Here is a 144,179-nt window from a genome sequence, read left to right on the forward strand (position 1 = left end):
CTCATTAGGCAGAGAAAAGGGATCTCCAGAACAAACCGGCTAAGGAGACAAACCCTTTCAGTGACTCTAAGACTGGCTAAGATATCCTGCCAGCTGTTGAGGATGATGCCCCGCATCCAATGAGCTTCCCCTAGTGCACATGTGCACACACACACACACACACACACACACACACACACACACACACGGGAATGTACATACATGTGCACTCCCCACACATACAAATATATGAAAATAGCTCTCACAGGCAGGCCATTTCTGCATTCAAATGCTCTATCACTGGGTTATACTTCTGGACTAAACCACACTGAGTTTGCCACTAACAGCACAGAACCCTCCAAATGCCTCAGTGTTGTGGAAGGAGAAAGCACCAGACACAAACAGCTAGGAACACTGATCTTCGAATCAAACCTTTGAAACCAGGTTCAACCATTAAGTGAAAATGTGAACTTGGTCTGGATCCTTCGTCCACCTGAAGTTTCATGAAGGAAACTTTCTGAAAAAGCTGAAAACTGAGCTGAAAATAAATGAACTAATGCTTCAATAAAAAGTAGCTGCTTGGTGTCCTTGTTAGGATGACTCCACCTAGTTTTGTGCTTCGAGTACAACAAACATCTTAGTGTTGCCTACGCTAGGCTTTCAGTTGAAAGAAATGAAGAAAGGGAAGGAACTCAAAGAGAAATAATTGAACAAATTATCAGACAACTGAAAAGCAACAAAGCCTGACCTGACAAGATATATAGATTCAACCATTTGTCTCTTTTAAAAGGTCAAGCTCTTTGTCCACCACTCAGCCAAAACTAAAATGAAAATCCCAACTGCAGCTTGTTCATATCAAGGAAACTTATTGCTTTCAACTCAATTTATCATTCCATGGTTCAAATCAACATCATGACGGCATGTTTCAAATTAATTAAAAGACATTCCTTTCCATCCAAGGTGTAATCAAGGTAATTTACTTACAAACATAATCAAGAAGTTGTGTAAAGGAAGATTAACCATATGAAGAATTTTTCATGAGTGAAGTTAATTGATTTTCCTATCTTTTTTTCTCAGGTTTAAATGAGCATTCTTAAAAACTGAATTTTCTAAAATATTTCAACTCAGCAGCATTTCAGAATATGTCCTTAAAGGTGATCATGCTTTGCACTGTAAGAGTAACCAGGCTCGGAGGCTCTGGGGCTCTGGGATGCTTAAGGAGGGAATTCTTACTGAGCATGCCAGTAACTGTATTCCAACTTCCCAAAACTCTTGGCCAGAACTCCTGAAGATTGGAAATCATGGGGTTGGTGAGGGGAGGTGGAGGAGTGACACAGTCATTGATGGTGACACAGTCTTTCTTTCTATAAGACTTAGAGCTATGTACTTCAACAGTCCAGGGGTAGACAAGATATTCGTTCTGTACATGGGACAGCAGAGGGAAGAAAAGCAGCTGCCCGCATTTGTCCACCTCCAGCTCTGCCTCACAGAAAAGAAAATGCTTGCTTGCAATAGTTACCTTCTTAAAGAGGATTGATGCCCTCTACTGAGAGGCAGAGAATCTCATGTAGACAACAAACTGTCATAAACAGAGATACTAAAAAGGTTTCCCTGGCCCCAAATCTCTACTCTAGCACTCCCATGATCCCCTTAAGTTTCTTTCCAAATCACTGCAGGAAAACCTATTCTTACATGGGAACACTGAAAGCAACTTAGGGTTACATGAGCAGTGGCCACCCACCTTTGCCCAATAATTACATGGTTGAAAACTCTCTAGTACATCTGCAATTTCCATACTATAAAATATCTTACCAGTCAAACAACCATTGGGGGAAATTGGCTTGTGTTAACTGCTCCGAGACTACCAATAGAGTCTAGCTTTGGATTGGAGGGCAAAGTCCATATTCAACTGGCCAGAGTGTACCATAGTGTTCCATGGCCGAGAGAGAGAGAGAGAGAGGCACATGGAGGAGAAAGAGAAGGAGGATCCGAGGGGTAGCTCAGCCCTTTCAATCTGGAAAGTAGAGAAAGAAGGGTGATCATCTATATGTTGCTCCCTGGATCTCTCAGGTTTATCCCCTAATATTTACTTTCAAGTTTTACTTTTTAATAAAATGACAAAAGAAATTGCAATATCAGGCCCTCAATAACAACTGATGCTTATTGATACTCTTTTCTTTTTCATCAAGTGATGTATATTGTTTCTGGGTACATCATTTTATTTGGAAACTCAAGAGATTTGATTTGATAGAAGCCAAGCACTTTGGAGAAGAGAAGTGATGAAGTGGCAGGGGAAGCCAATCAATCCCATCAGGTTCCTAAGAGTTTGAGGATTTACTTACTCCCCAGCTGGTGGCACTGTTTGGGAATAATGGAAATGTTAGGATGTGGGTCTACCTGTCAGAAGGCAGAAATTTCTGTCCACCTCCAAAGGAAGCTCTTTGCTTCCTACTCCACTGTGGAAACAGCTACCATCTCACACTCTTAGTGCTACTAATGGACCAGGCCAGTGGCCATGCCTTCCCCTCTGTGATGGGCCCACCACTGGAGCTGTGTTCAGACCAATGCCTTTCCGGCTGTGATGGGCTCACCTCTGAAGCTGTGCTCAGACCAGTGGCCATGCCTTCCCCACTGTGATGGACTCACCTCTGAAGCTGTAATCAGACCAGTGTTTGTGCCTTCCTGGCTTTAGTGGGCTCACCTCTGAAGCTGTACTCTGAAACTGAGCTTCCCTCATTTGTTCTTTCTGTCAGGTATTTTAGTGACAGTGATGAGAAAAATTACCAGAACATCCATAATCTAACCGTAAGGACAGAAAGTCAGAAAATGGCAGTACCCCCAACTTTCCTGTTCATAAAATACTCTCCTAACTCTGGAAAACATGACAGAATTGGGCTATTTGAGCTTCTTACTAGCTCCCAGGTACTGTGGCATTGTTTCTTAGGCTGACTCTGAGGACAGACACGCCCTCTTCCCTGTCAGGTTCCAATATTGGCTCTACAGTAACCAGATTGTATTTCTTGATCTTTAAAACAGAGATAATACTAACCTTTATGTGGTCCCTTGAGAACAGGGCCAGACATGAGTAAGACTTACTATTACCTTTATTTGCAATCACAAGAAAATTAAAATATAAGTTTAGACATAGGATTGTAGTTCAGGAGTAGGTAGATGTTCAGCATCACAGTAAAGGAGGAAAAAGTCATCAACCAAAAATAGTACAGGTGCCTCAGTTTCTCCTGAAACAGTGACTCAGAACCCACACATCACTGTAGATGATTCTGCATACAGCAGCTTAAGAAAGTACAATAGTCGGAATTCATTTGACCATTCCAGCTAAAACACATCCAAATGATTCCAGGAACAGAAAAAGGAGCTTGAGGAGTTGAAACCAGGGAGTCTCAATCCAAGTCAGTTTTGTCCCCTAAGAATGCACACCAATTTCTGGAGAATTCCTGTTGTCACAATAGGAAATGGGTACTACAAGCACCTGGTGATAGAAATCAAAGAGGATTATCATTGTCTCCTATTGCACAGGAAAGCTTCCTGACGAAGAATCCTCAGCTTCCAAACATCCTTACAGCTGATATTGAGAAACCCTGATTAAAAAAAAAAAGAGAGAGAGCGCTTCTCATGTCTGTGTGCACACAACTCAACTGAGATGGCTTGTCAAAGTCTGTACTGTGGCTCTGCTGACCAAGGGTAAGACCCAAGAGTTGGATTCTGTAACCTACATCATTGAAGAGCTGACTAGAAGAATCTCATGCCCTACCTGAGAACTGCTGGGTCAGAACCTGTATCCTATTAACACCCCACTGTTGCTGCTCTTGGAAAGCCAACTAGGCTTTAACTAATCCACACAGAGAAAGCTAGATTTCTCAATGGAACCAGACAAAAGTAAGACTGACTGGTATTGTCTAAGCTGTGTTGTTCTCATTTACAGATGCTGGGAACCTAGAGGAGTTCACCAGATGCAGTCTCTGGGTTGGATTGTTCATATATCCAAAGTGTGTCTTAATAGTCTTTAGTCAAACCCAGTAAAATCCCAGTGTATCCTGAGAAATGGAAGAAAGGACGGAAATGGAGAAGATGTGGAGAACAGAGGACTGAGGAGAGGAGAGGAGCAAGGGGAAGAGAGAAGAGGGAATGGAGCGGAGGGGAATTGGAGAAATGGCTTAAGTTGCTTTAGTCATAAAGATCTTCACCTCAGGACTTCTCAGAAACGTGAATGTTTTCATGTGTATTTTGAAATTCCAAAGGGAGGTATTTTCAATATTTGGCTGTGGACGCTTGTAGTATATCTCATGGCCTTAACAGTCTAAGGCACAAGTTCTCATTTTACTTCATAGGGGTCGCATATCAGATATCATGCATATCAGATATTTACATAACAATTCATAACAGTAGTCAAATTAGAAACCAGAAGAGGCACTCGTAAAGAAAACAGCAAGTAACATTTTTATCATTTAGCACATATCATGACATTTACTGTCCATATTCTCAATCTCACAGCAGTCCAACAAGGTAGGAGTCAGCCCAATTCACATCTCAGAAAACTGAGGCAGCAAGGGAGAATCTGGCAGCAAATTCAGTCAGGGACTTAGGAATCTGACCTAAGTCCCTGACTGAAGCCTTCTGAGGCTTGTAGATAAGAAACGGAGACCCTGCAACCAGATCCAAATCCTGGCCATCTATGTCTGCTCTCCCAGCAATAGGCTCTCTTTGCAGTAAGTGTCTATCTCAATTGCCAACTTACATCTCTGTCTTCTGTTTTACACATCCTTTGCTGCAGCTCACTTTCATGACATGAATCTCCTTTTCCATGAATGAACTCACAGGACAGATACCTACTGCCTTGTTATAGGAGGCACAGAGGGCTTTGTGCTCTCAGACAAGTATTAAGGGAACCTGAAATGTTAAACACACAGAGTTGTTCCTTCAAAGAAAAGGATAACACTTGTTATCCACCCACAAGGCTGGAGCACACTAATGACCTTTGTTTTATTTGTGTGGCCAGAGATTATTCTGGCAATGGATCATTCCCCAGATCTATGCAATAAGCTTGTTTTTCTCAGTCAATCTACAGGACCTATTTTTATGGACTTTACAAAGAATTTCAATATAGTCTTTAGCTTACTTTGTTCCTCAAGATTTATGTATGTTCAGCTGTGTGTGCAAGACTGGGTTAGTTATCACCAGAACAGTTTTCACCAAATTCTTCTGTGCTTAAATACGCCTAAAACAAACCAGGTTCAGACTCCCAAAGTTTGAACCAACACCAGCTACTAAGTCATGTTGAGCCGACTGCCTTCTTCCCTCCCATAGTGCATCTCTGTGCAGCCTCTTAAGGACAAAGAGACCCCCTTTGCTTGTAGGCGAGGCTTCTCAATCATTGTCTGAATGGATGGGTCACCACTTTCAATGCCCTGTGTAGAATGAAGCCCGTTGTGGCCGTTTGAATGAAAACGGCTCCCATAGACTCACAGGGAATGGCACTATTTGGAGTTGTGGTCCTGGAGTTATGACCTTGGAGTAGGTGTGGTCTTGTAGGAGGAAATGTGTCACTTGGAGTGGTCTTTGAGACTTCAGAAGCTCAAGACGGGCCCAGCGTCAGTCTTTCTTGCTCCTGCCTGCTGATCCAGAAGTAGAACTCTTGGTTCCTTCTCTAGAACCATGTCTTTGCTTGCTACCATGCTTCCTGTCATGATGACAACAAATTAAACCTCTGAACTGTAAGCCAGCCCCAGTTAAATGTCATGATAGGTAACATCCACTGAAACAGTTTACCTGAGCTAATGGGAGCTCACCAACTCCAGCCAGACAGGGAAGGAAACAGTATAGGTCTAAACTAGTCCCTCTGAATGTGGATGACAGTTGGCTGGGGCAGACTGTGGGGCCACTATGCAGTGGCACCAGGATTTATCCCTACTGCTTGTACTGGCTTTTTTGGAACCTGTTGTTTTTGGATGGATACCTTGTTCAGCCTAGACATAGTAGGGAGAGCCTTGGACCTTCCCAAAAGTAATGTGCCTTTCCCTCTCTGAGGAGTGGATGAGGGGTAGGATGGGAGCTTAAGTGAAGGGAAGGGGAGGAGGGGAGGAAATGGAAACTGGAATTGGGATATAAAATGAAAAAAAAAAAGATTGTTTGGGTTTTTTTAAAGATTAATTAATTAAAAAATAAAAGAATTACCATGGTCATGGTGTCTCCTCACAGTAATAGAAACCCCAACTAAGATACCCTTTCAAGTTTAGAGCATTGGTGAGCCATCAACTCTCACCGGAGGGGAGAGTGGTCCTCTATTTAGTAACTATCTAACTCTATACCTCTGTTTACCAAAATGACAGGTGACTCTTATAGTCAACTTAAACAGGTTTTCTCCCATCTCACTGATACCCACTGTTATAGAGGTCAGGTGCCTAAAGCAGTCCACTATTAAATATTTGTTTTAAGTCATACATGGTGCTAAGTATTTACATCTCTAATGCTGTAACTTTCGCAACACTGTGAAGCAATAATCCACTCTGTTGTGAGTAATAAAACTTGTAGGGACTATATTATATATCCAATCACAATCATTAATATGCACCAAAATTCAACTACACTTCCTTGACCTACAAATTCACCCTTTCATATAGCCTCAGTAATCCACAACTAAACAAATTCCAACAAATTCTTATTGAACACGGCTCAAGGAGGAGATGGAGATTGGTAATGTGTGTCTCTTGGTTTCCTCATGAAAGGCACCACATGACGCTTTATTGGTCAATATTGCACACTAATGGCAGATATTCACACTGAGGCAAGTTGCTGCAGCATGCCAGTGTGTCTCATGCTCAAATCTTCAACTAAACAAGATTTTGGGTTATGTCAAATCACGTTCCTAAAAAGAGTTCCAGTTTCAAAGAGAAGTGTGTTTGTGAAGACAGTTATCATTTTAGCACACTGACAAATGAAGTGTTAGAAGAAAACCACACAAAGCTTGTTCCAGTACTGAGGGAACTTAAGAGTTGAGTGAACATCCATGCAACAGGACACCCCACTCTCTAGGACATCCACAGTGGGACAAAATCCTGGACCCCTACCCCAACTCCCTTGGCTTTTTTAGCCAGCCAGCAGGGAGTTTTCTATGGAGATTCCCACAAAACTCATTCAGCAGCTGCCACTCCAAACTACTAGCCACACACCGTTCCCAAACCTGCCTATCTTCCTGCAACCTTGGTGGAACTTTGAAACACAGTTTGCTCCAATACTGAGGGGACGTAAGAGCCACACCCCACCTAAGAGCTGAGAGCTTGCTATAATACTGGGGGGACCAAAAAGCTTGCTAAAACACTAAGGGGACCAAGACAGAGCACCAAGAGAGCAACTTGGGGAGGAAAGGGTTTGTATCAGTTTCCTTGAGAGTAGTCAGGGAAGGAAGCTAGAGGCAGGAACTGAAGCAGAGACTGCGGAGGAAGGCTGCTTGCTACTGGCTTGCTAGTCATGACTTGCCCTGACTGCTTTGTTATACTGTCCAGTTCAACCTGTCCATGGTAGCACCACCCATAGTTAGCTGGGCCTTCCCACATCAGTCATCAAACAAGAAAATAGCCCACAGGCTAATATTATGGAAGCATTTTATCAATTAAGGTTCCTTCTTTCCAGATCACCCTTAGTTTCTACCAAGTTGACATAAAAACTAGCCAGCATGCAATCCATCTCAGAATGACATTGAATAAAAAGAAAATGATAAGGAAAATAAAATGCCATTTGCATGTCACCGCAATTTTAAAATGTTACAGAGATTTTCAAATGCTTGCTCGCCATTTTTGAACTTCTCTTATGATCTTCAGTAATGACTCTTTCATTATAAACATATCACAGAACCAATCACACAGGACTGCAGATTCCATTGTCTGCAATGTGCAAATCAATAGTCCATCCGATTCCAGACATTTACTGGGCAACCACTATGTCTACACCAGGTATTGAGGCCCTAATATTATTCAGAGAGAACTGGCTTAAAGATTTTCTTCACCTCAGGTTTAAGCGTGGAGATTAGGAGCACAAAACCTTCTCACATCTACCTTCCCTCATACCAAATCTCTATTTCTTCATTGCCTGTCTCCCCAGAATAAGCCTGAACCATCTTCACTATAGCACTCCATCTTCACTATAGCATACCTCGTTAACCTCACACCAGGACTGCTGCAATGCCTGCCTCTCAGTATCTCTAGCCTCCTCCCCAGACTCCATCTCTACCCTATCAAGCAGGGCTAATCTCTTAAAACAGAAAATTTATCAACTGTTTAAACAAATGACTGCCCACACTGCTGAGAATACAACACCTTGCATGACCAATCTCATTTCAAACTATTTATCCTTCCTATAGCCATATAGGAACCTTTCTCGAGTTCCTTTTGGCCATCAAGGCTCTTCCAATTTTAGGGTATCTAACAGCTATTAGCTCAGCCAGGAGAATTGTGGGTCTTAAAGTAACTGTAACATCCTTAATGGGACTCTTCCTTTCCACTTAAAACCTTTATTTCACTTCACCGAGATTTCTGTCATCACTTGGCTTACTGCCCGTGAGCAGAAACCTGCCATGCCATTAGCATTTGACAAACATTTACTCTCTGTAAGGAAAACTCTGTAAGGAAATCCAGGAGTCTGTATTTGGTTGCTTCTTAATGATATGAAAAAGTAACTAATTTTCTCAAAAGAAAAGAGTCCAAATAAAAAATGTTGGGGTTTTCTTTGCTGACTTACTTGAGATTTAATTATGGGAGAATCTTGATAAAAAGAAGGGAAAATATTATTGTGCACAATGGTGTTAATGAGTGAGCTCTTATTGTTTGCCCCTATCTCCTTCCTACGGTTTTATTAATGAGCCAACTATCTCGTACGCAATAATGTATTACAATGAGTTCCATTTGGTTGCAGGTCAAGATAAAATAGCACAGTGTAATTTAAACAAAATGATGTTTGCTTGGTGAATGGCAGACTCATTTAACACTGGCTTCTCTCTTATGCACTTTATCTATGCACTCACCAGACTCCCTCCCTCCCCTATCCTGGGAGGAGGCAGACAAGCTCAGCAATCTAATTTGGCCTCTGAGCAAAACAGGAAACAAGGTGGCCTCTCAAATGGCCATGTATCACAAAGGCCAGCCACCTTGCCTGGCACACTTTGAACAGTAGTGGGAATTGGACAGCCACCTATGAATTTCTGAAAAGCCAGGCAGGTATTCACCACCTGGTTACTTCTCAGAAGCAGCTCTGTGGCCCAGGGCACAAGACTAATCCCAGAGAGGTAGCAAGCCCCTTCAACAGACAGCCTTCAAAGGGTGGGTAGTGCCTTACGCCCACCTGTGTTAACCGTCAGCTCCCCACAAGGGCGTACAGTGGTGGGAATGCCCCTGTTATCTATGGCTTTCATCTCTGTGGTAGGGAGGTGCTGCTTTGGTGGGCTGCAAAGGTGGGTTTCTGGGGTGGCTTTGCTTGTGGTGACAACATTTCCTCATCACACGAGGAGCATGTGCCATCTGCAGAGCAGAAAGGCACCTGACCTGAGAACAGGACAAGGCCGAGAATGTGTACAGGCATCGTCAGTGAAGCATGTGTTCAAACCCATTCAGCTTGCTCCAAAAGAATACTGAATTCAAGTTCTAGAAAATACAAGGAATGCCTATTTATTTACCTGTTCTCTCAGCTATAAAAAAGTATATACTTTGAGTCAATGAACCAAACTAATATATTCCAAGTCACCACTAGATCCGCAAGGTATTTCACTGAACAGTGGGATCTGGGCCAAAACATAACTATCTGTGATGTGTAATCATTTGCTCATTTATTTTTCTCCCCAAATCTCATTTTAAGGCATTTTTGGAAATGTGATAAATATTCAGTCATATTCTTTCTTAATACTTTCTATTTTCATTAATTAGTGCGGTGATTTTGCTACCTATTTGGAACAGATGAGCACATGAGCTGAATTTTTGAACCCCTTTCTGTATCTCTCCTTCCTTTGTGAAGCCACTGAGCAGTTTGTTTGCTATGCAGTATATTAGAGCTTAATTACAGAAGCATGTAAAGCGATCACTTCGGGCGCCATCTGTGTGAAACTCTTTGTCATTCTTGCAAATTGAGGACAACTAAACAAGATGTAGTAGACTCATTTAGACTGACATAAACACAAGCCATTATATCTGTGGAAACACTTTCAAAAATTAAATGCTATGACCAGCAGTCCATGCTGTCCCTGACATCCAAGGGCCCTCACATGCCCTCCTTGATTATGAACCCAGAGCATCTTAAGTCCAACACTCGAGCCCCACGCTCAACTTGCATGTGCTCTTTGTTTGGCCCTCAGTTAAAGCCCTCCTGAGTTCTGTGCACCTGCACAAGAGCCACCAGGTGTTCAGCTGTTTAAATGCAAAACAACAACCAACACGTATTTCTATGTGGGACACACTTGGTAGACTGAGGGAAGCAGAAGCCGACTCCACAGACAAAACCCCCAGCCAGAGCAGGAGAAATGAAATAAAGTTGACTGAAAACAAATGCTGTATGTTTTCCCCTGAGAAAGGTCAACAAATCCAATTTCAGAAAAACAAAAAGGCAACACAGTTTACTGATATTTGAAAACAAGTTGGATTCACTACAAAAATCTAAGTATCTACACACCACAAATATGTAAAGTTTGTATATGTGCATGCATGGAAATGCTGCAGGATCAGAAACCATTAGCCAGTGCATCAAAACAGGAGACAACAACATCAAAATATGTAAGGAAAGGCACAGAACATTCTCAAAGAACTAAAGCCTCTTCAGGAACCAGTTGCTGGTCACTTCCAGACATTCTCTTAAGGGACTTGGAAAATCATGTTTGCAAAGACATTTGATACTGTGATTTTTACAAAGTAAGTCCTAATTTGTGTATGATTCAAATCCTTTGCAGGGCTTCCCATTCTCGGAAAAAAGATGGGGAAGATGAGAATAATTAGTGGATTTTTTTGCTGTCTGGTTGTTAAACACCCGAATTACTTCAAGCGCCATTACCAGCACTTTCACATAAGCCATCCTTTGAAAACACTTTTCAATCTCAACGAAAATTGATGCTAATTTCTTTCAAGAATGTAGCCAGTATTAGCACAATTTGGAGAGCCATTGGATTTACTTTTTAAATCTTAACAGGGATGTCAATATTATAAGAGCACACAGTGGAGACAATCTGCCCCATCCAAAGTGAACCAACCAGAAACTCTTCAGGGTGACTACACACTTTGGCAGACATCGAAAGTACTATAATTATGTATCATGTACTATAACTTTTATTACTGGCTTGCCATTATTTTGGTACCAAATTGCCATCCTATATTCCTTCATGCAAAATTTACTTACATTAGAATTATAGTGCTGGGCCTTTTATTCTTCCCTCTTTTGTGCTGGAGAGAATTACTTTTTCTGATTGTTATCTCAATAAATCAACATGTTGGTGAAGCTTGTGAACACATTTTTCATTAGTTTCTTTGTCATAAATTCAATGGATTAATAAATCATGACATTATTTGTTTCTACCATAAACTATAACAAAGGAAGCAGACCCTAGGTCCATATTGGTTGAATGAATAGTTGTGTGTTTCATCTCTGTGGCATTCCTGGTTGCTACAGGCTAAGGAAGTTGATGACCAGAAACAGCGCTCAAGAGACAATCTTCACTCAAGATGGAAATGAATGCGATTTGGTTGACCCTGCTGTGGGGTGTGGGACAAAGTGTATATAACAAGCACTATGAGCACCAAATGCAAATGGCAAGTGTTGCAAAACCATATGAACAGTTCATGGATGATAAAGTAATACCTGGCTGAGAGAATCAGAAAGACTGCATGAACTATGTGACCCCTGGGATGCATCTTAAAGGATGGATAGAAACTCACTGGGCAGAAATGAGTGGCAGCCATCCAGACAGAAACAACTATAAGAACAAATACCTGCAGGCAGAAGGAAATGCGCAGGAGGCAAGGGTGGTCAGTTTGCTTGTGTCCTGGGCACATGAGAAAACATCCTGAAGAGCTACATGGAGACAGCCTTAGGCTGTCGAGTCAATGAGTAGCAGATGGCAATTTTGAATTAAGATTGGAACATGAAGTTTAACAGGAAACTAATGTAGGCAACAAATTGGAATTGTGAAAATAAAGGCAAAGAATTAGAAAATAAGCATGCAATGGGAAATGAGTGGAGGTGAAGAGGTGAACAATAGCAGAGGAAATGCCTAGGAGAGGTTAGAAACAAAACGTAATAGAGGTGCTGGGAAGATGGCTCAGCAGGTCAGAGTCACGCTCTGTAAGTGTGAGACCTAAGTTCAAATCCCCAGCACCCATATGAAAAATGTCAGGCATGGCTGAATACTCCCAGAAGCTGAGAACTGGAAGGGAAGGAGGCAAGTGGATCCTGATAACTCCATAGCCAGCCTACCTAGTAGAGGTTAGCTTCCGGTTCAATGAGAGACCCTGTCCTCAAGGTGGTAATGTAGAGAGCTATAAGGAAAGATGCTCTGGCCTCCAATCATGGGCTTGTATGCTGTATAGTACACACATTAACACACAGACACAGGCATGCACACACATTCTATAGAGGCAAAATGAACAGATTTGGCGAGCCAATGTGGCGCGTAAACAGAAGAAATATCAGAAAAAGAAAGGAACTGTGTTGGTCTAGAGTAGTAAACACATGGGGAGAGACTCAGAACCAGGCCTGTTCAGACAGTCACCAGCCTAGAACCTCTCTCTCTGTGTCTGTCTCTCTGTCTCTCTGTCTCTCTCTCTCTCTCTTTACTGCTGCATACTGTAAAACTCACCTATCCTTGACATGTCACCCTGGAAGCTTTTTCCAACAGGGCAGGACTGTTCAAGGCTCTCCCCTAATCCCACTCCATTTCCTGCTGCACATTTTTAGCATAGTAAACACAAGCCCCAACCTTCAAGAGTCATGTGCTCAACATTATAAAGGGCAGATCCTAAACTGACCTTCACGCTTCTAGTAGTCCAGTCCTAGTGCAGCACTAACAGAGAAAGATGTTTTCTTTGCACTGTCCTTTTTCAAAAAGTGAATTGAAAAATGATGTAAAATTCAAAATCCTAAAGTAGCAGACAAATTGTAATTTAAAATGTAGAATAGAAGGCAGGGTGGTGGTGGGGTTCACCTTTAATCCCAGAACTCAGGAGGCAGAGGCAGGTAGATTTCTCAGTTTAAGGCCAGCCTGGTCTCCAGAGTAAGTTCTAGGACAACCTGGACTATACAGAGAGAACCTGTGTTAAAAAACCAAAAATTAAAAAGAAAAATGTAGAATATAAACTTGAGACAATTTCCTGAAAAACAGAGCAAACAGAAATACAACGAATAGGTGAGTATAGAGAATCATCATTCCAGGAAGTCAATGTCCCAGGGCAGGTCCCTGCAATGTGAAGGACAGAGTCCCCCAAACTGAAAGATACACACTCCCAGACCCCAAAATCTGCTGAGAGTCCAATATGGAGCATGGAAAGAGGCCAATGGTGAAATAGTTTTCACCATTGTTTTCAAAATCCTGGAGATTTCCAGACAGAAGAAAACAAAGAATTTCACCACCCAGCACGGCACACCCTTCCATCTCAGCTCGCCCTAATGTAGTGGTGATCCTCAACTAGATGCCAGAGCATCTCTCATTGTACATACACATATATGCACATAACAATTAGACAAAAAGAGAACAAGAGTTTGACAGAGAGCAAGCTGGGGTACATGAGAGGGTCTGGAGAAAGGAACAGGAAGGGTTAAATGAAGTGATATTACAATATAAAAAAATACTTATTTTTAAAAATAAAGATCTCTCATGGTTTACACTGCAGTTCAAGTATGAGGAAAATAAAGTACCAGGATGTCTCAATGAGTAAGGGCATTTGCCTCAGAACCTTAAGACAAATTTATGTCCTACCCTTGAAACCCGCATGGTGAAAGGAGATAACCAATTCCTGCAAGTTGTCCTCTGATCTTTACATGCATGTGCATGCACACACACACACACCATACACCTATTCTATTATAATAGCAATAATAATTAATAATAAATTAGACTTTAACCCTGACTCTTAAGTGTGACAACTCTCATGAGCAGTAATATTTGTGAACTAATACACAAAGCATCCTGCTTTGGACAGCTAAAACAGAATCGTCTTCTTCCGACCTCCATCTTTAAGCCTTTTCTTTCCACTTCTAGTTTCCTTCAGGGAGCAGTTTACACTCTTGGGGGGCAGAACACTGGTGATATCTATTCTGTATCTTATGAATGCTCCCTAAGTGGGATTATTTTTACTTTTATCTATGTTATATGCATGTGCCTGCTTGTCCGGATACGGTGCCCACAGAAGTCAGAAGAAGGCACTGGGTACCCTGGAACTGGAGTCGCAGTCAGTTGTAAGCAGCCACATAGGTGCAAGGAATCAAAGGCAGAACCTCCACAAGGCAGCCAGCGCTCTTGCCCCTTGAGTCATCTCTCCAACTTCAAAGGGAGAACTTTAATACGAGAAGTCAGAAGATGGATTCAAAAGAGAAACTGAAAAATAAGTGAAGTTCTGCAAAAGGTCACGGTGAAGGAAAGAAGGGCACGCTGGACACGAGACAACTGTATCCAACCGTGTGTTTCTCTAAGAGGTCACGGTGAAGGAAAGAAGGGGCATGCTGGACACGAGACAACTGTATCCAACCGTGTGTTTCTCCAAGAGGTCACGGTGAAGGAAAGAAGGGGCATGCTGGACATGAGACAACTGTATCCAACCATGTGTTTCTCCAAGAGGTCACGGTGAAGGAAAGAAGGGGCATGCTGGACACGAGACAACTGTATCCAACCGTGTGTTTCTCCAAGAGGTCACGGTGAAGGAAAGAAGGGGCATGCTGGACACGAGACAACTGTATCCAACCGTGTGTTTCTCCAAGAGGTCACGGTGAAGGAAAGAAGGGGCATGCTGGACATGAGACAACTGTATCCAATGGTGTGTTTCTCCAAGAGGTCACGGTGAAGGAAAGAAGGGGCATGCTGGACATGAGACAACTGTATCCACCAGGTGGTCCCTGATTTGCACTGACCATTCTCGGAAGAAGCACACTACCTGTGCCTTGACTGTAAAAGGTGATTGGTAAATATTTAGCCAGAATTTGTGACATAGACTCCAAACTTTTATGCTAATAAGCTATACTTTTAGGCTATACAATAGAAACCTATAAAATAGATACTAATTGCATACTCTTGATCTTTTTAATGCAAAGATGGATAAACTATGAAAAGTCAAACTGAGTTCACACTTCTAATAGTGCAGTCTGAGTTCACACCCAATGTGCAGCTTACTTCCTAACAGGAGACAGATAACAAGAGAGACACGACAGGTGACAGAGTGACAAAGATTAGATGAGAAGAAGGGGTACACTTTAAGTAGGGCTGGCAGGGAATCGGTCTTCAAAAGCACCTGAGGCCACATGATGACCAGAGGACCAGGCAGAAGGGAGAATGACACAAAGAGGCTGAGAAAGAAGTACAACTGAGTGTTTGGAAGAGTCACAAACCATCTAGGATGCAGTAAAAATGAGGAAAATAGTACAAGATTGGAGAGGCAGCTGTGAGCCTTCTAATTGGAAAGGCTGGTTCAGCCGCAGCAAGGGGTAGGCTCTCTCACCTACAATGCAGAAATACCTTTTCTAGAATATTCTCAGACTATTTTATAGCACCACCGAGATGGCTCAACGGTGAGAAACTTGCCGTCAAGCCTGACAACCTGAGTTGGTGTCCAGGCCCCACGTAGGAGAGAGAAGTGACCCCTGTGAGTTGTCCACTGATCTCTAGTAACCTGCCCCTCCCCATACAACACAAAGTAAACAGATGGATGCATATATCCTTCCATATCATTTCCCATGGCACTGTACTCACCATCAACTTCTAAGAAATGAAATAATTTTTTTCTTTAACTGCATTTTTCACATTTTCATTCAATCGTATAGTCTGCACATAGGAAAATGTTCCATTTCAATGTGAACACTCCACCGTATCTCATTTGTGGAGGATAAGTATCCCTGACAAGGGAATTCAAGAACTTCCATATCAGGGAGGAACAATTTTCCATCCTATGCTTTGCCAACCATGCTGGACACTGAAACTACAAAGTAGAATTATATCACTGTGTGTCATCGCACTTCAAAGCCAGACTGACCTGCTGCCTCTTGGTTCATTTCAATAGTTTGTGCTGCAACTATTCCATTCTTTGAGGATACTTAAGAATGTTTTGCCTTCTTCCTTCTCAGCTTGATGTCTCCCTCCTCGTGCTCTCCTTGGCTCTACCCTTCACTCACCATAGTTCTGTTACTACTGCCTCCTCCAGGTAGGGTAAAGACAGCTTCATTGGTTAATGCTCACAAGCCCATACAAAACGCCCTTGCTATCAGGACAAGAGATTGCTATAAGGCAATTATGGAGAAGCAGTTGCTGGGTAGGGAGAGATAAATGCTACAGCAGAGACAAAACAATTCAGTTCAAAGGACTGGGGGAACTCATTTTTGATGTCCCCTTAGCCATGCTGCACAACTGCGCCCAAATAGAGTAGAGATCAAAACATGACATAGACTGACGTATCTGAAGGTTACACCACAGATACATCCACCTGCCACCTGCCCTGCCTAGGTAAACCATGAAATATGCTACTGAAATGTGTTGTAAACACTGTGTTTAAAGACTGTGTTTCTTCTATTACAAAACTGAGTCCATAAAGGGGGATTATCTTTAAGATGGTAATATAGCACACAGCCTTCAATATAGACCTGACCTGTATTTCTAACCTTCCAGTTAATCACCCTATTCATCATTTTTAAAATTAACATAAAATAACAGGTTTAATATATATTTTTATTGACTTTTACTGAGCTCTACATTTTTCTCTACTCCCCTCCTACTTCTCCCCTCCCCTCTACCAAGGTTCCCATGCTCCCAATTTACTCAGGAGATCTTGTCTTTTTCTACTTTTTCTGTAGATTAGATCTATGTATGTCTTTCTTAGGGTGCTCATTGTAGTCTAGGTTCTCTGGGATTGTGATTCGTAGGCTGGTTTTCTTTCATTTATGTTTAAAAACCACTTATGAGTGAGTACATATGATAATTGTCTTTCTTGGTCTCGGTTACCTCACTCAAAATGATGTTTTTTTTTAGATACATCCGTTTGCTTACAAATTTCAAGATGCCATTACTTTTTTCTGTGGTGTAGTACTCCATGTGTAAATGTACCACACTTTTATTATCAGTCTTCAGTTGAGAGGCATTTAGGTTGTTTCCACATTCTGGCTATGACAAATAATGCTGCTATGAAGATATTTGAGCACATGTCCTCGTGGCATGGTTGAGCATCCTTTGGATATATACCCAAATGAGGTATTGCTGGGTATTGAGGAAGGTTGTTTCCTAATTTTTTGAGAAATCACCATACTAATATCCAGAGGGGCTGTACCAGCTTGTACTCCCACCAGCAATGCAGGAGTGTTCCCTTTACCCCACATCCTCTCCAGCATAAGTTGTCATCAGTGTTTTGATATTGACCATTGTTACAGGTATAAGATAGAACTCAGAGTTGTTTTGATTTGCATTTCTCTGATGAGTAAGGATGTTGAGCTTTTCCTTAAGTGTATTTCAACCATTTTAGATTCCTCTGTTGAGAGCTCTCTGTTTAGGTATGTACTCCATTTTTTATTGGATTATTTGGTTTTTTTTGATGACCAATTTATTGAGCACTTTGCATATTATGGAGATCAGACCTCTGTCTGATGTGGGGTTATAGGTTCCCTTTTGATGTCTTCATACATAGTTGTATCCTGCTCCCCATATTCTGCTCCCCATATCCCTATTGCCCATCCCCATTTGTTACCCTTCCATTCCAAGTATCCCCATTCCACTTTCATGTCACATGTCTATTGTCCTCTCCACACTCCTCCCTTAGAACCTCTTTTATCTAATTTAATGAGCCCCTTTCTAGTTTCCTGATATCAGCTCACACTCACTCCCATGTGAATATATTGAAAATTATGTAAAAATATGTAAATAGGTCAAAATTAAAAGCTAAAATCCACACAAGAGGAAACATGATCTTTGTCTGAATTTGGGTTACTCAACACAGTATTTTCCAGTTGAGTCCATTTTCCTGCAATATTATTACATTCATTTCCCTTTGTTGATTAATAAAATTCCGTTGTATTTATGTGCAATATTTTCATTAACTGTTGACAGCTAGGTTGATTCCATATCTTTTCTATAGTAAGCACCTCATAGGCTGGAGTCCCAGACTATAAAAAGAGCAAAAGGAGAAAGTCAACTGAGTAGCAACTTTCGTCTTTCTCTGCTCCCAGCAATGACTGCCATTCATCACTATGTCTTTTGCATACTTTTAAACTTTACAGCCTCCCACTTTGGTATGGAAAGTCCTGTATATGTGTTGCATTTATTGGTTAATGTATATATAAGCTACTCTTAGCCAATGGCTTAACAGAATATAATCAGCCTGGAAAAGATATATAGAAAGAGTAGGCAAAGTCAGGGAGAAGCCAGGTAAGCACCAAAACTTTGCAGGTAAGCCACAGCCATGTGGTGATACACAGATTAATAGAAATGGGTTGATTTAAGATATAAGAGTTAGCCAGAAATATGCTTAAGCTATTGGCCAAACAGTAATGCAAATAATATAGTTTCTGTGTGATTGTAGCTGTCTAAGTGGCTGGGAATGAACAAGCAGAGTCCAACAACACCACTTCACTGAGTTAAAACTTCTTACTGACTTAAGACCAATAGACATAGTTGTACAAGTATCTCTATGGTAGGATATCTTTTGAATATTTTGCCCAAGAATAGTGTATCTAGGTCATAGACAGTTCTATTTTTAGTTGTTTGAAAAGCCTCCACACTGATTTCTAAGATGATTACACTAGGTTAGACCCATCAACAGTAAATAAAGATTTCTTTCCTCACCAGCCTTTGTTGTATTCAGTTTCTATATGGAAGCCTTTCTGCCTAGAATGGGATAGAATCTCAAGGTAGTTTTAATTTGCATTCAATCCTGTGATGTCTAAGAATAAGGAAAAACACTAAAAGAATGTAATGACCATTCATATTTCTGCTTTTAGAAACTGGTTAGCACACATAGACATCACTAAGAAAGAAAATTACAGACAAATCTCACTCATGAACATTGATGCAAAAATACTTTATAAAATACTGGCAAACTGAATCCAAGAACACATCAGAAAAATCATCCACCATGATCAAGTTGGCTTCAACCCAGAGATGCAGGGATGTTTCAACATACAAAAATCTGTCAATGTAATCCACCATATAAACAAACTAAAAATTAAAAAAAAACATATCATCTCATTAGATGATGAAAAAGCCTTTGACAAAATTTAACAGCTCTTCATGATAAAGGTCTCAGAGAAAGCAGGGACACAAAAAACATTCCTAAACATAATAAAGGCAATATACAGCAAGCCCACAGCCAACATCAAACTAAATGGAGAGAAACTCAATGTGATCCCACTGAAATCAGGAGTAAGACAAGGTTGTCCATTTTCTCCATATATATTCAATACAGTTCTCGAGGTTCTAGCTAGATCAATAAAAAAAAGGGATATCAAGAAGATAGAAATAGAAAAAGAAGTGAAACTCTCACTATTTGTTAATGATATAATAATTTACATAAGCAAACCTAAAAATTCTACCAAGGAACCTCTACAACTCATAAATACTTTCAGTAATATAGCAAGATATAAGATTAAGTAAAAAAAAATCAGTAGCCCTCCTGTACACAGATTATAAATGGACTGAGAAAGAAATCAGAGAAACATTACCCTTCACAATAGCCACAAATAGCATAAAATATCCAGAGTAACTTTAACCAAACCAGTGGAAGACCTCTATGACAAGAACTTTAAATCTTTGAAGAAAGAAACGAAAAAAGACACCAGAAAATGGAAAGATCTCCCATGTTCTTGGGTAGGTAGAATTAACATAGTAAAAATGGCAATCTTACCAAAAGCAATCTACAGATTCAATGCAATGTCCATCAAAATCCCAGCAAAATTCTTCACAGACCTTGAAATAACAATACTCAACTTCACATGGACAAATAAAAATCCCAGGATAGCCAAAACAATCCTGTACAATAAAGGAACTTCTAGAGGCATTACCATCCCTGACTTCAAACTCCACTACAGAGCTACAGTACTAAAAACAGCCTAGTATTGGCATAAAAACAGACAGGAAGACAAATGGACCCAAACTGAAGCCCAGATATCAATCCATACACCTACAAACACATGATTTTTGATGAAGAAGTGAAAAATATAAAATGGAAAAAAGAAAGCGTATTCAACAAATGGTGCTGGCTAACTGGATATCAACATGTAGAAGAAAGAAAATAGGTCCATATCTATCACCATGCACAAAACTTCAGTGCAAATGGATCAAACACCTCAATATAAAGCCAACCACACTGAATTTCATAGAAGAGAAAGTGGGAAGTACACTTGAACATTGGCACAGGCGACCACTTCCTAAATATAACCCCAGTAGCACAAACACTGAGAGAAACAATTAATAAATGGGACCTCCTAAAACTGAAAAGATTCTGTAAAGCAAAGAACATGGTCAACAAAACAAAATGACAGCCTACAGAATGGGAAAAGATCTTCACCAACCTCACATCAGACAGAGGGATTATCTCCAAAATATACAAAGAACTTAAGAAATTGGTCATCAAAAAAACAATCTAATAAAGAAATGGGGTGCAGACCTAAACAGAGAACTCTCAACAGAGGAATCTAAAATGGCAGAAAGACACTTAAGGAAATGTTCAACATCCTTAGTCATCAGAGAAATGCAAATCAAAACAACTCTGAGATTCCCCTCTTACACGAAGGGGTCAACATCTAGAATATATAAAGAACAGTAAAAATTAAACACGTGAAATACTGGGTGTTCCATAAAAAGCCAGTTTGCCACACATCCCTGTCTTTGCCATGTGTGATATAAATCACATTCCATGTGCTGTTCAAACTCACTGAAAAGCTGGTCCTGGTAGTGGGGCTTTTCTCTCCCTTCCTATGTCAAACCCAAGCATGCTTGCCCAAGTTACCTTGTGTAGGGATGGGCTGTCCCTGAACTCTATGACAAAATTCTCCATGACAGCAAGGGTGGCTTACTCCACAATGTCAACCAGGAAGCAGAGAAGGGGATGTCAAAGCTCAGCTGGCTTTTCCCTTTATATTCAGTAGGGACTCCAGCCATTGGGACAGTGCTGCTCACATTCAGGATTTGCACTCCATGTTTCTTACTCCAATCAAGCTGGCAACTGAAATTAACCACCATAGGAAGCTAGGGAATTGTCGCCACCAAGGAGATAACATGAGTTTGGTCATGAATCAGTGGGAGGTTTAGAGTCAGTCAAGCAGGACATTAGAGTTGGAATAGCATGCTTTCTCTTTATAGTTCAGAGAATGACCTATAGTCATATCTTCAGTTTTGAATGAGTGAGGTTATTAAGTACACAGCACTCCAAACAAGAGAGAAAACAGCTAATGGTATAGAAATGACAAACCACATCAAACCAGGCTCTCAGGACTTCCAGCAGAAGTTGACTATGGGGACTCCTTAGAAGCACTCATCTAGAGTTCCCAACAGAGACAGTCCTGGGCAGAGCAATGTCACCTCTGGTGGGGCTTCCAAGACAACAAAAGGCAACCACCAAATTGGGCATTCAACCTCCAGCCGAGACCAAAGAAGGTGAGGCAGTTGGAGTTTCCAAATAAGCTTTCTCTCCATGGCTCAGCAACTCATAGTGAATCCCCAGTTTCTCTTTCCCACTGCAGGCATATTATATTTCAGGATAAGCAATAATAACCTCTGTTGGAAAGGATTTACCTTTTACCTGTTTTCAAAGACATGGTATTTTTACTCTTGGACTGTTTTGCCTTCTTCCAGGATTGTGATTGTTTTGGGAGTCTGGGCAATCAAGAAACAAACAAGCAGCTTCCTACTACAAATTTGTGCCCAATGTGGTTGACTAAATCTATGTAAAACCTGAGAATGCTTTAAAAGTAATTCTAGACACACACACAAATATCCAGAGTTAAGAACAACTTAATGCCATGGCTCCTTTAAAAGAGGTCTCACTGATTCAGTGGTAGCAGAAAAAAACAAACAAACAAACAAAAAACGTGGTTTTGAAACAACAGCTTTCTGGGCAGTGCTGCCAGCATGAACTCTGACTCCTTCTGGAAGTCCAGCTATAGAACAATTAAATGGGATTTGTGGGAAGCATGTTGCAAGTTCCTGGTAGCATCATGGGCCAACTGGTTATCAGAATTGAGGTGGTGAGGACGGCTCCCACCTGGCAGTCTCAAAGGCAGTGAACAGACTTCCGCCATGTTGGACTGGGCAAAGCAAGAAGGCAGGGCCATATTTGCTCTAGCAAAGCCGTAGCTTAGGTTTTTAAGAAGCATTTAGCATTTTAAGAAGCAGTCCTGGTCAGAAAAAAATTATAAATACACAATAAAGACAAATTTGGATGGAAACGACCTCAAAATGGGTCACAGGGTTGGGAAAATGTACATAGGCTTGAGAGAGGGAAGAACAAGAATATAGATAGTTAAAGAAAAAGAAGTAAATGGTTTTTTTTAAAAAAAAAAGGTAAAGTCTTTAAAGAGACAGAGTACAGATAGTCATAGATAAAAAAAAATTAAAAAAATTAAGAAAGAATAAGCTACATAAAGATGGAATATACACAGAGAGTCTGGATTATATATGTTTTCTTTAAATTTTTTGGCTGCAGAGACATTTGATATGGGGGCTGCTAAGCCAAGCCAACATATATACTTTAAAGGTATCTTGATTCCAAAATATGGGTCTAAGGATTTGTTGCTTTGGAAAAGAGGTTCTTCTTTTGTTTCCACAGAACATGAGAACCCATGGATTTCTTCCAGACTAAAACAGCTTAATGGACCAAGACCCCCTGAAAGGTTACCATGAACACCCCCCAAAAGTACGCTAACCAATAAAAAGCAGGAAGCAGTTTTGAGAGAACTATTCTTAAATTCCCTAAATGATTGTTTATAAATATTTACATTTAAAGAAGGATATGATATAAATATGAATTTACATTGGTATGAATCCTGGTTTATTGGTACAAATCTAAGGTCAATTAATCTTGAACTTGACTAAGATATTGTGTTTGTCCAGCTCATTAAAAAATGTAATAGAGGAACCGGGAGGACAAAGGGGTGGCCGGTAGCTCCTTTGTTCCCATAGCCTGCCCACAGAGAGCGGAGTGGGCCCTTTGTTCCCGAGCTAACCAGGCAGCGCGGAGTTTCGATCTGGGCACCGAGTGAAACATCATTGTGGTGAGTGAGTGCTGCGGCAGCTGGGAACATACCTCAGCCCGCCCACACTTCCAGGCCATCCTACAGGGGCTATACTGCCCAAACCGCCTCTCTATTTCTATCCCATTCAGCTTACATCCAGATCCCCACACCCCCTGTCTCCCTCCCTCTCTCCCTCCTTTGGGGCATAGCGCCTCCCTGCCCAGCCTGCTAGGACGCTGGGACCGAACCGGGAGGACAAAGGGGTGGCCAGTAGCTCCTTTGTTCCCATAGCCTGCCCGCAGCGAGCGGGGTGGGCCCTTTGTTCGCGAGCTAACCAAGCAGTGCGGAGTTTCGATCTGGGCACCGAGTGAAACATCATTGTGGAGAAACATCTCTGGGGAGTGACATCACTGGGAAGGTACATCAGTGGGCAAGAAGACCTGATCCTGTAAAAGAAGATTCAAAGGGGAGTATTGGGAGGAAGAGATGGGCAGACGCCAATGCAGGAATTCTCCCAACAATCTGAAAAACAACACGAAACCACCAGAAGCCAGTGACCCCACAACAGGAGGACATGAACACCTTAATCAAGAAGAAGTAGAAAAAACTGACTTCATGAAAGTGATTGACACCCTTAAACAGCATATAAAAAACGCCCTTATGGAAATGGATGAGAAGTATAATAGAAAGTTCGAGGAATTGAGTAAATCAGTGAATGATACCCTAGGAAACCAAGGAAAAACAATCAAGCAGATAAAGGAAACAGTTCATGACTTGAAAACTGAAATGGAGGCAAAGAAGAAAACACAAACAGAGGGCCGGCTGGACATGGAAAATCTAGGTAAACGAATAGAGACTACAGAATCAAGTATAACCAGCAGAATACAAGAGATAGAGGAAAGAATCTCAGATTCTGAGGATAACATAGAGAAAATAAACACTCTGATCAAAGAAAACAGCAAGTCCAACAAACTCTCATCACAAAACATTCAGGAAATATGGGACACAATAAAAAGACCAAACCTAAGAATAATTGGAGTAGAAGGAGAAGAAGTGAAGCTCAACGGTACAGAAAATATACTTAATAAAATTATAGAAGAAAACTTTCCCAACCTGAAGACAGATGTACCTATGAAAGTTCAAGAAGCATACAGAACACCAAATAGGCTGGATCAAAAGAAAACATCCCCTCGCCATATAATAATCAAAACACAAAATATACAGAATAAAGAAAGAATATTAAGAGCCGCAAAGGAAAAAGGCCAAGTTACTTATAAAGGTAAACCTATCAGACTTACACCTGACTTCTCTATGGAAACCATGAAAGCCAGAAGGTCCTGGATAGATGTTCTCCAAAAACTAAGAGACCACGGATGCAAGCCCAGACTACTATATCCAGCCAAACTTTCATTCACTATAAATGGAGAAAACAAAATTTTCCAGGATAAAAACAAATTTAAACAATACGTAGCCACAAATCCAGCCTTACAGAAAATAATAGAAGGAAAATCACTAACCAAGGAGTCCAACAATGACCACAATAACTCAGATATCTAGAGACTCTTCACCAGCGCAAATCAATGAAGGAAAACACACAAACCCTACTACTAAAAAAGTGACCGGAGTTAACAACCACTGGACATTAATATCACTTAATATCAATGGGCTCAACTCACCTATAAAAAGGCACAGGCTAAGAGATTGGATAAGAAAACAGGATCCAACATTCTGCTGTCTACAAGAAACACACCTCAACCACAAAGACAGGCACCTACTCAGAGTAAAGGGCTGGGAAAAGGCTTATCAAGCAAATGGACCTAAGAAACAAGCAGGTGTGGCCATACTAATTTCTAACAAAGTTGACTTCAAACTTAAATCAATCAGAAGAGATGGAGAGGGACATTTTATACTCATAACAGGAACAATTCCTCAGGATGAAGTCTCAATCCTGAATATCTATGCCCCTAATATAAAAGCACCCACATACGTAAAAGAAACATTACTAAAACTCAAGGCAGACATCAAACCGCACACACTAATAGTAGGAGACTTCAACACTCCTCTCTCACCAATGGACAGGTCAATCAGACAGAAACCTAACAGAGAAATAAGAGAATTAATGGAGGTAATGAAGCAAATGGACTTAACACACATCTATAGATTATTCCACCCAAAGAGGAAAGAATATACCTTCTTCTCTGCACCTCATGGAACCTTCTCGAAAATTGACCATATACTTGGTAACAAAGCTAACTTACACAGTTATAAAAAAATATTAGTAACCACCTGTGTCTTATCAGATCACCATGGATTAAAGTTAGAATTCAATAACAATGCTACCCCCAGAAAGCCTACAAACTCATGGAAACTGAACAGTCAACTACTGAACCATACCTGGATTAAGGAAGAAATAAAGAAAGAAATTAAAGTCTTCCTTGAATTCAATGAAAATAAAGAAACAACATACTCGAACTTATGGGACACTATGAAAGCTGTCCTGAGAGGAAAGTTCATAGCACTAAGTGCCCACCTAAAGAAAACAGAGAAAGCACATACTGGAGACTTAACAGCCCACTTGAAAGCTCTAGAAAAAAAAGAAGCAGACTCACCTAGGAGGAGTAGAAGACTGGAAATAATCAAACTGAGGGCTGAAATCAACAAAATAGAAACACAGAAAACAATCCAAAGAATCAATGAAACAAAAAGCTGGTTCCTGGAGAAAATCAACAAGATTGATAAACCCCTATCCAAACTAATCAAACGACAGAGAGAGAACACGCAAATTAATAAGATCAGAAATGAAAAGGGGGACATAACCACAGACACAGAGGAAATTCAGAGAGTCATTAGATCTTACTACAAAAGCCTGTATGCCACAAAACTGGAAAATGTAAAAGAAATGGACGCTTTTTTAGATAAATACCATTTACCAAAACTAAACCAGGACCAGGTGAACAATCTAAACAGACCTGTAAGTCGCGAAGAATTAGAAGCTGTTATCAAAAACCTCCCTACCAAAAAAAGCCCAGGACCAGATGGTTTCAATGCAGAATTCTACCAGAACTTCCAAGAAGACCTAATACCTATACTCCTTAATGTATTCCACAATATAGAAACAGAAGGGTCATTACCAAATTCCTTTTATGAAGCCACAATTACTCTGATACCAAAACCACTCAAAGACTCAACCAGGAAAGAGAACTACAGGCCAATCTCACTCATGAATATCGACGCAAAAATCCTCAACAAAATACTGGCAAATCGAATCCAAGATCACATCCGAAAAATTATCCATTATGATCAAGTAGGCTTCATTCCTCAGATGCAGGGCTGGTTCAACATACGAAAATCTATCAATGTAATCCAGCATATAAATAAACTGAAAGAAAAAAACCATATGATCATTTCATTAGATGCTGAAAAAGCATTTGACAAAATTCAACATCCATTTATGTTAAAAGTCTTGGAGAGATTAGGGATACAAGGGCCATACCTAAATATAATAAAAGCTATATACAGCAAGCCGACAGCTAACATCAAATTAAACGGAGAGAAACTCAAAGCCATCCCACTTAACTCAGGAACACAGCAAGGCTGTCCACTCTCGCCATACCTCTTCAATATAGTGCTTGAAGTTCTAGCAATAGCAATAAGACAACATAATGGGATCAAGGGGATTCAAATTGGAAAGGAAGAAGTTAAACTTTCGTTATTTGCAGATGATATGATAGTGTACATAAGTGACCCCCAAAACTCCACCAAAGAACTTCTACAGCTGATAAACAGCTTTAGTAATGTGGCAGGATACAAGATCAACTCCAAAAAATCAGTCGCCCTCTTATACACAAAGGATATGGAAGCAGAGAGGGAAATCAGAGAAGCTTCACCATTCACGATAGCCACAAACAGCATAAAATATCTTGGGGTAAATCTAACCAAGGAAGTGAAAGATCTATTTGACAAGAACTTTAAGGCATTGAAGAAAGAAATTGAAGAGGATACCAAACAATGGATGGACCTCCCTTGCTCTTGGATTGGGAGGATCAACATAGTAAAAATGGCAATTCTACCTAAGGCAATTTATAGATTCAATGCAATCCCCATCAAGATCCCATCAAAATTCTTCACAGATCTGGAGAAGACAATAATCAACTTTATATGGAAAAAACAAAAAACCCAGGATAGCCAAAACAATCCTATACAATAAAGGATCTTCTGGAGGCATTACCATCCCTGACTTCAAACTCTATTACAGAGCTACAGTAATGAAAACAGTGTGGTACTGGCATAAAAACAGAGAAGTCGACCAATGGAATCGTATAGAAGACCCGGATTTTATCCCACAAACCTATGAACACCTCATTTTCGATAAAGGAGCTAAAAGTATACAATGGAAGAAAGAAAGCATCTTCAACAAATGGTGCTGGCACAACTGGATGTCAACATGTAGAAGAATGAAAATAGACCCATATCTCTCACCGTGCACAAAACTCAAGTCCAAATGGATTAAAGACCTCAATATCAGCCCGAACACACTGAACCTGATAGAAGAGAAAGTGGGAAATACCCTACAACAGATGGGCACAGGAGATCGCTTCCTATGTATAACCCCAGAAGCACAGACATTAAGGGCAACATTGAATAAATGGGACCTACTTAAACTGAGAAGCTTCTGTAAAGCAAAGGACATGGTCACTAAGACACAAAGGCAACCTACTGACTGGGAGATTTTCACCAACCCCACAACAGACAAAGGTCTGATCTCCAAAATATATAGAGAACTCAAGAAACTAGACTTTAAAATGCTAATTAACCCAATTAAAAAATGGGGCACTGAACTGAACAGAGAATTCTCAACAGAAGAAGTTCAAATGGCCAAAAGACACTTAAGGTCGTGTTCAACTTCCTTAGCAATCAGGGAAATGCAAATCAAAACAACTTTGAGATATCATCTTACACCTGTCAGAATGGCTAAAGTCAAAAACACCAAGGATAACCTTTGCTGGAGAGGCTGTGGAGGAACGGGTACCCTCATCCATTGCTGGTGGGAATGCCATCTTGTGCAACCACTGTGGAAGTCAGTGTTTCGGTTTCTCAGGAAATTCGGGATCAACTTACCCCTGGACCCAGCAATACCACTCTTGGGAATATACCCAAGAGATGCTTTATCAAATGACAAAAGCATTTGTTCAACTATGTTCATAGCAGTATTATTTGTAATAGCCAGAACCTGGAAACAACCTAGATGCCCTTCAATGGAAGAATGGATGAAGAAAGTATGGAATATATACACGCTAGAGTACTACGCTGTGGTAAAAAAACAATGACTTCTCGAATTTTGTATGCAAATGGATGGAAATAGAAAACACTATCCTGAGTGAGGTGTCCCAGACCCAAAAAGATGAATATGGGATGTACTCACTCATAATTGGTTTCTAGCCATAAATAAGGACCACGGAGTCTACAAGAGGTGAACCTAAAGAAGCTAAGTAAGAAGGTGAACCCAAGGAAAAACATATAGTTGTCCTCTTGGCTAAGGGAAGTAGACCAAATTTCCGGGGAGAAAATGGGATCTTGGGGATGGGGTGGGATGGGGGTAAAGGGAGATGGGGAGAGAAAAGGTAGAAGGGAAGGAGGGGGGACCTGGGAAACAGGAGAATTGGGATAAAGGAAAGGTGGATAGGGGAGCACGGAACCACAATTCTTAGTTAAGGGAGCCAGTTTAGGGTGGGCAAGAGACTTGACCCTAGAGGGGCTCCCTAGTGCCCAAGATGAGGTTCCCAGTTAGTTCCTTGGGCAGCTGAGGATTGGGAACGTGAAATGTCCCTATCCTAGAGCAATACTAACGAATATCTTGCATATCATCATAGAATCTTCATCTGGTGATGGATAGAGATAGAGACAGAGACCCACACAGGAGCACTGGACTGAGCTCCCAAGGTCCCAAGGAGGAGCAGAAGGAGGGAGAACATGAGCAAAGAATTCGGGACCATGAGGCGTGCATCCACCCACTGAGACAGTGGAGCTGATCTACGGGGAGCTCACCAAGGCCAGCTGGACTGTGACCGAAAAAGCATGGGATAAAACCGGACTCTCTGAACATGGCGAACAATGAGGGCTGATGAGACACCAAGGACAATGGCAGGGGGTTTTGATCCTACTTAATGTGCTGGCTTTGTGGGAGCCTAGCCAGTTTGGATGTTCACCTTCCTAGATATGGACGGAGTGGGGAGGACCTAGGACTTACCACAGGGCAGGGAACCCGGACTGCTCTGTGGACTGGAGAGGGACGGGGGGGGGGGGGGGGGGGGGGGGGGGGGGGGGGGGGGAGGAGTGGGGGGAGGGGGAGAAGGGTGGGAGGAGGGGAAGGGAAATGGGAGGCTGGGAGGAGGTGGAAACTTGTTTTTTGTTTATGTTTTTTTTCTTCTTTTCGCAATAAAAAAAATTTAAAAAAATGTAATAGATAAGTAAGAAATATAGGTTAATAGATCATCATCTATAATAGCCAAAGTTGTAGTCATATTAGTTAGGTTTTATAGATATATGGAGATATATTTCAATTAGATAGGTATTCTTCAAATATTTCAGGAACCTTAAGAAAGGGGAAATGATGTGGGAGGTCCTTCTGTCTATGTGTTGCTTTTATTGGTTAATGAACTAAGAAACTGCTTGGCCTAATAGGGCAGACTAGAGGTAGGCAGGAAAAACTAAGCTGAATGCTGGGAGGAAGAAGGTGGAGTGAGGAGAAGGCATGGAGTGGCCACCAGAGACAGACATGTCGGAATCTTGCCAGTAGACCACGAGCCTTATGGTAAAATATAAATTAATGGAGATGGGTTAAATTAATATGTAAGAATTAGTCAATAAGAAGCTAGAGCTAACGGGCCAAGCAGTGATTTAAATAATACAGTTTCTGTGTGGTTATCTCAGGGCTGAGCAGTTGGGGAAAAAAACTATAAAAACTTTCCCTTCTATAAAAAGGGAAATGCCAGCTGAGCTCTGACATCCCCTTCTCTGCTTCCTGGTTGGCATCATGGAGGAAGCTACCTCTGATTTCATGCCTTCCACACCATCACAGAATGCATTTCTCTGAACTATGAAACAAAATAAGCCTTAAATTATTGTTGGGTATTGACAAAAGCAAAATTAATTAATTGATTATTAATTAATTGATTGATATGCTCCCCAGGCAAAAAATACATTCAACTTGCTCTGGGCCAGTACCCCTTGGTACAACTTGATTATGACACAGGTCACTATATGCTGTGGTACCACTGAATAAAAACATGACTATGATGTGCATAATTTTATGCTTTTCTGGTAGCTTCATTTAAAAAGTAAAAAGAATATGATAAATTTTAATAATATATTTCATTTAGCCAGGTAATCTAAGTCACTCAAACACATAATGCAAACGTGATTAAATATTTTCCCATTAACTCATCAAGTGCCAATGTATATCTTCCATGCAGCATATTTTAAATGAAGACACAATATTGTCATCAAAAATAATATTAGTACATACATAATTATTAATCCAACATTTTGATTTCCAAAATGTACAGTTGAAAAAGCAGATTCACATTCCAACGTTGTTCCAAATCTACTTGAAAGCTGTCTGATAAGTGAGGTAAATATGTTCTTGAAATAAAAATCAAATAATGAAACTCAGCTCCTTGGTCACAGCGGCTACATCTCTTTTCCACACACCAGGATGCAGCTAATGACTATTACACTGGGCACTGAAGCTCTGCCAAAATTGTCCATGCATGTATCCCTCGTCCTCACTAAAAGGCTCTGCGATGCTTAGATCTTCCTCACTGCCGAGTGCAAATAAGGCTGGAGTCATAAATGGGAAAGTTTGTTGAGTCAATAAAAATAAATATGCAAATCACGTGAATCTTCTGAAAGATGAAACTGGGAGAATTCTTTTGTGAAGTCTATAAACAGCATTTTTATGAATATAAACACACACAACTCCTCATTCATACCCAAACACAACCGCAGTGTGACTCACAAGAACCAGGATATAGAAACAACCTAAATGTTCAGCTGATGAATGGAATGGTCTATGTATAGAATGTGATACTAATCAGCCTCTGAAAAGAACAAATCCTTCCATATGTAGCCATGTGAATGAATCTGGAAAATATTATAAGTCAAATACATGAGTCACTGAAGGGCAGATATTGCATCTCCACTTCCATAGGGTGTCTCTAACAGTCTAGCTCAGAAGAGAAAGCAGCTACTGTGAGAAGCCGCGGAGATAAGTGAGTGTGGTTTTAGCAGCATGTGGGCAATTCGTGGAGATCTGCCACAATATTGTGTACAGCTTGTAACACTGAACTGTGTGCCCAAGCGTTTAAGACGCTGACTCCCGAAGGGATCAAGTCCATGATGGAGAAACCCAGAGAGTCAGCTGACCTGAGCTACTGGGAGCTCACTGACTCTGGATTGACAGCTGGGGAACCTGCATAGGACCAAGCCAGGCCCTCTGAAAGTTAAGTGACTTGGGCAGTCTGTGGGGCCACTGGCAATGGGACCAGGATTTATCCCTAGTGCATGAACTGGCATTTTGGAGCCCATTCCACATGGAGGGATACCTTGCTCAGCCTGGCTAGCAGGGAACAGCCTGGTCCTGCCTCAGCTTGGTATGCCAGACTTTGTTGACTCCCCATGGGAAGCCAAATTCTTTCTGAGGAGTGGATGGGGAGGATTTGGAGGGGCGGTAGGGGGAGCAGAAGGAGAGGAAGGAGGAACTGTGGTTGGTATATAAAATGGGGGAAAAAATCTTTTAAATAAAAAAAAAAAAAGATGCTGGCTCTCATGTGAAGTGTTCTTATCTTACCATGGGAGAAGAAGAGCAGCAACAATAGGAAAGAACCAAACCAAAGCAGCAACAAATATATTCTGTGGTGTGTGGTGCTAACCATGGGGGAGCAGAGAAAGGGAGCGTATGGCGAAAATATAAAGTCTACTTAAGAGAGAAATAATACCAAGTCCATTTGTTACTGATTTCTTCAGTAATATTATTCCACACATATCACCCCCCTTATCTCCTCTTCTCCATCCCTCCACCCATTCCCTTAGCAACCCTGTAAGCAGTCTGCATAACTACTATCCCATAACACATTTATAATTTCCATTTATTCTTAGTGGGGGAAGGGTGTGTATGGGTTGCATGCCCTGGCTCCCACATGGAAGTCAGGGGACAGCTTTATGGAGCCACTTCTCTCCTTCCACCTTTACTGGTTCCAGGGACTGAGCTAAAATCATCAGGCCTGCCCAGCAGGCACCTTACGGAGCCCTCTCACCAGCACCCAGGCTATCATTTTACAGTCTCTAGTTGCTCTGCTTTTCCAGCCCTAAGCTTCTGGAGACAAAGATCACTCACTGTATTTTGTGGCCATCATATGTGAATTAATGGTAAAGTTTTTAATCCCAGAATTCCATGAAGCTTAATCTGTCAACAACCACACAGATAGATATCACCATCTCTGGACACATAGGACCAAAGACCTACATTATAAGTGATTCTATTAATTATACTAATGTTTGAAACAGGTAATTGTCCTGAAACTCTAATAAGATGGGTTCTATTCCCAGTCTTCAGGACAACACGCACGTGCCCTTTGACAGTGCCCTCATTAAATGGAGATTCAGCAGTCCTTAGTTCCTGTCCCCATTTCCCTGTCCCACCTTCCCAGCCAGTCACAGAACCCAGCCACGGACAGACGAGACTTCAGAAACGGAAGTGATACCTTCAGCCTTGGTCCCTCTGTGGCCTGGTGATAAACAACAGAGACAAAAAAAAAATGCAGATGTATACATTTCCACGGAGGGAATCAGCTGATGTATGCTTTATTCTAATGTTGGTTGCGTATAGACAAAATAAAACTAAACACAAAGACATCTATTGACTCAGTCATGGTGTTCACAAAAGTCTGTATTGGAATCCATCGTCCTTTTCTTGGCCAGCTCTTGGATGGTCGCTATCTCTCCAGCAGTGAACTTGGGAGTGAGAGCCACATTGTCATAATCAAATTCTTCATCGAGAAAGAAGGGCTGTACTTCATCTCCAAATATCTGAAAAAAAATAATACCAAAGGAAAAAGAAACACAGTCACTGAAGTGAAAATGAAGTTGAAAACATAAACAGCCTATTAATATTTAATGAAACTTTTTTTAGACTTTCGGCACTCACAGCTGATTAAGCTGTTTTTAAGTAATGAAATAAATTCAATTATTCAATTTGACCTAATTTAAGCCTCTTAATATGCCCCATTTGTATCATGCTGTATCTGAATGAGTATCATTAACTAATTCCACCCCCACAGCAAGAATCAGGTCTGCTTGCACACATTCAGTTCATTCTTTGCCCACTGCAGTGTCAGAGATGGAGGCATAAGGACCCATTAAACAAGAAATACACCTTAAGGTCTTGACCAACCTTTGCACCATTTGCTAAAAAATATCTGTTAATGAAGTAATCTTTAAAAATAAGAACAAAAACACCCTGAATTTACCATACTTGAAATAATAGCCATACCCCTGTCTCATAACAGGAGAAATTAAAACACATATGATCAAATTTAAAAGTGGAGCATCCCTTTTCTTCCGTTTTACATATGACAGTTTACCTGTAAGTTGGATTACCTGCAAAGAAAGGAAATAGTTTTGTACATGTTTATAAACATGCCGGAGCCACTCAAAGCACAGTTCCCAAGCTGGGAGTGAAGCTCAGTCAATAGAATGCTTGCCGGGCACGCACAAGATCCTATGCTTGGTCCCCAGCATGGGGAAAAGATTTGTCTGTTTGTTCATTTGTTCGCTTGTTTATCAAAAAAGTACATGTTCCAGTAAACAGAAAAGAATGCCTTAAATCTCATTAACTCACCCCTGAAAAATCCCACTTAAAGCCAATGGTATGAGATACGATGAAATCACGCAGCACCTCATCAACTCTGTATGTATGGTGGTGCGGAAAACTATGGCTTATGCAATAAATGAAAAAAAAATGCCCTGCAGCTAGGTAGTGTCAGCTTTAAACATTCTTGCATGGAAGATGATCTCCCCAAATAACTTCTGCAGTGTGTGTGAAATGGAACAAGCTGCTTGGAGGCTCTGTGCTGCTACTACAGTGGAAAGACATCAGGAAAGCTCTGCTTCCCACCTCGCTCTTCAGAGTCCTATTAGGGAGTACGGTGTACAGTGCTAATAGCAGACTCCCAGCCGCTCATTGCCCTGCAGCAATAAAATCAGCTGCTGTGATCCAACAATTTCCAGAGGTCTGATCCTCTCCTCTGTGTTTTCCTGGGGAGGAAAGTCAACGGCTGCCAGTGAATGTGTTACTATCATGGGCCTGCCCTAGTACCAGAACCACATGGGTATCAACAGTATCCTTCCATCTATCAGCCCTGCTAGTACCTACTGAAAGGATCAGTATCAGTTCAGGACACCCCACGACCAAGTTCTCAGCATAAAGGAGACTTATTTGTCATAGAGGGACAAAGGACAGAGGACAAAGAGGGGAGACAGAGGATGAGGGAAAGAGTGAAGGGAACAAAGGAGCGAGGGAACAGGCATTTGTCCTGGAGGAGGATAAAGGACTGCCTCTGGACAGAGAGGAGACAGACATGCACATAGGAAATGGTGGTTTATAAAGGCAAATGGGGAAACCTCATGTTAGAATGAGGTATTTAATTTTAATTTGGGTGTCTTAATTAGGATAGCCAAAGGGATTGCTGGACTTTAATACATTGATAGCTATACCTTGGCTGTCAGCCTCAGGAGGAGGAAGTGGCCAAATAAAGGAACAGACCTTGGTGGCTAGCTTTAGGAATATAAGCTAATGGTGTTTAGCAAGGCAGAGGGAACAGAGGAAAAGAGCAAGGCCTTCTAGAGCTGTGCTCACTATGCCCGGGCTGACTGAAGTCCTCATGCTATTGCTTCCCAGTCATGAAGCTTTGAAAGGTTTTCAGAACTTGCCCAAGGCTAGTAAAGAAGATAGGCCACTTTTGAAACCAGGACAATATGCTTCAAATAAAGCCACATTTGTTCAAAAACACAAACAAAACAAGTTCAAAAACACTGGTTCTTTGGAAGAAAAGTCCTTCTCTGAATAAGCTGCACAGTTCCCACAGCTACCACTGAAAATGCCTCAAGACCATGTGTAAGGCCATGACTGTTTTCAAAGGAGCAGCTGCACACACACAAATTAGCCTGCAGAAGAAAGTGGCTGATGTGCCACGGTCACTCTCTATAATTAGATATCTTCAGCACAAAATAACAGAGGAGCACTATTGATAAGACTCGCGCCAATGAAGAAACACACACACACACACACAGACACTTGATGTTCATGTCCAGAATGCAAGCGTCCAAGCCGACTCCATGTAGAATACTGAAACCTGCAGACCAGGCCCCAGTCCATCCTGCCTAACTATGTAAACACCTGATTCTTACTGATCCTGGCCTAGATGTAGAGGAAACTCTGTCTCTGTGACTGTTTTAGTCTCGGAGGATTTTTGAAGCTCTTTGTGCCCTCGTCTAAAAGCAAGAGAGAACACATCTACTGAGTTGCAGAGATCTGGCTTATGTCCTGCACTACGATTCAGAACCTCATCCTGATTCTCTGAACACATCCGTGCTCACCACATGCAAAAACCTGGCCTTCATCCACATCCCAGGGAGGCTGGGCTATCACTTCAACTTAAACAAGTCTCTCAGCTATGGAAATTCCTCTGATATTATACCATGCCCTTCCTACTCCCTGGTACATAACGTACTTCCGTCTCCCCCACCCTTTACTTATTCACCAGTAAACAGTTGCTAAGCATTAGGTACAGGGAACAGAACACAGCAAAACCTGGGTCTCCAGGCTTCCCTGTAAGGAGAAGACAGTAACAAGGGACATCACTGACATGTGGCATGCTCCTCACTAGGAAAACTGAGAAAGACAGAGCATGTCACCTGCAGAACACACCCCCAGCCCCCACATCTCTCTCCTCACTGTCCACCATCTTGTCTTAGTGGTCAAGATAAAGTAAGGCTCATAGCTTGGACTTCTCAGGCTTCTGATCAACGCCAACTCCTATGGCTAAGTTAGTTCTTCAGAGATGGCCCCATCCCATGCCTTCTTATGCCTCCATTTTCCTGAGATTCCAGTCCATATTGTGGCTGCAATATGTAGTATTATGATACTACTGATGAAGAAATTCTCTCTTTAATAAAAAAAAAGCATTTTTCTTTAAGGGTTTTTCCCCATATAGTTGAATTTTCATTGTGCTGCCATAATTTTCTACAGACATTGTGAATTAACCAAAATAACAGCAAAAACAGAGATTTCTAAAAGCTAGAACTTGCCAATGCAAGAAACAGCCACTTACAATGAACTTTAAAGTTTGTTATTAGAGCAGATAATTTTCTTAGAATGCGACCTAAATGCTGAAACACAACAGAGGAAACTAAAGATATTTGCAAAGTCAGAGTGTGATCCTCAGAATATTTTAGGCCATTTGGGGATAAGCTTCCAGTGTGGCTTCACTGAGTCAAAGTGAGAGACTAGTTCCCTGCAATCACTCAGGGATCTTTCATTCGTCCCAGAATGTTCATTTTCCTACATTCCTAGCCACTGCGCGAGCTCCTAGAACACAAAGACCTGCATAAAGTCACTAACAGATTGTGTCGGCACAGGCACACCTGAGTGGTAGAATGGAAGAGTTTGAGTGGTAATGGGAGCATCTAACATAGACCAGACTGGAGTGGGCTGAGAAGGGATCGGAGACGGCTGGATCCCTAAGTAGAATCAGTCAACAAGCTGAGGGAGGAACAGCTTTGAAGACAGGAGGGTTTCCGTGAGCGTGCTATGAACACAAGGTGCAGGGTTTCACGTCTGAAAGCGGTTCAGCATTGTCTGAGCATTAACTGTAAGGAGGACAGTGCAAGAAATGGCAAGGTGGCAGCAGCATCTTAGAGATGATGAAAAGCTTTTGAAGAATCTTTTGAAAGCAAGGGCAGACACTTGGTCTTATATGCACTTCCTTCATTTTGTCAAATGTTTTAATGAGTTTAATGAACACATATAATGGAGCAGGTATTAGCAGCACCAAAAAGAAAAAAAAATATGGCCTGTCATATTGGAGATTAGAATTAAATAGCTCACACTTCAGGTTAAATAGTATATTCAAAGGGATTGGCCTAGAGTCAGAAGGCTCCTCAGAACTCTGCTCCAGTAGTCTAAGCAAGAGACAAGGACAATGAAGCACCGGTAGAAAAGATATGAAAACCATTTAGGAAGGAAAAGAGCAGCGCTTGGTGACTGACGACATAGAGAAGGAAGAGGAGAAAGCACAGGCTGAGATGCTCAGCTGTGAATACAGTGCATCTGAAGATCCCTGGAAGATATAGAAGTCAAAAAGCAATCAAACACGCAAAGCTGAAGCTCAAGGGGAAAAAGACCTGAAGCTAGACGTGCCCATTTAGAGATATAAGCATAAGAGGAAGAATATAGGACGAAAACTGCTTCAAGCATTCAGGGAGGGAAAAGTATATGATGCCCTGGGGAACACTGACTTGTTAGGAGTGGGTAGACAAAAACCTCCAAAGAAGGATAAAAGGAACAATTACCGAAACACACAGAGAATAGAGACAAATTGTGAGAGCCAGTAAATCAAGAGACTAAGGGAAAACTGACATGGCAGGACAGGCATGAATGTCCATGCTCATAAATGTAGAAAAGGAAACACCACTCTCTAGGCGGGAGGCTACTTGTCAGTTCACGGCTGCTCAGACCATGAAATAATCACTTAGAAACTATATTATTTGCAATACTGTTTGGCCAATAGCTTAAGCATATTTCTAGCTTGTTCTTATATCCTAAACTAACCCACCTTCACTAATTTGTACATTACCATAAGTTCGTGGCCTACCAGCAAAGTTTTGGCAGGCTCCAGCGGAGGCTCTGTCCCTGTTAGTGGCTACATGGCTTCTCCCTAACTCCAACTACTCTCTCCTCCTCTACCTGCTTGAAACTCCCGCCTTACCCTTTTCTGCTAAGCCACTGACTGAAACAGATTTATTCATTAACCAATAAAAGCAACACATGGACAGAAGGACTTCCCACACCAAGACTGGGCTACTGAACTACACCTGGTTCCCTCATTCTGAATACTTTCAGGTAGGCAACCACAGCAAAGCAATTTGCAGTTCATTGTGAGAGGAATGAGAAGAGAAAAGGCAGAGGCACTAGTGGAGTTGAGCGGAAACAGAGGGGAGAGGAACTCAACCAGAAGCACTAATGAATTTGAATGGATAAAAAGGAGAGGAACAGACCCTAGCCAAAGAAAGGTCCAAGGGAAGCAACCTTTCCTTCATTTGTTTCTTTTTTGTCAAGAATGGGAGGGGAGATTTGATCATTGTGACATGTTGTGGGAGAGGGGTTAAGAAAGGAGAAAAGAGACAAGGACACTATATTAGCTTCATTTCAGGTCATCATGCAAAAATACCTCACAAAAACAACAAAAGGGGGAAGACTTTTATTTGGCTCAAACTTTGAGGGCTACAGCCTATCATGGTAGGGAAAGTATTGGCAGAAGATAGCTCTATGGTGGTGGGGGCATATGACAGCCACTTCCTCACACCTATGTGGACCAGTAAGCATAGCAAGGACAGGATGTAGACAAGGCTATAAAACCTTGAGGCCCATCTCCAGTGACCACATCTCTCTCACTTTCTAAAGGTTCCACAACCTCCAAAAACTGTCACTAGCTGAAGACCAAATGTTTAGACATTACCCTATGTGGTGCATTGCACATTTACGCCAGGACATTTCCTTTCTGGCCCCATGAGCTCTTGATTTTTTCATAATGACAAATAAATCCTGTCCAACTTCAAAAGTCCTATAGCCTTTAGCAGTTTTGCAACCACTCACACATGCAAAAGCAGAGTCTCTTCTGAGACTTGGGGTGTCTCTAAACCACGAGCCTCTGCAAAATCAAAATACTACACATTTGCAGTAGTGTCAGATGCCAAAGAGAAGAAAAGACACACAGCAAGGGAAGGTCAGCCCCAACTTTTGGTGTCATCATGTGGGGACATGTTGCAGTTGTGTGTTCCCAGCTACACAGAGCAGGACAGAGGACAGGCAGAGAGGCTGGGCTATTCAGCTTCCAGTAACTCACTTCCTCCAGCTGGAGCCCAACCTCCTAAAGGTTTCCCCAAAAATAGCACCAGCAGCTGGGGACCACGTATACAAAGGCATGGGTCTGTGGGTAACAGATCATATCCAGACCATGACAGACTTCAACCATGTCACTATAGCACAAAGTTACTCCTGCTTAGTAGGAAGAATGCATGTATTTGTTTATTGGGTAAATATTTGTTGCATATCTGTTTCATTCTGAGTTCATTCTGACATTTTATGTTGTAATAACATAAACTTATACGCACAGATACATAATTCCAAGTGTAATGAGGTGTGCCATGCCATTCAGAAAGCATCATCGTACCCCTTCAAACACAGACAGGTTGCGTGCTTGCTCCATGATCCAGCTGTTGACTGCCCTAGCAGCCTGGAAGCTTTCTTCTTTCAAGGTGGGTTTATTTCAGCATCTTAAGCTCTACTGCGCCAACATTTCAACTACAAATTGAAATTCTGGCTTATTTTGGAGAAGGATCGTTGCTATACAACACCAACTCCCCCGCTGCTAAACAAAAAAACAAGTGTGAATTAAGTTATTAACTTGTTATTTTTGCCTAAGGAGCTGAGAGAAATGTGTGGATTTCAGGTATCTAATTTCAAGTCTAATTGAAAAATTTTTGTGACCACTATGGGAATAGAATCTGTATACTATTAGGAAACTGAGTTTCCTTAAAATCGCTCATGTGACTGATTCTTACAGGGATGCTACTAAAAGAGGAGACATTTTCATTCATAATACCACACGGGCAAATTAAGGAACACAAAAGTAATGCTCAAATCAATAACGGTAGCATTTAGCTACAAGCTAGAACACAGAGTGATGTGGTAAATAAACTAGCTCGGTGGAGAAATGTTTAGAATCCCATTGTGAAATGGAAGACAGGGAACCTCAAGCTTCTCTACTGACCTCTTGCATGGTTGTCTCTTCAAAGGAACCATAATCTCACTCTCACTATTATGAACTTAGCTTGCTCTAGAAAGCAGTTCAAAGCCTCCAAAATGTATTAAAACAGAGGATCAAGGCAAAAATTTGTTGACAAATAATAAGCCAGAAGTGTTAAAAATGTCTCTAAGAGACAAATGTACATACATAAACTAGTAACGAAATCATGGGGAAATATCAAACAGACCCCATCCATACCTGAGAGTTGTGGGTTCTGAAAAGGCAATCCCGAGGAAGCAGGACTCACAGAATGCATTGCACTTTCAGACAGAAGCCACTGAAAGCAGCTACCAGCTCTAGACCCAAAGGCTCCTTGGCGGTCCCTCACAGGACACTCGCCAGAAACTGATGATTGCATTCTTTTAATGATTTAGGTGGTGAAAATAAGATTTGTGCTATTAAACCAAGGAAGCATTGGTTCAATGTTGTAATTTATGATGGTTCTAAAACAATTCTCCAACAAATAATGATTACACCTATAATCATTAGCTCTTACTAGCAGGAAAATGAACACGTTTGAGGCCGACCTGTGCTACCTAGTAAGAACTGGTTACATCAAAGCAAGCAAAAAGAAATCAAGCTTACATACAAAATATCAGTAGTTGCGAGACTCAGTCAAGAAAACTGCTAGCCTGCGCTACAGAGCGACTCCAGTGCAGCACACGTTGCACGGTAGACATGCAGTCCAGTCAACCAGTGTGTGTGAAACTGGGGGGGGAGGGGAGGGCGAGGTTAGGGAGGTAGGGGCGTATCCATGAGGAGTCAGGGGCTGCGGGTGAATCTAATGAAAATACATTTCATGAGAGTCTCCAAAATTAATTTTTAAAATGGGGGAAATAAATGCTTGCCTAATAAGTGCAAGGCCCTAGGTATAATACTTGTAGTTGTAATTTGAGTTTTGTGGGCTATGGGATAGATCCCAGAAGAAGCTTCTTAAGCACTAACTGAAACTAATTTATAATAACTTCAATTACTGTCTCAAAATACATACATTCTATAACTGACATCAAAGTAATTGCATCTCTTAGGGTACTAGATGCCATGCCCAACCTGTATGGTTACAGCCTAACCAAGAATATAAACAAGCCTTAAAATGAAATGGATTCCTGTATTGAGAAGCCCTGTAATTTTAGCTTCTTACAGCTCAAAGAACATAATCTATAATTCAAAAGGCATATTGGAAAGTAGCTGTCCTGACTTATTTGTCTAGTAACCAATTTGGGAGTTCAATGCAAGCCTGTAAGCATCTTGGGTATACTTTTCAGTATGGTAGACAAAAGTATTATAAGGAAAAAAAACCATTTAAGACTGAAATGTGTATGTCCTCTCTGACTAAATGACTGATTCATAACAGAGTATACCATTACAAGAGCACCTGAATGATTAAGGAAACCAAAGAGGGACCCTAGAATTTGGCTAGAAAGTGCTAATAAAGAGTCCTTAGCAACGCCTATGTTTATCCCCTCTGTTAAACAGGGTAAAGGTTACTTCCCAGCCCCACCTGCAGTGTATTTATTAATGCTGGTAGGAAGAGTTGTAAAAAAAAATTGCAAAAATGGCTCTCAAGTAATACGTTAGGGAGAACAGACTATAGCGGAGATTCCGTTCTCCCACTTCTGAAAATAATGCTTAACGACATTTCCCAGCCTTCCACATGCCCAGCTATGAACAACTCAGCAGTTGTCAATGAATTCAAGTCAGAGCCTTTTAATCTCTGATAACTCTAAGAAACTGACCTGTTCACTGTAGGACTCTCTACAAATGTTTAAATACAAGAAATGAACTTCTACCTCCTTTTAGGAATGGATTTCAAACTGAGATTCTGTTTACATCCTGTCCTTACCTTACCTAATACAGAGGTTTACAGGACCTCAGAGATGATAGAAAAGCCACAGCCAGGTGAGACCAGGAGAGAGAAGGGAACTGTCCTTCCATTTGCCCTGCAGACCCTACGCAGAACTACAGAGGTAAACCAGGTTTCTATATGCAAACACTATTGCTCTATGTACATCAGGGACAGATGGAAACAAGCAAGACCAACTAAACAGCTCCAACTCTAAATTATTCCAAACCAAGGAAAATGCAAAGGGTGCAGGTATAGGGGTTCCCTGAAAGGGTAAAACCCACATACTGTCCCGATGGAATTCCCCGGGAATACCTCTTCCATTTGCTTCAGAGTTCTTCGCTCAGTGGGTTTTGGCTTCACTTCAGAAGTGAGAGGCAGGTTCACAGAAGGAACATAAGCAGGAACACTGGCGCTTATATCCTGTTCGACTTCTCCTGGAAGTAGCAGCCGATCTGTTGGATACAAAATATTTCAGCTGATCCTCCTGGGAAGTTCATCATCTCCCCAAGTCAGACGTCTATAGGCCTGTAACAATCAAAATGGGCAAACATGCTCAGGAAAGCTGGCCCCTTGCACAGTTGCTGTCCTCATCTGTGAACGTCACTTAAAGGATTCCCTTTTCCATAAAATAAAAGCTACCTGTGTATTGATTCCTTATCATGTTGCAAGGTTGTAGTTCATCTGGAAGGTTGGAGCAAGGCATAGGGAGTGATGATCCTTCCAGCCTAAGTCCCCTTAGCTTAGAGAGTGATGTGGTGGTCCTCCCGGGCCTAAGTCCCCTTAGCTTAGAGAGTGATGTGGTGGTCCTCCCGGGCCTAAGTCCCCTTAGCTTAGAGAGTGATGTGGTGGTCCTCCCGGGCCTAAGTCCCCTTAGCTTAGAGAGTGATGTGGTGGTCCTCCCGGGCCTAAGTCCCCTTAGCTTAGAGAGTGATGTGGTGGTCCTCCCGGGCCTAACTCCCCCTCCACTACTATAGGAAAATAAGGCAGGAAGGTGCTCCGTTTGCCTAGTTTTCACTTGTTTTCCTGAGGGGGAGAAGAGAAAGAAAATGGAGTGCAGATTTCATTCTGTTACAATGCAGCAATATTTCAAATATATATATATATATATTTTTTACAAAATGAGGATGCCAGAAGGAAAATACTTTAGCTTTCAGCAGAAAAATGAAATACTCTGTTATATGAAGAATGCACGGGCTCATTTTCAAAACTTGCAAACAACATGTTTCCTGCTTGTTTAGCACAATCAGAAGAATTCAATAACCAATCTCAGTTTCCCCGTGGATTTATTTTGAGTGGTTATGCTGGCTTGTTTTCACACATGTGACACATCATGAATGTAACACAGATGCCACTGGACTTCCGAAACCTTCTTGAGGTGAGCAGACAGACACACAGAAGCATAAGACCTTCCCTCCTCAGCCAGAGGAACTAGGGAGAGCTGGCCAATAGCATTGAACTGGCACGAGATGCTACTGCCTGCTACTCAAAGACGATCCTAACTAAGCCACTCATTAAGTTCTCCGTGGAAGTGATTAATTAGCATCAGGCATATCTGGACTAAAGGCAATGGCAGCATATACAGGAAGATAACTCAGCAGGCCTGATATTCAAAAGCTGAGAGTATTCTGAAAGGCATCCTTCACCCCCATAGACATCTCACTCACAAAAGTGAATCGCTGTTGTTTTTTCATTGTTAAGAAATAGAGCATAGTCAGGTCATCTGGAAACTTGAGGACTGGTGGGGAGGCAGTGAAGAAGGTAGTTCTATTGAGATTGATGATTGGAATTTCAGAACCTCATCTCATAATTGGCATAAATAAAAGCAATAATAACAACCGACACCGATGTGTCCAGTATTTTATAAGGACCAGCACCGCTAATCCTCCCAGCAGCTCTTTGTTCTGTTCTGTTTTGTAAGCATGAGCTCTACACACAGAGAGACCTCACTCAGGATCCCATAGCTAGAAAGGCATAGCCAAGCAGTCTGCCCTGAGAGCCAGGACCTCAGCCAATGTCACATTATACATTCTATAAACAAGCATTTTATTACATGTTTAATTTTGCTTCATCATACAGAACATCCAAGCACAGGCCAAGAAGTGTTGCCTGTAGCTCCCAAGCATAGTAGACAGCGGGAAGTACATTTTGCAAACATTTGATGCCTGGAAAGCATCACGTTTAAACTCATTAACACCGGGAGAGAAACGGGCCTCCTAATGTAGCCATTTATTTGAGTTCAAAGCCAAACTCCTGCACTGCGCTCCCACATGCAAGAGCCTAGGGTATGTCAAAGGCTGGTGAGGGCCTGCCAACAAGAACTAAAGGAAAGGCTCAGGCCTCTCAATGTGAGGACCAACACCATCTATCAGGTCGGTTGGCTGCTGGTGTAAACACAAGTTCCCAAGTGAAAACAAAACACAATCTGCACTCCAGGCTTATGTTTAAGACCGTGGTCTGTCTGACAAAATGTATGGCGGCAGGACAAGTGTCCGTGTCCCTCACTGAAGCTTTTCAGCCCTAATCTGTTCTCATCTAAGGAAGACGTTCAACTTCAACAACAATGATTTCTTTTATAACAAATCTACTGCCATGGGAACAATTACTTCAAAGCAAAAAAGACTCCACATCCTCAGCATCTTAAATTGCTGTCACCTTTTCTCTGGAGGAAAGACAGAATTCAAGAATGCATGCTGTCAGGGCTAGCACAGTCCCTTACGCATGGTGAATTCCCAACCAGTACTTGGAACAGGAAATTAATTTCCTACATTACAAATTTAAACTGAGCAACAACTATGAAGATCCTGTACACCAGTTAGACACTGTGGGTGATATAAAGCAAGCACAGTCCATCCCCTCAAAAACTGACGGTTGTTATAGGGATATGTTTTCCACATAAAAAATCAAAATGAGAGAAACCAAAAACAAAATTGAATTTTTATGACTCTAAGCATTACAGGGCTATAAAAGGTAAAGCAACACTGACAGAAAGAGCCAGGTAGGATATCTATTAGGAAAGAGACTTTCTCCTATCTTTCAGCCATCTCACAGTTATTTGTATATATACTCAAATTTCCCAGAGGTTGGGGGACATAATAGTCACTGGTGATAAGGAATGGATTATCCAAAGTGACCTTTAACAGTCTAATCCTAGAGTGTTTCAAGATAAGAATCAGATCTCATTTATTGCCTCAAAACAACCCAAAGGCTTCTTACATTTTGAATGCCCTTGGCATTTGGGCAGCTTCCCAAAGTAGCTGACGGACAACTTCAATGACCCACTGTTGCTGTGGGATGATGTCTGTACCCTGTCAATTGTAATTTCATAAAATGCTGATTGGCCAGTAGCCAGGCAGGAAGTATAGGCAAGGCGACCAGGCAGGAAGTAGAGGTGGGGCAATGAGAATAGGAGAATTCTGGGAAGAGGAAAGACTCAGTCTGCAGTCATCACCCAGATGCAGAGGATACAGAATGTGAATGCCTTGCCGAAAAAGGTACCAAGCCACGTGGCAAACACAGTCAAGAATAATGGATTAATGTAAGATGTAAGACTTAATTAATAAGATGCCTGAGCTACTAGGCCAACCAGTTTATGATTAATGTAAACCTCTGTGTGTTTATTTGAGACTAAATGGCTATGGGACCTTGTGGGTCAGAGATAGCAGTCAACACACTGTTCTAGATAGTATCAATCTAACCCTTCCTCTGATAAAAACTAGAAAGGCCAAATAAACTTTAAAAATCAAAAAAAAAAAAATCAACTCTTGGAAAGCATTGGAGGGCTACTAAAGCAGCTTGTATCTTAAGAAGTTAAGATTCCCCAAAAAGGAAAGATTTGAGAAATATGTCTAAGGGTTCTTGTGGCTTTTTCAGCTCAAGACTTTTTTACTGGTTTGCAAGCAGAGGCTATAAAGTCAGGAAACTAAAAGGATTTAAGACATAATGTCGGGACTAGAGAGATGGTAGAGTGGGTTAAGAGCACTGGTTGCTCTTTCAGAGCACTGAAATTCATTTCCAAGCACCCACAGGGAGACTCATAATCATCTGTAACTCCAGTTCCAGGGCATCCAATGCCCTCTGTCAGCCTTGTGGGCAATGCACACACTGTGGTACAAAAATATGCCCACAGGCTAAACATCCATACACATAAAATTTTTTAAAATACACATCTTTTAAAAACTTTTTAAGTAAAAAGCGTAACAGAGCTGCAACAGGGCTATGAAGGCTGAAGGTTCCTGGAGCTCTGATGTGTCCTTACTGTGAAGAGTGCTAAATAGGGAAGCTCAGGGCTCGTTCACAGTGTGTATAAAAAGTTACATATATGAGAAAACCCAACATACGACTCCCAACAGCGTGAACCTCACAGCAGAAACAGAAGGACTATCCAAAGAGTTTCTTCCCCCAACTTATCCGGTGAGGAAAACTCTTTCTTTCCTTGGACGGATTATGAAAAACACTAGAATTGCCTTCCCTTTTCTATTCCCTTCTCAGGAAGAAGATGAAAATTTCTTTATGCAATAATAAGTTTGGGGGAGTAGTGTTTTTCTCTGGTTAACATGGCTTTTCAAATACACCTTCACAGATAATTAAGTCAGCAAATATAAAAACCAGAGTAGCAAGACGGCCACTGTAAAGCACACACACAAAAAAAAGTTTCGTTTCTTATGTTTTTAGGAAGCAGTGAAGCCATCAAAGAATGATACTTTAAATTGGTTGGAACATGCCATTTTCTCCAAGCCTGGGACTCTCCTGTATACAGTTCCTTAAGCCATGGCATCTTAAACTGTGAGTTGCGACCCTATATAGAATCATATAACCAAATTTAGTACTAGTGAAAAGTTTGGCAAGATAAGAGGTTTCTTAAGACACAATGACCAGAAATTAAGCCAAATCCCAAGGTATTCCTGGCCCTCACCTGTGTTACAACATGCAACTTCACTGCAGCACTGGTCTGAACATACAGTGTGTACAGTAAATACCATACATGTCGTCAACCCAACAGTCCCCATGAACACTTCCCAAAACACCTCCACTCAGACTGCAGACCGCTAGATATTATGAACTGCACTGTTTTCCTTACGCATATAAAGTTTTCAGTTCTTAAGGAACCATAATGGTTTAATTGTAGAAAACAAAAACGTTTAATAATTCCCTAGCATTAGTCCTCAACGTGTAAGCATCGGATCGGTTTACCGTTGCATTGGCCGCGCTAAGCTGGAATGGCTGACTTTAAAAACAGCTGTTTGAGCTTCAGGCTTGAATTTCATTTAAAAAAAATCCAAAAAGATTCTGACTTGGGATTAGAAGAGAACTTCCAACAAATTCTGAAATTGCCCTAAATATAATTCTGTCATTTTGTACTACATAGTTGTGGCAAGAAGAATTTGTAGCACTGGCAACTATAAAATCAAAACATCCATCTATCCTAAAAAATGTTGAAGATGTTCTGTATCCTGCAACATCAAATATTCACCCGAGATTTAAGTTTTTAAGTCATCCAAGCATATCTATCTCATTAATATAAAAATTTGTTTTTATCATTAATACATAGTAAAGTTATATGTATACCAAAAATCATTTTAAGATACCTTCTTTATGACTTTCATAACTTCAAGTGCATATACATAGAGCTGCACAAAATTTCCTTGTGTGAAAAGAAATCACAGGAGGAAAGGTTTCTAAAAAGCCCCCATTTTACACCATTCCTATGCTCGCCTGTCTCCCTCCTCCTCACCTCAGGCTCCTCTTTTAGTTAATGGTTTTCACCCTGTAAGTCAGGTCTTAGAGCGCCTTCTCTGATTCCACATACAGATTTCAGTTCTCTTACCCTGTGTGCTAGTGAGATCCAGAACAATTTATAATTATATATGTGTACTCTATAGGAATTATCTAACTCCTACAAAAAAATTATTAATCACATGAGGACAAAAGTTCGATGTGTTAGTCTTCAATTGCATGTCAGGAACAAACTACAGCTGTCAAATATTTGTTGAATAAGAATCACTGGTCACACCTCCAGCAGAAGCCTCCTATCCCACCATGGGCCAGTCCAGTTCCCTGAATCTAAGATAAGACTGCATCCTTCCACCTCCCACCCCACACCCCCACCTATATAAAATAACCCCAGCCATCCCTCCTCTCCCCTCACCCTGATACCCAAACCACACAGACTCAACAAAGAAAGAAAATTACAGAATATCTATCATCAACCTCGATGTCCCTCAACTGAAGAATAGATAAAGAAAATGTGGTACATTTACACAATGGAGTATTACTAAACTTATAAAAACAAAAGACATCATGAAATCCACAGGCAAATGGATGGAACTGAAAAAATCATCCTGAGTGAGGTAACCCAGACCAAGAAAGACAACCATCATATGCACTTACTCATAAGTAGATATTAGCCATTACCTAAAGAAGAACCATGCAACAACCCAAAGACCCAGAGAAGCTAAATAAGAAGGGATCAAGGTGAAGACACTTGGATATACCTGGGAAAGGTAAACAGAATATATTTTGTAGGTGGACTGGAGGTGAATGGGGATAGGAAGAGGAAAGATCAGGTTGGGGTAGACAAGGAGAGTACTGGATGAGAGATGACTGGGACATTTAAGGGTGAGGTAGAAACTTAGTGCAATGGAAACTCCCTAGAATTTATAACAATGACTCTAGCTAAGACTCCTACTAAGAGGGGACTCATAGCCTGAACTGGCCATCTCCTGTAACCAGGAAAGATTTCTAGTGGAGGGACTGGGACACCAACCCAGCCGCATAACCTTCAACCTACAATGTGTCCCATCTACAAGATGTATTGGGATAAAGGTAGTGCAGAAATTGTGGGAGTGGTCAGCCAATGACTGGTCCAGCCTGAGACCTATACCATGAGAGTGAGCCCACTGGACACTGCCTGGAACACCAGAACCCAGAGCTAGATGGCCCAGAGACCTAGAATTGACCAAAATATGACTGGAAAAAAAGAAAAGTCAATGTAATGATGCCTACTGACATTCTGCTATTCTCATAGATTGGTGCCTAGTCTCATCGGAGAGGCTTCATCCAGTAACTGATGGGAACAGATGCAGAAGAGACCCACCCACAGCCAACCATTAGGCAGAGCTTGGGGAATTCTGCTGAAGAGGAGGAGGAAGGATTGTAGGAGGGACAAAGGACACCAAAAGAAAACTCACAGAATCAACAAACCTGGGTGCAATCAGAGGCTGCTTGTCCATTTCCCGGCCGACCAGACCCAAAATAATCACACTGAAACTATATTATTACAACACTGCTTGGCCTATTCGCTCATGCTTCTTATTATCTTAAATTAACCTATTTCTATTAATCTGTGTATTGCCACATAGTTGTGGCCTATCAGTAAGGCTCTGTCTGATGTCTGGCCTCTGTCTCCTGCAGTGGCTAAATGGCATCTCTCTGACTCCACATACTCTCTCTATATATCTTTCCCAGCTTGGCTATATTCTGTTAAGCCACTGGCAAAAAGCAGTCTCTTTATTAACCAATGGCAATAAAACATATTCATACATGCAGAGGGCAATCCCACATCACCTGGGCTCACTGGGGCTCACAGACTCAACTGACAACCAAGGAGCCCACATGGGACTGACCTAGGTCCTCTGCATACATGCTACAGCTGTGTCGCTTGCTCTTCATGTGAGACTCCTGACAGTGGAGGCAAGAGGCTGCCTCTGGCTCTTTGTCCAGCTTTTGGGACCCTTTTCCTCATACTGGGCTACCCTGTCCAGCCTTAATATGGGGGAGGTGCCTAGTCTTACTGCAACTTGATAATCCATGTTTGTTTGATATCTTGGAAAGCCTACCCTTTTCTGAATAGAAACAGAGGAGGAGTGGATGGAGGGAGCAGAGAGGGGGCAAAGGAGAGCTCCCTAAACCTGCTTAATGTTGCAGATTAATGATTTTTAAGTCACCAATGTCCTTGGAAATAAAAAACAAATAGGAATCCAATCCCTCAACCCTGCCAGACCCTACACATCCTTCTCCAGTGTCTAGGCAGGTAAATGCAGTCCTCACCCCTCACAAGGAAGCTCTGCAACAGATGGAGACCATTACAGAAAACCACAACCATTGGAGTTATGAGTGGTGGAGCCCCGCCTCACTTCTACGAAACACTCACACACCTAAGGCTCAGGGAACAGTGCAGTAGAGGACGCAGACAGAGTGCAGGAGCCAGAAAACCAGAGGTTTTTTTTTCTTTTTTGATTTTTTTGGAGACACGGTTTCTCTGTAGCTTTTTGGTTCCTGTCCTGGAACTAGGTCTTGTAGACCAGGCTGGCCTCGAACTCACAGAGATCCACCTGCCTCTGCCTCCCGAGTGCTGGGATTAAAGGCGTGCGCCACCACCACCCGGCAGGACCAGAGATTTTAAGTGTGATGATGTCTGCTGGTAATGTCAGAAGCTATAGCCATAAAGTCTTAGCAACATAACTTCCTAACCTGAACAAGGACAACAGACATGTCAAAGTGGATGGGGGAAAAAACACGAGGCTTTGACCTACCCACACAAATAACTACAGCAATTCAAGAACGCTGAGAGCAGGATAGTCTTTTCCAGGGTGGAGCACACCAATGGTCAGCCCTTAAAATAGACATGCAAGTTGTTTGCTTAATGTATAACTTAATTATACACAAATATTGAGAAATATATATGCATACATATATATACATATATATGGAATAAAAAGAAGGACATGAACTTGGAAGACAGCAAGGAGGGTGTATGGGACTGTTTGGAAAAAGGAAAAGGAATAATTATAAGCTCAATAAAAATAAATCATTTTTTTATTTTCTAAAAAAATCAAACAGGGCTGCAAATGTTAAGCAGGAATCAGTGCCCATTCTCACCTAACACAGTGTAAATACACCCACTGTAGGAAACCTGTCTGTGCATGTGTGATTACAAGAACTGCACCTCCAAAGCCCAGTCTCTCAAGCCAGCTGCATGGAAACTGAGAGAGCAAAGGAAAAATGAACAGTATTCCTACTCTGCTGACCTCGATGCAATGACTGCAGCTATCCCAAATTATAATTGTGTTGTACAGCAATTTGAGCCATCTCGTCTGAGGCAGGGCAGTCACCAGGTTAACTATCCTATCTTAAATTCAAAAGAGGTAAAGGTGCTAACTGTAAGGACGCGACAGCCAGCCCTCACTGATGGCACTGTGCTTTTTCCTGCCCAGAAATGAACTGCTCTATTCCAGCCATTAGAATGCTCAGACCTGAGTAATAATTTACATAGGTCCCGTGTGATGACTAAAGAAACTTAATATGGAACCAGGCATCCCTTAAGAGCCATTGGCCTTTTGCTCTGGAATGCCTGGAAGATCCTAGTGGCCTGCAGGTGAGATAGAATAGGATAATGGGCTGTGAGGTATTAACAGCTGCCTTTGCTTCTGTAAAACCTCATTGCTATGGAAAGGAGGATGAAATAGTCTTTTATTACTATATATAGAGAAGAAAAAGACAACTGAGGGGAGCAAAAACAATTTTCTTGCCCAGCTGTGAATTCTATTGCTGTTTGTAATGCATCTGCCCTTTCTGATATCTGCCCTTACCCACACCCTCTAACCACCACTTCTAGCATAGTATAAGGTAGCAGTTCTGCTAGGCAGGAGAGCTGGCCCCAGGGTCTTGAGACTAGAAGACGGGTCCTGCCCCTCACCAGTTGCAGCACTCAGACCAGCAGGCCCTGCACCTTGCCTGGATATCACAGTAGAGATGACCCCATTGGCAGGGGTGTGGGTGAACAGGCCTGAAGGCATGGAAGTGGGAGAGCTAGCCCCACAATCTGAGACACTGCAGTGTGGGTGAGGGAGTGATGGCACCCTCACCCCCAGGAGCTTGGCTCCTACTGCTGCTACTACTACTCCTCGCCACCTACTGCAGGCAGGAAAGCTGGCCATGGGGCCACGAGAGTGGGAGAGCTGATCCTGCCCCTCACTGGCTACAGCACTGGGGAGAGCAGGCCCTGCACCTTGTCCAGGTAGCACAGTAGAGCTGACCCTGTTGCCAGGGGCACGGATGAGCTGTCCTATGGGTATGGGTGCAGGAGATCTCACCCTGCCCCCACTCATCCACCATGTGGTACACCGGTGAGGGAAAGATGCCCTCCCCATCCTACCCCCATCCCTTGTCACCTGTGGCAGGCAAGAGAGCAGGCCCCAGGGTCACAAGAGTAGGAGAGCTAGCTCTGCCCCTCATCAACTGCAGCACATAGGAGAGCAGGCTCTGCATCTTGTCTGAGCAGCACATTACAGCTGACCCTGTTGACAGGCACAGGTAAGCTGGCCCTGAGGGAATGACAGTGGGGTAGATGGCCCCACCCTCCCATCTGCCATGTAGTGGCATGAGCAGGGGAAAGATGACCCCCACCACCCCTTACCTACTATGGGACAATGGTCTTTACCCTGTAAAGATTTGTCACTTGTATTAGTTTGATAAAATGATGATTGGCTAGTAGCCAGGCAGGAAGTATAGACAGGGCGACCAGAATAGGAGAATTCTGGGAAGAGAAAAGGGTCAGTCTGCAGTCATCACCCAGACACAGAGGAAGCAAGATGAGAATTCCTCACTGATAAAAGTACCAAGCCATGTGGCTAACACAGACAAGAATTATGGACTAAGATATAAGAGTTAGTTAATAAGAAACCTGAGCTAACAGGCCAACCAGTTTATAATTGATATAAGCCTCTGTGTGTTTCTTTGGGACTGAATGGCTGTGGGACTGGGTGAGACAGAAAACTTCTGTCAACACTGGCCACTTATAGAAGGCAGGAGAACTGGCCTTGGGACCATGAGGGCAGGAGAGCTGTCCCTGGCCCTCACCAGCAGCAGCACTAGGAAGAGTGGATCCTGAACCTCACCTGGGCAACTCAGCTGATCCTGGTGGCATGGGTGTGAGTGAGCACCCAGATGGCATGAGAGCAGAACAGGCCCCACCCCTTGCTGCCTCCTGCATTAGGTGAGCTAGCAGGGCAATGCTGGAGAGTTAACCCTGGTGGTGAGGATGAAAGAGAACTGGAAGGCTAACCAACCCAGTTACCACCCAAGGCCAGAACCAGGGCTAACGGTTGGCCCAACCCAACATCCACCTCATCTATGAACTGTTGGAGCACATGAAGGGGCTGATCTTGCAGATGCAAAGCTGCAGGATCTCAGTGGCACAGGGCAGCAACAGGATATCCGAGAAAAGCGAGGGCCTAGTACTGGTAGCATAGCAGAAGCCAACGAACCCTTGCAAGTAAAGGCGTAAGGACTAAAGGGTACACTGTGCGGCTCACTCTGCAACATCACAGCTTCCACAGTGAGATTTTTTCTTTTAAATTTTATTTTACTGGGGAGGGTCTGCAAGGGCAGAGGGCAGATACAAAGGGACAGGAAGATGAATGGGATAGGAATGTGCAATGTGACATCCACAAAGAATCAATAAAAAGTTTTTTAAAAAGAATAAATTCATTTACTCTAAATTTGAATTGAGTCTAAGTCTCTGATTTCTCCAGTGGATTTGAACACCACGACACTAACATGATATCAAAAGAACAGAGGGTACCAAGCCTTATAATACCTGGGCTACACATATCAGTACATGGTGTTCATTCTGCCAACAACTGGACTCTAAACTCTACTCCTTGGTTGCCAAAATAACAAGGCACACACTGGAAAAGCACGGTGCTCTTGAATCTTGAAGAATATTTATAAAGGTGAATACAGTGAACAAATAAAATCAGTGATAGAAAAAGCAATACAAAAACGTGTTTCCCTGTTGCCCCAGGCAAATCTGTTGCTTAAACAGTAACAACAGAATCTAATCAGTAAACCTCCCAGCTGCCAAAATTATAAAAGCAACTTGCCTATTTAAAAATGTCACATCTCCCATCTGATATAAATATTTGCCTTCTGCTTACATTCCTGAAGTGCAATACAAATTAGGCCACACACTGAAATTCACCTTGGCACAAAGTATTTAATTTCTTTCTTCCTTTCAAGTGACCCAGATTGTACATTATGAAAATTGGGAAACCTTGGTGGCTTTTGGTAATTAGAATAGATCACTGCAGACTGAACTGACTGCCAGCCATCAATTCACACATCATTTCACACAAGAGACAGTCTTAACTACTTCATTCAAGTCCACTGAGACTTGGTTCAGCCTCAGTAACTGTTTATACACAAATGGAAGACCTCCTGCTATCTAGTTTCTGGAAACATAATACTACTGAGATCTTTTTATTCATTTTTTTAAAAGAAAGTAATAAACCAGGTGACTGAATAGCATACTTGGAAAATGTTTTTTAAAAAAATGGAACAAAAATTAGTAAAGGTCAATGTAAAAAAATATTAAATTTACTAGCCACATTGTTTTATTAGCTTATCATCTCTCCCTGATATACTTGCCTGGTGTTCAGCACTGTTAAACAAAATAACTATTAGCATTAGTGATACACTTTCTAGGTTCTTGTTGTAAGCAATCCTGATCATCTTCCTATAAAGAAAGATGTTGGGGCTGGGACAATGTGACTCCCTAATTAACAGCTGTTATCCCATGTTACACTGGCAGCATTCACCACCTGATTTGAACACAGTCAGGTGGACTGCACTGATGATTATACGGGCTGTCTCAACCCTCTACAGACAGCTTGAGAAAAATCCACAATAGCCACACAACGAGCAGCTCCTGAAATACATTCACTCTCCAGCAAAACACTGTCAGTCTCACTGGAAGAGCCCGAGAGAGCTTTGAAGTCTGGAGGGCCAAGGCTCTCGGATACCCTCAGCCCTGGAGATACAAAACTGGCCCTGCCTAAGAGTCCTGGTACCCTAGGCCTATACAAGAATAGCTGAACCAACAAGTGGAGCAAAGGGACCCACTCATCAGAGCCAGCAGGAGAGTTACAATTCTAGAGGGTGCTACATGCTGCTGCTCCCTCCTGTCTGTGACTGCAGATCACTGCTATCAAATGCTAAAGGATATAAAAATCTGCTAAATACCACCACTCACAGAGATTCTCTTCAGCTATGCAGTTTCTATTGGGAAGAGCAAAAGAACACCAAGCCACACGACCGGTGACAAGTACAGACCTTCTCACTGCAAGAAGGAAGTGAGAAACTGTACCACAATAATGCCCAATACAGGCACTCTCCTGCCCACCGATAACACTGATTTTACCTTGTAAATGTTTTGTACAGACAAGAACCAGTAGTCTCATAGTGTCAAGCTCAAACAATAGTGGAATGGCTAAAAATGCAGTGTATTTCTCTGAGGACTAAGGATGCTGAGCATTGCCTCAAGTGTCTTTCAGCCATTTAGATCCCTCTGTTGAGAGTTCTCTGTTTAGGTCTGTACTCCATTTTTTTTATTGGATTATGTGTTCTTTTGATGACCAATTTCTTGAGTTCTTTGTATAATTTGGAGATCAGACCTCTGTCTGATGTGAGGTTAGTGAAGATCTTTACCCATTCTGTAGGCTGTCATTTTGTTTTGTTGACCGTGTCCTTTGCTTTACAGAAGCTTCTCAGTTTCAGGAGGTCCTATTTATTAATTGTTTCTCTCAGTGTCTGTGCTGCTGGGGCTATATTTAGGAAGTAGTCTCCTGTGCCAGTGCGTTCAAGTGTACTTCCCACTTTCTCTTGTCTTTTTCTACTTCCCATGTAGATTAGATCCATGTATGTCTCTCTTGAGGTCCTCTTTGTTGTCTAGGTTCCCTGGGATTGTGATTTGTAGGCTGGTTTTCTTGGCTTTATATCTAAAAGACACTTATGAGTGAATACATATGATATTTGTCTTGTGGGTCTGGGTTACATCACTCAATATGATGTTTTCTAGATCCATCCATTTGCCTCCAAATCTCAAGATGTCATTATTTTTTTCCTGCTATGTAGTACTCCATTATGTAAATGCACCACATTTTCCTTATCCATTCTTCAGTCAAGGGGCATCTAGGTTGTTTCCAGATGCTGGCTATGACAAAAAATGCTGCTATGACCATAATGACCATAGTGGAGCACATGTTCTTGTGGCACGATTATTTAACAGTTTAATTTATTCCAAATTTGAGGGAAAGGAAAGGGACAGCTCTATTTCACTTAGACCAAAGGTTTTATAAGATTGAAAGGGCTTTAAAAAAAAAATAAATAAATAAGGGCTTTAAAAACTGAGTAAAAGTTTTTCCTTTTCAAAAAGAAATTTCACAACTTCAGTTTTTCTTACATCAAGGGAGATAAGGTAAGGACTGCCAAAAATAACAAAGCAACATAAATCACTTGAAGTTTCCAAAACACGGTTACACAGTATGAAAAAGAGAGAGAGCACATACCCGTGTTCATCTGGGGCTCACTCTCTTCCTCCATGTCCAAATCTTCTAAGTCCAGGAAGTTGTCTACCTGCAAGAAGATTGAGATTATCTTGCATATTAGACACGAAGAAAGGCGATGTAGTCAGGGACCCATGCACACAGCTGCATCCTAGACCTGCTTTCCTGTGGCCTCTCCAGGCCCAGTTAAAAGCCCTTGTATGCATCTGCTTTCCCATCTGTAGGAGCACAACATTTGGAAGCCCAAGGTTTTAAAACGCAACAGCCTGCTCTCTACAGAGAAAGAGAAAACAGGCTGGGGTTTCTCGTGAGTGACTCTGTTTTAAATTTTCTTCCCAAAATTTTTAATACCACTATCAGAGGAAACAGCAGGCCCGGGGTTTGTGTGTTACTGCTTGTGAAGAAACCAGTGATGGAGGTGGTGGGCCACCGTCCTTCCGCACAGCATGCTCTCTGACAGCACTCTGGAGACCAGATAGAGGAAGCTAAAGAGAGCGGGAAGGAAAAGTCCATTCAAAACAAAATCTTGCTGCCAGGGAAATCACAGGAGAGGTGAGCAGGACAAAATATCAAGTGTTCTCTCTTTCAGGCAAATAAAACTGAGAATTACTTCAAAGGTAAAAAGCCCAGCATATGACCTTCCCAGGACCAATAGCTGCATTTCAATGAAGAACTATTCCACATGAAACAGCGTTTCCCACCGCACAGTGACAATGAAGCATTTCAGGGGACTACCAAAGCGTGTAAATAAGAAAATGTTAGCACATGGCATAGAAAAAAGTCACAAGGTTGCTATCCGTTTTATGCTCATAACCTAAAGATAGACATAAAAAAATACCTTAAAGTTACAAACTGAGATTCCTTAACTGCATTCAAGGCAAGCTGTGTCTTTCGGTCCTGAACTGATTATGGACCATGCCCACCCCACAGAAAGCGAAAACGGTAGCTTCCATGCCTCTAACCTGGTAACAACAACTATTACTCAGCGTGCAAATGCAAAAGCAAAATTCACTTTCCATGTGACAGCTTCAATATTCATATTTGAGAATCAGTTACATTATAGCATCTTTCTTCTTAATGAGTATGCTAAAATTCCCTTCCCATTTGTTAAACCTTGGGGAAAAAAAGATCCAAAACCCAGTCAAGCACAAACAGTTTAAGATGTTCCAACACCAATTTAAAAGAGAGAGAGAAAGAGAGAGAGACAGAGACAGAGACAGAGAGACAGAGAGCCTTTCAAGACTAAAATCTGGTGAATCTCCGGTTTTGTTCAAAGAAAAGCAAGAGTCTAACGTTTGTCTATTGGTTTGTACAGAAGTTTGAATAAGAGCTGTCTCCCATAGACTCTAGTAATCGAATACTTGATGTCAGTTGTTGATGCTGCTTGCTAGGTTTAGGAGGCAAAGCCTTGCTGGAAGAAGTCTGTCACTGGAGGTGGGCTTTGTGACTGAAAAGCCTTGCTTTCTAGTTCACTCTCTGCTTCCAGCTTGTGGCTGAAGATGTGATTTCTTGGCTTCCTGCTGCCTGCTGCTTGTTATTGTGCCTCCCGCCATGACAGACTTTTATCTCTACACTCTTTTTTTCAAAGTTGCCTTGGTCATGGGGATTCATCACAGTAACAGACAAGTTGCTAATACAGTTCATTTGTTTATGTGCAGTCGTCCCAAGGCAGATAACTGGGTCTGGCTTTACCTTGACCTTTCCAGCCTGGGTCATGTCACCTTGAAGGGAGCTGCCAACTTGCTGGCCTTCATCAATCACTATCTGAAAGCACAGTAAGAACACAGTCAGGAAATAACAGTTTCTATTCCTAGCATTACCTGAAAGATTCTCTAAGCTACAGCAATGGTGCAGGAATAGGTTTCAGCAAGTCTAAGTGTAATTCTGGTACCCTAGGCTCCTCCAATATCTAGCAGGTGAGCACAAGCTTAAATCCAGCTTGTGTACAAAATAGACAGCTGCTCCACCTCCGAAGTCCTCCCCACAGTGAACCTCTGATACACAAATAGAGACTGCTTCTATAATGTTGTCAAGCTACAAGAGGACAGGGCAATATAAAAATTCTAGGCCTCCCTATATTTAGTATGATCTTAATCATCACCAGTAGAACGTGAATCATTTATGGAAGGCGACTCATATCTCATCTAGCATCACTAGAGGCAAGCTCTAAGAAAATGAATTATAGACCTCTGTTCTATATTTCTATCACAGAGACTTCTGACCCTTATAAAACCAAAATCAAGTATAAGTCTGTCCATAATATCACACAGAAAACACTTGCAAACAGAAAAAAGAAATTCAAATGACTTAAAAAATTAATCAAAGGCCAGGCGGTGGTGGCGCACGCCTTTAATCCCAGCACTTGGGAGGCAGAGGCAGGCGGATCTCTGAGTTCGAGGCCAGCCTGGTCTACAAGAGTTAGTTGCAGGACAGGCTCCAAAGCCACAGAGAAACCTTGTCTCAAAAAACAAAAACAAAAAATTAATCAAAACTCAGCGGCTTATAAAGATAACACTATGAATTATCATTCCTTGATAATTAATCATGATAGCCAAAGAGATGAATACTGTTGATGACATTTTGATGATTAGAAAACACCATCTAATACCTACAAGCCAAATCTGAGAAAAAGCAAGATAATGGCTTCTACTTTAACTCTAAATATGATAAGTTTAGGACAGGAAAAAGAAAGAAAAAAAAGAAGTAGAAAAGGGAACTCTCTTATAAAAACAAAATATATAATTTTATAAAGCATTACGCATGGCAGATCCTTAAGAAGTTTTTACCAAAAACTGAGGATTATCAAACACTGGCATGTAATGACTTAATTCTCAACAAAGTGCTGTCACAATGGCTTCTTCTCCTAGGAAAAACACCCTCTTCTTCAAGTTGTTTCTATGAACATAAAACAGAAGTACCTGGTCATCTTCCGAGCATTCTGATGAAGTATGAGGAACGACAGCTCTATTTCTAAAATGATGATCATGTGATTCCTTTTTATGGGTCAATTTTTTAGTGGTAAATATATTTTCTGACAAATCAGTTCCACATGCTCCCCTTCTGGCCACATTATTCTCTGAAATGGTAAGTTATGAATTATTAAAAACAGCCACTGTCGTCAGATTGTTTCTTTTGTGTTTACTAAAAATCTTTTGTTCCCCCCTCCTCCTCAATAAAGAATACTTCTTAAAGCACTATGTAAGTAGAAGTTTCTTATAGCCATAACTACTCTTTTTTTTTTTTTTTTTTGGATTTTCGAGACAGGGTTTCTCCGTAGATTTTGGTTCCTGTCCTGGAACTAGCTCTTGTAGACCAGGCTGGCCTCGAACTCACAGAGATCCGCCTGCCTCTGCCTCCCGAGTGCTGGGATTAAAGGCGTGCGCCACCACCACCCGGCCCATAACTACTCTTAAATACAGATAATACTCCTTCAACATCTGATGAATATTGTCTACTATATACCCAGCACTATATCTTACCATTGTTTAAAAGTCCAAGGAAGCACAATTTGCTCAAGATTGTGAGACATTATTTGCCTCATTTTCCCTTAAATTTGGAATATTTTTCCTCATATGAAAGCAACATATGTATATTTTTAAAAGAGTATGAGAAAAAGAGCAAAATATGAAACTCATCCCTTTAGTTCTACACAGCAGAGTACCTAAACAAAATGTTTAGAAGCTATCTGTTCATTTCTTATGTATCCATGTACTTCTAAAACTCAAAATAGAACTCAAAATAAATACTATGGTTTGCCAGTAGTTTTGTTGTTATTGAATATTATTCTACATAATAGAGAACTCCACTATTGAAATGTAAGATAGTTTACTTAATCATTGTCCATTTTTCTTTTATTATTAATTTTTTTTCTAACCCAATAACAGATTCCCCTCCCTCCAGTCCTTCTCCCCAACCTTCCTTCTCTCCCTACCAGCTCCTCCTTTCTCTTCAGAAAAGGGCATGTCTTCTGCAGGATATCAACCAAACATGGCATATCAAGATGCAATAAGACTAGGCACCCCCTCTCCTATTAAGGCTGGAGAAGGCAGATCAGGAGGAGAAAGGGGTCCCAAAAGCAGGCAACAGAGTCAGAGACAGCCCTTGCTCCCACTGTTAAGAATCCCACATGAAGACCAAGCTACACACTGTAACGTATGTGCAGAGGGCCTAGGTCAGTCCTACGCAGGCTCCCTGGTTGTCAGTTCAGTCTCTGTGAACTCCTGTGAGCCTGGGTCAGTTGATTCTGTGGGTTTTCTCTTGGTGTCCTCCCTGGCTCCCACAATCCTTCCTCCCCCATTTCCACAGGATTCCCTGAGCTCCCCTAATATTTGGTGATGGGTCTTTGCATCTATTCCCAACAGTTGCTAGGTGAAGCCTCTCTGATGACAATTGAGTTAGGCATCAATCTATAAGAATAGCATAGTATAAAAAAAGAATAGCAGAATGTCAATAGGAATGATTTCATTGATTTTTTCACTAGACATATTTGGGTCTATCCTAGGACTCTGGGCTGTCCAGTTTCTAAGTTCTAGCCCTCCAGACAGTGCCAGGGGCGGACTCCCACTGTTGGTATGGGTCTTAAGCTGGACCAGCCTCAATGTCCATGTTTAACTATTTATAATTATAAGCAATACCTCTTGCTAGGTGGTGGTGGTGCATGCCTTTAATCCCAGCACTCAGAAGGCAGAGGCAATCAGATCTCTGAATTGGACGCCAGCCTACAAATGAGTCTACAGAATGAGTTCCAGGACAGCCAGAACTACATAGAGAAAACCTGTCTTTAAAAAAAAAAAATATGCAATATCTCTGTGATACATTCATGTGCCGCACAGTAGTTCTGGCTTTTCCTTAGGATAAGAAAAGAACTTAAGTCCCAATGAGGAGCAGAAGGAGGAAGAACATGAGCAAAGAAGTCAGGACCACGAGGGGTGCACCCACCCACGGAGACAGTGGGGCTGATTTATTGGGAGCTCACCAAGCCCAGCTAGACTGTAACTGAAAAAGCATGGGATGAAACTGGACTCTCTGAATATGGTGGACAATGAGGGCTGCTGAGAAGCCAAGGACAATGGCACTGGGTTTTGATCCTACTTCATGTTCTAGCTTTGTGGGAGCCTAGCCAGTTTGGATGTTCACCTTCCTAGACCAGGATGGAGGGGGGAGGACTTTGGACTTTCCACAGGGCAGGGAACCCTGACTGCTCTTCAGACTGGAGAGGGAGGGGAAGAGGAGTGGGGGGAGGGGGAGAGAAGTGGGAGGAGGGGGAGGGAAATGGGAGGCTGGGAGGAGGCGGAAATTTTTTTTCAATAAATAAATAAATAAAAGAACTTAAGATTAATTCAAAATTAAGGGACTATGAAAATTCTATTGTGACACCATCAAGAGAATGTGGGGGAACAAAATAGAATAAGTCAGGTAAGAAATTATAGATCTAGATCTTGCATATTTCATTTGTGATATTATTAAAGAAATGAGCCAAACACTGAAGTGTGGAAGAAATATTACAATCAGAGGTGACTACTTGACTGACTGTCATCTACACTGAGGCAATAGCTTAAGATAAAAAGAAATATTTTACTATTAACATGATGGCTAATATTGACTGTCAACTTCAAGGCTCCAGGATCACTAGGAGACAAGTTTCCAGGCACACCTCTGAGGCATTATCAAGGTTGGCTTAAATGCAGCGGGAAGACTCAACCCTCAACTCAAGGAGCTGTCTGTGAACTGGGGTCTTGGACAGAATAAAAAGGACAAAGTACACTGAATACAGGTACTCGTGTCTCTCTGCTTCCTGGCTAAGAAACAGAGTGAGCAGTCACCTCAAACTCCGACCACCATCCATACCTTCCCTGCAATGACAGCCTTGACCTGCAGATTGAGCCAAAACAAACCTTCCCTCTTTCCTGAAGTTACTTTGTCAAGGAATTTTGACATGCAAAGCAATGGGACAATTAACTAATACAATTAGCAATACTGAAATTAGTAAGGGTTTAAAGTCACTGAGTATTGGATGCTCTTTTCTGAGCATTTTATGAATCATTTCATTTAAATCTTCCAAAATCCCTAGAAGGCAGTCCTGTTTCTATCCCCACTTTATAGAAGATAGTAACTCAGGACACTAGAAATTAAATAATTTATTAATTTAATTGTGTTCAAGGTAATGTAGCTGATAGGTAACAGCTGGGATCTGAACCCAAGTCTTCTGACTCTAAAACCTACACTGGCTACTGCTTTGCTACCCTGAGCAAAACAGTAAAATAACAAAGGAAGAGGTCCTCACTGAACAAAACAAGAAAAAAATGTAATAAGGAGAAGAGAGAGAAAATTTAAAGAAAAAAGTTTTCAACAGTCAAAGAAGAGTCAAGGCTTCAGGGATACATTGTATAAAAACATGTGTCAATCAGAAATACATATAGACATAGACATAGATATAGTAAAGGATTTAAAAACAGTCATATAATAGATATCAAGCCATCCCACCATCCCCAGTTGGGTAATCCTATGCCATACCCTTCACTAGACTATGATGAAATTGTCTCAGAGATGGAGGAATTATTTTATCTGTGACCTGAGATAGGTCTCTAAAAGTCTAGCACAGCAGAGCCACCATAGTTATTTCTTTTGAGATGTTACTTGCATGACATCAAAATCTGCCATTGTTGTGATGCTCACAGTTTGGTGAGGGGCCAGCTGGAACACTGTTGTCATAGTTTCAAAGAAGATGGCCTCCATAGTTTCATATATTTGATGCTTAGTCACTAGGGAGTGGAACTACTTGAGAAGGATCAGAAGATGTAGCCTTGTTACAGTCGGTGTGGCCTTGTTGGGGGAACTGTGTCACTGGGGGTGAGCTTTGATGTTTCAAAAGCCCACACCAGACCCAGTTTTTCTCTTTCTGCCTGCTCCCTATAGATCAGGATGTAAATCTCTCAGGTACTGCTCTGGTGCCATGCCTGTCTGCTTCCTATCATGATGATAATGAACCAACCCTCTGAAACTATAAACAAGCCCCCAGTTAAAGCCTTTCTTTTGTTTTGTTTTTGAGTTCCAGTGGTCGTGATGTCTCTTCACAGCAACTAAACAGTAACTAAGACAGAAGTTGGCACCAGGGCGTGGCATATTGCTGTGACAGGCCTGTGCAAGCTATTTTGTTGGAGGAAGATGAAAGATTTTTACACTTTGGGCTAGAAAAGCAGTTGCGTGCTTCTAAGCGGGGATTTATGGGCTAACCCGAGTAGCAGCATGGAAGACAGTGCTGCTGGGGGTAATGTGGACTGTGGGGATCCAGCTTAAGCAGTTTCAGAGAAGAAGAATATTATCAGCTTGCCTAGAGACCATTTTGGGGATATTCTGGCAAAGAATGTGGCTGGATTTTGTCCCTGTCCTAGAAATCTTCCTGAGGCGAAACTTGAAGAGTTTAGGATTAATGGCTTTTACAGAGAAGATTTCAGGACATACTAGTTGTTATGCAGATCTTCAGAGAAAAGAAACAAACAGGGCAAAGACAAGTACAGAACTTTAGTTGAGGGAAAGGGGGCACCAGGAAGTGTAACGTGGAGCCAAGGCTTGTGTTCAAGGAGATGAAAAGTTTAAAGAAAAGCTTGGTGCTGAATGGAATAAAGAGAGTGATAACCTCAAAACAAGACCTCACCCAGCTGATTCTACAAAACTGTGGAACATCCTGATGATTTCCTAGTCCTAAACAACAGAAATCGTGTGCAAATGTAATTCAAGGAGGTGCCCAGGTTATAGCCCCAACAAGCAACAGAACCTGGCAGCTTCTGCCACATGGTTCTGGATTTGGAGCCAAAAAGGATATAGGAACTGGCTTGTGGACTCTTTCTCTATTCTTAAGAAAAGTCACTGCATGGAGGCCTGGAGAGGAGACTGCATGAAGCTCTAATGGTGAAGCCTGGATTGCCTTACAGATCCCAAGATACTGGAGATGCCAAAGCCATGGGATACCTGCCAAGGACAACTGCTAACAGGAGGTAGAACCAGCCCAAGAGAGCTATGTGTGTTGCAGTCAGCAAAGCTGGAAGGGAAGAGCCCTCTAACAAACCCTTTAATATTAGACATGGAATTACAGAATTTCGAGTTTGCCCTGCTGGTTTTCAGTCTCGCTTGGTCCAGTATTTTCTCACTATGCTCCCTTACCTCCCTTGTTTGATTCTGAATACCCTATTAAAAGTAAAATTTCTCAAGAATTAACAACAAAATTTTGTTTGATTGTGTATATGGGTGCTTTGACTATATATAGGTCTATACATCTTTGCATGCCCGGTGACTGAGAAGGTCAGAAAAGGCATCAGATGCTCTGGGACTTGAGTTACTGGTGTTTTAGAGCCACCATGTGGGTGCTGATAATTGAACATGGGTCCTCCAGAAGAGAAGTCAGTGTTCTTAACTACTAAGCCATCTCTTTGACTCCTGTTTTTTCAAACCCTGAAATACCATTATAGAACAAAGTTAAGGTAACACAGCCCTGAGACAATAATTCACATCAAATGATTAATTTTCTCTTTTAAAAAAGAAAAGAAGGGTATATCCATATACTCTGAAACCAGCTCTCCATTACAGCCTACCTACCAGCAATTCCTCACCAGCCACTATTGGAAAGATGACCTCTGCCTTTGGTACCAACAAATTCTGGGCAAAGTCTCTGTTGCCAAGTGCAAGCGTTGGATGCCAAAGGTAGAAGAGCTCAAGAAGTGGGTAAGGTGCTAGGAGGGTGGCTAAAGCCACTGCTGGGACAACAAACAAGAGATCAGTTTAGTCTCCTAGACCTCTTCCATCTTAGAGTCGGGCTCCCCATGGTTCTCAAGGTAACAGTTAGTAGTGTGGAGGGACATGGTGATGCTCAGAAACAAGATAAGCTACTGAGGGATGGGCAGATGCCTCGGGCTCCATCAGAGTCAGGAGAGACGGCTTCCTGTGGCTCCTACCATTCCTCAGCACACTGATGGCAATAAAAGGAACAGTTTCCATCCTCCAAAATATCTTAAAGTCAAACAAACCTAAATTGGTATTTACCAAGAAAATTGTGCACACCCAACCCAACACTGCTAAACTAATCAATCGGCTTAAACACTTGAAAAGCACAGTGGATCAGGAAAGGGACATTCTTCAATGACAGGTTATATACGTTGTCGGATCAATTCCCAATTAAATGCCCAGGGTACCTGATAGGTCACCAGATGAAACTCCTTTGAAATGCAGTGAAGGCCAAGCTCCTGATGCTGTTATTGAATTACTGATAATAGCCTCAGATCCAACAAAAACTCTACTCTTTTAAAGTCCACCCTCTTGTAAATGTGAAGTTCTTATCTTTAAAACACCAAAGATTCAGAAAAGTATGCCCTCTCCGTGATTAAACTCAAGTTAAAAATGCTGTCCTAAACCTTGAAATTAGTTTCACAAGCCTATGTATTATGACCCCAAAAAGGCACAAAAAGTGTTCTTGCATACAAGCATTTTATTGGTTTTTAAACCTAGTAAATAATAAATCTCTTGGCAGAATGAAATGAGAACAAAGTTCCTTTTCAATATGATAATGTCAAAATGGCAGATGCTGGCACAGCCCAGACTTGGAAGTGGCCAGCAGCCTGATTAGACCAGATGCTGCTTCCCAGAGTGAGCCTAGTGGCGATGCACTCGTGCCGCCCGACTGTTCATCTCTGCTGCTTCTGCTTTCCATCAGAGTCCTGGCTCCCCTTTCATCTCATCCCTAATGCTCCGCATAATACAGTGAGGAAACCTAACACAGTGTCTCCGCGAACACACAGGTTTCAGAGACCCGAAAGAGCATTTCTTTGGGCATTTCTGAGTCAAACTTCAATAAAGATGAGAAAAACTTTTTTTTCTAAAGGTTTTCACAGATTTCATTATTCTGAAGTGATGGAATTTCAATTTCCTTTTGATACCAAACAGATAAGCTTCCAACAGGTCAGGCTTACAAGACCATCTACACCTTCAATGTCTAACTAAATTCAGACCAGAGAGAAATGTCACACTCCTTGAAAAAGTGGAAAGCTGGGATGCCAAGGTAAATTACACTTTACAAGGTAAAGCACATGTTGATTACACCTTCCAGGTAAAAGCAATTATTTGGGGACAGCTCATTTTTGAGGGAAACTCTTATAAAAAAAAATCAAATTCTTCTATCCAAAAGCCAGAGCAGAGTCTGTGTACGGAAAAGCATTCCCCCAGATCAGCACAAGCTGCGTCGGAATCGAAGATCAAATCCTGCCAGCCACCTCGAAGTACCGCTTCTTCTGCAGTGAGGCCAACAGCAATATAAATCAAGTGCACATTCTCAGTCACAACAAGATGCTGGAAGCAAAGAAAACCCGAAGTGGGAATGTTCTGTGCGACACTGGGCAGCTACAAACACCCTTCTGCAAAGAGAACAGGGGAGAAGCAATCAAGCTTGTAACAAGGTTGGGTACTGGGAAAGTGAGGTGATTTTCACATTACACTCTGAGTCCAAGGCAATGTTCCTCTGGACAATAATACAGTCTCCTGATCTGTCCGGCCAAACCACTCCACACCACTGCTTTTCACTCGCATGCTTTGCTTCATACCTGGCCTCCCCGGGAGCCATAGTCATTAGGATTAAATAAGCAATTTAAAAACCAATCAATCATTAAATCAGAATAAATTCAAAGCAGCTAAATTCGGCACACCAGTGTTTTCTCTAAATTCCCTTTGCAGTGCTCTGAATTCCAACTGTTTCGTGTTCTCTGTCTGAAAGGGCACAAGGAGGGGAAGACTATCACAGCCTGGCCAGTCACGAATAATTGTGCTTCCCCTGAGGCTGGCTGATAATTGACTCATTATTCACAGCCATAGCTATCAACCTGCCAAGGCACAAATACATAAGCCTGGGGTGGGGATGGGGGATACATATATATGTGTGTCAAAAGCCCCAGATGAGAGACACTGTAGCACTAAGATGAAATTTCAGAAATGTCCAGTGCTAGGCACACCTAGTGAGAAGAAAATGTGGAGCGAGTGTTAGGTTGCTAAAATTCTATTGTTTATGTTCAAGAGAAAGATCTGCTATTAGTAGGGTCCTGAAGATGAAAAAGTCCAAAAGTGACATTCTGGGCATCTACTATGCGCAAGACGAGAAAGACAACTAAGGCGCAGTCCCTGCCTTTACGGAGTAGCCAGGCTAGGAGGTTAAGTCATGTATGCAAAGCACCCAACGAGAAGAAAGGCATCTGTGACAAACCAGACAGGAGAGGCACAAAGTCAGAGCCTGGCAAATGGTAATTGGCTTTGGAATCATGAAAAGTTTCACTAGAAATCAGCAGTGTGAGGTGGGCATTGGAGGAAGTTGATGAGTTCAGCAGGCTTATGTATTCCACGGGGGTTGGGAGGTGGTAAAATAGTGAGGCCTCCAAAGCCAGACAGCCAGGGCCTGCGGCAGAGCAGTGAATCTTCCAGCAAGACTGTCATACACCTTCTGTGACCTGTGAACAGGGTATATTTAGAGAGCTCAAATAAACCTCTGCACTTGACAAGGGAGTCGGTCACAGTCCAGCTGTGCTCTGCAGAGGGACACAGAGTAGAGTGAACAGGTTAGGTCGTGGAGGCAGGAGAGTCACATGATGGGTAACGTGCACACTGTATTGTCTTCCGTGCAACACAGGGGAGAAGTAAAAGAAGCTACAGAAGAAGCAGAGGTTTAAGAGAGAAAAAAATAAGCCTGCAAAGTGAGTTCGTTGTGTGTTTCTAAAACAGAAATAAGGTACCATCTCCCACTGGTTACATTTCCTCCCTCTAGATATCACAGAATATATGCTCCTTATCTTCCCATGGCCGTCTGTCCACACCAGTGTTTTACATTCCAATCAGCATGCCCTTGGTAACTTGCTCTTAGTCTCTCTGATGGAAGATATAGATAATACGGTGTGCTTGTAACCTGTCAGTGAACTAGAATGTGGTACAGAGGCCACACACGCACCCCTGACAAGCTGAGATATTCTTCCCAACAGGTTTAGTCAGGATCACAGAATCATAACACATTTCACCATGCAAGCAGATACATTATTTGGATGTTGCTTCCTACAGATTTGGTCTCCATTCGGGTGAAAGCTTCTGGTGACAGTGTCTACAGGTGACAGCATCTACAGGTGACAGTGTCTACAGGTGACAGCATCTACAGGTGACAGTGTCTAGAAACAACAGCATCTACAGGTGACTATGTCTACAGGTGACAGCATCTACAGACAACAGTGTCTACAGACGACAGTGTCTACAGGTGACACTGTCTACAGGCAACTGCATCTACAGATGACAGTGGCTGTCTACAGATGACAGTGTCTACAGGTGACAGTGTCTGTCTACAGGTGACAGTGTCTACAGGTGACTGTCTGTCTACAGGTCACAGTGTCTGTCTACAGGTCACAGTGTCTACAGGTGACAGTGTCTACAGGTCACAGTGTCTGTCTACAGGTCACAGTGTCTACGGGTGACAGTGTCTGTCTACAGGTGACAGTGTCTACAGGTGACAGTGTCTACAGATGACTGTCTGTCTACAGGTCACAGTATCTGTCTACAGGTCACAGTGTCTACGGGTGACAGTGTCTACAGGTGATAGTGTCTGTCTACAGGTCACAGTATCTGTCTACAGGTCACAGTGTCTACGGGTGGCAGTGTCTGTCTACAAGCAACAGTGTCTGTCTAGAGGTGACAGTGTCTACAGAAGGTAGACTCTATGGTATCTGAGAAGTTCATTTGTTGAACACACAGTCCATTTGTATTAATTGTTCAGATTAGCATACAAAGTGTTAAGTTCCATTCTGGTACTGTTCTTATTGCTATGAAATGACTAAGTTAATGTATAGTTTATTCCCTTGGTACGAAATGTTCACACACAAGCTAGACTCTTCTGGTGCTTAAGCAAAACCCATGGTGTCATACGGTGAAGAAGTCAGAGTAGGAATCCAAGTGTTCATGAGAAACATCCGGACCTCTCCACAGATTTATCCAGTAGTAACTTATGTACCATCAAATCCATTCAATTTAGCACAGTATCCAATAATTTCTAGTAAATATGTAGACATGTAACAATCACTGCCACTTAATTTTTTGTTTTTTATCACCCCAAAAAGGTGCCTAGTGTCACTCTGAAGACTCCTCCCCCATTACCAACCCTAACAACAGACAGAAGTTCATACAATTTTTGTTCCTACTGGTTCATATTTACTAGACATGCCATTAAAGTCGTAAACACATAATTTCTCTTCTTTAGTATGACAATGAGATGCAGTGATATTGCATAATCACACAAGGTAAATAAAACTGAATTATTAAGGATTGCAATGGAAAGAGATGAACTCACAAATACAGAGAAGGGCAGAAGCCATTGCCGTCCTAGATCTTGCTTCATGCTGAGCAAGAGCCAGAGCAAGAGGAAGAGAACGCCTTCTCTTGCAGCTATCAGTGGACACAGAGCACTTCAAAACACACCCAAAGGGCCGGTCCCCCAAAAGCTAACTGGCTGCATGGATTCCCACAACACAGCCATGTCATGGTATATACCAGTATTTCTCTCCTTTTATTGTCAAATAATCATCCACTGTGTCTTGCTTCTCCCTTCACCTAATAATGGACCTTGGGATTGTCTCCACGATTACGATACAGCATTTTCTCCATGGACCAGCATCACTAATCCAGTTCCGTACAGTGTGAAACATAATGAAATCAAACCAACAGATAACTACACTCGCAGCTGCCTTCCACATCAGATGAGAGATGTGTGTGTTTCCTGAGGCTATGACTCTCCAGGCGCTTTATACTATCACCATAGATGCAGAATTGGGACTGCATCACATGGCCCTGTTTTCTTTGAGTTTACAGAAAATTCTCAGAAATTTCCTTTATAATTTGTTAACTGTTTATGTCTTCCTACTCATGTATAAACCTAAACAGAGCAAGGCACTCACTTTCAAGAACTCACTCATGGTTCATGGAAGGGAAAATCCTCTCTTCAAAGAATCTGAAACAAGACTGGGAAGTAGACTAATAGTCAACTCTCAACTGCAAATCCTCACTGGCTGCTGGGCTGCAGGGTGGACAGAAGGTTGGGAAGGTTATAAGGCACAGCAAGGACATAATATTTACATTTCTCTCAGTTAGCATTTCATCTAATTTTTTTTTCCAAAAATAATGATTAAATATGTGGGAAAAGGTTTCACTAAAAAGCCAGTAACATCTCTTCTATTTCCTTGAAATTTTCACTTGGTTGATGCTATAAATTTTGCTTGTTTCTGAACTAGCATTTTCAGATATGTTTCCAAAGACCATAAATAAGAAATTTACAAAAAGGTAGACAGAAAGAGAAAAGTAAGGGAGGGAAAGAAGGGGGCAGAGGGAAGAGGAGGGGAAGAGAGGAGAGGAGGGGAAGGGAGAAGAGAAAGAGAAGATGAGAGAGGGGAGAGAAGAGGAGGCCAAGAAAGGCTAAATCTTGATGAGGGCCTATGGCCATCTATCTGTGATGGCCTGCCTCAACTTACATGTCTTCTGACCTTCACCTTCTCACCTCTGACTTTTGTTCACATCATACAAGGCACCCTGGCATTTTCAAAGTGCCTAAGTCAAGCCAATGGCTCATCACTGGCTCCCCTGGACTTTAAACATTTCAGGCTTAACTCCCTCTCTTTCTAGTCTCTAACAGATGGAATTATATTAATTGTTTTGTATCTATTTCCCCTTTCTAGAAGGCAAATTTCTCTGAAGGCAATAATTTTTATCACTTTTGTTCACTTTAATGAACAGAACTTAGCAATAATTTTTATCACTTTTGTTCACTTTAATGAACAGAACTTAGCAAAATGATGATGGCAAAACAAACAATGGCACACTCATACAGCTGAATTCTGTGTAGCCATCCAGCACTGTTAAATAATATTTATTAGGATAGGAAGATATTCATAATATAATGTCATTTTTACAAAGCAAGTTTCAACAAGATTATATACAATATGATCTAGTTTCTATAAAATTACAATAAATTTGTCAAATATATAAATGAAGGAAAACAGTAGGCTGAGCCTTTAACTATAATTTAGGCATCATAAGTAAAAATAAATATGCATTTATGTATAGTATATGTATGTAATACTAATAAATCTATTCCATAGAAATTACTATGTGTATATATATTTTTTTTCTGATAATAAAAGTGAAACTCAGAGTGTGCAACCAAGCAACTTTCCCAGGACTACCCAATTAGATAGTAATAAAACTTGTATTCAAACATCCTGATTATCTGCAACTCACCTGTTCTTAAATAATGATTGGATATGTAAGTACATATTAATAAGTATAGAAAATTCAAAAAAGATACATACTGTCATGGTTTCTAAGACATACGGTTTTTTAATTTAATAGTTTAATATAGTTTTGCCTGTATGAAACAGATACCTAGGTTATTAACTACCTAAATGAGATCAAAGTTTATTTTCTACTCCCATACTATATAAATGTATACAATCAGGGGCTAATATGGATGCTATGCTACACAAAGTTATCCTAGACCCCACCTTCCTAAGAACTCCTTCCAGCTCCTACTCAGCTACCTCTAGAGTACCACCCTCTCCACATGGTCCAGCATGACACACCACCACATCTCTGTGCAAAGGACAAGGGTAGGGTGAAGGAGAAGGTGCAAACACACTTAAAACTTCCCATTACTAGTTAAAGTGCAAGGCACACGCCTTTAATCCTGGCACTCTAGAAGCACAGACAAGCAGATCTCTGGAAACTTGAGGCCAACTTAGTCTACATAGTGAGTTCCAGGCCAGTCAGGACTACATAGTAAGAACCTGTCTCATAGACAGACAGATAGATAGATAGATAGATAGATAGATAGATAGATAGATAGACAAATAAATAAATAAATGTTTGAAGGTGAAGACCAAAACTAATCAGCGCCAAAAGGGATCCAAGGATCCAACCAGGCCAAGGTGCTGTGTGGGTTTTGCTCTATGAAGTGATGCATGATCCATGAACCAGGTTTGGAAGATTGCTGTGGTACCCCGAGGACATGGCTCCCAATTCCAGGTCTATGAGAATTATTCTCATAAATTCAATTCTCATCTAGGAGATCCTGTCTTCAAAGGAAACTATAAGGATGACTCTAGCTAAGACTCCTAGCAATGAGAGATATGGAGCCTGAACGGGCCATCTCCTGCAACCAGGCAAGACTTCCAGGGGAGGGATTGGGACACCAATCCAACCACAAACCCTTTGACCTACAATTTGTCCTGTATTCAAGGTGTAATGGTGTAAAGATAGCAGAGAAATGGCAGGAGTGGCAGGAAACCCACACCCTGAGAGGAAGCTCAACCTTGAGGGCCAGGGCCAGAGGTGGGATACCCCAGAGACCTGCGATATAACCAAATACGAATGGAAAAGAGAGAGGGGGGAGGGAAGGAGAGAGGGAGGGAAAGAGAGAGAAAGAGAGAGAGAGAGAGAGAGAGAGGCACCAATAGAATCATTGCTAATGATATTCTGCTATTCTCATAGATTGGTTCCTTGCCCAATTGTCATCAGAGAGGCTTCATCCAGTAACTGACACAGATGTAACTCACAGCCAAACATTATGCAGAGTTTGGAGAATCCTATGGGAAGGGAGGAGGAAAGACTGTAGGAGCAGAGGAGTCAAGGACACCACAAGAAAACCCACAGAATCCACTGACCTGGGCTCATAGGGGCTCACAGAGACTGAACCAACAATTAGGAGCCTGCATGGGACTGACCATGGACATGCGTTACAGTTGTGTAGCTTGGTCCTCTTGTAGGACTCCTAACAGTGAGAGCATGGGCTTTCTCTTACTCTGATGCTTGCTTTGGGGGCCCACTGGATTGCTTTAGCCATCCTTAATAGAGGAAGAGGAGCCTAGTCTCACTGCAACTAGATATATCTTGACTGGTTGAGATGAATGGGAGGCCTGCATATATCTGAAAAGAAACAGTCGAGGAGGAATGAATGAGGGGGGAGAGATAGAGAGAGGAGGTGGGAGGAGGAATTGGGAGGAGGGGAAGGAGGGAAAACTTTGGTTGAAAGTAAAATTCTTAAAAACTTAATTAATTAACAAAAATAAGTATCTGTCTTAAGGATGTAACTCAGAAGTATTTAAGCCATAGGGGACAGTGAGAAGTGTGATTTTATCATGGATGAGGACAGAGTAGCTAAGTTCTGCTAAGGAGTACGCCCACCCCATGCTGTGTGTGTGTGTGTGTGTGTGTGTGTGTGTGTGTGTGTGTGTGTGTGTGTGTGAAGGGCGTTTGTACCTTACAGTACTTTCTAATTGCTCTGTCATGACAAAGAAAGTTTAAAACAAATACGCATTTTTAACTTTGCTGTTCCTCTTTTAAATAACAGTTTAATCTAGTCAGGAAAATACTCTTAGGTAATTCCTTAAAATGTACTAAACACCTCCAAGTATGAAATACACAGCCAAACAGCAGAAAGCCCACCAGAAACCACAGAACTATTAGAGAGACACTGCCTGGAGGTTCAGGCAGCAAGATGCTCCACTCCACACTCCAAGGTTTTCATTATCTTCCTGACAGCAAAGTGCCCAAAAAGAACGCAGTTATCCCGGCAATACTAGATTGTGTGGCAAGGAGATTTTTCTGTGGTGGAGTTCCTGAGCCATGGACAGTGGCACTTGAGACTTGGGACAGAATTGTGTATAACCAGAGACCACTCTCAAACTGCAGAAATCAGCAAGATCACAGTAAAAGTATTCACATAATTTGCTACATTCCCCTGTCAGAATGTCTATATAATCTAAAATGGTAACATTAAACAAAAAGACATATATAAAACAAAATAAATTATTGTTTCTCTTTTTGCAGTACATCAAAATTGCATGAAGGCTATATAACTTACTCTTAAAATGCAATCTGTACCAAAATGAGCATAAATTTTTTTAAAAACTTCATGTATTTCCCTTTAGCCATCCCTCTTACAAACGCACATATACACATATGTATGTGTTTATACACATAAACACATACATGCATAAACACACATGCATATATATATACATACCTCCGTCTCATTTAAGGCATTTTTTTTAATTTTAAGGCTATTCAGAAAGCCAAGGTCCCTAGGATGCACAAGGAAACTAGTCGATCAGAATTAAAGAGTTCTGAAAATATGCATTTTAACAAGTGCCTCCCATGTGATTTTTGTTGACACATAAGGTAGAATTCCCATGTCAAGGTTTCCTGTAGTAGAATTATACAGTTATGTGAACACATGGTATTTAGTCCATCCACCAGAGGCCAGCACAGAACTATTTCCTGACTTTTATAGCTGTACACTATGCCATACACCATACACAACATCTACCGCACATAGTTGGTTTTAACCTCAAGAAATAGCATAGAAACTGACTGATACTGTACACTCAAGGTTTTAACATTTAACTTCGATATTGCTCTTTTAACAGAAAAATCGGTTCCCCTAACTACACAGCCTTTAAGTCTTACCCAGGACCTTCATAAATATGTTCTCACCCCAAGTATAGGAGCTGCACTAAACAGCAGACTGACTCCTGTTTGTGAGTTTGAAGAGTAAACGCCTGCGTTGTAGTCTTGGGAAATGATAAGCCTGGACTAGTTTGTAGGTCTTCTGATGAGAAGACAGAAAGTGCCCTTCCCGCTACACTGGCCTTGCCTACAACAAAAAGAACCAGGCGGGCACACTGTGAGGGCTTCACAGAACAGCACTGCACCCTGAGATAGTGTCTGTCTACCAACTTGCATCAAAGTACATTTTGTTCCACTCATCCAAGTTAGAGGATCTCCTCTTCTTCACAAATAAGTCTTTGCATACATTTACAATAACCTAATATTCAAACATGGCATGTGGCCTTAGGGAGCTCCAGCTTTTAAGTTATAGGAATGTTGAAAATTCTTTCATTTTTACAGGGTACTCTAGAATATCCCTCATTTAAAAAAAACTAGAAGAAAAGAAAGAAATGTCCACGCTATTCTAATTATTCTTACTGCTTTTTATTTTTCTTTTGCAGGGAAAGAAGTTTGAGACAGGGTCTCACGATATAGCTCTGGCTGTCCTGGAACTCACTCTGTAGACCAGCCTGGCCTTGAATTCACAGAGATCAGCCTACCTCTGCCTCCTGAATGCTAGAATTAAAGATGTGTGCTACTGTGCTTAGCTTGTTTTTGTTTCTTAACTCATAACGCATTTACTCAATCAAAATCTGAGACCCCAGAATCAAAAGCAATATTCTGAATATGATTTGTCAGTTCTGGGCAAGCCAAAATTAATATGGCCTCACTAGTGAGCAGTAACTGTATAGCCTATAAGTGACAAACATGAACTGCTATCTGCTTTCATAATCTAAGCCATTTAGATTCAGACCATCTTTCTAAAGCAGACAACAAAAAAATAGCAACACAGCAACTAATGAATTCTTTGAATACAGAGACTCGTTCTTCCATCCCTGCATCCCCAGATTTCAGTTCAATCCTTACAGCACGGCTACTAGAAGAATGCTTCCATATGCCACACTACCGAGCAGAACAGCCCAGGATTCTGAAATGATGCCCACATTACCATGCACTGGGCTGGCACTGCACTTAGAGACTGCAGCCGCAGGACAGGATTAGATGACTGCTTGCCATCCTTTCTGTCTAGTCAAGAGCTCTAAGACCACAACACCTAATGCGAAAGCAGACAAAGTCCAGAAAAGTACATGAAAGCGACATGACGATTCTCCCTATTCCCCTATATCAAGGGAGCAAGGTGCTGTAAGAAGAGCAGTCTGGCTGCCATCACTTAAATCTGTCGCACCGGAACAAATCAAACTCGGGGTGGGGGGGAGGCACAAAAATCCCATACTAGAGAGCTGTGGTCTTCTTATAAGAAAGACACAAGGATGGTTACAATATGGTTTCCTGTTTGTATCCCTTTGGGCTTAACCAAGCATTTCAAAGAAAATATTATTATTTCATGGCTGAAAGAACACTTTGCCAAAACCCTTCTCATCTGAATGCACACTTATTCAACTGAATCAACACATACAGTCCTATGACAGCCTTGGCTTCACGTGGAGCAATTTACCTTTTCCTCCAGGCAACAGTACACTTACCAGCAGTGAGTAAAATAACACCCTCACCTTCAAGAAAAATAAACACCGAGCAAGTGTTCACCTAGGCAATATTGCTGAAATTGTCTAAAGGTTGGAAATGCCATTTGAATTAATTGATCTCACTATTAGTAATTTTCTATATTTCGTAAAAGTTTAAAATCCCATCTGTTTGTTCAGTTCTTTAATTCATACATGCACATGAAATGTGCTACAAATAATGTTAAAAACTGAAAATACACGGAATTGAAGAAATGATTCTTTTAATTATGATAAAACCAATGTTCTTTTTTTAAAAACCCCTCTTCCCTAAGAAGCATGCCAAGAAAAGATATCATTGTAACAAAACAGTGTGCATTAAGAACACTGCCGAAAATAAATTTAATGATCATAATTCAAAGTGCTATACACACTTAAATATTTTCTTTCTGTACCCAATTACATCTAAATTGCAGAAGACACACAAAAAAACCTAATGATTATCTATGGACCAAATACTCCCATTTGAAGTAAATATGAATTGTAAAAACCTCTGCTGAAGATTTATGCTAATATACCTAAAACAAAATGGCTCCATCAGCTTGAAATCTGTCATAATTTGAGGAGGGAAATTTCCTTCTGCAACTGAACCAGCAGTTTTCTGTGTTTCGTAATTTGTCAATTTGTTCCCTAAGTGTAGTGATTTAGTGACGATGAAAGAGACTGGGAAACAAATGAAAACTGCTTAATTACAGTTCGCAGATGTTCCCCCCAAAGAGAACCTGGGCTGAGGCTGTGAGTGCTGGAGGATTCTTCCACAGGCTTACTGGAAGCTAGCTCCCTCGCCTTGGGACTTTTCCTCCTTGGCGTTCTCTGTGACATCTGATGCTATGAAGAAGAGGTCACATATAGAGGGCTACCACTTACGATCACTAGAAAACTCAAACTTATTTTGTCCTTTTCTTCAGGTATTCTAAAAGCACATCACAGAAAGCCATAAAGGTCTGTAGGCTCAGGGGTTAAGAACATGTGTTACTCTTGCAAGCGACCTGCGTTCAATTCCCAACACCCAAAATCGGCCGCAACTCCAGCTCCAGGAGACATGATGCCTCCTTCTGACTGTCAAGGCCACCAGACACTTATATGACACACAGGCATGCATGCAAACTAGACATTCATACACATAAAATAAATCTAAACAAAATTTAAAGAAAAGCCTTAAAATAACAGTTTTTTATTCCCTCCTTTAGAAGGCCACATTTAGAAGGTTTTCTCCTTGACTGTCTGGTTAGTTTGACTGGGAAGTCCTCGTGTGATGCCCTGCCAACGTCCCCACAGGCTAAGCCCATTTCCTCCATTTGCTGTGTGATTTCTTGATTGTGCTCTTTGCTGTTAAACTCACATTTGCAAAAGATCTCCCCGCGTGGCCTGACTTTTTTTTTTTTAACTTTTTCTTCTTAATGTGGCTAACAGAAAAAAAGAAAAAGGAAACAGAAAGGCACTCCAAATGGGCTATGAACTAAAAACACCACTCAATATTCAGTAGGGAATTAAATGACTGATAACAACAGCACAGAATATGTGCGCCACAGCCACCTGGAAGCTTGAAGCTGGTCAGTCCGTTTCCAACTTCCTCCAGCAGGCAATCTGCCAGTTGCAAGAGTATCAAAACAATGTTAAGCCCTCGGGTTTCTGCCTAATACTCGACAGAAAATAACTGCGAAAGGCTACACAGCTAGGATTATTTTTCTTGTTGTGTTTTCTTTTATGAAAGAAGGCTGGTTTTATGCTCTACTGAAATTCCTCTCATGCTTAGAAATGGGTAAGAGGACCAGCTGCTTGCTGGATTTTTTTCTCTGTGGTATTTTTCTACAGCAGATTTTAAAATTCATTCTTCAGACTGGGAAAAGCCTCTCTTTGTACCCAACCCCACCCGTGGAAGTTTAAAGATTCATTTCTAACGTTCAAATTCAAAATAGCTTTGGGGACCGAAATGTGTCAGCTTTAGAAACGTGTTGTTTCACGTGCTGTCTCCAGTTTCATTTTTAATTACATTTTTTAGAAGTTGTCAAGTATGAGTAGTGATATTCCTTTGGCTGAACTGACAAGTCAGAATTTATCAGTCCAGAAGTGTAAACCAAATCCCAGCACAAGATGCAAAGCTCCTGACAGAACAGACACTCAATAGAGAAGCAAATAATAAAAGACTCCTCAGATGAGAAGCATGTGGCTTTGAACAAGTAACTCGGCCTCTGCAGGCCTAGCACTGCCTAGGCAAAGTACCCCTGACTCCCCCTTCAGTGCTTCATCTCCCGACCTCGTCAGTCACCTGCTCCTCGGTGCTGTCTGCCATGCCTTGCAACACCTCGCATGTACTTTTGCTCTGTTTCTTCGTCCACACCCAAGCTCAGATCTCCACCTCCACACCTCTACTCGGCCTCCAGGCCAGTCTCCCTGAGTCTAGGGGATTCCTCCTTTCTTGGCTTCCAGTTACTGTGTATATCAATCTAACCCTGGAGCACCACGACCCAAATGTGGCTATTCCTCAGGATCGGCACTGACAACCTATCAGCCATTCAGTTGTTCTTGTTTTCTCTTTAGTCCATCCTTCAATAAATATTTACTAAGCATACACTCATCCCATAGTACATGATATCATTTCTGGTGCTAGAGAGCAACAGTGAACGAAATCGACCAGAAGCAGTTCCCATGGGGCATGTACTCAAGAAAAGGCAAAACATGTATGTTCTGACATCTGTTCCAATGGCTTCTATCCACATCAGTGCCGCCCAGACCTCAAGAAAAAACCGTCCAGCACAGTCAGAAACAGAGGAAACATCTCCTTGAAAGCGTGGCTTTGAAGTCACTCCAAATAGACAAACAACACAACTGTACCATCAACTTGTCACGTGACCTGTAACAAGCTGGCCTGGGCAGCTACAGTGAAATACCCACAGGGTTGATGGTTTAAGCAGCAGAAATTTTTCACGGCCTCGGAGTCCTGATTCCTAGGTCAAGGCTTGGTTTCTTGTGAAGACTATGATCTCAACCATCACAAGGCCACCTCCTCACTGTGTCATTTCAGGGTACATGTCTCTTCTCCCCCCACTCCTACCTCCGCCATTCCCCAAAGTCATAGTAGACTAAAGAATTATTCTAGACTCATTAAACCTAATTACTTTTTAAAGGCCCCCATCTCACCATCTACTCCACATTATGGTTAGGGCTTCAACATAACAATTTTTAGGGTTATGTAGTCCAGCCCATAATGGTCAGTTACTTAACATCTTAGACCTTAAATTTGTTCATCTGTAAACTGGTAATAATAAAAATTGAAATCATTTTTTTAAAACTCCACTAGGCTATGCAAGACTAATTAAGATGATCCATGTAACATGCAAATATAGCACCCAGTAACCACTAAATGTCAGCTGCGGCCAGCATGGGAGCCTAGTTTTCTCTGTGGGGGAAGTGTGGTGGTCAGCTGTCTGGAATTTCAATCTCTGGCCTGACACCAAGCAGATTTCCAATGTACAATGACTTTCTGGACCCTATGGCATAAAAGGAATGGTAAAGACTATGTCTTCATAGTACTGTGACAACAAATGATGGGCAAACATATCAATAAACGAATCCAAAACAGAGAGCAATGGGCTCTCTCTTCCAGCCCTACAGTTTAAACAGAAACAAATTTAAACAACTACGGGCTGCAGAGAGAACATGCATAGCCTTGTGACTGCTGTAAGGGCCTCTGTAATGTCATCTAGACCATGGTCCTCACAGTCAGAGACTCAGCGCTGCCACAGGATCATCTACAGAGACACATAGAGAGAAACCCTCAGCTCCTCACGATAGGGACTCACTCCATAAGCCCATAATAGACTTTGAAATCCATGCTTTCATAAAGGCTAGTTCTAAGAGCCAGCGAAGTCTAAAACTATTGTTAGGCATAACTGCAATGTGGCATGTGATTTTAAATTTCAAATGGTCATGTCTGAAAGAGATAAAAAAGAAAAAGTGAAGTTGACATTCAGGTTGTTATTTAAATTCATTTCAATATAGTATCTTAATATTACTAACCATATCAAATGTAGGTAATAAAAAATATTATCTATATCCCTTTTTTTGAGACAGGCTTTCTCTGTGTAAAAGCCAGTTGTCCTGGAACTCACTTTGTAAACCAGTCTAGCCTCAGATTCATGGAGATCTACCTGCCTCTGCCTCCGGAGTGCTGGAATTAAAGGAGTTCACCACAGCCAGAAATATATTCTATTTTTATACTGAATCTTCAAAATCAAATATCTATTTTACAGTTATAGCATACCACAAATCAGAAGCCAAATTTAGATTAAAAATACTTATTTACTTTGATTTCCAAACATTTGCCTTTAAAAAATGACTCACATAACCAATCTGTCCCAAACACATTTAAACTTTTATCCTAATAAATTAACTGAGTGTGGTTTACCATATTTATATTTAAAAGAATTAAAAGTAAATAAATATTGAGTCCCAGACTCTCGATGGCACCAGCCACAGTTCAAGTATTCAACGGTCACCTCTGGATAGTAGCCAGTGTGCTGAACAGGGCAGCCCTGTGTGAGCACAGACCACAGGACCGCCACACATCCCTGAAATGTGAACCCGCACAGCTCCTCGGGCAGCCACATGTGCGTGAAAGACACAGATGTTGTCCTCTGGGATGGGACGAGATATGAAACTCTGAGCAAAATGGAAGCCTATTTAGGTTTTGGAACTCCAGGGCCAGAGCACCACCATTTGTCTTAGACACCCAAACACGGAATATTCTGCATCGTGTGGAAAGCCCTTTCCTGAAGACATACCACAAGAAAAAGAAAGTGCTAAGAAGAAAGGGTGGCAAATGAAATGAGAAAACACTGAGAAATGAGAAACGGAAGCTTCCATCAAGATCTGAAAAAAATCTTCGATTTCTACTTAATAAAAATAAAACAGGTTCAATGTTTCAAGGACCTAAAAGAGTCCCTTGGGGAGCTGACCTGTGGAGTATTTTAAGAAATAAAAAGGAAATTAGGAACAGATTAATTTAAGAGTTGTTAATCATAAAATCACAGTAGAGTCTCTTCAGTCTCCTGGGAGCACTCACAACGAATCCCAGCACTCAGGAGGGGGAGGCAGGAAGAACATTAAGAAAGTCACAGTTGGCTGCACAGCAAGCTTGAGGCCAGCCCAGGCTTCATGAAAGCCTGTCATGGAAATTGAGAGTGCACACACACACAGGGAAGTGTAAACACTGGAAACCGAGAGTGCACACACAGTGTAAACACTGGAAACCGAGAGTGCACACACAGGGAAGTGTAAACACTGGAAATCGAGAGTGCACACACACACAGGGAAGTGTGAACACTGGAAACCGAGTGCACACACAGTGTAAACACTGGAAACAGAGAGTGCACACACAGGGAAGTGTAAACACTGGAAAGCGAGAGTGCACACACAGTGTAAACACTGGAAACAGAGAGTGCACACACAGAGAAGTGTGAACACTGGAAACCGAGAGTGCACACACACAGGGAAGTGTGAACACTGGAAACCGAGAGTGCACACACAGAGAAGTGTGAACACTGGAAACCGAGAGTGCCCACACAGTATAAACACTGGAAACAGAGTGCACACACAAAGGGAAGTGTGAACACTGGAAACCGAGAGTGCACACACACACAGGGAAGTGTGAACACTGGAAACAGAGAGTGCACACACAGGGAAGTGTAAACACTGGAAACCGAGAGTGCACACACAGGGAAGTGTAAACACTGGAAACCGAGAGTGCACACACAGTGTAAACACTGGAAACAGAGAGTGCACACACACAGGGAAGTGTGAACACTGGAAACCGAGAGTGCACACACACACAGGGAAGTGTGAACACTGGAAACAGAGAGTGCACACACACAGGGAAGTGTAAACACTGGAAACCGAGAGTGCACACACACACAGGGAAGTGTAAACACTGGAAACCGAGAGTGCACACACACAGGGAAGTGTGAACACTGGAAACCGAGAGTGCACACACAGTGTAAACACTGGAAACCGAGAGTGCACACACACACAGGGAAGTGTGAACACTGGAAACTGAGAGTCACTGAGGTCTGCAACACTCTGTGGTGGTCCAAGTTCTGTTATTGTACTAACATGCCTGGGGTCGGATGTTTTATAAAAAATCAGTTTGTTTAATTCATGGTTTTGAAATTCAAAGGCACAATGCCAGTATCTGCTGAGGGTGATGCCAGTGACTTGGGAAGGGCTTCATGGTGTAAGAATACAATGGGGGAGAAAACCCAAGTCAAGTTAGGAAGCCAAGGACCAGGGAGAGATCAGTACTGCTCTTCTTATGATCACCCAGTTTAATTAGAAATTACTGACTCCACAAAGTTCAGTCCCTCGTGAGGGCAGCATCCCATCAACCTAATAACCTCACACTAGGCCCTGTCCCTTAAAAGTTCCAACAACCCACTATCGCCAAATAAATATTTATTTAAAAAATTCACATTTTCAAAACCTTTACAATGATATAAATTGACAAAGGGGGGAAAAGGCGTCTTCCACCTAGATATTCTAGGAAGTTCTTAAATTAAGAGATATCTTTATCCACAATGTTGACAACATATACTATGTCTTCCAATGGGAAAAACAAAATTCCACACGCTGATTTTCTAACACATATATTCCAGTTTAATTATCCTCTTGAACTGAAGACACTATTGAGAATTCATTAACTATCTGTTTAAAATTAGTAATTAATATCTATAAACATTTTGATAGAACATTGTATTTATAATCAAATATGTACCATGGATTAAAAATCTTTTTTTTTTGAACTGCAAAAAAAAAATCCCTCCAAAATATAATCAACTTCAGTGTAATGTAGTGAGAATTATGTGCGATATTAACAGTCTCCAGCTGCTTTCCAGGGGTCTGAAGCAATAATGTGAATTTCTCTCAAAAAGCCTATAGTTTAATTTTACCAGAGAAATAAGTTTAATGGGATTACTGACCCTCTTAACACTCCTCTAAAGAAAATGAATCCCATAAGCATTCTGGCATATAACTATTATAAGCATAAATAGAACAGTCAATCAATAGACATAGTAATGGACTTGAGAAGTTGAACTACTGAGGAGATGTGCCGCGGTCTGCCTGATGACCATGTCAGCAGAAAGATTCATGCAAAAGAACCAAACATGCTGGGACAAATGAAGGGCCTAGAAACAGGGTGAGGAGGCAGAAGCCTTCAGAAAACAACCGAATTTCTTAGCCTATCTGCCTGGATCAACTATCTAGGCTATCACTCAATTCTGAGTCATATCCCTAAGTACCATTTGGTCTTTTAGGAGGTATTTAAATGTTTCAAGGGGGAAAAGGACAATTACTGATTTAAGACATATTTTTGTACATACAATTCCTTGCGCTTTAAGAGGAATTTTTCAGGTCATTAGTCTCTAATGTGAGCAGGCGCCTGGGGATACTTTGAAAGGAAACAGCAGCGAGCATGCTTGGAGCTGCAGTTTATGCGGCTCACATCATCATTTATTTCAGCTCGGTTTGGGGCCCCATGCTGCATTCAAAAGGAAGTCACCACATGGGAAGCAGTTTCTTTCTCGGCATGCAATGGCCAAGACAGAATCTGAAGACAGACTAGATAAAGGGGAAGCTAATGCTAAGGTTTCACAATTCCATGGTACAAAAATAAAATCAGGTATACAAATAATATCTAAAGTAATACAGATTTAAACGTCATTAATTCTTCCAGTTTTATCTTTATTTGGACCATCTCATGCCAGCCATTCATACTGCCATGTTTAGGTCTAAAAAGCAAGAACTAAATCACTAGACTCAGAGAAAGCAAGCAACTTCCTAAACCCAATTTCATTAACAAAAAGATGCTATAATCCCGAGTTCACAGTAATGGTCATTCTGACATGATCTGCATATCATGACAAAACAGTTGATTCACGTGGTCCCCAAATTAATCAGCAGATCTAAATTATTCACTGCCCTCAAGTATAAATAAAACTCACAGCCTACATGTTTTGTTTAAGTATAAAGAAAATAGATAATGATATTATTTTTTGGCTATCAAAGAAATAGGACACAATATTGTATTAAGAGTCCAATACTGTCAAAATTGACAGCATTTTTTTAAAGAAAACAGTGGGGTATGGGAAACCCTCACCTGAAAGGACTTCAAATATTGAACATTTTTCAGCAGGATACAAGATTAACTCAAAAAAAATCAGTAGCCCTCCTGTATACAGATGATAAATGAACTGAGAAAGAAATCAGAGAAACATCACACCTTTCACAATAGCCACAAATAGCATAAAATATCGAGAGTAACAATAACCAAAGAAGTGGAAAACTTGTATGACCATAAATTTCAATCTTGGAAGAAAGAAATTGAAGAAGACAACAGAAAGTAGAAAGATCTCCCATATTCTTGGGTAGGTAGAATTAACATAGTAAAAATGGCAATCTTATCAAATGCCATCTACAGATTCAATGCAATGCCCATCAAAATCTCAGAAAAAATCTTCACAGACCTTGAAAGAATGGTAATCAACTTCATATGGAAAAGCAAAAAACCCAGGATAGTCAAAACAATCCTGTACAATAAAAGAACTTCTGGAGGCATAACAATCCCTGAATTCAAACTCTACTACAGAGCTACAGTACTGAAAACAGCCTGGTATTGGCATAAAAACAGACAGGAGAACCAATGGAACCGAATCAAAGACCTGGATATTAATCCAGACACCTTTGAACACCTGATTTTTGACAAAGAAGCAAAAATATCAAATGGAAAAAAGAAAGCATATTTAACAAATGGTGCTGGCATAACTGGATATCAACACATAGAAGAATAAAAATAGATCCATATTTATCACCATGCACAAAACTCAAGTGCAAATGGATCAAACACCTCAATATACAGCCAGCCACACTGAACCTCATAGAAGAGAAAGTGGGAAGTACACTTGAACACATTGGCACAGACGACCACTTCCAAAATATAACCCCAGTAGCACAGACTCTGAGAGAAACAATTAATAAATGGGACCTCTTGAAATTGAAAAGCTTCTGTAAAGCAAAGAACATGGTCAACAAGACAAAATGACAGCCTACAGAATTGGAAAAGATATTCTATAACCCCATATCAGACAGAGGTCTGATCTCCAAAATATACAAAGAACTCAAGAAATTGGTCATCAAAAGAACAAATAATCCAATTAAAAAATGGAGTACAGACCTAAACAGAGAACTCTCAACAGAGGAATCTAAAATGACTGAAAGACACTTAAGGAAATGTTCAACATCCTTAGTCATCAGAGAAATGCAAATCAAAACAACTCTGAGATTCTATCTTACACCTGTAAGAATGGCCAAGATCAAAAACACTGATAACAACTTATGCTGGAGAGGATGTAGGGAAAAGGGAACACTCCTGCATTGCTGGTGGGAATGCAAGCTGTTACAGCCCCTTTGAATGTCAGTGTGGCGATTTCTAAGAAAATAAGGAAACAACCTTCCTCAAGACCCAGTAATACCACTTTTGGGTATATATCCAAAGGATGCTCAACCATGCCACAAGGACATGTGCTCAACAATGTTCATAGCAGCATTGTTTGTCATAGCCAGAACCTGGAGACAACCTAAATGCCCCTCGACCGAAGAGTGGATAAGGAAAACGTGGTACATTTACACAATGGAGTACTACACAGCAGAAAAAAATAATGACATCTTGAATTTTGCAGGCAAATGGATGGAGCTAGAAAACATCATTTTGAGTGAGGTAATCCAGACCCAGAAAAACAATTATCACATGTACTCATTCATAAGTGGTTTTTAGACATAAAGCAAAAAAAAAAAAGCCCACAAATCACAATCCCAGAGAACTTAGACAACAATGAGGACCCTAAGAGAGACATACATAGATCTAATCTACATGGGAAGTAGAAAAAGATAAGATCTCCCGAGTAAATTGGGAGCACGAAGACCTTGAGAGAAGGTTGAAAGGGAGGGGAGAGGCAGGAAGGGGAGCAGAGAAAACATAGAGCTCAATGAAAATCAATTAAAAAGAATATTTTAATATATATGAGAATGGGAGGAGAAAAGGCCCAAGTTAAAATTTGATATTCATTTATGATTTATATGCCTTAGTCTTCCATTGAAGGGCATCTAGGTTGTTTCCAGGTTCTGGCTATTACAAATAATACTGCTATGAACATAGTTGAACAAATGCTCTTGTCATGTGATAGGGCATCTCTTGGGTATATTCCCAGGAGTGGTATTGCTGGGTCCAGGGGTAAGTTGATCCCGAATTTCCTGAGAAACCGAAACACCGATTTCCAAAGTGGTTGCACAAGATTGCATTCCCACCAGCAATGGATGAGTGTTCCCCTTCCTCCACAGCCTCTCCAGCAAAGGCTATCATTGGAGTTTTTTATTTTAGCCATTCTGACAGGTGTAAGATGATATCTCAAAGTTGTTTTGATTTGCATTTCCCTGATTGCTAAGGAGGTTGAGCATGACCTTAAGTGTCTTTTGGCCATTTGAACTTCCTCTGCTGAGAATTCTCTGTTCAGTTCAGTGCCCCATTTTTTAATTGGGTTAATTAGCATTTTAAAGTCTAGTTTCCTGAGTTCTCTATATATTTTGGAGATCAGACCTTTGTCTGTTGCGGGGTTGGTGAAGATCTTCTCCCAGTCAGTAGGTTGCCTATTTGTCTTGGTGACAGTGTCCTTTGCTTTACAGAAGCTTCTCAGTTTTAGTAGGTCCCATTTATTCAATGTTGCCCTTAAAGTCTGTGCTGTTGGGGTTACACATAGGAAGCGATCTCCTGTGCCCATCTCCTGTAGGGTACTTCCCACTTTCATATGCCTTAGTCTGAATGTAAACTCATACATTTTTAATTACATGTTTTAATGCATAGGTATTTTTACTCTAACTTAGCACATGAGGTTAGATGTGGACTTTTGTACATGTGGAATCAGGAATTTTCAAACTTCAGATTTTCAAATTAGAAGTGTTCAACCTATAACTTGAACAATCAAACAAAAATGTCAGATTCCCTTTTCCCTCTCTTCATTAAAATGTCCTTGCTTTTGCATGCTCAGGATTTCAAATCAGGAGATCAGGTTTACTATGAAGGTCATGGTCTCCAGACAGGAAAGCCCTATTCTCAACCATGGATATACATTAAGTCACCAGAGGAGCTTTTACAAAATGGTGGCTCCTTAGCCCCAGCTAAGCTGCAGAATGGGCTCTGTAACAACAGAGTCCAAAAGCCTCTCAGATGAGTCTAATATGAGATTCAGTGGAGAGATCTCAAATGTGTATTGATGGCCCAGAAAGGGCCAGCGTTGAAAGCAGAACCTAAAGTGGACACAGCTATAATGCACACGAATGAACAAGGTGCACACAGTTTCAGATGGAACGAAAGCACTCCAAGGCAGGCACATGAGTGCACACATTTTCAGACAGAACTAAAGAATTCTGTGGCAGCCGGGCGGTGGTGGCGCACACCTTTAATCCCAGCACTTGGGAGGCAGAGGCAGGCGGATCTCTGTGAGTTCGAGACCAGCCTGGTCTACAAGAGCTAGTTCCAGAACAGGCTCCAAAACCACAGAGAAACCCTGTCTTGAAAAACCAAAAAAAAAAAAAAATTCCGTGGCAAGGGTCTTGAGCTCCAACTAACATTGCTATATATAAGGGAAATCACATACCAGATCTTTTCATGTGACCTAAAAAATTAGAATCATTTTTTTCATAAAATTACTAAGCATTTAAGTGTTGGCTCAATTAAAAATGAACACTATATAGAATGAGCAAGCACATAATGAAACACACACTTTGAGTTTAGACTTCAGGCTCCATCCAGGCCACATCATTCCAGGTGAAAGGGATGTTTCCTAGTTATCCTCCTGGATATTGGAAATAGACAAGATTGCCAGGCAAAAATGGGGAGATTGGGGGTGGGGTGGGCTGGGAGTAAGGGGAGATGGGGAGAGAGAAGTGAGAAGGGGAGGATGAGGAGAGCTTGGGGGAATGGGACGGTTGGGATGGAGGAAGGGTGGATATGGGAACAGGGAAGTAGATATCTTAATTAAGGGAGCCATTTTAGGGTTGAAAAGAGTCTTGACTCTAGAGGGGTTCCCAGGTGTGCAAGGAGATGTCCCCAGTTTGTTCCTTGGGCTGCTGAGGAGAGGGTGCCTGAACTGGCCCTATCCTATAGCCATACTGATGAATATCTTGCATATCACCATAGAACCTTCATCTGGTGATGGATGGAGATAGATACAGAGACCCACATTGGAGCACTGGACTGAGATCCCAAGGTCTAAAGGAGGAGCAGAAGGAGGGAGAACATGAGCAAGGAAGTCACCCACTGAGATGGCGGGACTGATCTAATGGGAGCTCACCAAGGCCAGCTGGCCTAGGACTGATGGAGCATGTGATCTCGGAATGTGGCTGACAATGAGGGCTGACTGAGAAGCCAAGGACAATGGCACTGGGTTTTGATTCTACTGCATGTACTGGCTTTGTGGGAACCTAGTCTGTTTGGATGCTCACCTTCCTAGACGTGGATGGAGGCGGAGGCTGGAGGACCTTGGACTTCCCACAGGGCAGAGAACCCTGACTGCTCTTTGGACTGGAGAGGAAGGGGGAGGAGGAGGAAAATGGGAGGAGGTGGAAATTTTTAATAAAAAAAAAAAGTTTCAAAAAAGAAACCTCAGCACCATCCTCATCAACAGTATCACCATCATTCCAAAAATGATAACCACACCCAATGTGTTAACCACTGTGACCAGTTCTGCAAAGCATATCCTTAGTCTTTAGCATCCTTTGAGGGAGGTGCCATGATTAGTCCTACGTTCTGGTAACAACCCCTATCAAAGTCAAGTAGCTAGAAAATGATCACACCAAAATCCAAATGCAGAGAGTGTCTTAGTTTTAAATGTGCTTTTAACAGCTTGAAAGATAAAATGAAGTGAACAGCTAAAATTTTCTCAGCTCATCTGCAGTTATCAAGTATCTCTGACTCTACAACACAATTCTTGAACAAATAAACACTTGGGTGTTTACACCTATCAGTCACAAAGTCTCTAGCAAGAATGATGTGCTCTAAGGAGTTGAATGAATGCTCATGAGTCTTCTGAAAAGACACCGAAGGCACAGACTTAAGAAGTCATTTACTTGTTGCTGTAAAATGTTACTTCATGTAGCTCTCCAGGTGAGGAAGGACTCAGCTTTCTTTACAGGGCTGGCTACTGGGAGTTTGACGATGCTCCAATGAGTACATGGGCAACACAAATTGGACTTCTTTTTCATTTTCTTCTCATTTTTTTAGGGGGGGAAGGGGATACAGCAGGACATCACAAGGGTAAAGGGGTTGGCAGACCTGGGAGGACTAGGCAGTGAGTTTTCTCAGGGCTCATAATATACAATTTCCAAATAATCAATAAAAATATTATGAAAAATTCAGTATTTTACCTTTTGGAAGATGAGTAAAAGTGCTCAGAAATTCTTCATATGTTTGCTCAGGACAATTAATAAACTTATCCAAGACTTCTTTCATTAACTGATCTTCATCCATTATCTCTGGTCTCGGTATTTGGGCAGGCATTCCTATTCACAGGCCACTCTACAAGACAAAGACAAACACAAGCTAGAGAGTAAGGCAGCTTCAGCAACACTGTGGAGAGGAATTCAGGGCCACAACAGGCAGGGGAATCGCTGCTGGAGCAGTGGACTCTGGTAAGAGCTGGAAGTTTCAGCACATTCTGGGCTGTGAACTGCTAACTACCTATTTTGATTTGGATTTTATTTTTCTCAGTATAAGTTTAAGTCACAGGAATAGTGTCACATAACTCAACAAGAAACTAAAAATCTTTCAATGTGAGAAGAGTCTCAGAGGACATCTACGGACCACCATCACCATCACCACTACCACCCCATGTAGTAGCAACAACTATTGGAGCTGGTATGATCAGGTGCTTCAGTGTTAGCTTCCACAAGCCCAGGTAAGTTCATAAAGCCAAACATTCCTGCCCAATCCCTGAACTCAAGCCCTTAAAACAACAAATCACACTTCGCTCTATCTACTGTGAGCACAGAAGTACTATAACTAGCAAGAAGTGGCCCTGCTGTATCTTAGCACATGCAGGTCTTAGAATCCTGACATTCCACTAAAACCATTGGCAGTCCTACTAAAAATCCTAAAAATAAACTTAAGTCTGTCTCCCTAACCTACCCCAAGTGGTCCTTGAGCCCATGAAGGAGTACTGAATAATTTTAACCCCTTTAGTATCTGACATCCTTGAACAAGGACACACTGAACCATCTTAATCTTCTCATTATATTTGTTGGAACACATTTATTTTCCAAAACTGAGTTCAGAGTTGAGGTTCTCCAAGCCACCCACACACAGAGACCACTCTCTACCATGGGAAGAGCTGGCTGTAACTTCTCATGCCACCTGTACTGTGTACTTAGGACATTCTCTATAGAGAGTTATATGTATTTCTTCGTCTGCTTCTATACTCACAATCAAAAAGACCGACTCCATCTTCTCATACTTGTATCCCAAATACTTAAGACCTTGGGGTGTGGTGTAGAGCTGGTAGCCTAATGTTGAGCTAAAGATGCTCATTTGAACAGGTACAATGGTCAAAATGTCACTAGACTTGACAAATCAGCTGAACTTGGCCAATGACTTTACCTGTCCTTGGAACCCTATCAAGCCCTCAGTCAATGGACTGGGAAAGATTTGATACCACACCACCTGTAAGTGTGTAATTGATAGCACATTCACAGTATGACAGACTGGAGCTGAGACTCCGACATGGTCTGTGTGTGGACTAATTCTATTCAACTGAACATCACACTCACAACACCATGGGCCCCTTCACACAGAACTCATTTCTTCATGCTGCTAACTGTCTCATTCTTTGCAGTTTGAACTTAGTCTTCATTCATGATATCATATCTGGTTGAATTCCATTCATTCTGTATAAAACATTATTTTATAAAGCCTTGGGAAAAATGATTATCTACATTAAGGAGAAGAAGAAGAAACACTGCGAAAGTAATACATGCAGAATAATAAAAAGGGGATAAGGGACCACTACACTATATGGTAAGAAATTATCGCACCAAGTTTCTTTTTATTTTTCTGGAACTGGGGAGAGAGCTCCATAGTGGTGATCTTACAGAGGACCAGAGTTCAGTTCCCAGAAGCACATCTGGAGGCACACAACTGTCTGTAACTCCAGCTCCAGGAGGATCTGACTCCTCTGGCCTCTACAGGCACACACACACACACACACACACACACACGCATACACACATACACACAAACACACATACATAAATACACATGCATACACACATACACACACAATTAAAAATAATAGAAATCCATCTTTTAAATGATCATTTTTCATTTAAAAAGGAATAAAAATCTGGTAGTTGTTACTAACTTTTAGATGTCCTTTACTACAGCTATCCTAACCCTTTACATTACAAACAACACAGGAATGTCTAAGGTACAGAGCATTAAAGGTGCTAATTAGTCCCTGACCCCACAAATCCCACCTGCAAACTCTGTCAGAAGTCTAGTAAATATATTTCTAAACCTGTCTCTATGTTTATGATTACAGACATTTTTACAAAAACAGGAAAATAATAAGCTATTCTCTACAAATAGATCTGTGTGTGTGTATAATAACATAATCAGATCCATGGCATCCCACCACTTAGGAATTAGAAATCTAGCCTGATCTTTCAAACAGCTTCACAGTCACAGTCCTTGTATGTAAATTTAGGAAAGTTACTTGATATCTCTAGACCTATTTCCTCTTCTCCTGGAAGGGGCACTGTAATGGCTCAGCCTTGTTTCCTAAACTTCAGTTTTGATATTAAATACTAAGGAGGTAAAAGTGCTTTCTGAAGATGATGTTCAAACTCATTTACTGACAAGACCTGACCTGAATTAACATGAAACTATCTCTGCTTCTTATTTTTTCTACCCAGTGTGACTCATCACATTTTCAAAACAACACAAAACTGCCTTCTCAGCCCACCTGGAGATTTGTACAATGCATGTCATATGTACCACCTACCTTACTAAAATCCAAAGTACTCTGAAACACATGTGAACCTACGGGTTTTACAGAGCCATGAAGCTCTATTAAGCTCACAAGACTGTTCTACGAATGAAATGGTGTCCACCTTAGGGAACGCAGCCTTCCTCATGATAATGAAGAAGACGATGGCAGAGAATCACTTTGATTGTGAACACTCTGATGCTTTGAAGGCACTGATGGTAGTACAAGATAACACCTCGTACATTCCAGTCTCACATGAAGCATGATGCCAGAGGACTAAATGAAAACAATAGTCCGGGTAGCAACTTCAAATTAAAGGCACCATTTCAAGCTACATGTACCTGAAGATTGGATACCTAAAATGTCACCACTTACAACAAATCTATCTATAGCAATGTGCAGCCTTCAGCAATGGAAAGCTTATTAAGGTATGCTTGTAGCTGACAGATAATAAATACCAACAAAGAACCTCACCAGTGACTACCATTTCCCTATCAGCAGGACATACATGGAAACACAACAGTCTCAACATCTGCCTACTTTCCCAGAATTGGAGCAAGCATAATACCAATAATCCAGTCCTCAAAGCATTCAGCTGGCCTACTTCAGTGCATCAAAAATGGCCAAGTTGTGGTTTCTACCACCGCAAATGTCTTCTCAAACTTATGATTATTTAAAAAAAAAAACAGTCACAGAAATTTCTTTAGGTCTCCTTTCCAAAGTTCCAATTGGTATATTTTGATTATTTACTCTCAATATAGCTCAGTACTATCAAAGGCAAATGGCGAACAGGCTATATACAGCACAGCACTGAAGGGAAAAAAATCCTTCAAGCTTCTCATTTCATTTCTGTGTTTGTAACAATCCAGGCATTTGGGCTTTTTTAAGACTTTCACAAACTGTCAACTGTTGAAGAATTTAACGAGTACCCATCATCCAATTTAGACCTTTCATTACCTAGAAAAGCATTAGGAGCCCAATGTTAAAGGTCCCCGGAGACTGACAAAGCAGATCCCCCTTTCGCAGACAGCCTGGTGGTTTATGCAAATGCCAGTGGTTTTCTAGATGGAAGCATGCTTTTCATTTACCACCCACATACTAGTGTGTCTTTATCATGAAACAGTTTTCTAAAAGAAAAAAAAGAAAGAGAGGCTTGCCTAGATAACAAGATTCATATTTTTTGGCTTGGTTTTGTTTTATGCTTTGAGCACCACATGAAAGGCGTAGAACATAATGGTAAGTAAAGGTATATAAATAGCTACTGGTAAATCATAAAAACCCTTCCACCATCCGAGCCTTGGAAAGGAAATAGAGAACATTCACTGCTCTGCCCTGACTACTAATGTCACTTGGAAATCAGGTGCTTAGGAATTGGCTAGTTTTTCCCCTTGGCTTGGTCTGAGAGACAGGAGAGGAAAATCCCATCACCTCCCAGAGGTAATGTTGTGTATTATCAAGTAATAAAGCCAACAATCATATAAGCAGAGTGCTGTGTGCACTAAAATGTCTGCTACAATGAAGTGTGGAATGTGATGTCATCACCATCAACAGCACATCTTCGCTATCTTCTGATCTTCATGTAATGAACTCACCCAATAAAATGCAACTGTCCCAGATAAGAGCAGTAAGCCTTAAGACACAGGCCCCTGTGGACTAATCTTCTTCCATGGTGCACTGCCTGATTTTCTAACAACACAGAGGATTATATGTCTGTAAAAATGTTTTTAAAAATGTGATATGTCAAGCCGGGCGATGGTGGCGCACGCCTTTAATCCCAGCACTCGGGAGGCAGAGGCAGGTGGATCTCTGAGTTCGAGACCAGCCTGGTCTACAGAGCTAGTTCCAGGATAGGCTCCAAAGTCACAGAGAAACCCTGTCTCGAAAAACCAAAAAAAAAAAAAAGTGATATGTCCCATTGCAACTTGAAAACAATAATAAACTTCTAAGGAGCGGTACTGGCTTTCTCAGAGCCCACCTTCTGCACATTACAGTTCTGGGAAGTAAAACTTCACTGAAGGAGATGAAGGAGGACAGGAGGACACACCAGCAATGTAATTTATTTTACCTAAGGAAACAGCAATCAGCCTCGGTATGTCACAGGTTGGCTGTCCTTTTGTGGTGATATAAACAGTCAAGTCTCCGAAAGACTGAACTGTACTACAAGCAGGTTATTGTGACTGGTTCATAAGGTAGGGAAGAGCAAGTGTGAAGAGCTGGCCTCCTGGACTCAACTACAACCACGCAGCACTTGCCCACTAAGACTTCCCAGAGTCTTTTACACCATACCAAGAAGAGGGAAAGAAACTCAGCTTCTCTGGGCTGGAGTGGTGGCTCCACCCAGGCTCCAGAAGACCTGAGTTCATTTCCCATATATTAGGCAACTCACACACACCTGCAACTCCAATCCCAAAGGATCCAAAACCCTCCTCCAGCCTCCTTGGGCACTGGAATCACAAACACTATTTTAAAGTTTTGTTTTTTTTTTTAAGAATTTTAGATTTTCAGAGTTGATTGCTACCTGGAGCTTACCTAGTACAATTGAATGAATGTGAACAAACAGGGGAAAGGAACTTCACCTGGAGTTTTGTCAACTGATGCCATTGATGAGTTATCATGTATGGTTCTTGTGTGATACGCCACAAAGAGAAGTTTATGATCAGGAACACAAAGAAACCAGCAGGAATGTAACTAAAAAGGAATGGAATTGGTGAAAAGAGAAACTATAAATTTGAGGAGGAGAGGACGGGGCATATCAGTGGATTTGGAGGGTGGAAAGTGAAGGGAGAAATGTAATTAAAATATAATATAAAAGAGAGAGAGTGTGATTGTCAACTTCCATAAGAGAGAGAAAACAAAATGTGATATTGTGTTCAGCTCAGAAAATTAAACAAGAGTAAAAGTCATTGGTTGCCTTCTACTATAGAGTACAGCTAAATGTGGTCACCTTCTACTGTAGAGTACAGCTGAACGTGGTCACCCTCTAACTGTAGAGTTCAGCTGAACGTGGCAACCTTCTACTGTAGAGTACAGCTGAACATGGTCACCTTCTACTGAAGAGTACAGCTGAACGTGGTCACCTTCTACTATAGAGTACAGCTGAACATGGTCACCCTCTACTGTAGAGTACAGCTGAACATGGTCACACTCTACTATAGAGTACAGCTGAACATGGTCACCCTCTACTGTAGAGTACAGCGGAACGTGGTCACCTTCTACTGTAGAGTACAGCTGAACATGGTCACACTCTACTGTAGAGTACAGCTGAACATGGTCACCTTCTACTGTAGAGTACAGCTGAACGTGGTCACCTTCTACTATAGAGTACAGCTGAACATGGTCACCTTCTACTGTAGAGTACAGCTGAACGTGGTCACCTTCTACTATAGAGTACAGCTGAACGTGGTCACACTCTACTGAAGAGTACAGCTGAACGTGGTCACCCTCTACTGTAGAGTACAGCTGAACATGGTCACACTATACTGTAGAGTACAGCGGAACGTGGTCACCCTCTACTGTAGAGTACAGCTGAACATGGTCACACTCTACTGTAGAGTACAGCTGAACGTGGTCACCCTCTACTGTAGAGTACAGCTGAACATGGTCACACTCTACTGTAGAGTACAGCTGAACGTGGTCACCTTCTACTATAGAGTACAGCTGAACATGGTCACCTTCTACTGTAGAGTACACCTGAACGTGGTCACCCTCTAACTGTAGAGTACAGCTGAACGTGGTCACCTTCTACTGTAGAGTACAGCTGAACATGGTCACCTTCTACTGTAGAGTACAGCTGAACATGGTCACCTTCTACTGTAGAGTACAGCTGAACGTGGTCACCCTCTAACTGTAGAGTACAGCTAAATGTGGTCACCTTCTACTGTAAAGTACAGCTGAACATGGTCACTTTCTACTGTAGAGTACAGTTGAACGTGGTCACCTTCTACTATAGAGTACAGCTGAACGTGGTCACCCTCTATTGTAGAGTACAGCTGAACGTGGTCACCCTCTAACTGTAGAGTACAGCTGAACATGGTCACACTCTACTGAGTATAGCTGAACATGGTCACACTCTACTGTAGAGTACAGCTGAACGTAGTCACACTCTACTGTAGAGTACAGCTGAACATGGTCACCCTCTACTGAAGAGTACAGCTGAAACCCTCCTTCCACTTGGAATCCTTCTTGCCTCTGATAAATTGTTTCCAGGAGGAATAAAAACAAAACAAAAAAGAACAAAACTAATGTTATATGTGTAGACTCCTGCTTCCAAGACAATCTAGCCAATTTAAATTCAATACACCTAGGAGATGAGTATGTACATACATTCTAGAGACCAATAAATCTATAGATCTCTATATGTAGAGACCTATAAATACACCCAGAGAAATAAAGTAAGAGATCAGAGGACAGCAGAAATATGAAACAAAACATAGCATAGACTAGAAAAGACCTGCAGTTCTCTACTGTCCTTTCATCAGGATGAGATAAAAGTAGACAACTCCAGCATCAAAGGATACCCCACACTTCAAGCTGCAAACTTTTAGTGACATGCCTCTGCAACACATGAAAGCCAGAGAATGCTTCATTAACACCCAGGGGCTGAGGGTAGAAGCATGTGGGCCTGGATTCCACAGGCATAAACCTCTGCGGTGAAAAGTAAAGGAAGCATTTGGGGAAGGTAGGAAAGGCTTTGGGATTACTGTTGACCTCACAGTTTCAAAACAGATGTACTATCTTCCAGGCCCAGGTCTTAGAAGTAGGTATATCTTAATCACCATCCACTTTCCCTGACATACATATCATCTTAAAGAAAAGAGTAAGAGAGCATATCCATACTAAAGATTGCACACAGTATAAAGAGTATGGGCTTAGTAAGTGCTTAACATGAATTTAGATATCACAATGACTGCTTCAACAAACATACATCTGGTTCCTTCTTATAGAGGTTTAAAGGTTCCTTATTCTATACAAGACCCCATTTTCCTAATAGGAATGACTATGAAGAAGCATTTGATGATGACCTTAAAACTAAAATAACATGAAACTCAATGAAAGAATGCTAAAATTCTATGCTAAAAGAATGCTAAAAGAAAGGGGAATAACAATAGGTCAAGGCAAAATAGAATATGTTATAAAGAAAACAGGAAAAACAGAAAATCTTCAGGTCGTATGGTGAGGAAAAAGTAATTTTTAGACTTGAACCCAAAAGCATAATCCACAAGAGAAAAATCTGACTAATTTTATTAAAAGCAGAAAGTGTCCTTCTGCAAAGACCTATTAAGATGTAGAGAAAAACTGGAAGAAAATATTAACAATTCACATATTCAACAAGAGAGCAGCATCTGGAATATGCAGATTCCTCCTGAAATCCAGCATTACATCAGTTTCAAAGGACAAAAGACATGAATGGACACTTGGTCAAAGAAAATACACAAATAGCAAATTAAAACCATGAAAGATGACTGATATGATCACTATTGGAAAAATACAAAAGTATTTTCATATACAAACCTGTACACTAATGTTCACTGCAGCTTTATCTATAACAATCAAACTCTGAAAACAATCCAAACACCCATCAAGTCGTGCTGGTTATACAAACTGCGATGCAGCCACACCAAGGAACACTGTTCAGCACTAAGATGAAAACAAACTATTGATTCATGCAACTTAGCTTTCAAAGGAAATGTGCTGGGTGAAGCCAGGGTTAAAAGGTACATATTTATCCTATTGTTCCATTTATATGCCATTCATAAAATGTATAATTGTAGAAATAGAGAACACAGTAATGGTTACTAGGGCCAGGGGTGTAGAGGGAACAAGGAGGAATATTAAGTCTTGTGGTATACAGCTGGATATCACTGGGTGGCAGTGATTTTGCAAAATTACACAATATAACAGAGACACATATACAAAAATGGGTGCATGAATGATGAAATCCAAATATATTTTGTGGCTCATGACAATATCAGTTTCTGAAATTTTGTATTACTTATGCAAGATGTTAACTTTGCAGAAGGCTAAACCAAGGATGCATGGAACTTCTCTGTTCAGTTCTTTGCAGCCCCCTATGAATCTATCCTATGGTTATTTCAAAGTTAAAAGTTTAGAAGAGCAGAGAAAGGTAAGGCAACTGAAGCTGAAGAGACCCGAGGATGGAAAAGTAACTGCAAGACTTCTACCAAGGACATGGAGACGAGACCGGTGTGTTGACTTCTTTCTTCTTCGAGCACTTGGGGGTCAGGAATAACACTAGTGTGCAAAAGAGCATGCTTAAGCAGAAACACTCTGCTTGGAAAGTTTGCTTTCTCTTCCTGCACATCCACCCAAGCCACTATCATAATGCTTCTTGGGGCAACCATTCATTAAGCCTTTCTGCTCATCAGCAGATTGCATAAAATCAATTTTATCTCCCCAAAATATGCTCTTCTCCCAGCAACTGAAGTCAGTCTGGAAACCTTGGTGTTAAAGAACAAAGGCTGTCCAACTAAATATATTTTTAACAACAGTTATTAGTTAACAGAAACAAAGAAAGCACTCACAGCTAAGCACTTACTCCTTGTTTTTAAAAAGTTGATTAACTGTACACCTCCAGGAGACACCAAGGGGAATTGTTCTTGCAATCAGGAAGGTCGCCTTTTCACTGCCATACCTTTCTCAATTCATATTTAATATATGGCTATGTGGAATCACAAAAAAACACCCTACCCTTACCTTTGGCTAAAAACTCCTCTAAGCAACTAGTGATCTCTAGACAGTGTATTTACCAAGAAAATTCTGCACGCATCTCAGCCATTTTCAGCCATCGCCCTAGCCCCAATATGCCATCAACTGCCTTCCTGAATTAACAGAAGATACTAGTATGGTTCTGTGATCCTTTTTCTCAACGCCCCTGTTAAAATTTCTAATCCGGAGGAAGTACTAGCACTTAATAGCTCCCGAACTACACAATGTTTCAACAGTAAGAGATGTTCCAGCTCAACTATTTCACTGGTATGCAATGTCCTGTTGACATGTATGGCCTCTGTAACTGTATGACAACTCTGACAGAGAGATGCCCTGCTTACTTAAAGTCGTCCCCTCTCTAGGCTTTCCTGAGTCCGCCAGCCACCTGCACAATGCACAGCCTTTTGCAATACCAGAACATCAGCTTCAAGTAAAATCACACAGCTGGTCGGGAGCAGGTGTAGACCAGGGAACTAAGTCAACACGGCCTGTAGGAATACATTTCTGAGTGTTTCAAAATGCCAGATCTTGCAAATAAAATTGACCTTTTCACTTGGCATTCTCTTAAAAGAAATAAGATTTTTGAGACGTGCATCTCAGCTATTTTTAATTCAGACTCCTATGACTGGAATAACAAATGGGCTTTAAGAAAGAACGCAATGCTTCCATTTGCAGCTTTGCCTCCATGAACACAACCAAGCGCACTGGTGCACACATACAAATTGCCTTTGCCAACACAGTCTCTATCTAGATAAAATATCACAAACGCCTCTTTCTCTAAAAAGGAATTGTTTTATGATTTTTTTTTTCTAGCACATTACAAAACTCTACTGGTTTTTGCCACTTTATTTTAAAGCAATGATCTCACACTGAATCCGAGAGAAGGGAACCCCTAGAGGAAAATACTAGACCCCTGCTCAGGGGGGCCTTACTTAACTGCTTTAAATAAAAAGTGGCAAATCATTTGACATGCCCTGCTCTTGACAGCCCATCACCCTAACTGCAGATTGCATCCTTTTCTACTTCTGTTTCCTTCCTCTTTTCTCCTTTGTCAGTTTCAAACATGGCTCTAATTTGCAATTCACAGGACAAGTCAAACTTGCCTGTTTCTATTGCTTCCCTAAGCACCAGGGCCTCATTACTCGAGACATAACATCCATGCCTATCTCAGAGCTATGAGGAGAGGCCACTAGCCTTGCTCCCTGTTATCGTGAAGCTGCTCTTCCACTTAGAGAGCAGAGGTGGACCAGCCTAAAGGGAGCAAAGCTGAGAATCTAGTTTGGTGTTCCTCCTCTGCCTTCCCCTAACTCCCCAGCACACAGACGCTGCAGCTGCTGCCCTTGGAAAGTTAGTTAACTTTCTGTCCTTACGTAGCTTGAATATGAAAACAAAGGCACTGGACTTGAAGCTGTCTTTCATCTCTTTTTTTTTTCCAATTATGCTTCCTTGGCTGTTCAATTACAATGTCAGTCTATCGTATTATTAAGGCTTTTATCTCTCCCATGAAATAAAGCTATTTTTATTCTGTAATTAAGTTGACTGGTATTCTTTAGTTCTCCACTCTTTTTTGATTTAAAAAGGATAAATCAATATATTTCAGTAGGAGTTGGAATCTGATTCTGCCTCAAGGTTTTAAAATGGGCTAAGTAACCTATGATTGTGATTTCCTGGTGAACATCAAAGAACAGTGAAGAAAAGTTGAATGTGAGAAAAATAAAAGGTGTGTTCACTGGCAATCAAAATCAAAATGGCTGCCTCGGACTGGCAAGACGGCTTAGCAGGGAAGGGCACTTGCTGCCAAGCCTGGCAACCTGAGGTCAATCCTCGGAACCCATATGGCAGAAGGAGAAAAGCAATTCCCCAGATTATCCTGACCTCCACACACATGCTATCACATGCTCACACACATTCCATCACATGCACACACACATGCCATCACATGCACACACGCCATCACATGCTCACACACATGCCATCACATGCTCACACACATGCCACCACATGCTCACACATGTGCCATCACATGCACACACATGCCATCACATGCACACATGCCATAACATGCTCACACATGTGCCATCACATGCTATCACATGCTCACACACATTCCATCACATGCACACACATGACATCACATGCACACGCACATGCCATCACATGTACACACACATGCCGTCACATGCACACACATGCCATCACATGTACACGCATGCCACCACATGCGAGCACACATGGCATCACATGCGCAAACATGCCAGCACATGCTCAGACACATGCCATCACATGTACACACACATGCCATCACATGTACACACATGCCATCACATGCAATCATACGCCATCACATGCGCACATGCCATCACATGCGCACATGCCATCACATGCACACACATGCCATCACATGTACACACATGACATGCGCACACATGCCATCACATGCACACATGCCATCACATGCGCACACACATGCCATCACATGCACACACATGCCATCACATGCGCACATGCCGTCACATGCACACACATGCCGTCACATGCACACACATGCCGTCACATGCACACACATGCCGTCACATGCATACACATGCCGTCACATGCACACACATGCCATCACATGTGCACATGCCATCACATGCACACACATGCCGTCACATGCAAACATGCCATCACATGCACACACATGCACACACATGCCGTCACATGCACACACCTTCTGTCACATGCACACACATGCCGTCACATGCACACACATGCCGTCACATGCACACACATGCTGTCACATGCACACACATGCCGTCACATGCACACACATGCCGTCACATGCACACACATGCCGTCACATGCACACACATGCCGTCACATGCACACACACATGCCATCACATGTACACACACATGCCATCACGTGCGCACACACATGCCATCACATGCACACACATGCCATCACATGCACACACATGCCATCACATGCACACACACATGCCATCACATGCACACACACATGCCATCACATGCACACATGCCATCACATGCACACACACATGCCATCACATGTACACACACATGTCATCACACGCACACACATGTCATCACATGCGCACACACATGCCATCACATGCACACACATGCCATCACATGCGCACACACATGCCATCACATGCACACACATGCCATCACATGTACACAAACATGCCATCACATGCGCAAACATGCCATCACATGCACACACATGCCATCACATGCACACACATGCCATCACGTGCACACACACATGCCATCACATGCACACACATGCCATCACATGCACACACATGCCATCACATGCGCACACACATGCCATCACATGCGCGCACACATGCCATCACATGCACACACATGCCATCACATGCGCACACATGCGCACACATGCACATACATGCCATCACATGTACACACATGCCATCACATGCCATCACATGCGCACACAAATGTTAAAACACTGCCATTTTATCCTACTGTAATACTTGCTGCTTACGTGCAAAGCCGAAGTTTGGAGGGGTTTGGGTTTTTTTGCTTTGGTTTGTTTTTTTGTTTGCTTGACCCCTCACATGACTGAACATGGATTTAAGTCGCTATTGCCCCTTAATCCAAAGTATGTGTTCAAAACTCTCCAGGGGATGCCTGAAACTGCAGGTGCATCAGACCCTACTCTATGTTTTCCTATCCATATTTAAAATAAAGTTTAACTTACGAATTAGGCAAAGTAAGAGCACTTTTAAAAACGCACACAGAAGAGAAGTAGCTCTGTACCATTTTAAAATCTGTATATGTATGATCAGCCTTCCTCTTATGGTGATATGAGAGGATCACCAAAGAGAGCACTTTACAGTTTTTCTTTGTCATATCCAAATTTCCAGTTTCACCCGACCCTTGTGCTTTGGGGCTGCAGTTAAACAAAAACAAGGGTTATTTGAACACAAGCACTATAATGCCATTCCATTTGGTCAGTTAACAAAGAGGCTACTGAGTGAATAACAGGAGGGTAGCTTATACTGTGTGAACACACTGGACAAAGGGATGCCTCAGGTGCCAGGCAGGATGCAGAAGAAAGTGACAAAACATCACTATGCTATTCAGGGCATCGTACAGCTTAAAATCTATAATTTGCTCATGTTTGGGACTTTCCATTTAATATCTTTAGATCCCAGAAGACCACAATCCTGCCTCCACATAACAGACAGACATACAACCACGGCCAAGAGAGGATTACTGCTCTAGTCTCCGGTCACCTCCAGAGATAGAAAACCTATTCCAAAACTAAGTAAAAACTGCCAGGTTCATGATGTTATTAAAACCTAAAGGCTAAACCCTCACCAGAAGCTACATTAAGATTATATGAGTTCCGTTTATTAAGAACTGTACAACAACTACAACATCAGCTTTATGAGTGCTGCCACCACGGCTGTGATTTCAGATATCACAACCATCACACGGTGGTATGAACAGAAAAACAGCCAACTGCCCTTTTTCAGACAAACAAAAATCATAAAGGAAATAACTAGACACTGACATTTAAAGAACTGACCAGCATTTTCAGATGAGAAGAATCAACCAGGAAATTGAGCTCCACATGCATTAAAAAAAAAAAAAAAAAAAAAAGTCGACCCTGCAAACAGATCTTAACATTTTCCAAATAAAATTAAATTAAGTAGCTGTTTATACAAAGGAACCCATAACATCACTCACCCTCAGAAACAATATTTGTTGTGCTAACCCTCTTTCCCACGCATGGTCTGTTCAGCAACACTCAGATCCTTGTTTTAGAGATAAGAAAACTGTGAGAGATGGAAGCAAAGACCCTACCGGATCTGTCCACCCTAGTCACTGTGGTCATCTCAGCCTCGTGACAAAGCAGAGCAGTGCGTTCGCAAATGCTTCTACTCAATGAAATCCTGCGCAACGACTAAAATCACAAAGGCCACATGAAGTCGCCATGCCATCCTGACTGAGGACCATTCATAAATTCTCTCTTTTTATCTTTCTGCAACAATCACATGAAGTAAGCAGGCTTTGGGGGTTAAGATGACTCCACTCGGGGAAACAACAAATCCCATACTCACAAGCATCACACTGGACATTACACCACAACGCCCCAGATAATGAGAGCTTCTTAGTCTGCACTAAAGAAAACTGGGTCATAGAAGAGATATTCTGAGCCTGGCTTCAGAACAGATCACTTCCCATTTGATTCACTAGAGTGTTAAATTAAGCTAGTGATATTTTTTTCTGTTTGTCTAAAATGTTCTTAATTTTAATAAATCAAGTTTCAGTTAGATTTTGTCTTTACAATTGACTGGTGACTCCAGTCTTATATTTTCAATATGTCAGTAATGAAATGGTTAAACTTGAGGGTAACACCCTGGTGGATATCTCTCTCCTTCAACCATCAAAGGGGTGGGGGTGGGGGTCACAGTCAGTTACTCCTGTTACACCAGCGTTTGCTGGAACATCTGTAGGCACACAAACACTCTACCCTTCAGCCTTCAGCTTGCCACAGTCAAACTAAACAGTTACTGACTCTTCCCCAAGTCCGACCTTAATTCCTGGCATAGCTGCAAGGATTCAGAGAGGGATAAGCAGCCCCTCTGGCCTTCAGGTAGGTCCAATACTTCATTTCTAGCAATGCTAAAAGATGGGAACCTATGTTTATAAACTTTAAGGGTTTGTTGCTGCCACACTAAACCAGTGTGCTGGCTACAGATGAACGACTTCTGGGTAGGGAAGAAGAGATGTAGATTTTGGAAGGGTGGGGTCTCCTGGTCTCAAGCTACTGCAAGGATTACTTTCAATTCCTTCAGGGTATTATTAATCTTGGAACATAAATGATCCTCAGCAGGGGAAGACAGGCCTAATCCTGGTTTCACTGCCAGCAGAAATCAAGCAGCATATGCCTCTAACCTGATAGACCGTACAGTGCTCACTCACTCACTCAGTAGCTGCGGTGCATGGGCTCCTGGCTATTTTGGAGTCAGGAAACACGGACAATGCTGATCTGTAAGATTTAGAGCATCAGAGTATACTGCCTGTCTTTGGAGAGAAAGTCAGTTCAGACACAGGAAACTACAAACCCAGACCTCACACCATTAGTTCTCTTCTGATACTCAACTATGCCCTGGCTTCAAAGCGAACAAGTGAAGATTGCCCTGCTGGGGAATGCTAGCACAGGGCTGAGAAAACTGTGTTAAGGGTATTGGCCCTGTATGTCTTCCTTTTAAGAAGAATCTTTAATGTGTTGACTTTGAAATTTCCCTTAGTTGAAAAGCAGTCTTTTTTTTTAATCTGCCTGATATTTTTGTCTATTTAAACAGTAGCTTTCAGTGGGTTATTTTAGGCCTAGCATAATTTTTAAACAATTTTTAAAACCCTAGATGTAACTAATATAGTTATATTAAAGCTGGAAAAGATACAATCATCAACTCCAGTAAAAATATATTCCCACCCATGAACCAAAACTTCAACAACTAGATGGTGTCAAAAATGCTAAAACACCTCCAATGTTTCTATTATTTAAATATACAAATCATCTGACTAAGACAGATCATCTGAGACTTAAATGGGCAAACACTTGTCTATGTCCCAAGAGGAGACAATGTAGCTCCCTTTACTGTTCTTAGGGCTCCAAGTTTGCTACAACATGGACAGTCTTCCCTATGCACTGCTCAAGAAACTGCTTCTTATTATTAATCCATAATATTCCAAATCCCTATGACGACCTTCTCATGGCACAGTGGACTACAGTGAAAACTCTCAGGCTGGTGCTCTTCTCTCTCTTTCTCCCTCCCTCCTTTCCTCCCTCTCTCTCCCCCCTCCCTTTCTCCCTCCCTCCTTTCCTCCCTCTCTCTCACGCCCTCCCTTGCTCCCTCCCTCTCTGAGTCACCACCAACACCTTTGGCTTAACAATTTAACCAACTATTATTAGTTCCAAACTGTATCATTTACACATCCCCTCTACTGCTCATCTCTTGAAGGAAGACGGGAGGCAGAAGACAGAGCAGCCGTGAAATGCTCCTCTTTGAGGTGCGGCACAGACACTGCAACCACGACCTTACAGCTGCTGTGGCTTCCTAGACTGGGCCAGCACAAGGCTGGCCCTATCAACAGCCCATTGTGGATGGGAGGGGAGCTCGGGAAGGCCGACTCCACTCTGCAGTACTATAGGCTACTGATAGATTTGGGAGAGGAGACATTGCCTTCAGATAAGCATCAGTTAGGGCACACTCCAAACTTCCATACACAATTCCAAACCCATGGGCACTCAGATATCTCTGGTTAAACTCAATGGGACACAAAACAAAACAAAAAGACATAAATGTGGGAAATGTGGTGAAAAGATTTTTAGGAAGGAGGGGGAGGTTGGCAGGGGCAGGAGCGACATAAAAGAGGGCAGAATGACAGTAAATCAGAATGAACTATATACATGTATGAAACTGTCAAAGACCAAATTCAATTAAGAAAAAAATTCATCTGTCTACATCTGCTGACCAAATCCCAACCACATCCTATAGCCCCCTGTAGACATCTCCATCTCCACTCACGTGTGCGGCCATTATCAGCAGATATCTGTGCCTAGGGGCCTGTTATCTTGTGACAATGACAAGATAATGGTATCTACTACTCTGTCTGGGCCCTGTTCTGACTCCTTTACAATTCTGACATCAACCTATGTGGATAAAACCACCTCATTTTACAGATGAGGAAATCAAGCCACAGAAACAGTTTGCACAAAGTCAGGTCGTTAGTTACTAAGTGACGCCAGGATTTGAGTCGAGGCTGACAGCACTGAGTCCTAATCCTGACCGTTGTTTTATTCTGCTTTTTAAACAACTTACTCTAAAAAGAGTCAATCTTATCTTATTTCAACATGTAGTGCCAATAACAGAGTGTTTCACGTCTGCAAGCAGGAAGAGTACTTCACCTCTCTCTAAGGTAGGTAACAGTACAAACTTCCCAAGCTTACCTTTATCTGATAATATTTCTTAATGGCAGTGCAATAATTTTGTACTCAATATAAAATTAATCAAGAATTATCTCACAATTCGTGGGCTGGAAATGATCTGAAACAGGACAATTCTATTTTCCTAGGTGTTGGGGCATGGAGGGGGGAGCGTGTAGTTTAGGAACTGTCTCTGTTTCGCTGAAAGAATTCTCAAAACAATAAGGAAAGAAAGTTGCTGAGCAGGAAGGGGGCGGGGGGGGGTCTTCTAAAGTGTCCCTTGTAATTGCCTAATTACTACACTTCCGTTAGTAAGTGCAGAGTGGAAAAAAAATTTTTTTAATCATTTTCAAGCTGCTTCTCCCCTGCGTGCTAGGTATTCTAAGACTCGTCTTTCAGTTCTGAAAGACAGTCAACTTTCCTAACTCCCTGTCCCAGCAACTGACGAGTCCTCAGAGTGCAATTCTGGGTCTCGCTTCAATAGATCCAGAGTGGAGTCAGTAAAGTCGACTCAACCGTGGCTTCCCCTCAGAGTGTGGTTTCCAGGCAACCACACTTGGGCCAGAAGTATCTGTGCCTCCTACCGGGACACCCTACTAAGAGTCGCAGAAGCCGCAGCGATTCCCGAGCACCGGTTTGCAGGCGCCCCTCCTGGTACTCTTGGGTCCAGCGCCCCGTTGTCGGCAGAGGGGCGCACTCTCACCTCGGTTCCCTAGCTGTCCGTCACCTTGGAGCCCATCTAGTCACTTGGCACTTTTGGAGTCCTTTCCAGTCAGCCTAGACGGCTCCAGTCCTGAAGCAACAAGAAGACAAACTATAGAAAACGGATTCTTGGGAAATGTAGTTCTGTTGGCTAGCATGCAAGGGCGCTCTGGGAAAGAAGGACTACAGTTCCCAGAAATCAAAGCGAAGGGAGTGCGCCACTAAAATATGTCCCAGCTGCTAGACTTGAATTAAGAAGGAAAGGTCTGGAGCTCTTTGCTTCCTAATTAGGACAAGCATTTAAATGACTTTTCTTTTAAACAAACTTTTTGCATGTGAGGACATCTAAACATGATGATGTATAATAAAAAGATATTCTAAGTTTTGTGTTTTATACTTTCAGATAAAAGACCTACTCACAATCAAAAATGTCACTGCAGATGGTAACAGTGGGTCATAATATAGCCTTAATTCAACCAGGCTTCTCACTGATGAATTTTGATGGTCAAGTTTTCTTCTTTGGCCAAAAAGGCTGGCCCAAGAGATCCTGCCCTACTGGAGTCTTCCATTTTGATATTAAGAAAAATCATCTCAAACTAAAACCTGCGGTTTTCTCTAAAGATTCCTGCTACCTCCCACCGCTTCGCTACCCAGCTACTTGCTCCTACAAAGGCAGCTTAGAGTCTGAAAAACATCAATATATCATCCACGGAGGGAAAACACCAAACAATGAGCTTTCCGATAAGATTTATATCATGTCTGTTGCTTGTAAGAACAACAAAAAAGTTACTTTCCGTTGCACAGAGAAAGATTTAGTAGGAGATGTCCCTGAAGCCAGATATGGTCATTCAATTAACGTGGTATATAGTCGAGGGAAAAGTATGGGTGTTCTCTTCGGAGGACGATCATACATGCCTTCTACGCAGAGAACCACAGAAAAATGGAATAGTGTAGCTGACTGCCTGCCCCATGTTTTCTTGGTAGATTTTGAATTTGGGTGTGTTACATCATATACTCTTCCAGAGCTTCAGGATGGGCTGTCTTTTCATGTTTCTATTGCTAGAAATGATACTATTTACATTTTAGGAGGACATTCCCTTGCCAATAACATTCGTCCTGCCAACTTGTATAGGATAAAGGTAGATCTTCCCCTGGGTAGCCCAGCAGTGAATTGCACAGTCTTGCCAGGAGGAATCTCTGTCTCCAGTGCAATCCTCACTCAAACAAATAATGATGAATTTGTTATTGTTGGTGGTTATCAGCTGGAAAATCAAAAAAGGATGGTCTGCAACATTGTCTCTCTAGGGGACAACACGATAGAAATTAGTGAAATGGAGACCCCAGATTGGACCCCAGATATTAAGCATAGCAAAATATGGTTTGGAAGCAGCATGGGGAATGGGACTGTTTTCCTTGGCTTACCAGGAGACAATAAGCAGACTATGACAGAAGCATTCTATTTCTATCTGCTGAAATGCTCTGAAGATGACGTGAGTGAAGAGCAGAAAATCTGCACAAATAGTCAGACATCAACAGAAGATCCCGGGGACTCCACTCCCTTTGAAGATTCAGAGGAATTTTGTTTCAGCACAGAAGCAACCAGTTTTGATGGTGATGACGAATTTGACACCTACAATGAGGATGACGAGGATGACGAGTCTGTAACCGGCTACTGGATAACATGCTGCCCTACTTGTGATGTGGACATTAATACCTGGGTTCCATTCTATTCAACGGAGCTCAATAAACCTGCTATGATCTACTGTTCTCATGGAGATGGGCACTGGGTACATGCCCAGTGCATGGATCTGGCAGAACGCACACTCATCCACTTGTCAGAAGGAAGCAACAAATATTACTGCAATGAGCATGTGCAGATAGCAAGAGCATTACACACTCCCAAAAGAAGCCTGCCCTTACAAAAACCTCCAATGAAATCACTCCACAAAAAAGGTTCTGGGAAAGTCTTGACTCCTGCCAAGAAATCCTTTCTTAGAAGGTTGTTTGATTAGTTTAGAAAAAGCCCCTCAGATTCAGGTGCACTTATTCTTAGACCTACTTTTTAAATCATAATAGTGATATAAATGGCATTTTGATTTTTGTTTACTGAAAATCTCTGTACCATGCTTTGTTCGTATGAGTTAAGTGCTAGTTTTAATGTAATGGTAAGTATAGCTATTTTAATGTGTATTTTTAACATTTTATTCAAAGGTTTCTTAAATGAGAAATGTTATCTAATTTTTATTCAGAATAGCAGTGATAATGTATACACAGAACTCTTGCATCATTTTGTCACAATCTACATGTTGAATAGTAACTAAATACCAATAAATAAACTAATGCACAAAGGAATTAAATTGTTTTGTGTAAGTACCCTATAGTTGATTTAAAAAGTTAAAACCAGGATCAACTATATCCCACATTTCTGCTCTTTTTAAACTCTCAGTCAGCCTCTTGGATTACACCCATGAACAGATTAATATATATGTTGTATGGAGGCTGCTAGTTAGTTCCCAGCTACTTAGCCTCAAAATAATCACACAGAAACTGCATTAATTAAATTACTGCTTGGCCCATTAGCCCTAGCTTCTCATTGGCTAACTCTTACATATTAATTTAACCCATCTCCATTAATCTGTGTATCACCACATGGCTGTGGCTTACCGGCCAAAGTTCTGGAGTCTGTCTCTGATGAGGCTACATGGCTTCTCCCTGGCTTTGCCTCCTTTCTCCCAGCATTCAGTTTAGTTTTCCCTGCCTACCTATGTTCTTCCCTATCAACAGGCCAAGGCAGTTTCTTTATTCACTAATGGTATTCACAGAATATAGAGGGGAATCCATATATATATATATATATATATATATATATATATATACCCAGTAACTCAACACACCAAAAAAATCTACATCAAGCCAGTAATGATGACACATGCTTGTAATCCTGGTACTTGGGAAATAGAGAAATAGAGGCAGATAAATTGTGAGTTTGATTCTGGCCTAAGTTAGATACATTATATCTGAAAAACCTGAAGACTGGCCTTGATAGAAGACAGAACACTGGTAGCATTGTCACCTACTGTGGTGTTTTTAATGAAAACGGCCTCCATAAATGCATAGGGAGTGGCACTATTAGGAAGTGTGACTTTACTGGAGTAGATACAGACTTGTTGGAGGAAGTGTACCACTGGGGATGGACTTTGAGGTTTCAGATGCTCAAGCTAGGTCCATTGTAATTCTCTTTTCCTGCGGCCTGCAAATCCAGATGTATAACTCTTTGTTCCTTCTCTATTACCATGTCTGACAGCATGCTGCCGTGCTTCCTACCATGATGACAATAGACTAACCTTCTGAATCATAAGCTAACCTCAGTTAAGTGTTTCCCTTTATAAGAGTGCTTATGGTCATAGTGTCTCTTCCCAGCAATAGAAACCCTAAGTCACCTATATGACCAAAGTCCTGAATTCAACACTGTGGTACATTTTCGTGAATTATCTACATGCACTTGAGAAGGGTCAAAACATGTTCGCCTAGCCAGTTTGGATGTTCACCTTCCTAGATATGGACGGAGGGGGGAGGACCTAGGACTTACCACAGGGCAGGGAACCCTGACTGCTCTTTGGACTGGAGAGGGAGGGGGAAAGGAGTGGGGGGAGAGGGAGAAGGGTGGGAGGAGGGGGAGGGAAATGGGAGGCTGGGAGGAGGTGGAAACTTGTTTTTTTTTCTCCTTTTCTCAATTAAAAAAAAAAAACATGTTCCAACAATATGCTTTTGCCTAAATCACTTTGGGGGTGCATTTTTAATCCCTTCCAAATCAATGGTTCATCCCTTTGAAATTGCTCAACTGTTGTCCCTCTTCTCCATTAGACTGTTATCATCTCTGGAAACAGTCAAATTTCACTCAAGGCCCAATAGTGTACAGCCCTGAAAACTGCATTATCATTTTAAATGAAACATGAACATGAGCTTATGCAATGATATTGGGTTCTCACTCTCAGAAGGTATCTAGTGCTATGTCCTGGACAGTTTTCAAAATAGTATAAGAATAATATCAAGAAATATGTGATCAATAAAAAGAAAATGTTCATATTCCATAAATGAAAACCCTCAGTTTCTTGTAAAATCACCAAATCCTTCATTGAGGCTTGAAATGATTCTTTCATTCCATCCTCTTCTTTCCTGAATCTTCTATGTACTTGAGCCCCCATCATTGTTCATCATCCTTTCTCAAAAGGAGAAAAAACAGTGGCTGGCACCTGAGGAGAAACAATATTTGAAGTTGAATCCAGCCTCCACATACACATGTACATATGTGTATATGCTCTACACACTCATAACCATATGTTATGTCCTTAACACATATGGACACACACAGCTTTTTTAATTTCAAGATCCACATTAAACATGGAACCTGAAAAAAAAACAATAAAACTCGTCTCTAGAGAATGTGCTGTCTCACTATAGAAAGAGGCCCAGGACAGGGAAGGCAAGGTATAAAAGCCACATCTGTATATACTTGAGCTGTTTGCATAGGAAAGGCTGTCCACGCAGCATTAACTCTTTTCTAACCTGGAGTATGCTAATAGAATTACAAAACGGGGCCAAAATTTCTCAAATTTTCTATCTTATATCAACCTTCGCCAAAGAAATGCTGTGGCAAAGATGGTTTTAAAATGTAGACTAAACCATTTGAAGTGATACACAAAATATATAGCGATCCCTCAAAAAAAGGGGGGGGATCTTTGTTGCAAAAGATGACCAAATCATTTGCAACAACAAAAAAAAATGAACTTCTTAAAGACAAAATGGAAAGACAGTTATAGAAACTGATCAGTTCATTAGACTTTGATCTGACCTCAATATAGAAATACACAGATCTTAGCCTTCGAGTAAATTAGGATATGTGTGCGCATACATATGTGTGTTTGTGTGTATGTGTGTGTTTCTGTCTCTATACATGTTCCTCTGTGTGTGCATCCACATGTGTGAGGGTGTACACCTGTGTATGAGTGTGAGTGCGAGCTTGTCCATGTGGAGTCCACAAGACAACCAGGGCTGTTATTTTTGAGGTTCTCTCCAGCTTTTTGTGACAGAGTCTCTGTCTGGCTTGGATCTGGTCAAGTAAGTTAAACTAGCTGGCCATCTGAAATTGCCTTGTTCACCTCACCAGCACAGTCATTAAGAGAAGATTCCACCACCTGTTTTTTGATGTGGGTTCTGGGGAACAAACTCAGAACCCCTTACATGCACAGAGCTATAACAATCAAGTTATATCCCTAGACTGAAATAAATTGGTTTTTTTTTTAGTAAGAAATATATTGTCATCATCAGGAGAGGATAAAAAGCAAATGTCCATGGGACATAAGAGGAGAAAACAGGAGAAGAAACGACTTCATTAAAATAAGAGACTTTTGAGTACTAATAACCCTGCTTCATCTCTTCCCACGCAGACTGGGCACAGTTGTCTGAGAGAGTGAAACAGTAATTTGTAGACAATGTACCAATGGAGCAAAAGGGGACAGGTAAACCTGTCTCCAGTTCCTTTAAATGTACACATATAACCTCTCTCGTACCTGGACAGAGTCCTTTGACCCTAATACTTTGCAGGAGCATCCCTTGTGTGCCTGGTTCCAGCACGGTTTAGATCGACTGCATCATGTGATCACCTCAGACTCTGGTGGTTTCCTTTCACACACAGGGCATGTCCACTGGGTCCTGCACAATAAAGCCTCTGCCTGATCTGCCAGCAGTCCACGCCCCCTCCTCAGTCTGCTACGGTCCACTTGTCTTTCTTAAATGCTCACCTTATGAGACCTGGATAGAGGTGGGCAGTCCTTGGGCTTCCCACAGGTCAGGGAACCCTGATTGCTCTTCGAGCAGATGAGGGAGGGGGACTTGATCGGGGGGGGGGGGGGGGATGGGAAGCGGTTGCGGGGACGAGGCAGAAATCCTTAATAAATAAATAAATTTAAATAAAAAAATAAATAAATAAATTCCTAAACACTCTGAGTGCTTCCCTCCCTGAGTTTCCCCCATCGGTTGTCCATTCTAGGTAACTGGCCTAACTTCATCCCTCATTCAATCTGCATATAACCCTAGAACTTCATTCAATCTGTATCCACTTAAAAACTTTTTCTTCCCAGGTGCTTTTTTCGGACTCCCCAATTTAAATTCCACTGCCCCGTGTACTTTATACCTATCTATTGTAATCGCATCTACTGCTTTGCCTTCTCCACACCAACTAGAGTATAATATCAAGCACTCATAGTCTTATTAATGATCTAATGTCTTGCTTCTTATGAACCAAAACTAAACTACTTGCCACTATATCTCAGTATCAAACACACATTGCTTGCTTAGAAGAAGCATCCCATAAATACTTAAAATAGAGGCTGAGAAGCTGCCAAAGAAGAAAAGTTACCAACAGTCTTATATAGCTGTAAAGCCTCAACAACGATGGTAACCAGCAGGATACCCCAACTATGCAATGGTGGAACTTAGGGGAAACTGACAGTTGCCTAATTGGATCTAATGCCCTCTCAGTAGGTGGAAACTCGGGCCTGATACTGTAAACCCAGCCAGAAGCCCATGTTTAGAGATGTCATCAAGCCTTGAAGAGGATCTACTATCGCGATTTTACAAAAGTAATATAGTTTCCAACTGTCTTCTAAAGGTCCACCCTTACACCCATAGAGCCCTGCAAACTCTCACCCCTCATCAAAAAGCTTCTTTATGAAGCAGACAGAAACTATTAGAGATATCGCCAACTGACCAAATGCACAGAATGAGTGACCTTGGGATGCCTAGCCCCCGAATGGGACAACTGTAACATAATCCTGAAACCTAAATCTCGGGGGAATTCAGAAAAGGAGATGGAAAGATTCTAGGTGCCTGTGAGCCAGAGCAACCCCTACATGAGAGCTTCTTCTGAACAGGACAAAGATGATTCTCCCATGCCTCCCAATAACATGACTGACCACACGAGTCCTGCAAAGACCACACCAATCAACACGTTAACAAGGATGGCAAGAAATTTCAAAATTTGGTTCCCCGCAGATGAGCTACCAGCAGTCAATGGCTGCTGAAGGAGGAAAGTTCTATGTGGTTTTGTTTTAAGGTGGCGGTGGTGATGGTGGTGTTTTTGTTATTGTTGTTGCTTCAGGGATGAGATTTTTGTCCTATATTCTCAGTCTTAAACACATGCAAATAAGGGAAACACTAATTGTACTCAGTAGGTTGTGTGTATCTGTACATGTATATGCATGTGTGTATATAGATATTTATATAAATTTATATGTCTTTATTTTGCTTTATATAAAAATAAAAGCTTTTATACATAAAAACCATGTATATTTGTAAAAACAAAAATAAAGATGCAAGAAATTATATGTTTGAAGGAGGCAATTGAAAGATGTAGGAAACATTAGAGGAAGTGGGATTGAAAATTATGCAAATACAGTGTATTCATGTATGAATCCCCAAATAAAATAAAATATGAAACAATATAGCAGCAATGCAAATGACACTTGTTATTTTCAAATCTTAAAATTTTATTTCAAATACTTAAACACAAAATTGTGAATAATAACCATAATGCTAATGAGTAAAATATTAAAATATAAAAATAAGTACTGGAACTCGTTTTCTTCCATTTGAAAGCATTTAACATGAAAATACAGGTCTTCAAATCAAATAACACATTGCATCCTGGTGTCTAAACTTCCCCTAAGGGAGAAGAGTAGACTCTTGGAAGTCACTAAACAAAATACATCACTATATGTAAGAAAATAAAGTGAAAAACAATATCACAAAATACCTCTGAAAACTAATAACTTTGAGATACGCTTACATAGATACTTAAAGAAAAAACGAGAAATGGGCAAAAAGTATTAATTTTGGCTTAGGATATCTTATCATAGGAAAACTAGAACTGTCATACAATATCTAAAGATATACACACATGTAACTAAACATCACATACAAAACAAGTCCAGCTGGCATAGACCTGTCATCCCAGTTAGGCAGAAACTGGAGTACGAGGGTTACAAGTTCAAGGTCAACCTGGGGAAACAGCGAGACCTTGTCTCAAAAACTGGTTAAAGAAAGTTAGGAATACCTCAGAGGTGATACGTTTGCCTAGACTGTGCAAGTCCCTGGCTCACTGTTAAAGTCCTGCCTCCTAACTGTGTGGACTTTGACATCTATGTGAAATCATATGAAACCCATACTTTCAAATCACCCCTCCCGCAAAAAAACAAAAAAAAACTGTTTTCAAGCATACTTTGTGAAAACAAATTGAAACAAAATTAAATTCCAGTCCACCTGAGAGAGAAAGACATCTTTTCCTGCTGCTCTGGCATCTGTGCGCATGTTTATTAATCCCAAGACACTTCTTAACCTCACACCAACCATTCATCAATTTTCATCAGCTACCATCACCGGTGCCCACAGTGCCCCACAGAAGGCTGGCAGGTAGACCTGTGAAACCAAGCTTCTCAGCAGAAAAATGCCCTGCACTTTTCCAGACCTCCTCTGTGCTTAAAAAAATCCTCCACTCATTGCGGTGAATTTTCCTGGAGTATGTGCCTACGTTTGCAATGGGCATTGTTAAAAAATAAAAGTAGAGCATTAAACCAGAATCTCTGATTTGCAATCCCCACGATGGGAGAGGGGGAGAAATAGCCATCGGCGGCACTCTACATATTGAAATCCTGTGACCAGGTGTGCCTGAGGTTTATAAGAATGTGATCTGATTAGGAGAGTCGCGAGAAGGTTGTGCTATAAATCATGTCCTCAGTCAAATGCTTCTGAAATTGTCCTACATGCTAGCAAGGAGAATTTAATATTGGAAAGTATTTACAGTGCTGCCAATTGACTAACAGAGTGAACGAGGGAAAAACAGCTACCAACCAGTGCCAGCATGCTCCAGAGAGCAGGATGATGGTGGGAATTTAGCTGTTTATTAGTGCACAGACATCTGTATGGATTAAATAAGATGAAAGGGCTGGTGGTTTGGAAGCCTATTCATTACCAAACTACAAAACAAAGAGAGTTTTAAAATAATACTTAAGCATGTATATGTTTTTGACAACTAAATTATGAATGTCTTTGATATGCTCCATACACAAAGCAAAGAAAACTGCTGCATCTTTCAATGGAAAACACTAAATTGAACCCCCTCACGTGCACCAAATGTGTGCCATTTAGGATAATGTCACTGATGCACACTTGACAACTAAATTACAAAGCTCTTTGATATACTGTGTATGAAGACTGACAATTATGACCAATAAAATCAAAGAAAGAAAAAAAACTAATTAACACTAACATATCATTATGACTCACTAGCATATAAAATCCCATGCCTGCTCTTAAATTGCTAGTGCCTGGCAAACGCTGAACTCCTAAAGACATGAATAGTTTCCAAATAACTGCATCCTCTAGAGGGTTTATGGCTTCCTTAGAGGTTTGGCCCAATTTAGTCTATAAAGGCCCAAGACAAACAGATGACTTTAAATTCTGTCCTGAAAGATAAAACTCTCAGGATTATAATCTGTTGGGGTGAGGTGTGGACCCTAATTAAATTCTGATGCTACTGTGTAAACAGTATATATGTAGTGTGAAGAACACAGACTTAAGAGACAAAAGGCTTTGGTTCAAATTCAAAATCAGGTATTCATTATTCCTGTAACTTCAGGAAAACCATTTAACCTCTATTCAATGTTCATCTCTTCACAGAGCTGGGATGAGGAAAACAAGTGTAAGAACAAAATCCGAAAGTGGTAAAAGTAAATCATGTACATATGTTCAGTCCTCTGCTCTAGTGTGAGCAGTCTCCACCTAAACTGAACAAACAGAGAAAAAAAAAACACTGCCCAGCTACTAAAACCTGGACACACTGATTCTGGGCAGGCTCATAATCAAAAGAATAACACAACTCAGAAGAGGGGCCTCTATGAAGCCTGCACTTACTCAAATTGAGTAACTCATGTTTCATAGAGAAAAAATCGGATTGACATTTTCAACAAGGCATTAAATCTGTTTTTAGGCAGTAAGGAAATATGGATTTAAAAAAATTCTGTGACCTTGAGAGTGTATGGAAAAAACATTGAGACTATAAATTATTTTTAATTAAAAAGCAAAAATAAACAACCAGAGTTGGCTATAAATAACTATGCAAATATGAGTTTATAAAATTTAATGGATAGTTTTAGCTAACAGGTGCATTCTCTAACTTCATTATTGAAAATTTAGGATACCAGGTGACCTCCTAGACACTGAAGGTGACCATAGTGATGTCATTTATACCTAGAAAAAAAACTGACTTTTCTGAAACCTGTCTTGATGTAATTTATTTCTGCATAAATGTACCATACAAGAGAATGCACTGAGCCCTTGGTAAAGGTCACCATGTCCTACAAATGTGGAGTGTTGTTAGAGAACCCTAAAAGGCTCCTTTGAATCTTGCAAAACAAATAGACAAATATGAAATTTACAAAATAGTCCTACAAAATATGAAATGAAAAAAATTGCATTACATCTCAATACAAAACATAATAAATTGAGGTGGAAAAAAAGGCATGCCCAAGACAAATTCCTTTCCTAGCATGCTCGACTGTTCTTTGACAGCTCTGGCTTTGATTTTCATGACACACAGTGCCATGCACACCCTGTACATCCTTGTCCCCTGCAGTTACCACTGTTCTCAGTTATTGAGCTTTCAAAGAACTGATTTCTCCTGCTGCTCTGCTGAACTCACTAAATGGCTCAGGCAATCATCTCATCGACTATCCATCCCTGACCTGGTGACAGCACCTCTGGCCTGTCACTCCAACCTGCCACCCCTTAGGCGGTAAGACTCACACACACAATGACGTGACAGGTGCTAGGAGAAGACCTCCATGTAACCCAAAGGAAAACAAATTTGCAAACACCACTTCTATGTGGTGGTCCTATTTAAAACTCCATTGAATCTTGGGTTTCCAGAGAGTCCTCAATGCCCAAAGAGTCCCCTAAGGTCTCCTTTGAGTTCATGGTAAAGCCAGAGCTTTTTAACGCATTATGAGCGTTCATAAACTTCTGGAGGTATTTAGAAGTATACAGCCAGTGGTGTTTAAGGACATCTTCCATCTCATAGCACTTGGACTGCCTGGCATTCATTTTCCGGAAGCGTCTAAACAGTTTATTACCAGATTCATTCCCTTCACTCGCCCATGCCCCAATAGAGCCATCCCTCTCAATAATTTCAGGGACATGTGCCAAGGTTTTGTGAAAATAATTAGTGATTTTGCCCTCGTATCTATATTTGAACTTGGTAGAGAGGAGCTCAGCAAAACGTTGTGAGTTGAAACTGTACTGGCAGAGGGACTCTGGACACTCTTTAGCAGGACATGATGAGCGCCACACGGGTTTCATCTTCAGGTAAAGGTCCATCAGCTCCCTGAGAGCTTCGTGCCTCTCCTCAGAAGGAATTAGCTCACAAACTGCATCTACAGTCTCTTGGGTCATCAGCTTCCGGGCAAAGTTGCCATTCATCCTCATGATTGGTTTTAGGTTCATCCTTTTCCGGAGATGCTTGTCCAGTGTGGCCTGCCATCTCTTCCTTTCCTCTTTAGAGGCATTGGGATTTTTATACACTTCCCCTATCTCCAGCTGGAAAATCTTATAGAATTCAGCCGCGTTGCCAATGTCACAGTGGAGCGCATCTATTGAAGGGACTGTCTCGATGAAAGGTTTGGCAGAGACCCCTTTCACCCGGTCCCGGAGTTCTTCCACGGACTCATGATAGGGATTGGACCGCCAAACCTCATAGCGCTCCAGGTTCTCAGCGTGGCTTCTGGTTATGGAGTGGAAGACAAGATTTTGAGAGGCTTCCAGACGAGTGGCATCACAAAGTGTACAGATGTAGACTGAGCCAGAGGCTTCCAGGCCTTCTACTTCCCGGACAAGCTTTTCATCATATCCAGTGCCCCTGAAGATGAACTTGAAAGTCCTGAGGATGCCCCCCATCTCCAGCATCAACTCACTGCTCTTCATGGCCTCCCTTTCAGCAATGAGAGGGCTTAGGATGGCAGTCAGGGTCTCATGGTCAGACTCATCTGCCAGCATAAGACACAACGGCTTGCAACACAGTTCAGAATTGGGCTTGGGTTCCTCAAACACCTTCACATTCTGGGAGCCGTGCTCTATCGTAATTCTCATTATTGTGAATGAAAAACGAACCGCCTTTTCGGGGACCGCAGGCCCACTGCCATGCTTCTCACTCACGTCCCCCATCCCATCACAAGACTCCTTCACCACGACAATGAAGGGACCATTTAGGTAGTCATCAAGATCTTGGGATCTCATTCCTTCCAAGATGTCTTCTTCCATGTCCATCAAAGCAGACACCAAAGCAGAATCATAGCGGAACCTCTTTGCGATGGTATCCACTGGATATTCATCCACAGAGGAGGCAAGTCCGGACAGCCCATCAATAATGCCAACATCCGTTCTGGAAGACACATTCTTCAGAGGGGGCTGCCACTCAAAGGGGTAGTAGCCTGGCAGAAGGATTTTCTCAGCATTTCGAAGAGCGTGCAAAGGCTGAAAAATCTGCCTCCCCGTGATGGCTTTCACGGTCCTGTACATCTTGTGGTACTGGCTGCAACTGAGGAAGGTGTTGACACGTATGGCCAAGCAAACAGCTGGTTGCAGACCAGAGCCCCGCCCCTGCATGATGGCCTCTAGCTCATCAGCTTGTCTGTGCTCATTCCTGGCCCTCAGTGCCAACAGGAACAACGTCAAGCACACAGACTTCACATCGCCACCTTCTTCTTTGTCAGCAAATTCTTTAACTTGAATCTTGAGTTCCCTCAGCCTATGCTTCTGAGCCCTGCGTGTCAGTGACAAGAGATGTTGCCGAGGCCGGCCCCCTTTATTAATATGCACCAAAGTCTCTTTGGACTCTTTGTGGCTCGAGACGTGGTGGTTATACTTTTCCAGACTCACCTCCTCATCACACTCTTGTGCGGGACACTTCACCATCAGAGAATTCAAGACGTTCAGAAAGGACTTTACTGGACTCTCCAGGTCAGTAGGGAAGCACGGATATCGGCAAGAGGGACAATAGCTGCCCATGACTTTGAGACATCGGAGAATGCAGATCCTGCAAAATACGTGCTTACAGGTGGTCTCCACGGGGTCAGCCAGGATGTGTTCACATATCTGGCAGGAGATGGCTTTCACAAAGTGTGCTGGGAAGTCCACTGCAAGAAGTTTGGTACTCAGATGAATCTTACTGCAGTTGGAGAGCTTCTTCATGACTTCCTTACTGCTGACCCTAGCCTGAACTCTCTTGCGCTGACGGTCCCGTCTCGCTTGGTTGAGCACAGTTTTTAGTTTCTTGCTGAGCTGCACATTGGTCTGATGCCTCTTCCTCTTGAGTGCCTGGTGGTTGGGCAGGCAGATGTCACAGGATGCTGTGTGGGGATGCCACTCCATGGTCGCCTTCCTTGGGAAGTAGACCTCACAGGGGGCACTACTGAACTTCCTGTACATGATGGCCCAACAGTTGTGGCAGAACTCAGTGGGGTGAATCGAGTCAACATCCGCCTTCACATCAATCCGGAAAACTCTGGCGATGAGGACTGGCCAGGAAGTGACTCTCTTTTCCTTCTTTCGGAAAAGGCTTTGGGTTTTGGCATCCACAGGCCCATGGACTGGGTATCTCCGGTTGTGCCCATCGCCCTTGAATGGATTCCCACAGATGCGGCAGAAGTGTCTAAGCCTGGCTTGGTGAATTGTTTTGTCTCTTGACTTCCCATCAGCATGGAATTTCTTTGAAAATTTGGGGTGTAGTTTCAGTGCTCGTTGAGTTGGAGCTGAATTCTGACCAGCAGGCTTGTCTGGAACTAAAGGAGACTGCTCTAGGCAAGGGTTCCCCTCTGAGGGACCCTTCTCCTTTTGGGCTTCTTCGGGTGCCTTTTCGAAGGATCTCACCCTGAATAGCTTAAATTTCCACTCAGAAAATTTCATGTGTGGGTGCTGAATTTCATCAGGAGCAGGACTGAGCCTCAGAGTGGGTGGCAAGGAGACAGCCATGTCGGCTAAGCTTCCTAAGAATGGTGAAGAAAAATAAGTCAAATTAAGAAAAATATCAATATTTGATTGCAGTATCTTGAAAATAATTGAGATTGATACATTCAAATTTTTATTCATTAATTCTTTCCAAAAGATATTTACTAAATCTCCTCCTGATAATATAACCAAGAACAGTCAATTCCTTTTCTAACAGTATTTGGGGCCACTTATACTATAATATACAAATGATTTTAAATGCTGTGTATATGTAAAATTTAACTCCCTTACCACAAAAACCTCATCTTTGATGACAATATTATTGAGTGATTGATCTTATTTCCCCCCTGGTTATCATTAGGTGCTCAATAGTTGTTGTGAGTAAATGCAATAATCAACTGGATACTAAACCAGAGAAAAGTAATATTTTCTACTTTTATATTATTTATATTAGCCTCATTACACTAACTGGACAATATATTTCCAGGTTGTTAAAACATTCTTCTGGGAGATTTGGTGTTGATTTCTTCCAAACAGTCATAAGGAGATGGTAAAGCTACAAACCAAATACTAATTACTCACTACTTGAAAGAATGAAGTGAATTTTGAGTTTTACGGGTGCAAACTAATAATAAGTATCATGGATAGCAATTATGCTTACAATTTTAATTAGTGAATGCTATTGTAAATTAGAAGGCTGAGTCTACATTAGAAACAAAACCACAGAGCTCGTTAAACCTGCAACAAACCATAGTGTGGGTCTAAGATGAAAACTTCAAGTAGTTTCAGTAATCTCACACAGCCCATCCTGAAAGTCACTGCAGACCGAAGGTCATTAGCACAACAGTATTAATAAGTAGAGATACAAGAAACAACAGAGGGCGAAAATGATGTGGTTGCGTTATAATCTCAAAAAGTAAAGGAAATAATTTTTTAAAAAAATTAAAGATGAAATGAAATGTTTCCTAATGATATTCTGTTGCACTCAAAGACTGTTGCCTAGCCCAGTTGTCATCAGAGAGGTTTCATCCAGAAACTGAAGGAAACAGATGCAGAGACCCACAGCTAAACAGAACTCAGGGAATCCTGGGGAGGAGGGGGAAAAATGATCGTGGGAGCTACAGGGGCCAAGGATACCACAAGAAAATCACAGAATCAGCTAACCTGTCCTCATAGCTAGAGCGCTTGCATGGGACTGACCCAGGCCCTCTACACATGTTACCATTGTATAGCTTGGTCTTCTTGTGGGACTCCTAACAGTGGGAGCAGAGGCTGCCTCTGACTATGCTGCCTGGTTTTGGTATCCTTTCCTCTAGCTTGCCTCATCCAGCTTAATAGTCTTGTTGTAACTTGTTATACCATGGATGGCTGATATACACAGGAGGCCTGCCCTTTTCTAAAGAGAAAGGAGGAGGAGTAGATGAGGGTGGGGAAGAGGGGAGGTTGTAGGGAGGTGCTGGGAGGAGAGGATGGAGGGAGAGAAAACTGATTGAACTGGAAATTATTAATTAACTAATTAATTAAAATGCAGACAAGCGTTATGGTGCATGTCTTTGATGCCAGCACTAAAAGAGTGGAGCAGAAGAATCAAGTTTGAGATCAGCCTGGTCAACCCGAAAGAGCTCTAGGCCACCCTGAGATACAAAATGAGACACCGTTTCAAGTAATAAAAATAGTAAAAGCAATAATAAACAAAATAATATGCCAATTGTAGTATTAATATCAGTCACAAGATAGAAGAAAAACAACTGATGCTATCTGAGTACTCTCTCAACCTAAATTAGACCAAACTGCCTAAGGACAATTAAGTCCTTAGTTCATAATATAACCTCCCATCCATGCTCCCCAAGTGTGTCTGGCTTAACTCTTTGACCTAAAACCTTTGTCTCGAAACCCATCCCCCCCCCCAACAGATTAACCATCTCAACAAGTTTTTAGCCACATTGGAAGACAATTCCTCAAATAATACATTTTAACTGGTAGTGGAACTTGGCAAGGGACATAATGGCGGTAGAGACTAGCCAGGGATGCTGCTAGCAACATTGTTTGTAAATTCTTCCCTTTAAGCTGACACACTTTGTTCCCTGACTAAGCGCATTACACATGAGAGTTGTTGGCATTTTTTCTCATTAAAATTAAAGGCAAATTTTTAAGACTTGATTGAAAGTGAAACACAGTTTGGCTGTTCCTCATGCGGGACTATGGGAGCTAAACAGCTCTAAAAACATTTCAAAGGTCTCAAGAACCCCAAAGGTATTTGAAGTACAGCCAAACAAAGTCCTCAACGCTACTTTCTGATCAATTATGTTTCTTCATTCTTTCTTGTAACAAATGCTAGGCCGGTCTCTGTGTTCCTTGCCTTTGGCTTGAACCAAATGCCATTTTCACCACATTAAATACTGACCTTTCACGTTCAGTAAGTCAACTTCCCGTAACTCCCCCTAGTCTGAAATACGGACCAAACCCACCAACACATCTGCTGAAATGTTTCTATGGAGTAATGTAATGACTAGCTACTGCCAGTCAAATCAATGTATTTACTAGCACAAATCAATGTTTTACAGCACAAATCATAAAAGTTTGTCTAAACTTCAAAGCAGAGGTGGAAAGCATGTGATAATGCTTTAAGGTGATATTCAGGAAGATGTTCAGGGGGAGTTTCTTTGGAGGCTACACTTTCTATGAGGTTGAGAGACTACAGAACTTTTAAAAATCTGATTTAGTAAGTCCTTATAATCACCCCAGTTATCAAAGACTAAAATTATTGGCATCATTTAGTTTTAATAAAAGCATGGAGAAATGAAGATACCTTCATATGCCCTTGAGAGAAGTATAAATGTAAATTATCATAAGAAGTCTAGTGAGACTTTCATAATGCCTTTTAAAAGTTAAGGTGTGTTGTCTTTCATGCAATAAATTTCCTTTGGAGAAGATATTCTATAGTTAACCTGTAGAAATACTTCCAGAAGTATATGATGACATTTATATAAAGCTGGGGGAGATTTATTTAAAAAGTAACTAACTACTTTGAAAAACAGAAAGTAATACAGATAATCACCAAAGGGGCATTATTAAATAAATTGTGGCCTAAACATAGAATAGAAACTACATTGTGTAAACATTGCACAATGAATAATTTCTATATACAGAAGTAAACAAAAGATGTTCCTATGCAAAAAGAGAAGAAACAATAATAGAAAGTATGGCAGGATTCTGTCTATGAATATACATTCATATTTTATACACATTGAAAATACAGGAACTTTAGAACCTTATGCACTAAAATCTCAACAGTACGTAAGCACTAGAAAAGAGAATTAGAGCTAAGAAAGGGGTCTCTCGATTTCATCATTTTTTTACTTAAAGTTTCCACATAACACATGTATTTTTTACTTTTATCACCAGTTCAGTTCAAATAAACCTTTTTCAAGACTAGACTTGTATGTATTCATGATCTTTTTATATTCTTTCCTTTTAATTTTTCTCCAAAAAGACCTGACTAAGTCTTAAATCTGACCAGGATCTTTATTTTTGTTTGTTTGTTTGTTTGTTTTCAGTTAAACATGTCTCAGGGGATTAAAATTCAACCTGTAGGAACCTGAAGCTAGGACTGTGAGGGCTGATTTTTGTACTCGTGATTTGAAATCCTTCAAATGCTCATTGTCTTCTCCTACAGCAAAATGTCTGAGAGTAGACACCTCGGAGTCTCAAAGGCTGAGGGCCTGGTGCTGTCTCAGCTCTATTCCAGTCAGCACTATCACCTGAGGATTGCCAGCTTCTGCCACCAAAGCTGTGACAGTCCCGCCCTCCACAGGTCACTGACTCTGTGAACCCAGCCTGGAGTGGAGGAGGTGAGGCAGAGCTGTGGCTCATAGTGAGTAACCATTAGTAATGCTGGGTGTCCGGAAAGCCCAGCAGCAGCTCGTTTCTATCTCAGCCCTGACACATGCATTCCCCTGCTTGGCTCACCATCTCCTGGCAACAGCTACAACATCATTGCTGACTGGCAAGCGAACCCCAGAGACCTACCTGTCTTCTTCTCCCTGGTACTGGGATTACAAGAATGGGACATCACACCCAGCTGTTTTACAAAGGTTGGGGTATCTGGCTTGGATCCTCATGCACATTATCAACTGAACTATCTCCCCAGCCCCAATCACACAATTCTGTGTGTCCAAGTGTGATCTTTCTTTGCCACACCTTTTCTACTTTGTTCTCTTCTCAGTTACTGCTCCTAATTATCTGCCACACAACGTGCACCAAAATATTTCTAGCATCTACAGAAAAGCCAGAAAATTCTTGCCCTTCTTCCGGAGGACCCTCTCACTGGACTACTTTAGAAAGAAACACACAGCTACAATTCTTTGTTGCATATCCCAAAAGCATCACCTCAGAGTAAGGTCTCTTCCATGACAATTCTCAAAATTAATATGAGTCAGAATCACCACAGCGATTGTTTCCCAAAGCAGATCAGTAGCTTGCAGAGAGCCTGCCTATTTGTCTAGGTGGAGACCAGAGACTGCATTTTTAGACATTGCAATGGTCCTGATGGAGTGGCATACAGGTCACATTTTCAGAAACACTGGACTTCTCAGGTGAGGAAATGTCGGGCCACACTGGCAAAACCTGAGAAATTGCACATCTCCTTCCAGCCTGGAATTCATTTCTCCTGATTATTTTTTCTTGCCTGAGCTAAGAGTGCATTCGTTCATCTCTCCTTTGCAGTCATGCAAGCAGCTCTCCTTAAGCCCTCCTCTGCCAGTAACATTCGTTTCTATCAACTCAGATGTGTTCCATCTGCTCCATAAGCCTGCCGTGTCTCTCAAACTTGGCCTCTTATCCCTTTTCTGATTTTCCTTCATTCCAAACAAAAACAGAATCAATGCCAGCTTTCCTCATTCCCTCCCTTCACTGCCTGCAAGGGAAACCGCTCTCGTGGTTCTGATTAGAAACACACAAAAAATATGATAAATAATTTGACTCAAGGCATGAGAAATACAAGAGTTACCTTGCTCCTCCACAGAATGTTGGGATGTCTGTAGTTTAGATGTTATTATTCGATACCACAGAGATAGCAATATGCGCTGTCTACTCCCTCCTTGCTCTCTGGTCCCTTTGTACACAGGGCTGCATTATTTATCAGTCCCCACTGTCCTTCCCACCCTCCCCCAACACAGAGGGCTAACCACAGATGATGGGAGCCAATCACAGGCCACCCCCCTCCAGCTCCAGCTGGCACCTGGCTCTTTAGGAAGCTTAGCTGCAGGACCCAAATAAAAAAACATTCAGGGTGTCTTCTGGAGAGCTGGCTGTCAGTTTACTGCCTGAGAATGCCTGGGGTAGACATGATCTTGCAACTCTGAGCTCTGGTTTCTACCTGGGTTCTAAAGCTCCATGCTTCAATTCCTGACTCCCAAAGTCAATAGCAGTGAGAGTTCCTATAGGAAAATTATTGGGATGGTACCTGGTTCTTAGTAAATGTCTATCAAACATTAACAAAGCTATGAATTTTTATTTATTACTTATTATAAACAGCCCCAAGACACTTCCATCTGGTCAAGTCTTTTGTCAGAAAACTTGATACAAGAAAACCAAGTTTAAACATGACTATAGGGAACAAGAGACCTGGATGTAAATGACTCAAGCCTTAGATTCCTTACTTAAATGCTGTAGGTTTAAATCTGGTCACCCACAGCACAAGGTTGGTGTTATGAGATCTCTGAATGCTTTCTGCATACTTAATTCTCACAACAATCCTATGCATCTGGTAGAGAAAGGTTGCAAACAATAGAAAAGCTGGCCCATGGCCACTCAGCCACTACATGTTGAAGGTGGGTTGGAGTTGTGCAACCCTCTCCACATGTCTCTGTCTCTGTGTGTGGTTTCTACATGTTTGTGTATAACCACATGTGCAGGTGCATGTGCACCTGGATGCAGTGTGCACAGAGAGGCCAGAGGCCAACATCATTGTGGTGTATTGCTTCATTGCTCACTGCCTTATTTTTTGGAGCAAAGTTTCTTGTTGAACCTGAGGCTCAACAATCCCAGTACATGGACTGTCGAGCAAATCCCAGGAATCCTCCTGTCTCCATCTCCCCAGTACTGGGATTATTGACAATGCATCACTGTCCCTAGCTTTTATAGATGCGCTCTGAGAATTAAACTCAGGTCCTCTATGCATGAACTGGGGACAAGAGAGAAGAGCTGCCAGATGACAACATGGAAGCAGGTACCTTCCATTCATGCCACACTCTGCAAAACGCTGCATCCTGACTGGGATCGCAGGAAGGAAAAGAATAAGTTGGGCATTCATGCTTCATCTTGAAGGAAAGAGAAAAACCATATTACCTCACAGATCTGGAGCAAACCAGCAATACCAACTATCCCAAAGTCCGACTTCAGTTCTCTATGAACATTGGACATCAAGTGATACTAAGGTGGCTGAGCCATCCTTGCTGGCCCTGGATTCCCCTTGGCTTTGTATCAAAAGTCTAAGGCAAATAAAACCAGTCTCACCATCTGGCTCCAACCCAGAGTTGGAATAATGCTCTGGACTTAAATATTTTTAAGTCCAGTCCTTCTCAGTTTTTCTTAGAAAATGAGAGTTAGCAAAAATTATGTACCAAATTGTTTAGGATAAGGGCATGAGGATCAGACCCAATAATTAACAGTGGTCTCTCTCTCTCTCTCTCTCTCTCTCTCTCTCTCTCTCACACACACACACACACACACACACGTGTGTGTGTTATATGATATTATATATATATTTCTGTTTACTTTTATTAGTCCTGTAACACTTTATAAACAGAAAAATTAAGAAATATTACAAAATTAACCCTAATGAATTAATAAAAATAGAAAAATATTGGGTACATACAAAAAAATAACCTTAAAATGGTTTAGTGGCAAAACAGTTTAGATGTCTTTTTATCAAATTCTTCAAAGTCAAGGGCACTAATACTCCCCCCTTTTTGCCCAGCAGCCTCTTCCTTACCACCTACATCGCAATCATATTGGTATTTCTTGCCTACTGAGAGCTGAGACCACTTTTGAGGCAACTGGAAAAACAAGCTAAGCAAAGGACCCGGGTCCTTTCCCTAGCGACTAAATTTCTATTCGCTATCCTTTCAAGTATTTTCAATGAAATAAGCCCCACCTGGAGCAAGCCTTGACTTTCATCATAAAATTGCAAAGTCAGAGCTACATAAGAGTCTATGTTATTCCAAGCAAATTAAAAAATGGAACATGCTGACAGGTGTTGGCCAAATTTTGCAGAAGGCAAAAGCTGAAAAGGGTGAACTAGCATCTCGACAATGTGATGCCAGACTCCAGCCTGCAGCATAGCCCTCTAGCTGACGGATTATCTATAGAGAACCCTGTGAGTGCCCACAGGTCCTTTGCTCACGGGACTTCTCCAAACATGCCTTCCTGCTGTCCTTCCTTTCAGCCTACCTGTCCATCCAAGTCCCAAACCCTCCTTTTGCCTGCACTTATTCCCCGTGACTTCCCAAAGGCCCTTTTAAAAGACCTTTTCAAATTCAATTTCTTCCCAGACAGCAAAGAGCTCTAGTTGCTGATACCAATCAGAATCTCCCCTGCAGCCAGGGTCTGCCTAGGTGAACACCATTTCCCAGCCTTATCATAACCCAGCAGATGCTGCTTGCCAACATTGCAATTACATACATAAGTATGTATCTATACATCTCCAACGAGAGAAAGTCTTGTCTTCTAGCATCATCGAAAGCCAGAACTAAAGGGAAATTTAGAGGTTATCAGGTCCTGAGGATGCATCATGAAGGACAAAGTGCCTCCTCCACGCGACGTCGCAGGAGAGGAAAGAACTGCAGAGAAAACAAACACTTCAGATGTGGTCTCCAGGGTCCCGGGACAAGATTCTTCTCGCTACAGGAAGAAGAGACCTCTGGCCCTCCCAGCCTGACACCATTTTCACTAGTTTGGGCCCTCAAAGAACTTGAGTTGGTGACAGATCAGAACCTTAACAGGTCATCGCTAAATTAAAGCCTTGGGTGATTGTGCAAATTTGCACACTGCAAGGGCCATGGAGAGACAGTATCTCCAGTCACTCATCTCTCCCCTACTTCCCCGTCCTTAAAATTGCTTTCTAATTAACTCAATGTGGATTATCCCTGTTAGTAAATTTTCTAATGCGTTATTAATTACTCTAAGCGTCAACTGCAGCTCATTTTCAGCACACTCAGGAACGCCGCAGCAGGTTGCTGAGGAGCTGTCTGCCTCTTTTCTAAACAACTAGTGCCACCATGTGGACAAAAATGGGTAGCTTCTTAAGGAATCGGGACAAACCACCAAGAAAACAAACAATTATTGGATTTCTGGACTAGTTAAGAAGAAATTGTGTGTCATATTTTCTACTCTCCTTTCGTCTCCACTTCTATTTTTACCCTTCTTACCTACCCTCTCTACCACAGCTTGCCACTCTAGGAATCCTCCCACCCCATCCTACAGTTCCTACAAACCACTAAAAGCTTACAGGATGGAAATAATTTGCCCAAAAGCTCACACCTAGGTAGCAGCAGTGTTCCACCAAAGTCAAGGGTCCAACATGGAAATCCAGCATCACTGTCCCACTACTGCTGACTGCTCCCACCCCCCAAGAACACCTTCTCCTAATTCCTCAAACAGGTAAAGCGTGAGAACAGCATCTTCATTGGAGATGCTGCAGACTGAAAAGTGATGGACTGAGCACAAGTCTCCACTAGAACAAGTTTCTAACCTGGCGACAGGTGGCCCTGTCCAAACCCAACAACAGAAGGGCATCTTTTCATCTCCATCCTGTTTGGCTGCCAAGCATTTAACAGTGAATTCAAACGTCAGACTAGGGTGGAATTGGTCTAGCATTCTCAGAGCTAGTATTCATGTTTGAGAACCCAGCATACCTATCCTAAAAATCAGGAAGCAGAAACAGTATGACAGGATACCACAGGGGGATATCCCTTTGTTTCATGCTCAGAATTGTAAGTCGTGCTCAAAGGCATCTTCAGGCATGAGGTGTGGCTAAAATGGCTCCCAAGGCATCTGTATTTCCAAAATCTGGAAACATGCCAGATGAAGTTACAAACAACCTTAATATCGTATTTCATTATAACAAAATAGTTTAAAGGACCATCTGAACTCTAGTGATTCTTATTTATGCCACTCTTAGATTAAAAGTAACTGTCACGAATGAAGGAGGATGCAGGGTGAGCTTAGCTGTAGTTGTCATTCACAGTTCTCTATTCTGCTATCAGTGGGTGACTTTCAATTTCTTCAGGCTTCTCTGAGTCTTTCCCAGTGCTCCAGTGCATCCTCACTCCACAACCAATCACAAACTAGAACCAACAATGGATATCATTAACACGCAGCAATGGTTTGGGACAGTGTTTGAATATCCCCTGCGGTTTCCAGGGACTAACTGTAATCCTCACTGTGGGGCATTAAAAGGCGAGGACTTTGGTGAGTCAGATAAGTTCCCTAGAGCAGAGATCACGACTGAATGCATGAGGGAAGGAGAGAGACCTGCTAGAAACACCCGCTGACCCACGAGCTCCCGGGGCCCCTGCGCTACAATGCTCTGCATCTTTCAAACTTCTTCAGCAAGAACTTTTGTACCTTTAGAGCCATGAGACAAAATCAACATGTTTCTATTTTTGAATACCTTGCCTCAGTATTTTACTATAGTTATAAAGCACTACTACAGAAGTATTACACGTATCATATAAGAAAAAATATTCATAACAATTTAACAAAACAATATGTGAGTAGCTTCGAGGCCTCCTAAACATCTTCCTGGCCTCATAATTTTTCATTGGCTATCTTTTGTTTTGTAGAGACTACATGTAATATGTAGAGAGTGAACTCAAGATTAGCTGGTTTCTGGTTACTTGGGTTAATAATCTCGTCTCTCTAATAAAGACATTCCACGAGCTTCTGACATATGTCGGTAGGTGAAGGCTCCTGCTGCCAAACCTAACTACCTGAGTTCAATCCCTGGTACCCTGTTTGATAAGGAGACACACATGTTGTCGCTGTCTTCTGACCGCCACACACCTGACATCACACATTAATGTGAGTACTGATGGGGGGAGAGAAGAACGATTATAAATAAATAAAATGTAATAAAAATAATTGTAAAAGGAATGGGGTGCTGGAAAGATGGTCCAGTGTTTAAGAGCACTTCTACTCCCCACAAGAGTGGAGAGCAGTTCCCAGAACCGATGGCAGGTGGTTCACTACCACCTATAATTCTACCTCCAGATTTGATGCCCTCTGTAGGCAGAGACTGGTGGTTCGTGCCCAGCTGCCCAGACCTGAAAAATCACACAGAAACTGTATTAATTACAATTTCACCAACTAGTCAGGTGTATTTCTGGCTAGCTCTTACATCTTAATTAACCCATTTCTATAAATCAGTGTATCGTCAGGAGGCTGTGGCCTACAGGTAAGGTTCTGGCTGGCAGCTAGTGCCTGTCTTCTTCAGCAGCTACATGGCATCTTCCTGACTCTGCCTACTCTCTTTCTATATCTCTGTTTGGATCTCCTGCCTGGCTTTACTCTACTAAGCCATTGACCAGAACAGTTTTTCTAATAACCAGTGGTAATAAAACATAATTATAGCATACAGAGGGGAATCCCACATCAGCCCTTATCTGGCTTTCATGAGTATCCACACACATGTGACATACACATTAACACAGACATACACACAGACACATAAGTAAAGTATGGCTATGCTTGTTGGTCTAAGGGCCTCTGTGCTGATGCCTTGAGGCCCAATACCTCAGATTGTGACTGCATCTGAAAACAGGTACTTATATAAGTCAGCATTCTCCAGAGAGAGGGGAATGGGGCAAGGGAGGAGGAAGAATGAGAGTGTGCCACAACACATGACTACTGTCTAACAAGATTGTGAACCACAAAGGCCCATGGTGTGAATCAGTCTGAGCCTGAAGAGTCAAGAGCAGAACACGGAAGTCTTAGCTCAAGGAAAGCAAGTTTTCCCTCTGTCTGCCTTTGTCTTCCATTGTAGACCTACACACATTAGGAGATACCCACTGGCACTGATGAGGGTGTCTTCTTCACTCGCTTCATTTAAATTCTAAATTCTTACAAATAAGCCCATGTTTTACCAGCTGCCTAGGCATCCCTAGCCCAGTTACGTTAACATAAAAACGCACACAAACACATGCATACACATGAAAATAATAAAACAATAACTTTTTTTAAAAAAAAACTTATAAAATTGGAATAACAATGTGTGCCTGGTAATGTCCTTGGAATAATTAAACTAGTTAATATGGGTGAGGTGCTTAGCACACTGTTTCCCCAAATCTCCCAGGCTTCCTCAAAACACTCTCCTTCCACAGACTCCTTCAGTTTGCTTAATGGCAATAACATGCCCCAAGGAACGCTCTTGATCAAGACCAGATAGAACTGACCATTTTTCTCCAGAACCCTCACATCCAATCAGTCAGTAACTTTTAATCTTCTCAAAATCATGGGGGGGGTGGATATTTCACTTCTCTGGTCCAAAGCCCCTGTGCTGCTTCTTCATCTTCGTTAAATCCAACACAAAATGTCTCACAAGAACCAAGAGCAGATCACCTCCCCACACATCTGCTCTTCCCACCGCACCACAGCTGTCTTAAACTTTCTGTGGGCTTCCAAAAGCCCAGATATGTTAACAGCAGCAGCTCACTCGCTGAAATACCACCTTAGACAATCTGTGCTAGTCAGGGAGCTCTGGAAGGGGTGAGGGGATACACACTCACGCACGCACGCGCGCGCGCGCACACACACACACACACACGAGGAAGAGAGAGAGAGAGAGAGAGAGGAAAGACTGCTGATGGCTCTCTAAAGTGTGTATTCCCAAAGAATACCACTGTCTCACAATACTGGAACTGTAAAAGGCCACCATGTGACCTCATGATAAACTGTGAGAGGAAGTCCAGTCAGACAAGAGAAAAAGGGAAGCTATTGGGGGCCGAGAGGGAGGACTGACATGAGAATATTTAAACTTTTGGATTAAATAAGCTCCATTCTCATAGGTTTCTAAGTGATGGAAGTCATGAAATTCCATGGACTACTTTAAGTGGGCTTAATTTAAGTGCTTTGTCTCGTTGTTGGCAAGGTCCTGTTAAATAGCCTGAGCTGTCCTACAGTTCACAATCCTCCTGTCTCAGTCTTCCTAATGTTGGAACTGTGGGCATGTATATGCCATTTCTATCGGGCTGAATTGAGGTTTCTGACCCTCAAAACCACTCTAAGTCCAAAGAAACAAAGATCTTTTATTCTATCCTTGCAAGTTTCCTTAGTAGTTTTGAGTTCCTGGAAAATCACAACAACATCACAAGGAAACTTTCCTTCAACCCAAAGGATTTCAACATTTTCCTTGCTCCTAAGGAAGTTCTTGCTTTAGTAGCTTTTTCCTTAAAGAAGACCAAATTTGGGGTTTTCATCCCCCCTTTTTGTAAATGGCTATGAATTCATTTTACATAGTGATGTGTTTCCTAAAGATAATTTTTCGAGTACTTCATGTATACTTTGACACCAATATCTCTCCCTTCCTCCCATCTCCCTGTTTATTTTTCCAACTTTTCTCTCTCTTTCCCCATCTGCTTTTCCATGGCAGCGATGCTCATGTGTGTGTACATACATGTCTGGTTTTGTGTGACTATGTACAATCTAGGATTCACAGATGAGAGAAAATAGGCAACAGTTCTGTTTCTGAATCTGACTTATTTCACTTAATATGATAACCTCCAGCTACATCTATTTTACAACAAATAACATAATTTTGTCTTTCTTTATGGCTGAACGAAAATCCATTGTGGAGTTTATTATCTTTGAACCAGTATTCATCTCTCCACCTTCCTGGCTGTGAACTCATTGTGGTCCCACTTCTGCTGCCATGGCAACCCCTGCCATGAAAAACTGTATCCCAAACAACTGTGAGCCAAAATAAACTGCTCTCTCCTGAAGTTTTTTTTTTCCATTCAGACCTTTGCCACTATAATGAGAAAAGTGACTAATACACTGATGATTGATTATTGTGATGGTCGTACGGCCTGCTTCGTTTTCATAAGTTGCTCAATTGTGCCATCTTCGTAAATGTTTTACTCATGAACAAACCTTGAGAACCTGTTCATGGCATGAAGGCCACTCAAGCCCTTCCCCTGCTGTATATGTGATCTAAGAATGTCCACAGACACAGAGTGGAAAAATGACTGTTAGCCAACTGCATAAACTATTCAATAGGAATAGAGCAAGAGAAAGCATACAGAGAAAGAGAGAGAGAGATAAAAGCAGACCACCTTCAAGATGTTTTCTACTACTGGATTCATTATATTGCTTTCATGTCTATACATCATTGTACATGTTTGCATCAGCCTGTCCACTGTCCTACTCCGGACCTGCTGGCCACCTGCCTGCTCTTCCCCACAGTCTCCATTCTACTTTCATGTGGTATATCCATATTTGTACATACGCTGGATTCTGCATATGAAAGAAAGCTTATGATACTTTGGTCCTCCTTACCGCCTTCTCTAGTTACTCCTCCCCTTCCTTCAACTCCTTCCTCTTCTCTCACAGTCCTCCTCTCTACTTCCATGTCCGCTCTATATATTTATTTTATGTGTACATTCTATATATGAAAGAAACCTTAGTAGTTGTAAAGACTCTATCTTTAGCCAGGCGGTGTTGGCACACGCCTTTAATCCTAGCACTTGGGAGGCAGAGGCAGGCAGATGTTTGTGAGTTCAAGGCCAGCTGGTCGACAAGAACTAGTTCCAGGACAGCTAAAATTGTTACACAGAGATACCCAGTCTCGAAAAAGAAAGAGGGAGAGAGAGACTGTGTTTCTTGAAGTACAGACACACTGAAGATTATCTTTATCATGGGACTTCTGAAAAGACCTAGAAGTCCCTTACCTGTTCATTTATAGCAAGTCTATTCAGATGAAGCCAGATGCAGGAACACACACCTTGAATCCTGGCCCCTGGGCTGAGACAAGAGGACACTGAGTTTAAGGCAAGCTGGGCACCATAGGTAGCATCAAGCATCATTTTCTTCACACAGCCTTGATGGTTCACAAGTCCCTTTGATGTGACCGAAAAATCCTTGGCTTCCCATACCTTTCAAAGTCACAGAGATCATATTCCCAATTCCCTTCACATTCTCCTCCCCATGAGCTCCTGGAGACCATCAAAGAGTGGATACATCAAAGATGTTCTCAATACACCAGCCATCACCAAGCTCTATAGAGATCTGCAGATAAAGAAAAGTCAGCATTTCCTGGGGCAGCCTCTTCCTTCATCCTGGACATCCTGGTCATAGCAGATGTCATTAGTCAACTATCCCAGTTCTCTGAACAGTCACTTTACAACACAGAAACAATAGGGAAGTGTAACACAGTTTATCCATATCAATCTATTCACCTCCCCAGGTTTGTTTTTCACTCAAATGCCACCTGCAAGATTATTTAATATCTCTACTTAACGGGACTTGTGTGTGTGTTTTAAGTTGGATTCACTTGCTTATTTATTAGAATTATTTTAATAATATCAAATGATAGTAGCAGAAACACAGAGTAGAATAGAATAGACTGGAATAGAATGGAATGGGCTCTCTGTTAGACAGGGAAGGTAGTCAATACAGACAAAAGTGTCCAAAGGCCTGCCAGCACCACACATACCTTCTCCCACCCTAAACAAAAAGGCTGAATGAACATTGGCAATGCGTGTCGCTGTTAGCATTTGCCTGATAGGAATTTGTACTCATCTGCTGCCACCTTGCAAGCAATGGAAAGCCATTGTGTGCTCTACAATAGGATGTTGTGAAATGCAAAAGAATATGATGTCTGAGAGTCCTTCCAGTCTGACTCATTTTAGCAATCACTTGGTGTCTTCGCTGTCCAGCTCCCCATCCAGGACAATAACCAGCAGGTAGCAGGACTGAAGAGCCCGTGGCAGATGCAAGACTTTTCCTGATATATTAATAGCCCGGTTGTTTACAGCTCTGCAGCTGCTGTTTATCACTCCGCAGTGTGCTCAGTGGCTCTTCCTCCTCACCTGCTATTTGTCTACATCTCCTCTGTGTCTCCGAGGAGAACAAGAGACCAGTATACCATGTCGCTGGGAAACAGGACTAAGGAGTCCTAAGTCTTTGTGTTTGTTGAGGAAAGACCCCCGAGTCTCCTCTTCTCTCACCCCTCATGAATTGTGAACTTCTAAACCTAGGCAACTCAAAGAATCAAGGTCTCTGCCTAGGATTCAACTTGAGGATTTGAACTAGTCAGCTGCCTAGAATTTTAAACCATCAGCACTGTGTTAGGCAGAGATCACAAAGCACAGTGATGTGCTGCTTGCAAGCTACAGGTTAGCTAAACAAATGGCAAGAAAACTGCTGTTATTGAAGAGATGAATGCTAAAGGGCATGGGAGGAGCCTTAAGAAATGCAAGTGTTCATGGGGCTGACCTAGGCCCTCTGCACATGTTACAGTTGTGTAGTTTGGTCTTTTTGTGTGACTCCTAACGGTGGGAACAGGGGCTGTCTCCGACTCTGTTACCTGCTTTTGGAACTTTTTTCTCCTATTGGGTTGCCTTAATAGGAGAGGAGGTGCCTAGTCTCACTGCAACTTGATGTGTCATGGCTGGCTGATATAGATGGGAGGCCCTGCCTTTTCAGAAGAGAAAGGAGGAGGAGTGGATGGGGGCGGGGGAGATGGGAGGTTGGGGGAAGGACTGGGGGAAGAAGAGGGAGGAAGTGGAAACTGTGATTGGACTGGGGAAAATTAATTAATTAAAAATAAATAAAACTTTTAAAAAGAAATGCAAACTTTCAGGAAGATTAATAGCTGATCCCATGAATCCTCTTTCCCAATAGCCCATCATAGCATCTATGAAAACATCCAAAGGTAAAGAGATTTTTATTTTACTAAAAGTTAGGAATAAAAGCTAGTCACGTGCCAGAAACTCCAGAAGTAGCTGCTCTATGTTAGCAAAATGATGGGTAGACACCATATGCTTTTGGTCACCCAAGGATTCCACAACTAAGCCATAGATTGTGGATTAAATAATAAAACACTTCTTTCTGATACTATAAAAAGCCAAAATTCCAGAGGAAGGAGTTGGTAGCTTTGCCTTATGAGTCTCCTTTCTTGGCTCTCAGGTATTGCTATTTTATCTTATTGCTGTATTATTATTCATCTCTGGCATCTCTCCATCTTGCCCCTCATAGGGATGCAAGCCACAGCACATGAGGGCTTCACCTTTAGCTCCTTAATTACTTCCCAGAGGCCCCATCTCCAAGACAGACGGGCACATCAGAGCACCCAGCTTAGTCCACAAAGCAGCTCAAATCTACTCTTCAATTTTTCCATAGAAAACAGCTTAGAAGGAAAACAGAGAAGGAAAAGAATGAAGGGGAAAAAAAGAATGAAAAAAAAAACATAGTGTCGTATGACAGAACGGAAGCCAACTATGAGCCACAGTCGAGTCCTAAGAATAACATCCAATCTGAAGATGAAGAGAGAGGTGAACCTGATGAACAGAGTCACTCAAAATAAAAGCGATGTGAGGAATGAAGCTGATTAAGGCTCAAGGACAGAAATCACACAACCATCTCAGTAGAGGTAGGGAAAGCTTTTGACGAAATCTTACATTCCTTTTTAACAAAATACCCTTAGGAGACTGGTAATAAGACGTACTATATATGGCGTGCCTGTATACAAAGTGTACTCGAAGCATTTCTACTTTTATAAAATCAATAACAAGACAGGAATTGTATTGACTGGTTTTGTGTGTCAACTTGACACAAGTTAGAGTTATCAGAGAGGAAGGAGCTTCAGTTGAGGAAATGCTTCCATGAGATTTAGCTGTAAATAGGCATTTTCTCAGTTAGTGATCAAAGGGGGAGGGCCCAGTCCATGGTAGGTGGTAACATTCCTAAGCGGGTGGTCCTGGGTTCTATAAGTAATCAGGCTGAGCAAGCCAGAGGAAGCAAACCAGTGAGCAGCACCCCTCCATGGCCTCTAAATCAGTTCCTGTCTCCAAGTCCCTGCCTTTATAGAGTTTCTGTCTTCACTTCCTCCAGTGATGAACAGCAATGTGTAAATATAAGCAAAATAAACCCTTTCTTCCCCAACTTGCTTTTTGTTTATGGTATTTGGTCACAGCAATAGAAACCCTAAGACAGGATGTTCATATTGTCTTTTTTGTTTGTTTGTTTATTTTAAAAAAAAATATTTATTTATTTATTTATTATGTACACAATATTCTGTCTGCGTGTATGCCTGCAGGCCAGAAGAGGGTACCAAACTTCATTACAGATGGTTGTGAGCCACCATGTGGTTGATGGGAATTGAACTCAGGACCTTTGGAAGAGCAGGCAATGCTCTTAACCACTGAGCCATCTCTCCAGCCCCTGTTCATATTCTCCATTCACATTAAGTATAGTGTTTGCAATCATCATTAGAGCAATAAGACAAGAGAAGGAAATAAAAGGGATATACAGGTGAAGACAGATGCTTAAAAGAAATCCTACACTAGCTCAAAATTGAGTATATTAGAGGGTTATTTATTTAGGGGTACACTCACAGATCACAGCCCTCTGCTTGAACGGGGAACAGCAACCGAATCCCACGGCCAGAAGATAGGCCAAACACATGCTCTACATTGGCATATATAGCATAAAAGGCCACACCCAAGTGGGCAGGTAACTTAAAGGCTATTGGTAGTAGGAATTCCTACAACATACAGGAAATAAAGAAGTAACCATCTTTATTTGCAAATGATATGAATCTATTAAATGAAATATCCTAAAGACTCCAAGAGAGATCACATCTGACTAACACCTTTCGGAAAATGCCAAGATGCAAAATCAACATATAAAAATCAATACTCTCCCTATACTCACATAACAAGCATTCGCCGTCCACCATATTCTAAAAACATACCTTGGAATAAATACAGCTAAGTAAGTGAAAAATCTCAATGACAACTCTAAAACATTATAGAAATAAGTCAAAAAGCACAGTCCTCATTGTCCGCTATGTTCAGCCAGTCCGGTTTTATCCCAGGCTTTTTCAGACCCAGGACAGCTGGCCTTGGTGAGTTCCCGATAGAATATCCTCATTGTCTCAGTGTGTGGGTGCACCCCTCGCGGTCCTGGGTTTTGATCCTACTGCACATACTGGCTTTGTGGGAGCCTAGGCTGTTTGGATGCTCACCTTACTAGACCTGGAAGGAGATGGGAGGTCCTTGGACTTCCCACAGGGCAGGGAACCCTGACTGCTCTTCGGGCTGATGAGGGAGGGGGAGTTGGTTGGAAGAGGGGGAGGGAAATGGGAGGCTGTGGTGGGGAGGAGGCAGAAAGCTTTAATAAATAAATAAATATAAAAGAAAGAAAGAAAGAAAGAAAGAAAGAAAGAAAGAAAGAAAAAAGTCTAAACCATTGTCCATAATAAAAAAAAGAAAGAAAATGTAAAGATTTCCCATACATATGGATTGAAAAAATTAATATTGTAAAAACGACTGTAGTATTGAAAATAATTCACAGATTCAATATAATCACCATCAAAGTCAAAATGCCCTACAAAGAAGAGAAAACAAAATCTTAAATTTGGCTTTTCCCCTGCTGCTGCCAAATTGCACAGAAGTGGAGGCTAGGGTGTGTTAAAGATTCTGCCTGACCCATACATAATCTACCACCACGGAGGGGGACGAAATTGCTACTACGAGTGTAACGAAGATCAATACTGCTCTACAAGAGATGCTGAGACCACCCTCATCCACAATTGTCTCACATGTGGCATATGCGAAGCTGCCAAAGCCTTAGATAAACGCCACTCCTATCTCTGTGCTCTTGAATCCAATTGCGATGAGCATATGTATGTCATGTTGGTGGAGGCACTTTGTGCTAAGGAGCAAATCAACCTAATTAAACTTGGTGACAAAAAGAAACTAGGGAAATGGGTAGATCTCTGTAAAGTCGACCGAGAAGGAAAACCACAAAAAGTGGTTGATTGCAGTTGTGTAGTGGTGAAGGACTATGGCGAAGAATCTCAAGCCAAAGATGTTATCAAAGAGTACTTCAAATACAAGAAATGAATAAATAAAACTTTGGCTCATTTAAAAAATGTATCAGCCAGTGGAATGGAGGTTGGTACACACCTTTAATCCCAACACTCAGGAGGTAGAGGCAGGTGGATCTCTGAGTTCAAAGCTAGCCTAGTTTACAGAGCAAGTTCTAGAAAAGCCAGGCCTTCACAGAGAAACACTGTCTTGAAAAATGAAAACAAAAACACAATTTCTAAACTCAAACGGAAGCACAAAAGATCCTGGATAGCCAAAGCAACCCTAAATACCCCCTAGCTTTCTGTGATTACTTTTTTCAACTAGTTGCCAACTCGGCCTCCTGATCCAAGGCTGATTTTATTTAATTATTGCAAATGCAAACTCAAGGTTCAGAGTGTGAGCTAATTAGCCCATATTTCTTCCTTTTGTCTAAATAAAAAGGAAAGGTTTAACTCTGACACAGTAAAACTATATAAATAAGAACAATTATCAAGTAAAGGTTACAATCACAAAGTCCATTCTGTTTATATTTGCCAATTTGGAGATACTACTCTATTATCTTCTATCTTGGTGAGCCCAAAGTTTTATACCTAAACCACTTTCTGTCATAACTTGTATTACCAACCTCAAAACATCTTTTTAACCTTAAAACATTTTCTTATGTAAACAACTCAAGTTTTATGTTTCTCAACCTTATAAACTTTATATCTGTTGTGTAAGTTTCTTTTCTGAATTTGGTAACAAGGAAAACTGTAAAACCATATCTATTCTCCAACCCTATCAGAGACGCAAGAAGGCTACAGTGTTACCTGAGTAAACAGGAAGTGCAGAGCTAGCAACTTCCAAAACTATAGAAATGACAAAAGCAGCTGGCTTCCTGAACAGTCACCCAAAGTTCCTCTGCAACACTGGAGATTGTTCTGATAAGTTATTGGTAACAGGAGTCATTAATATTAATAATCTTTGACCTACTAATTTCCCTTGAAGGAATAAACCTTTAAGTCACAGTGGAACAACGATTTAAACACAAAAGTTCATTATAAAAGCAAATATAGTAGAGATGACCAGACTTTGACCTTAGAGAAGTAATTAATTTACCATAGATGACTTAAATGTAGGCAAATGTATAGTCTTCAACCTATTCTCCAACATTCTAAGCACAAAAGGAAACCCTTTTACATTTAGTTATAAAAGCAGAAGCCATGTTAAGAGATGCAGCTAAAGCTCCCAAACTGTTCCAGCTTCCAGCTGTTTCCCAGTTGTTAATCCTTCATTTTCTCCATGGGTTATATGATTTTTGTCACTTCCCTGCTTGGTTCTAGGGGTTTCCCATATGAAAGTGCACATGGCTGCTTCTGACTGGAAGTAACTCCTGCATGTCAGTGTCTAGTATTCACCCCTTACAAAGCTCTTTCCCTGCTGCAGAAACCAAAAACAGCCAGTGACCTCTCTCAGAAGGAAGCCCTTAAGAGACATGCCAGCACTGCCCTCAACACTGAGAGGATTATGAATCCAACAGCATTTTATCCCCTTCAGAATCTTCTTTAAAGACAGCAGTGTCTGTACCCACTGTCTCTCAGAACATGAAAATTCCTTTGTTATGAAGAAATTACATTTCTGTATTGTTCACTAAAGCAATATTTAGAAAGCAAGCTGAACTGTTCTAGTAAGAGTTACAATGAAAGTGATTATTTGGGGTGGATAAAATGCTGAAAGTTCAATTTAGGATTGAAGATTTTGCTCTAGTATTAACAACAGCAGCTTATGAAAAGGGAAATATAGGCAGGGCTTACGGGAATGTGGAAAGAGCATCCTACTGTGGCTGAAAACTGAAAAATTCAAAGTGGTGAGAATACACACACCCACACAGACTCTTCCATGTTTCTAGAAGCAAGCATTTGCGATTTACCTAATTTTACCATTACGATAAACATTCTAACCTGTTCCAAATTTTTAAAAATTCTGTACCGCCTCCCTCCGCTAAGCATTTTTATTTAGTTGACTAGAACAAAATACACACTCTCTATAAAATAATAGCATAAGTCAGTACTAGTTTCTATGTCTATCCTAATAAAAGACTTCTGGGTTTATATTAGATCTGAAATGTTTACAATGAAAAGATACAATTACGGGAAATGATATTATTGCAGAGGAAAGGCACATTATTTCAACCGTGTTGTGGGTAACTCATGGAAATGGATTCTAAATTCATCACCTTTGGGGACAAATTACAAATCCTAACCAGCACTGGCAGATCTCTTCTATTCTTCCTACTCAAGACACGCCCTGTTGCCTTGTGCAGTCTCTGCTTTCACTGTTTCAAAGACAGCACAACCAGCAGTCACTGGAAACCACACAGGTCACATTCTGGCATCTGAGAAACGACTCCGTGTCTAAGGACACTTGCTATACAAACATGAAGGTCCAACTTCAGTGCCCAGGGACCACACAGGGGAAGGCAGCCTCACATGGCTATAAGTGCCTTTATCTCCAGGAGTGGGGAGCAGAGACAGAATCCTGGGAGCTTGCTGGTCTGCCAGGCTAGCCCAAAGTGAGCTTCTGGTTCAGTGAGAGGCTTTGTCTCAGGGCAATGGGGCAAGAATGAGAGCGAAAGGACATCTGATATCTTGTTCTGGTCTCTGCACACAAAGGCACTGACAT

The 144,179-nt window shown here is 41.6% G+C and overlaps 3 protein-coding genes across 3 annotated transcripts; 1 reads left to right on the top strand and 2 right to left on the bottom strand.

Annotated features, from left to right (window-relative positions):
* Positions 1-33,221: 33,221 nt before the first annotated feature.
* Positions 33,222-108,484, bottom strand: LOC121465780 (intraflagellar transport associated protein). The gene is made up of 7 exons (XM_041679169.1): positions 108,374-108,484; positions 90,359-90,509; positions 59,627-59,784; positions 58,401-58,472; positions 56,712-56,778; positions 42,679-42,818; positions 33,222-33,462 (listed from the first exon to the last, which is right to left on the bottom strand). Exons 2-7 carry the CDS (start codon positions 90,489-90,491, stop codon positions 33,298-33,300), a joined length of 735 nt encoding a protein of 244 aa, XP_041535103.1. The 5' UTR covers positions 90,492-90,509; positions 108,374-108,484; the 3' UTR covers positions 33,222-33,297.
* A 316-nt stretch (positions 108,485-108,800) lies between these two features.
* Positions 108,801-110,384, top strand: Rag2 (recombination activating 2). The gene has a single exon (XM_041678681.1). The coding sequence runs from the start codon at positions 108,801-108,803 to the stop codon at positions 110,382-110,384; it is 1,584 nt and encodes a 527-aa protein (XP_041534615.1).
* Positions 110,385-119,325: 8,941 nt separating this feature from the next.
* Positions 119,326-122,451, bottom strand: Rag1 (recombination activating 1). Its single transcript, XM_041679276.1, has one exon. It carries the CDS (start codon positions 122,449-122,451, stop codon positions 119,326-119,328), a length of 3,126 nt encoding a protein of 1,041 aa, XP_041535210.1.
* Between the last annotated feature and the right edge of the window lie 21,728 nt (positions 122,452-144,179).

This window comes from Microtus oregoni, unplaced genomic scaffold, assembly GCF_018167655.1.
Source record: "Microtus oregoni isolate MIOR12 unplaced genomic scaffold, Mior012 000031F_ref0000149, whole genome shotgun sequence".
Lineage (NCBI taxonomy): Eukaryota > Metazoa > Chordata > Mammalia > Rodentia > Cricetidae > Microtus > Microtus oregoni.

Coding starts and splice junctions, on each gene's coding strand:
- Rag1 (XM_041679276.1), bottom strand. CDS start 122,451: ATGGCTGTCTCCTTGCCACCCACTCTGAGGCTCAGTCCTGCTCCTGAT.
- Rag2 (XM_041678681.1), top strand. CDS start 108,801: ATGTCACTGCAGATGGTAACAGTGGGTCATAATATAGCCTTAATTCAA.
- LOC121465780 (XM_041679169.1), bottom strand. CDS start 90,491: ATGCCTGCCCAAATACCGAGACCAGAGATAATGGATGAAGATCAGTTA. Junction 58,473..59,626: donor AATGCTCGGAAGATGACCAG/GTACTTCTGTTT, acceptor CTGTGCTTTCAG/ATAGTGATTGATGAAGGCCA. Junction 33,463..42,678: donor CTCTGAAGCAAATGGAAGAG/GTATTCCCGGGG, acceptor ATTTTTTTTCAG/ATATTTGGAGATGAAGTACA.